The sequence below is a fragment of the Phocoena phocoena genome, chromosome 1, assembly GCF_963924675.1.
Source record: "Phocoena phocoena chromosome 1, mPhoPho1.1, whole genome shotgun sequence".
Classification (NCBI taxonomy): Eukaryota; Metazoa; Chordata; class Mammalia; order Artiodactyla; family Phocoenidae; genus Phocoena; species Phocoena phocoena.
In genome coordinates, this window is record NC_089219.1 from 20802957 (window position 1) to 20911276 (window position 108320).

The following is a 108320-nucleotide window of genomic DNA, read 5'->3' on the forward strand; positions in this document are numbered from 1 at the left end:
TGAATTTTGCACTTTAATGGATAAATTGTAATGAAACCTCAATAAAGCTGTTACTTTTTAAAAAATGAATATTTAATTAAAACCAGAGAGGAAAGGTTATAACGTGAGTGCATTCTTAACCCTTCTTTCCCTCCCTGGTCCTTTGAATACCTATGATTTCAATAGGGATGAGAGGCATGCCTTTTCCTGGAATCACCCATTTCTAAGCCAGTGCCTCTTAAACTTTAATTTGCATACAGATCACCTGTGGATCTTGTCAAAATGCAGAATCTGTTTCAGAAGGTCTGAAGTGGAGCCTAAGACTGTGCATTTCTAAGAAGCTCCTAGGTGATCTTGAAGCTGCTGGTCCTAGAATTACACTTTGAATAGAGAGACTCTAAGAGACTCATTGAAATTATATTTGTTCTTTGATTGAGATTAGTATTATGTCAGCTCTGTACTGAAGTTAAAATGCCAAGTAAATATTCTTATTTTGACTTGCTAGTGGCATAACGTATATATGATGCTTCTAACAACAGTTAATACAGGTATCTTGAAAAAGTACATTACTAACATTATGGTATTTATTATCCATTTTTATTGAAAAGTTCAGGATTTGGAACTGTAAGAGAACTGGGTTTGAATCCTGGCTCTATCATTAACCAATGTCATGGCCTTGGACTATCTGAGTTTCAGTTTCTTTGTGTATAGAATGGAGATACTAATACCTATCTCAGCGGATTTTGGGGAGTGCTGGAGACTATGGCACACACATTATACTCACTCTTGAGATAACTACTATTATTGTCATCATATTTGTGTGAGGTGGGAGAGCTACCACATTTCCTTCTCTGGATCTCGCATCACTCCATATTTTCTTTAAAACCTCCTAAATCTTGAAATTTTGGTTGTGTGGGAGATGCTTCTCAAAGATTATTTTTCTTTATCTGCCTAAAGAAGGTGTTGTTTGGAGCTCTGGTAAAATCCATACGGAATATAATTTTTAATACGTAGATGTCTGCTTTCTTTTTTGTGGGAGGGTTTGTTCTTTTATTAAGAGATTCAAAGAAAAAGTTCAGGATTTTTGTTTGTTTGTTTGTTTTTTGCGGTACGTGGGCCTCTCACTGTTGTTGCCTCTCCCATTGCGGAGCACAGGTTCCGGACGCGCAGGCCCAGCGGCCACGGCTCACGGGCCCAGCCGCTCCGCGGCATGTGGGCTCCTCCCGGACCGGGGCGCGAACGCGTGTCCTCTGCATCGGCAGGCGGATTCTCAACCACTGCACCACCAGGGAAGCCCGTTCAGGATGTTTAATAAGGAATTTTGGTCTTCCTGATTCTCTAGTGTTAAGCTGGAATAATTCAACATCAATGACTTATTTTTGTTTAAAAAAATTTTCAAACTGAGTTACTCAATTTCACTTTAGGGCCTCTGCTATTTTCCTTTTCCTTTACAGGTATGGCAGGCAAGTTCTTCTAATGCCTGGCCCTCAGGGAAGCCTACAGAGAGAGGCAATTCGGAAAACCCTGTTTTGGAACAGAGCTGCTTCTCAATAGCTCCCCATGGAAGAGGAATTCCTGCCACAAATGACAAGACATCACAGGCACACAGCTTGGACTAGAGTGAGGACTGCTGCTTCTTCCTTCTTGTGGTGCTCTGACCTGGGAGGCCCATGAACTACAGTATTAGGCAAGCACCCAGGTGCCTTGTTCCTCCATGTTATACTTGGGCTACAGTCTGAATGTTGTAGACTTGCAAGGGGCTGCCCAATGTATTTGCTTCCTTTTGTTTTTATAGTCTTTCGACTTTTAGGCTGACTTTATCTCCTTGATTTTCCTAGTTTCTGGAAGAATATGTAGCAAATACTAATTGTCACTGGCAAGTTCCTGGCATACAGCATTAGTGAAATTCATTTCTTCCTTCTTGTTAAATCATTCTTGCGTTTAAAAAAAATTTTTTTAACACTTTTGTAAATCTAACCCCTTGCCAACACCTTTCTATCACTGTGTGCTCAGCATTAGCTATATGAAGGCCTAAGCAGTATGGAGACTTAAGAACTTGTTTTCTTCTCTATTTGTTTTTTAAATTATAGAAGACTCTAATGCTGTCAGCTGGTAAATGTTTAGAATTTAAGGTAAACATCACTCTAACTTTTGTAAACACTGTAATAGAAAACTGGTTTTAGAGATGCAAAAACAAATCAAAAATTTTGTTTTATGGAGAATTGTGTTGAAGACATATTTTGAAATTTGAAGAAGAAAACAAGAGGTTCTATGTCTTCAGTGCAGCTTTGAATATTTAGGATTTCTTCTGTTAACTGCTCTGTTTTGTGTCACTACTGCATGAGGGCCTCAGAAAGGCTGGACTGGAAACACCAGCCCCCTGAAAGGGACAGTCACGTGTTCATGGAGTGAGGAAGTGCTAGCTGCTGGCTGGGGACTTCCCAGGTCACTAATTTTGAAAAACCCCCTAAACACTGATCTTAAAGATCCAATTCTTCTCTTCAACAGCAAGGATCAAAATGTTGGAAGGCTGTATCCTGTTTCCTCATCTAGCACCAGGATTCTGGTGAAGAGTTGCAATGAAGTGGACTCTAAGTCGGCTTGTTCTTTCCTTTCTTATCCGACCAATTAAGGACATTATTTCATTTGGTGCATCTTAGCCATTCATTTTGGTGGACAATTGTTTCTCTTGTTATAAAGACCAAAGACCATTCTAAGAGTCAGCCAAATAGGTAAAACAAATATCTCATAATTCCACATAGCTGCCTTAGGAGGACTGGGTTCTAGTCTATGCAGGAATCCCTGGCATGAGCACTGTTATGTACAGAAGCCTGAGCTTAGAGAGCAGCCAGTGTGGCATAGATTGTGACTTGTGGACATTTCTGTGCCATTTAGTCTAAGTACAACTACCCATCATGAGAGCCTATGTGACACAAACAGGAAGAGAGTAGGAGAAGATGAACAGGAGGAAAGAAGTTATCTTAATTCTATTCTCCCCAAGGGGGGAAAATGACTAAAATATAACCTGAGTGTAAAAGCATTAGTAATATTAATAATAATATCTTTGATAATTAGGCCACTGATCTCAAAGTACTTTTATTTATTTATTTATTTAAAATTTATTTATTTATTTTTGGCTGCATTGGGTCTTCGTTGCTGCGTGCAGGCTCTCTCTGGTTGCGGCGAGTGGGGGCCACTCTTCATTGTGGTGCACGGGCTTCTCACTGTGGGCTTCTCACTGCGGTGGCTTCTCTTGTTGCAGAGCATGGGCTCCAGGCTTGTGGGCTTCATTAGCTGCAGCACACAGGCTCAGTAGTTGTGGTTCGCAGGCTCCAGAGCGCAGGCTCAGTAGTTGTGGCGCACGGGCTCAGTTGTTCCGCAGCATGTGGGATCTTCCCGGACCAGGACTTGAACCCGTGTCCCCTGCACTGACAGGCGGATTCCCAACCACTGCACCACCACCAGGGAAGCCCTCAAGTACTTTTAACATCCATTATTTTCTTTGTACTCACCAAAATCTCTTTAAGGTCCCATAGAATGGGAATTGCCATGTCTTAAGTTTTTCCCTGTTCCTCTTTCCTCTTTATTCATCAACTTTCTTGGAAAATGAGGGATCTTGCCCTGAGAGTTAGGAACTTATCAATTCTGAGGGAAAAAGGCCTATCTTTCCTGTTCGTTAGACATCATCCTACACTGTACTTTATAGGAGGTACAAAAGTAGTGTATATTACAATGTTGTACATCACAGCAGGGTAATTGTCAGAGAACCTTCCATTTACAGTAAACTGAATGAGAGGATTGACATCCAAAATCAAAAAGTGGAAACTTCTAGACTAGTTTCAAAGCATCACAGTGAAAGGACAGTCATTTGACTCATGGAGAGAACCTCTGCTCTGATGCTTCAGAGGATACATAGTCCATATGATTAGATTTTAAGTCTGAAATCTTGATCATTACAGTCTATAAATGGATATAGCCTTTTGGAAGTCTTGACTTAGAATGAAAGCCTGGACCTTTGTCTCAAATATTGAGATACTATCAAATTGTAGGCTCTTTGCCTTGAATATTAGGTAGGTTATCCTCCTTTAACTCTTGTCTTCTGTTTCTTCATCCTCCACCCCCAATCACTCCCAAGAAGAACATCTCTAACAGAGTTTTCAATGTCTTTGTAGTACTTCATTCCTGTGAATTCCTTCTTCTCCATGTTTTTGTTCTGTTTTATGTAGTTTGGAAAACGACAGTGTAGAATATGTTTGGTATAACCCTAGTCCTGGCCAGCATTTTTCATCCCTTTTAAAAATATATATATTATATATATATATAAATATGTATATATATATATATATATATATATACACACACACACACACACACACACACGGGTGTGTGTGTGTGTGTGTTCTGCGGTTGAAAGTATAGAACTAAAAACTTTATTTATTTATTTATTTAGGCCACACCTTGCAGCATGAAGGATCTTAGCTCCCCGACCAGGGACCAAACCCTTGCCCCCTGCAGTGGAAGCATAGAGTCTTAACCACTGGACCACCAGGGAATTCCCTAGAAGTAAAAACTTTAAATAAAATAGAGGGCTTCCCTGATGGCGCAGTGGTTAAGAATGGCCTGACAATTCAGGGGACATGGGTTTGATCCCTGGTCCGGGAAGATCCCACATGCTGTGGAGCAGCTAAGCCTGTGCACCACGACTACTGAGCCTGCGTTCTAGAGCCCGTGAGCCATAACTACTGAAGCCCACACGCCTAGAGCCCGTGCTCCACAACAAGAGAAGCCACTGCAATGAGAAGCCCGCGCACTGCAACGAAGAGTAGTCCCCACTCGCAGCAACCAGAGAAAGCCCGCGCACGGCGACGAAGACCCAATGCAGCCAAAAATAGATAAATAAATTAAAAATAAAAAAGAAAATGTTTCTTGTATTGTTCCTGTTAAGCATTTCTCATATTTTGGCATCACACACCAAAACATGATGTCAGAGGTGTGGGGTGGGGGGGGGAGAAGGTAGGGGTGAGGGAAAGATCAGGTTAGATAGTACAATGTGTGCAGTGGTGAAGAATTTACTAAATTTAATTAATCTTCAATTAGCAGATCACTGAGGATATGAATCACTCACTGGCAGTCAAAAGGTGATGTCAGTGAATGGTTATGGCTCAGCATGACTGCTTCTGTTTGCTCCTGTATTTACTCCTAGCACTATTGCTACTGCAGGGCTCTCCTATGAATTTTTTTTTTTTTTTTTGCGGTACGTGGGCCTCTCCTATGAATTTTATTGTGGGACTTTAGAAATGTCTACTGCCAAGGATAGCATTAATAAGTATTCCAGTTGATAGAGCAAGGAACAAGTTTCTTAATGAAGTTTATAAATATGGTTTTGGACTGATCTTATTGGCAATAGTCATACTATTAATTTCTAGTTGAAAGAATAAGATGCTCACAGGAGTACTGAGCCTAAGTAGAAGACTCATTTTGGTGGAAATTGGGTTAGAACAGCACATGCAACTCAAGGATTGCTGAAGAAGGGCAGGTGCATAAAGTTGCTTCATCATGAAAGGTGACTATTCAACGTGGAGACTGAGCGCCCTTGGTTAAATTTATAAAACAGTTTCTGCCTAAACTCTCTGTAATAGTTACCAATTGTGCTAATATTGGATTACAAAAGTCCTCAGTAGCCAATCAGGTTGTGACCTCCTTACTTCTAAGCATCTTCCTAGAGACTATCTTATGAAGGTTATGTAGTATCTCAATCTTCCTATGATTGCATCTTGGAAACACTGGCTGCTAGTTCATAAAAAACCAGAGAGTATGTACAGAGTCAACTAGAATCCTTCTTTTCTAGATACTTTGGACTTCCAACTTTAGCTGGGCTAAAGTGGAACAACATGAGCCATGAACTCCAGGCTTTTCTGGACAGAGTGCCATATTTTTAAGTAACCGTGATTGACGGTTATGGGAAAAAAAATACTTAAATGGGCTCTTGGACTTTGTTCTGAGGTCAAAAGGGACCGCATTAAAAAATGTGTATTCTATATCCTGATCTTGGTGTTTGGGGCAAAAATAGTCCCTAATGTTGTGTGATATTGTGTATTCTTTTGTTTGAACATAGTCTGTAGATGGACTCTATTGGTGAAAACACACCGTGGTGGAGAGGAATGTGTGTGTGTGTGTGTGTGTTTCAGTGCTGTTTTTATTTATTTTTATTTTTTATTTTTTTTGCGGTACGCGGGCCTCTCACTGTTGTGGCCTCTCCCGTTGCGGAGCACAGGCTCCTATGTGCAGGCTCAGCGGCCATGGCTCACGGGCCCAGCCGCTCCACGGCATGTGGGATCTTGCCGGACCGGGGCACGAACCCGTGTCCCCCGCATGGGCAGGCGGACTCTCAACCACTGTGCCACCAGGGAAGCCCTCAGTGCTGTTTTTAAATGGCCTGTTGGGTAGGCTTGATGAAATGTGTTAGGTTATTTCACCTTTGTCTCCTGTTCTCTCCCTCCACAGTAAGACTGGAAGAACAACACACTTACACCCAAGCCTCCAGTAGTCTCTTTGGAAGGGTAGGCCAATTAGAACCAAACTGCTGGTCCCCACCCCCAGCCACTCTGGTAGGTTCTGAATCCAGTTTCAGTGTTGTTAAATTTCAGGGCAGAAAGTGATAATTTGGAAAAGTGCCAAAACCCACTGTAATTTTTCCTGGCAGCTTTCCCTTGGTGTCATTGGTAAGTTCTGCATTTCACTGGAGTACCGCACCACTACTACTACAGTACCTCGCAGCAGACATTTTCATTTGGTCCACTTTTATCTTTGGAAGAAGCCGTTTTTCAGTAGGGATAGACGGATTTACACTCTATTAAAGCTAGTCAGAATGCATTCCCTTAAGGGTCATTCACTTCCTGCCTTATGCTTAATAAGTTCCCTTGGATTTTCCTTGATGCTTACATAAAAAGCCTGGGATGATCATGCTGGAATATTCTCTTGAGGCGGCTGTGTTGCACACTTGCTGTTTTAGGCTCCTATCCTGTTTCACAGGACTGCATGCCTACCTCCCTCCATTTTGTCAGTGCTCACTGGGTTTTTCCTTCTCTTTCCACCTCTCTTCTACAGACTTGTGTTGGAGCAAAAGACTCCATTCCAGATCCGTTCCAGAGTTACTATGAGAAACTTCCCCACTCTCTGACTTTTTTTTCCTATCTCAGTAAAATGGCAGTGTAAGAAAGCTCTATGCAATCAGGGCTGAAAGAAATACCCAGCTAGAATATTTGATTTTCCTTCTGATTTTCTTCTCTACTCTCAACTTTCAAAAATTTCCCCTACAATCATTTTACATGTGTGAAATTCTCTAGATTGGTTTTAAAGAATAAAGCAGAACAAATGCAGCCTGGATTGGTTTAATATGGGAAGTCAAAGAAAACAGACTTTTACTGTTCCTGAGCAATACCTTCAATATTAAGATTGGTGACCTTAACTTTCCTTCGTAGTGTTGTTAGTGTTTAGCTCTCCAGATCCAAAAACAGCTTTGTGTAATACGTACCAAACACAAAATTGTCGTGTCTCTTCTGATGGACTGTAAAGTGGCTTTCAAGCTTCTTTGTAAGTAGGTTTTTCATATCTGCACTATTTTTGTGTCAGTTGGTGAACACAAACCTTCAGTGAGGCTCAGCAGAAATGCCCAAATTCCTGATCTGCCCAGTGGTTTTATAAAACTCCAGTATGGGTTGGTTTGTTTGTCTATAAAATATTATTAATAGTTTTACTCTATCTTCCACAAAAGAATCATCAACAAGCTCACCAATGAGATAAGTGGTTAAGGAAAATGTATATATTAGCGTGTGAGAGAGCTTGTGCTTTTTCCGTCATGTTAGATTGACTCTGGGTGCTTGCTTTGTTTGAAACCCACCACAAACCAAACTAGCCTGGACCTTTATTTATTTTATTTTATTTTAGATTTCAGTTTTGGGGTAGGTGATGGTGAGGGTAATTCTTATTTTATATTGGTACAAAAAAAGCAAGTTGACTTATACCTAAGGGTTTTTTTGCAGAGCTACTCTTCTGGTGAAAAAAAAAAAAGCCTCATTCAGAAATTAACATTTCTCAAAATGTGTTCCTTATTCTGAAATGTAAATTCCTTCAAATTGTTTATTTTAAAACTCTGAGATGAATGGAAGAAGGATCTAGACAAGGAGTTGTTGAGCGCCCACCATGCTTGATACCTCTGGGGTTGCTCCTTTGGAATTCTAGGTGCTGGGCAAGCGCAATTTTACCTGGGCTGTTGAGCGCCATTCGGACTCCATTCCATTTTTCTCCGTGGCGATCCAGTTCGTATCTTACAGCTCCCGCCTGGAAGCCGGTAATGTAATGAATTGCCTTGACTCTTGCTTCAATCCACTTTCCTCGCTTAATATGCAGTCCAAAGTTTTGCAGCTCGCTGTCAGATGGTACTGCTAGACTTTCACACTGCTCCCAAAGCCTACGCTGGGGCTGTTTCAGAACACAGAGTTACAAACTTTAAGAAACAGACAGCTCCAGACGGAAGTCCACGCCAGGCTTTGAGCTCTGCTTCTGGCTTCCGTCAACTGACATAGTTGCCCTTTTGCTCAAACTCGCAGCTCCAGTTCGCACTCGGGAGAGCTCCGCTGGGTATCTGCTCGCTTCGGCGCGGCGGGGACGCGTGTGAGGCTACGAGCTGGCGCTCCACGTATTTCGCCGCGCCTTAGTTCAGAACCGAGGCAAACCTTCACTTGGGTCCCTGGGCTTAAACGTCTTCCTTCAAAAAGAGTGGGGAAAGGAAGGAGCCGGGCCCGATCTTTTGTTTGTTTGTTGAATTTTGTATTTCGGACACTTGGGAAGCAAATTGCCAGAGAGGAAGGGCTGTCCTCCCTGCAAACGTTTCCCTCTCTTAGCAAACCCTCCAGGCCTCGGTTCCACATTTTGCAGTTGACTGCGTGGATTTTAATAGGCTGTTCCCTTATTCTCGGGCCCAATCCATGCACACTGTGTAGCCAGATAAAATGAGAGCACATTTTCTGCCATTTTCAGTCGGTTTGTCCTGGCAGCCCTGCCCCCTTCCTTGGCTGCGGCAGCCGCGGGAGTTAATGCTGCGCGCAGAAAACTCCGCCTGATCCTCCGGGCCGGAGATCCAGTCCACGTTTGCCAGGTGCCGTGCGGTAGGGGACGGCGATAAGAACTCTCTTGTGACGGAGCGAGCGAGACTTTAGTCCGGTTTCCATGTCAACGATACAGTCCATATTTGCCATCAGGCTGTTGGTGGCAAAGGAGCTTTCGTGCGGGTAGCGCTGTCCTAGTCCTAGTTCTCCAATCGGCGCCGGGATTCCTGAGCTGCCTAGGTGTGGGGTTAAAAGGCAGGGGCCGTGGAGGAGAAAACTCCACCAGCGGGAGGACCCACAGCCCCAAACCCGGGTCTCGGAGCTCGGGCCAGCCACGTGCCCTGTTCCTCCCCTCCCCCCCTTTCCCGCAGCCATTACCCCTAGGGAAAGCTGATGGGCCAGTTTCTAAGAAAGTTCACGTCAACTCGGGATAGTGATGTGGGGCTCTAAGGGTAGGGGTGGAAGAGGACCCTAAAGGATTTGAGATTAAGAAAAAAAAAGTGGGAAAGGAGAAATCCGACATTACTACCTCCTCCAACCCAGGTGGAGAGATTTTTTGCGCACTTTATTGCTAGACAAAAATGGTGGCTGTTTTCAAAACAGCCTGCCCACGTGTCGGACAGGGATTTTGGCACTTTCCAAATTTCACAGCCATTGAAGAAAGGGGATGAGGGCTTCCTCTGGAGACAAATTCATTCTGGCTTCCAGATTTTCACTGGGCTCCAGGTTTCTCATTATCCTCCACCTCTGAGGGAAATGGCAGGGTAATTGCATGTAAAAAATTCCTCATTTGTGTGCAGGACTCAGGACTGTTTGCCAGCTCAGAGGCAGTAGATTAAATGGCCAAGCTCCATTTAAGAGGCAGCCTATAATCTGGTTTCTAGGACTGAATGCACTGGGCGAGTTGTTGCCCCTGAGGACTGTGAGTGAAAGGAGGGCACTGGTCCATTCCAGTCAGTCAGATCCTGGTAGGCCGGTTTGGTTCTTGGCTTGGGGGGAAAGAAAACACCAGTAGGAAGTTTTTGCTTTTTTAGTGTAAGATGCTCTTAGGTTTTCTTGGGGGTAAGAATGAGTTCAGGTTTTCGGAATTATTCACAGTGACCAGTGGCATGGCCAAAACTCCAGGGGCCTGCAGAATCTGGAAGTTCTAAGGTAATGGTTCTGTGGCCATGAAGTCTCCATTTACAGACTCTAAGGGGGAAAAAGGCCCTGGTGTCTAGTGACTAGCTGGCTTGGCCTCTCCCAAGGCAGCCTTGGGCTTGGTGAGGAGCTGGAATCCCCTCTGGCTTTTGTAGCCTGTCATGTCAGAGCATTCCAAGTCAGCCAGAGGAGGAAAAGGCTGCTGCTGGGGTTCGGTGGGGCCTGTGGATCTAGAATTTTCTATGTATGCCTGTAGCTCAATCAGCATCTCTTAGAATGTAATGGTAAACTTTGATGATTCTTTACAGTGTAGGACAGAAAACAAATTTGGGTTGCATCTGTTTTCTAAGTGACCTCTTAGACTGCACCTTTTCTCTCTTTAAGGCGAAAATAGTTTCCTCCACTTGGTCATCCCTCTTCTGCAGTGGTTTCTTTGAACACTTAGGTTCCTCCAGTCCCTGAAGCCTCTTCTGTGATCTGTTTACAGTTTTACAGGTACTGTCTTTGGAGACTGGGGCTCTTGATCATTGTGGGCAAAGGTGGGGCTTGTGTTCTCCCGCTAGAAGGCTGTCATATGCCCTCAAAGTAGCTTCAGTGGTGACTATTTTAAGTCAGTGTTGAGATGACCAGCTTTGATCTCAAACCCATTCTGATGTTCTGATCACATTGTTGAATATGGCACAACTTGACCACTGTTTTTTTTTTTTAATTAATTAAAAAATTTTTGTCTGCATTGGGTCTTCGTTGCCGTGCACGGGCTTTCTCTAGTTGCCGTGAGTGGGGGCTACTCTTTGCTGCGGTGCGCGGGCTTCTCATTGCTGTGGCTTCTCCTGTTGTGGAGCACGGGTTCTAGGCACGCGGGCTTCAGTAGTTGTGGCTCACGGGTGTAGTTGCTCTGCGGATGTGGGATCTTGCCCGGTCAGGGCTCAAACCTGTGTCCCCTGCATTGGCAGGCGGATTCTTAACCACTGTGCCACCAGGGAAGCCCGTGACCACTGTTTTTTGTTTGTTTTTAATGCTAAGTAGTTAGGGGCAGCTGTGGGGACTCTGCTGCTTTTTAAAGCCACCCTCCTCTGCTGTGACTTTAAGTGACAGGGCAGTCCCCTACACTCTGTCTTGATTCTGTAAAATGGAGATAATAGACCTCATGCCCCCAGGGCCTGTGAGGACTGGCTAATGAGGGCAGAGGAGTGGGAAAACGGAAAGTCTAAAACAATGATCTGTCATTCCATGCAGCTTGCAAAGGGGATAAACTGTAAGACTCAGCTGGTTCTTTGGAGCGGGTTTGTAAAAGGTTTTGAAGAAGAAAAGTGCTGTAGAGGTGCTAAGTAGCAGCCAAGAGACCAGGCCCGCTGCCAGGGGGTCAGGCCTGGGCCGAGGCGGCCGCGGTCTCGGGCTCAGGCCAATTTTGCAGCCCCAAGTAAACTTCACGGTTGCCCGCTCCCCTACGCGCGGCCTGGAGGGGACCGACCTGGGTAGGAACGCCAGGAGGGAGGCGGCGCAGGCTCCGGAGAGGCGCGAGCTCCGGGCCGGGTTTTCCCCGAAGCCTTCGGCGGCGGCGCTGCCGAGCGAAAGCGGCAGAGGGCCTGCCGCCGCCGCGGCTGGTTCTCTCCCCTCCTCCTTTGTGAAGGGACGGGAGCGAGTCCGTTCCACGGCCTGCGCCCGCTCCGCGCTCCGCTCCGGGTTTGCCAGGCGGCCGCGACGGCGCTGGGTAAAATGGCAGTGCTGAGCCTCGTGTCGGAGTGAGGGGGACTCGGAGGAGAGTGGGGCGCTCTAGCCGCTCAGTCCGGCCGCCCGCCCGCTCGCCCGCCCGCTGCCGCGCAGCAACCTCAGCCCGCGCCGCGGCCGGGGAGGGGAGGCAGGGCGCCCGGCCCGGCCTACGCTCCGACTCTATCTCCCGGCGCCTGGGCTGCTGCCGCGCGCCCTCCAGCCCGCCCGTCCCGGGTCCCCCTCCCCCCGCTCCCTCCCTCCCTCCCCGCCCCCTCCCCCTCGCTTGCCTCCCTCCCTCCCTCCCTCCTCCTTTCTCCGGCAGCAGAAAGCGGAGAGTCACAGCGGGGCCAGGCCCTGGGGAGCGGAGCCTCCGCCGCCCCCCTCATTCCCAGGCAAGGGCTTGGGGGGAATGAGCCGGGAGAGCCGGGTCCCGAGCCTACAGAGCCGGGAGCAGCTGAGCCGCCGGCGCCTCGGCCGCCGCCGCCTCCTCCTCCTCCGCCGCCGCCAGCCCGGAGCCTGAGCCGGCGGGGCGGGGGGGAGAGGAGCGAGCGAGCGCAGCGCAGCAGCGGAGCCCCGCGAGGCCCGCCCGGGCGAGTGGGGAGGGCAGCCCGGGGGATTCGGCCCCGGGGCGGGGTGGGAGGGGGAAAGAAGACGAAGACAGGGCCGGGTCTCTCTGCGGACGAGACAGCGGGGATCATGGCCGCGCAGGTCGCCCCCGCCGCCGCCAGCAGCCTGGGCAACCCGCCGCCGCCGCCCTCGGAGCTGAAGAAAGCGGAGCAGCAGCAGCGGGAGGAGGCGGGGGGCGAGGCGGCGGCGGTAGCGGCCGAGCGCGGGGAAATGAAGGCAGCCGCCGGGCAGGAAAGCGAGGGCCCCGCCGTGGGGCCGCCGCAGCCACTGGGAAAAGAGCTGCAGGACGGGGCTGAGAGCAATGGGGGTGGCGGCGGCGGCGGAGCCGGCGGCGGTGGCGGGCCCGGCGCGGAGCCGGACCTGAAGAACTCGAACGGGAACGCGGGCCCTAGGCCCGCCCTGAACAATAACCTCACGGAGCCGCCCGGCGGCGGTGGTGGCGGCAGCAGCGACGGGGTGGGGGCGCCTCCTCACTCAGCCGCGGCCGCCTTGCCGCCCCCAGCCTACGGCTTCGGGCAACCCTACGGCCGGAGCCCGTCTGCCGTCGCCGCCGCGGCGGCCGCCGTCTTCCACCAACAACATGGCGGACAACAAAGCCCTGGCCTGGCAGCGCTGCAGAGCGGCGGCGGCGGCGGGGGCCTGGAGCCCTACGCGGGGCCCCAGCAGAACTCGCACGACCACGGCTTCCCCAACCACCAGTACAACTCCTACTACCCCAACCGCAGCGCCTACCCCCCGCCCCCCCAGGCCTACGCGCTGAGCTCCCCGAGAGGTGGCACTCCGGGGTCCGGCGCGGCGGCGGCCGCCGGCTCCAAGCCGCCTCCCTCCTCCAGCGCCTCCGCCTCCTCGTCGTCTTCGTCCTTCGCTCAGCAGCGCTTCGGGGCCATGGGGGGAGGCGGCCCCACAGCGGCCGGAGGGGGAACCCCCCAGCCCACCGCCACCCCCACCCTCAACCAACTGCTCACGTCGCCCAGCTCGGCCCGGGGCTACCAGGGCTACCCCGGGGGCGACTACGGCGGCGGGCCCCAGGACGGGGGCGCTGGCAAGGGCCCGGCGGACATGGCCTCGCAGTGCTGGGGGGCTGCTGCTGCTGCGGCGGCGGCGGCGGCGGCCGCCTCGGGAGGAGCCCAACAAAGGAGCCACCACGCGCCCATGAGCCCCGGGAGCAGCGGCGGCGGGGGTCAGCCGCTCGCCCGGACCCCGCAGGTACACGGCTGAGTGGGGAGGGGCCTGGGGCGAGCGGGGTCATGGGAGTGGGGGGGCGGCGGCGGGGAGCAGGCCACAGCCGTGGGCTGCCCCCAGTCCGGGGCCCCCACTGCTGGGGAGCTGCCATTGTCTCGCTCTTCCCTCTTAAAATGGCTGCCTGTCTGCCTTACTCTCTTTCCCTCCTTCAGCCTTTGTGTGGGGCTTTCCCTGAGGTGTCTGCTCCCCTTCTCCCTCTACCCTGGTGCCTTCCAGCTCTGGGAGTCTCCCAGGGGGTGCGAAGCAGAGTGTGCGGGAAAGGGCCCGGCCCGGGGTGACGGGGTGCTGGGGGGTCAGGTTAGGGGTATAGGCAGTGCTAGGAGGTCTGGAGTTGAGTGAACAGTTATTTGCTCACCTGCCGCTCCTCTCTGCTCCTCCCCCCACCGCCCACCTTCTTCTAGGCCGGTCCCCATCTGTGTTTTCAAGGAGGGGCCCCTCGGGCTCGGGGGGACCTCGAGGGAGGGCAGGGGCCTGCTTGGGAGCAGCTAGAGGACGGCTGCGGTCCACCCAGGGCAGCCCGGGCCGTCTCCTGTCTTAGTCTCCGTCGGCCCTGTGGCCTGGGCTTCTCCCTGGAAGTGCTGGTAAACAGCTGAGTGATTGGAGTAGTAAGTGCAGATTGCTTTGGTTTGGGATTTGAATTATGGAGGTAAAATCCTTCTGTCAAAGCCAGGAGACAGTTGGTCTTAGGTTGACATCCTATCTGTGATCTGATTGGCTCCCCATCTCCTGCTCTTGGCCATTTATAATTGCCTCTGATGTAATGGTACAACAATCCTGATGAGCTCATAAACTTTTACACTCTGCTTTTCTACCAGTGATAACCCAAACCATCGCTGCCACTATCTGCCTTTTATTCCAGAGCTGAAATTGGCTGTGACCTTGAGGAGGGAGGTTTAAGCAGCAATACTGTATCAGCAGGAGCAGAGTCCCAGACAGGCTGCCCTTGTTACATTGTGCCCGAAACAAAAGAGGAGGCAGTGGCATTTTGCTTGTACCTTGGATTTATTTTGCTTGTTATGTTTTATGCAGACTGAAATAGATTCTGTGTTGTCAGAACAGTAGCTGAGTTTTTCTCTACAATGGGTTTGCTGTTTGTTTTGGTTTTGTGACTTTCCTGATGGTATAAATGACTTCTTTGATGGCTCTGTAGATGCGTTTGTCTTGAGTAATTTTGACCCTGTTCGCTTTGCAGAACTGATATTATTTTACTGACCTTTTTATTGAGTGGCAAATGTGGGAACTTTATCAGAGGGGGTAGGAAAAAACTTTGAGAACTGAAAGCTTTCTGAAAGAGAATTTCATATTTAGGTGTTCTGTTTTAAGGAAGGCTGGCCTCATTATTTGTTTACATGTTAACACTTTCTTTTGTTAATTGAACTTGGGGAGAGCAGATCAATTTAAAGGGAAGGACATCTTTTTTGATCTTGAGAGGGGCTGTTTCTTAAAGGCTTGGCTTGGTGAAATTTATCATTTGTTCCTGGAAATATCAAAAAGCCTAGTTTTCTATTTTGTCATCATTCATTTTACAGCTTTGAAATAGAGGTCAACCAGTTTTTTTCTTTGCATTTTAAGTTCCATTTATTTCTGTCTTCCAAGATAACAAAAATATGACCTACAATGATACTTAAGACTTGCTTAGAAATTACAACTTTTAGATGTGTTTTTATGTATTCTGTTTTATTTTGCCCTTCCTCTTCATCATGTTCTGTCTTCAGTGCTTTGGCCAGGAATATTGGGTATTCTTTGGAGTCATCTATCTTTTCAAAGCAGAAAAAAGTCTTCCTTCATGTCTGCCCCTCTCCCAACAGTACCCAGTTGTACCTTTGTCCTATGAGATTTTGTTCACATTTTGTTCACTTCGGCGGCCTAATTAGATGTATTCCCTCCCCATCTTAGAACTGCTTTTCTACTCTTACGTTGAGCTGGGAATTTTGAAAATATTTATGTCAGGTAGCAGGTTTAGAGGTCTGTGCCTTGACTCCGTGTCTCCCATGATGTTCTACATCTGGGCAAGAAATAGGGGAATTTTAAATTAGATTCCTAGTGTCTGGAGGAGAAATTTTGTCTTAGAACATCTTCTCTCTGGGTCATTCTATAGTTTATCTCTTTTCCCTCATTTTTTCCCTTTTGAGGGTGAGGGGGAAAGGAGGCTAAGAAATTTACTATTCTTAAACCATTAGATGAAATAATTTGGGGTAAGTCAAGGCTCATTTAAAAACAAAAATTAATTTGAATTCTTTCAGCTTGGGGATATTCAAGCAAATTCTTTTTTTTTTTTTTTTTTTTTTTGGTAAAACCAATTTTTGCCGTATAGTAATTTCTGTTTTTCAGTCATTAAATATTTGAGCACTTTCTATGTACTAGGCAGTATGGTCTGTGCTGGATAAATGGTAGGAAAGTAGATACAGTCCCTGTTTGGAAGCTTGTCTGTGCTGCCTTTGTGCAAATTTTCTTATTCCCTTTTAACATTAACAGGCCTAGCACTTCACACAACATAGATTCCTGTAGGATTTCAGTTCAGTTACCTGTTCTCCTGAGACCCAGAGCATGGGCTGGTGAGCATTCACTTGTAGAAGAGACAGTGCAACTTCCAGTTTTGTGGGTTGCTTCAGGTGTGTCATCTAGATGAAGGTTGTAGGTGGGTAGATTTCGTTCTGAATTCCTTTTTGCTACTTAAGGTTAAACTACTTGTCAGACCACGATGCCCTATTCTTAAGCATTCTTAAATAATAAGATCTTGGTTTGTTCTCTTCTTTCCCTAACTCAGTCGTAAATTAAGAGTTTTTTGCAAGTGTTTCACTTTGTTATAAGGCAGAAACTAACACACCATTGTAAAGCAATTATACTCTAATAAAGATGTTGGAAAAAAAAGTTTTTTGCAGGGACTTGATTAACACAGCTAAGGTGGTAATGTTCATTTGACTGAATCTTAGGTATGTGTGTGTATTGTGGCTCTGTCTTTTTCACAGGAGCTGGTTGGATCCCATCAAACAAACTTTTCCTTTATGCCTTTCCATAAGTAGTATTGTATCTCAAGGTGTTGAATCCTGCTACTGATGAAATACTTTTCAGTCACCTATGTTCTTGAACCTCGTGTAAAGCTTTTTTTTTTTTTTTTAGCTGTAGTACCTTGAGCTGGTAGACTACGCTCATCAAAGTAAAAAATCCAATAGAATATGTAGTCCAGGATCAAGGTGGATTTGATTGTAGAAGCTTGGCTGTTAGTTCCTGCTATGGAAATATCAAATGATATTTCCGACTCCTGGGAAACAAATACAGGAATCCTGGGCTTATGGGAATGCCTACTGGCAGAAATTCTGGGCTGGCTGAAACACAGGACTCTTGGAGCTCTCTCAAGTAGGAGGGATCAGGAAAACCACACTGAGACGGCACTTAGTTGTGAGGGCTTCATGTTTCTCTGCTTTCCATGAGAGAACTGGGCTGATGAAGGTTGGGATGATGGTGAGAGAAGAGAGAAAGCAGTCAGGCCCAAGGCTGGCTTCTTTGTATTGGGCCCTGTGGGGATTTTTTAAGGTTCCTTCCCTTGTGTGTGGCACAGAGTAACCATGACAAGTGGCACCTGCTGTAACAAGATGATTTGGATTGCATTAAATATTCATATGTTAGATTGACTCCTGTAGGGTGTGAAGTCTACAGTCACCCTTTTGCAAAGTTAGCGAACCTTATTGTGTGTATGTACGTATGTATGTATATATTTATGGCTGCGTTGGTCTGGGTACGGGCTTTCTCTAGTTGCGGCAAGCAGGGGCTGCACTTCCTTGCGGTGTGTGGGCTTCTCATTTCGGTGGCTTCTCTTGCTGTGGAGCACACGCTCTAGGTGCTCGGGCTTCAGTAGTTTCAGCACGCGGGCTCTAGAGCGCAGGCTTGGTAGTTCTGGCTCACAGGCTTAGTTGTCCCATGGCATGTGGGATCTTCCTGGACCAGGGATTGAAGCTATGTCTCCTGCATCAGCAGGCGGATTCTTAACCACTGCGCCCCAGGGAAGTCCCAGTGAACCTTTTTTAAAACGTGGAAATAAGCTAAGAAAGTAATGGTCAGGGTCTTTTCCCATTCCCATCCCCCAAAGTTTGTATTGATTGGCGTCAAATCCCAAAATTCTAGAAGCAACTGAAGCATGCAAATATGGCTAAAATATGGCATTCAAAATGAATTGGCACTAAATAGTTCTTTCCTGCCAGTGAGATGGGATGATACCTTGGTCTCTGAAATGGAGTCCTGATTCCCTTGGCTTTCATTTCTGGGTTTTTCCCTGTTTAGATAGGTCATTATCATTACTGATGTGCATCGAGTTGTGTGTGGTATAGTAGTGAGCAGTAAAGAGTGCAGGAGTCAGAAGGAAGAGGAGCTTTGGTTCCAGATGCAGCTCTGGATTAAGCTGTGTGACTTTGGGCAGGGCATTTGCCTTCTCTGTTTCATTTTCTCTTCGCTGGTAAAGCAAAGCTGGTGAACTGCATAACCTTCTCTGATGCTACACATCTGTCTGTGCTTCCATACGTGGCTTGTTAGGAGGGCAGCTTCTTCCTGTACCTTTTTCAACAGGGATCCTGAGACCATCTTTCTTTCCCTGGGCTCAAGGAACTCAAGTCTGTTTTCTCTTGAGGACTTACAGGAGCAAGATCTAAATAGTTGGGTGCCACTGTGGTCTGTGGCCCTTCACAGAAAAGGCCCTACCAGATTGTTTTGCTTTGAGACTGTTAATCTGGTTGTCATTAGTCATTCCACCTGGCTGGTGGTATTAATACACTAAACAGTAATTGAAAAATTAGACTTCATTAGAGCAAGACTTGAAAAATAGTTCCTTCAGAATCTCCATGAGGGGATTTTGGCTAGATTAGGGAGGGGGTGAGGAGTGGATATTCATAAATTCAGCATTAACACTGTTTCTTTGGTGGGGGGTGGATAGGAAGGTGGGGAGAGGTAGTATTAAGCTCTCCAGACTCTTCTGGTGTTTGGGCAGGTCTAGGTCTGGTTTGGGCAGTTGGTTGTAATCTGAGTGCCTGAACTTGCCCTGTAAGTTTTGCTGAGAGAGGAGCAAAAGTTCCTGAGACTGGAACAGGAACAGGAAAAGCTAAGCGTCTCAGGGTCAGCTTCATAGGTGTATTGCCATTTCTCATACCCCTGTTGTTTTTTTAAAACTATGTTGTGTGGTTTGCAGTTGGTCCTGGAAATGCTGTTCTTTCGGCTGTTCTCCAGTATACCAGAATTTCCAATTTTTCTCCTCCTGGTTTAGTAGTTAAAAAGTATAATTTAGGCATCTTAGAGGTGTGCTAGAAGGAAGCTTCCCTTTATGAAAGAGGGAAAAAGGTAGAGGGAAAGGTGTTTGCTAATTCTTTGCTTGACACAGCAGCTTCTTCTCTCTGAAGGAGCCAAGTGTTTCAGAGCTTTGTGTAAATACTTGCTGAGCTGTCAATATGTACCCAGGAGGTTTCTATAGTAAGATGTAAACGGCTCTATAGAATGTTTGACAGGCAAATTAATAAACAGTTTTCAAGCAAAGATAATGCTAGTTTCTTCTCACGTGGTGGAATAAAATAACATTGGAGAAAAAGACTTGGGGGTAGGGAAGAGAGGGTAATTACGCTGGGGGGTAGAGGTGGGGGTGGAGAGCATGGAGATGAGAAGAAATGATCTAAAAGAGGTTTGAAGTGAAAAGATGATGCCCTGGAAGAGAAACCTCCCTGGTTCTGGCTCCATGCTGAGTTCAGGGCACGTGGAGCCCTGTTTAAAATCAGTTGCAGTTTCAGAGTGAAAATAAACAGAAGTTTGGAAAGAAGGTCCTAATTTTCAGTTAGTGAACTAAGTGTGCTCCTAAAGCTTGCTTTATGAGACTGTGAGTTTTAAATTTAAAGCATTGTTCTTTCAGAACGTTTCTGTAGTTTGGTGAGATGTTTTTAGGGTTGGGTTTGCATTTTTGGAATACCAAAAAGGAAAAAAAGATACTACTACTTCAGTGCTGTCCTCAGCCTCTGTTCTGCTTTGGCTCGCAGGATTATAAGCCCACTCCTCCAAGGGCCAGGTTTAATTTTTTTTTAATTAATTAATTAATTTATTTTTGGCTGCATTGGGTCTCCGTTGCTGCGTGCAGGCTTTCTCTAGTTGTGGTGAGAGGGGGCTACTCTTCATTGTGGTGCGCGGGCTCCTCACTGTGGTGGCTTCTCTTGTTAGGGAGCACGGGCTCTAGGCGCTCGGGCTTCAGTAGTTGTGGCACGTGGGCTCAGTAGTTGTGGCTCACGGGCTTAGTTGCACCAGGCTTAGTGGGATCTTCCTGGACCAGGGCTCGAACCCGTGTCCCCTCCTGCATTGGCAGGCGATTTTTAACCACTGTGCCACCAGGGAAGCCCGGGCTGGGTTTAATTTATATAGCTTTTACTGGACTCCTGTGCATCACTTATTTTTTGTTTGTTTGTTTTTGGTTTTGTTTGCGGTACGCGGGGGGCCTCTCACCGCTGTGGCCTCTCCCGCTGCAGAGCACAGGCTCCGGACGCGCAGGCTCAGCGGCCATGGCTCACGGACCCAGCCGCTCCGCGGCATGTGGGATCCTCCCGGACCGGGGCATGAACCCGTGTCCCCTGCATCGGCAGGCGGACTCTCAACCACTGCGCCACCAGGGAAGCCCCATCACTTATTTTTATATTAAAATTAATGCCCCAGGTTCCTGGGTCATTACAGTGTTTGCGGAGTCGCTAAGTCCTGCCTGAAGGGTTATGTGAGTAGATTCAATCTTTGTTTTTAAAATTGCCATTTTAGGATTAAAAACGTTTCTGGTTCTTCTGGTGAAACATTCTTTTTATGGAGGAGGAGGTATTTTAGAAGTGTTTTATCTGTCTGCCTATGGTACTCTCCCTTGGTAGCCTTGTGAGATGACCGGATTTACTTTCTCAAAGTCTCTTTTTAAACGTAATCCACTGACTCTGACACCAGTGTTCTTCACAAGAAGTGTTCTTTAGACCAGAGTCCTGGAAGTGCCTTTTTGACTCAGCATAGTAGTAGGGAGTATGAATGTAATTATGGCCCTGACCATAATTTTTAGTTAGGTTCAGCTAACTCACCAAAGGCTATCAGCTTGTTTTAAAACAAGATACAAAAACTTGGGTTGACACTGACATTGATTGCCCAGGCCTTTCCCCAGTATGGTGGTAGGGAGGGTATTAGAACTTCAGGCTTGTTGCTGAGAGGATGATTTCTAGCTCAGGGGGGTCTGGAGATTCAAATGGGGGTGGGATGTAGCTCTTTGTGAACATACCTACTAGATACTAGGGAGGGACTTAAAAGATAGAGGCAATATCTGCTTCAGAGGAATTTAGTTTTCTTGGGAAGCATGCTTACGTGTACACATTTGGAAAACTTGCAAAGCAGGGTTTTACAAATGGATACAGACCAAACTAAGTGTATGGACTGAAGGAATCTGAGAATAAGGAGCAATGACATTTGGGCAGAGTAAACCTGGGACAGCTTTCCAGAGGCAGTGATTTGTGAAGTTAAATGTCCAAGAAGGCGAAAGTTAAAATATTAATTTGCTTCTTCATAATGCTACTCTGAGTTTCATGGGCTTTATAGAATTCAAGTTACACATCCATCCCCAGACCTGTAGTTGTCTCATTCTGGTGACTTTGAGAATTTGGACTGTAACCAGTTCCATGAAAGAGAGTGGTTTCAGGGTCTTAGTGGTTCCTGTGGTTATGTGGGGCCTTTAGTACAACCTGCCAAGTTCTTGGCTAGTTCAGAGGCCCTTTTGTAGTAATTTTGGGTTTGGAAGGTTGTGTCACCTTCAGAGTTGTGTGCCCTGGACAACTCTACAGTGATAGTCGTTCAACTTTGGTTAGAGAGCCTGAGTTTTTTCTTTTTCGGCAAAGTTAATTGACCTTTCTTAAAACGGGAGCCATGAGGTACCTGTCTGGACTCAGGCTGCTGCTGTTTCTGAAGGTTTGGGAGCTGTGCTCAAGCTGAGTTGCTTGGATCAGACCTTATATTGAGGGTTGTTGGGTGGGTAAGCCTGCACATACGCAGTTTGCCCATCTGTTCACAGAAATGGTCTTTAATATTGTTTTTGATTAGGTTGGCTGTGGCCAAGAAGCTCATAAATGCTGCAAACACATGCTCATTCCTTATGGGAGCCTCTGAAATGTAGTGATTTTGGTTTCTCTTTACCTGCTAGTCCATGTGCGATTGGATCACATGTGATTTCTGGCACTTTTCAAATGGTAAGTGGATGCTGAACAACTGAAGATGCTTGGAGGGTCCAGTACCAGGCTACTACAGTGCTTCCACCTGGAAGAGGAGGGTAGGTTACACTGTTCCAGTATAAGGATATGGAGTCTTGAATACAGATTCTAGTTTGGAAATATCTCTTCCACCATCTTTACCTTGCCATTCTGGCATTTTGCAAAAGTGAGTTTCCAGTAACTCAGAATTGGGTACAGTGGTTCCAGCAAGTGTGTAGGGGCTTGAGACGAACTCCTTAGTCAGTCCAGGTTTTAAGAATCCAAGTTGGGGTGAATGTTGACTTAACTGCCTTGAGTATTCTTCCCTGAACTTGCTCTTCCCCCTATTTAAATGGATGGCATTAGTATTTATTGAATTTGAAGGGACATCTGAGTGAACTTTTATTTTTGTCAGTCATTTGTGCATACTAGAAGATGGTCTTGGGACAGGTTGAGTCTGTATTTCCCAGTGGCTTCTGCATTTTCTAAGGGTGGACTGCAGTGGGAAGAAGTCTAATGCCAAGAATGCATTCCAACATGCTGCAGAGTAGGAAATTTGATCCCTAAAATGTTGACTTAGTGTTGGTTATGGTACATATTAGAAATCACTCAGTAATCCAGGACAGATTTTTGTCATCCTCCAGGAAGTTAATGTTGGTATGAAATACTAAGGGGCTTTGGGCACTGGGCTGTGCGCTCTGCAGGCCCAGAGTGCTGCTTGAATATGAAGAGGAAATGTGCCGTGTGCGTTTTTTTTTCTCTTTTGCATTTGGGCTTCCTTATGGCTTCATTGCTTTTGGGTTCGTAAGTCTGCAATGTTAGGTATTAGACTTCCTCCTCCCTTGGCACTGGCACGTTCATGATTTTTTTGTGGCTCATCACCAGCAGCCAAGATTTTTGTATGCTTTTCCCTCTTAAACTTGTTAGCTTTCAGCTTGCTTGTTTATAGACGTCTCTGTTAAAAGGAACTCCCCCCTCAAGATCTAGCACCAGCATGACGGCAGCAGGGGAGTTTAGGGATTGGTGTGATATTTGAAAACCCATTTGCTGTGCGCTTAGTGTCTTTATTTTGCCTCCTGTTTTCCTTGAGGTCACAACTTGCATGAGTGCATCTGGGTCCAGCTGTTTATTCTCAACTGACTGGTGCCTGGTGTACTTTGACTTTAAGAAGAGTGTGAGTTCAGCCACGTGGTAGAGGATTAAAGGCTACATCGTGCTGGGTGCTTCCTTTAAGAGGAAACAGATATGTCTTTGGGCTCTTCTTGCCCAGTGATTTCCCCTCTCTCTTGGGTAGACCTTATTACAGCTTTCTGTTGTTCTTAGAGAACAAATCACCTGAGCAGAATGCTGGGAATTGGTTGCTCTTTGTTACTACATCTTTTCTGGTGAATACAGATGGCTTTGTCTCTTGCCTTTTGGACAAGATTCTGTTCTGGTTGGAAGGTGATGGAGTTTCATGGCATTAGTTTAGGAGTGTGAAACTCTTGATTCACATTCGGATAACCTGCCTTTCGTTTCCAGACTTCTAACTTTTTACCTGTTTAGGAATCTGGGCTGCCAAAGATATTAATAAGGATTTGGGGATCAATTCTATAGGTAGTTTGTCCACAACTTTGTCCTGGGCCAGGGGTAGGCCAGGGACCTCACTGAGTTCCCTGTTTTCAAGTGATGCTGTGTTGGGGGTGAATATTAATGATAATTACCATGTAGTTGAGTACTTGCTATGTGCCAAGCACTATGCTTGGGTCTGTCCATGAATTTCTTTGTTTAATCTTCACAATCATGAGAGGTGGGTTCTAGAGTTATTCCTCCCACTTTACAGATGAGGAAGTAGAGTAAGAATGAGAAATTCGCCCTAGGACAAAAAACTAGTAAAAGGTAGGGTTTAGGTTTGAATCAAGGTTTGTCTGATTCTCCAGAGCTGTGTAACATTATAAAATACTAAGTTTGCTTCTCCAAAATAAATTATTCAAGCACTAGACCTTGTTGGGACATTATTTTTTGCAATAATCTAGAACTCTTTTTTTAAAAAACTATTTAGTTATTTAGGCTGTGCCAGGTCTTCATTGCGGCATGCGAGACCTTTAGTTGCAGCGTGCATGTGGGATCTAGTTCCCCGACCAGGGATGGAACCCGGGCCCCCTGCATTGGGAGCTCAGATTCTTAGCCACTGGACCACGAAGGAAGTCCCTAGAACTCTTAAATGGGGTGAAAGACTGAAAAGCCTTTAGTTACAGTTTGACATTATGCCTAGATTTCTGTCCCATCCATCTCTTCCATTTAGAATTTTATTTAGGTTTTTGATGAATGTCTATATGATCCCGATGGTAAGAATTGGCAGGATTTGGTCCTTAGGCCCTTTTCTCTTTGAGAGTGGGGATAGAGGTAGGATTCAGGCTCAAAGATAGAGCCCTTCACTTTGACCTAAATGAGAGTAACTTGCATTATGAAAATATTTGCAGAGTGATTTTACTTTCTAGAACTTGGAGCACTCACTGGAGAGATGAGGATTATTGTCTCAATTTTCCACTTCAGGGAAGTGAACACGTAAAGGTTAAGTGCCTCACACAGCTTCATGTCAGAGTCAGCTCTAAAAGCGAGGTTTAAAGTTCCCTTAGGCTGTGTGACTTGAGGCAAGTCACTTCTCTGAATCTGTATCCTCAACTGTATGATAAGGAAAAATATCTACTTGCAGCTGTAGTAAACATTAAATAACATATATGTAAGTATTACTTGTTATCCAATAAAATTCGAACACAGCTCCTAGTTGGTAGAGGCCCCTGCTTGAGAGGGGGATAGAATTGAATGGTTAAAGACAAACAGCATTAGTCTGTGCTGAATTAAAAGCTATCCCATAGTTTTTATCTGGGCCCATAGCATTTTTACCTGGGCCCTGTTTAGAAATGCAAATACTCATCCAGACGTACTGAATCCAAAACTCTGGCAGTATGTTTTAACAAAACCTCCAGGCCACTATAATGCACACTCAAGTTTGAGAACTACTGGATTTATGCTCAGCTAGGCTACAGAATATATCTGAAATACCTGAGGGGCTTCTTCCAAATTATACCAAAGGCTAATGTTTCAGATGTATCTGCCCGTCCCATGATGTTGAAAGTGTGTTATTGGTTGGAGAAAAGGTTAAAAGTGCTAGGGGTTGGGGGAGAAGAAAGAAAGTACTTTTGAGATGGATCTTCTATACAGTAATGACACACTCTGTTTGTTTATAGGACCTAGGGACTCCCTGCCCTCCGTTTCTCTTTTAGCTCTTTGGTGGCGTAGCATGAGGATGGTTCTGGTTTGATGAAGGTGGAAAAGCTCATTTTAGGGTGGTGGCCTCCAAGTATGACCAGTTGATAAAACTGCCCAAAAAAGTCATTCTTGAAAATGCGCCTCAGAGGCTAGTATTTGAAACCTTAATTAAATGCCATGATATCCTCTCTGCTCGTTGATGGCCAGCTGATCTGAGAATCTGGTGGTCTCTGAGTATAGACCATTCTTAATGACTTCCCTCTGTCTCTCATCCTCCACCCCTCAGTGCCCCAGTGGCCACCCTGAGTTTTGCTGTGATTCCTTTCCTTGTGTCCCTTGTTGTGAAGTCCTAGTAAATAAACCCTCTAAGAAGACTCCTGACAAGTTACCCCATCTCTGAAGTGTATGAGGTCTCTTCGAGGAATGGACATTTGAGCCAAAACCTGTCCCTAGTTGTATGACTTAATAAGGATTGTGCTTGGCACAGAGATGGAAGTTACAGAAATGGTCAGATAATAAACATTAATAATGCAAAGACCAAGTGGAGAACCAGTGTTGAAGTTCATGGGGGCTTTCTGAAAACCTGATGTGGTTTCTCAATCCTTCCCATTAAAAACATGTTTCCTGTACCAGACCTCTTTTCCCTCCTGCCTGAGAAGGGAAGCTGTGACCACTGTGACCTGGCTGCGATGAAGGCAGAGGCTTCCAGGAGGCAGTATGCTGACAGTTTGATCTGTGATTTGATATTTGTATGTACAGACAATACTCTGGTAGTCATATGTTCCGTGTGTGTGTTTTTGTGTTCTAGACTCACTTTATCATCCCTCTGCCATTCAGCTTTATTTTCTCTCTGTTCTTGTTTTTTTCCTTTTTCGTTCTTTCCTTTGGTTTCTAACTGTCAGTAGAATGCAAAGCACATGGAGACTTCAGTAGCTTTAACACACCAGAGCTGACAAAATGTCTTAAGAGAACCGGAGAGGCAATTTATACCACTTTCAGATCAACATCGTTTCAGTGAAGATTCCTGGTATCTGCTTACCTCTGTTGGAATGGCCTGGCTAACTAGAGGCAGGACGTGTCTTTGTCTAATAAACTAAGAAACAGAAGTTTCCTAGATGATCTCTCCCTCTTCTCTTTTCTCACCTTATTGCCTTTGGTCTGGAGACTTTCTTAGCCCTCCTTAATCTGTTTTGGAGGATCTGTTGGTCTAAGACAGATTTGTAACATTCTTGTTTTTCTTTCTAGTCTGTGATTTGAATCTTCTGCTTTCCCAGTGCAGCTTTGAATTGGCTTCTTTAAAACCCCTACATAAAACCTCAAGTGACCAATATGTGGTCTCATTATGGTATTTTGGGTTAAAATAAAATGAGATTGAGATTGCCTTATTCAAGGCACACAGAATTTCCCTTTGGTAAATGTGTCTGGGTGAGTGAACACAGCAATCTCAAAAGAGTGTATGAGCCAAAACAGACTTGGGGTGGGGTACGGATAAATATTAGCTAGATTTCCATAGCTTAGCGTGACAAGTATTCATCGCAATTTGATTATACTGGCCACAGATAGCAGGAAAGACAGCTGGTAACTTTGGTCTAGTCTCACGCATTTCTCGTATAAATGATGAAGCCAGGGTCTTCAGTACACATTTGTGTGGACAGTGGTGTAGAGGAGGGGAGGTTGGTACCAATGTACTTTTGGAGCTCTGAAAAGAATAGGAGAATCTATAGTACTCTATGGCTTTTCATTCAGGGAACTGCTGACCTTAAAAAAGCCTGAGGATTTGGAAGCATCTATAATCTTAATAAGGTAGGCTGTGCACTTGGCCGTTCTTTAACGTATTTTATTGTGCCTGTTATAGTGGACATAGGGGGACCAAGGGAAAGGCTGGCATTTTTGGAAAGTGGTCCAGGGCAGCCCTAGGAATTAATGAAAGTGCCATGGCTGCTGCTTCTCAGTGTCTTTATCAAAATATAGTACTTGATTGGATTGATTACAATCAAAGCATGATGGCAAACAGATTCCCCTACTGCATGTGAATCAAGTTCCTACAGCTAAGTGATGTCACAGATACCTTTTTTAGTATAGAAGGAAAAACTTGGGCAGAATGTAAAACTGTGCACTTAGAGATTTAGAACCTTTTTATATGACCCATGCCAGACCAAGTTTGGAGTTACAGATAAAGTAAAAGGAACGGGGGAAAAGAGAGCTTTTTAAAGGAGAAGGCAAGGAGGCCTTCAAGTTTTTTGGCTAGAAGCAGGTTTTGCCTTTGCCTTTTTTGTCTATTTTTGAGCAGTTATCTGTAAAGCAATTTAACATATGGAAGAGGGAGTAGTATTTTAGAAACTAGGTCAAAAGAACTAGGTGTGATTTAGAAGTGTTGTCTTTACTGAAAAGTTGATATATACTCTCCTGGGTAAAGCTCTGTTTGAAAGGCTATGTGCCCCTTGCCTCTCCATGTATCCCTTAAGTGTACCATATCAATTCCTGATAAATGACAAATAGGTAGGGAAGAAAATGTCTAAACCTACTTAGTGCTTCATTCTTGACCTACTCAGTTGGGCTGCGGTCCATCCACAATAAGGTCCTTTCCCTAGTAGAAGCACCAAAGGATGGTTTGTGGGAGGAAATACTTTTTTCTGATGTCAACCCATAACACCTCGTGTGGGTAGTCAGGTCTGTATATTGTTAAGTTTTTAATTATTAAGCATATACTGGAAGGCAAGTATACCAACCTGTTTTCCTTGTATACCATCAGGTTTTCTTGGACTTTGATCATATGCCCCATTTCTCAAGAATTTTCCAGATAAGAACTTGTTTTTTAGCTCACTTAATTGTCCGGTCCTGTTACTGAAATATTGTCTAATTTAAAGCATACAATAGTTGGGACTTGCCAGTGTAAGAAATCTTGCGGCAAAACTTCTTTTGAAAAACCTGTGAGTACCTGCCTACCATTTGGCAGTTGCTTACAGTAATGTAACAGCTACTTAAGGAGCTTCTACAGTGTATCAGGCAACAGGGTTCATAATGCCATGGAGTACTTTCTAGTAGGGAAAGATATATATAAATAATCACAAATAACTATATAATTATAATTGTATTAATGCACTGGGGAAGTACCGCCTTCAGTAAATTATTTTCCAACTATTTCATAAAGTAAATTTTGATTTATGATTACCTTGGCTAGTGGGTGACTTTGTACTGTTGAGCTCTTGGGACAGGTGCCAGTCAGTTCTGATTCCCTTTCCCATCACTGCTCCAGGGTCAATTGTTACAGGAAATTCTCCATCTCAGACTGGACTTGTAATGGGCTAGAGTCCATTATTTCTCAGTGAGGCTCTTCTTTGTGTGGAGATGCATTGCAGGACATTTGGCATCCTGCTCCCCAGGTAATAAATGCCGGTAATACCACAGAATCGCTGTGATAACCTAAAAGGCACTTTCGTACATTGGTTTCCAAACACTTCTCAGGGGCTAGTATTGCCCTGGTTGAAAACCGTTGGGCTTTACTGTCAGGATTCTTGGAAGGAGCTATTGAACAAATTCCTTTGGGAGAACAGACTGAAAGTAGGTAGAGCTTGAGAACTGGACTGGTCAACCCTTTTGGTGTCTAACTTGTGTGTGTGTTTAAATTTTCTTTATTTTAAAAAAATATTTATTTATTTTTGGCTGCGTTGGGTCTTCGTTGCTGTACATGGGGGCTACTCTTCGTTGCAGTGCACCAAAGTCGTCTTATTGCGGTGGCTTCTCTTTGTTGCAGAGCACAGGCTCTAGGCACGTGGCCTCAGTAGTTGTGGCACACAGGGTTAGTTGCTCCGCGGCATGTGGGATCTTCCTGGATCAGGGCTCGAACCCATGTCCCCTGCATTGGCAGGTGAATTTTTTTTTTTTCTTTTTTGCGGTACGCGGGCCTCTCACTGTTGTGGCCTCTCCCGTTGTGGAGCACAGGCTCCAGACGCGCAAGCTCAGCGGCCATGGCTCATGGGCCTAGCCACCCTTCGGCATGTGGGATCTTCCCGGACCGGGGCACAAACCCGTGTCCCCTGCATCGGCAGGCGGACTCTCAACCACTGCGCCACCAGGGAAGCCCGGCAGGCGGATTCTTAACCACTGCACCACCAGGGAAGTCCTGTAGTATTCTTGTTTTTTAAGTGGGTATTTTGAAACTGCTTTCAGCTCCATTCTGCTTTTTCTCCTATTGAGTATGGAGAGAGGGAAGTAATTTATTTGATTGTTAGTTAACTTCTAGTTGACCACTTTGGGTTTCTGGTCTTGAGTGTGTGGGACCAGACCTGGGTCTGGTTTCTAAGCTTTATTGCTTAGAAATTTGGAACTTGTGTAGGATGATAATAGCTAACATTTTGGGTGCTGGAGGTTATAGCAATCAAACACAGACACATACCTTGTATTCTAGCCTTGTAGCTTATACTAGTCTAGGATATAGACTTTAAACAAGATAAATAAGTAAACTTTAGTATATAGTATGCTTAGTGATATGTGCTCAGGAGCAAAGTTAATCAGGGATCAACTAATAAGAAGTGTGCAGGATTGAAATCTTAAATGGGTACCACAGGGGAGGCCAAAATGAAGGGATACTTGATGTGAGAGAGCTGTACTAATACCTGAGAGAAGAAAGAGTATTCCAGGTGGAGAGATCAGTGAATACAAAGACTCTGAGGCTGGAGCATGTCCAGCTGGTTTGAAGAACAATGTTTTGTTTCGTTTTAATGTATTAACTTATTCAACCCTGAGGGTGCTACTACTGCCGTCTCTATTCTGTTGATGTAGAAACTGAGGGACAGAGAAGTTGAAGGCATTGTGGAGGCAGAGCTCTTAGGACTTACTGTGTTGAACCAAAGCGTTTCCTCTCAGCATGAAAGAGGTTAGGAATTGCCAAGACCTCTAGAATTCCACTTTCTCTTTCACAGTCCCCTTTCTTTTCCTCTTTTAAAGTAGGAAAGTTTGTTTTACACACGGATGTCTACCTTCCCGGAGTTTATGTTCTAGTCTAGGATACAGACAGTGAACAAGGTAAATAAGTAAAGCATATAGTATTGTTAGTAATAGGTGGTCAGGTGAACAAGGCAGTTGGGGATTAAGTATAAGAATTTGGGAAATCTTGGCTTTGAGAATGCTGCTTATTTGGGAATCTGAGGTCCGTTCCTAGTTTTTCTCTATTGGCCAGGCACTGCCCTCTTCAGACCATAGGTTGGCTAAGGAAGCTGAACGTGATTCTGAGTTCTAGGGTCATTCTGTGCTGGAGATGGGAGGAGATTTGGAGGGAGGCCATGCAGCCCAAATGCTCCCAGACTGGACATGAGAATTGCCCGAGGAGATTCCTGGCCCCATCCCAGAGCTGCTGATTCAGAATCTAGAGGGCGGGATTCAAGTGTGTAGCTGAAGAGGTTAGGTACAGCCTGATTAGTGCCTACCCCTCTCTCCCCAGTTGATCAGAGAACTGGGATTGAAACTCAGGCATTGTCTTAGTCTATCTAGTGTACTCTTTTCACCGTGTTGTAATGCTGTCTTACTCTTGAGATTAAAAAGTTGTAAACAGGGGGATGTTTAATTTTATCAAATGGCATTTCATTCTTGTTTAATCATTGTCTTGGGGCCTTACTGTTTTATATATTATATACCTGGGTTTTAAGTAGTACCTGAAGAATTCTTTCTCAAGAAGGTATGTGTCTTTCTTAGAGGCTTTTGTAATTCATTGGAAATTGGGAGAAATTGGTTAGCTAAGTTTGGTCTTCCGAAAAAGGGATCATCATTTTTGGAAGAGCACTTTCTCTTTGAAAGGTGGCTAATGAAAGTGCTCTGGATGAGAAGAACTTTATCATTTGTTGGGGAATTTATTACTTTAATTACTCTACTTGCTTTATTTGAAGAGCTCTTTCAGGACCCAGCGAAGAAATAAAGAAATGCCAGCCACCTGGTTGTGGTTTTTCTGTCACGCCTCTTCTGGGGGACAGCTGCGAGGTGGTTATTACGGTTGGCTCTCATAATTTGTTTGAGTTTTGTGGAAGATTCAGTGACCTTTCCCCATTCGGTCTCTTTTTTCTACCCTTAGTGAGTTTTTTTCTGATTTTCTGGTCTGGAAAGATGGAGCACAGTAGCCTAAATACCTCTGAGCCAGGGAGAGAGCCAGGCATCTTGTCTTGTTCTCTATCACATTAGAGACAGTGTGGGTTGGAAGGTCCTGAGTCTGTTGTCAGGTTGCAGCCCCTCCTAGGAGTTCAGTCAGCTTGATGCTTCAGGTCATGTCTTTGAAATGGGCTCTTAAGGCTGCAAAGGGGAATGTGCCCTGATCTTCAAGAATCGTTTCTGTAAACAGAATGGGGTAGATAGAACTTTTAATTGACTTTGGGTTTTTTATTTATATTCAACTTGGACACTTACGGAACGCTGAAAGAATTTTTTAAAAAACTGTCTCTTTCAGGTGGTAGTTGTAAACTAGTTGTTGGTAATTCCTCTCTCACCATAGGCATATGGCCAGTTTGTTGAGAACTGGAATGAACTAGAGCTAAAATGAAAGAATTGTTTTCAGTCTCTTGTGAAGTAGAAAAATGGAGTGTGATTCTCAGGTTATGAATGATAAGAAACATAGGCTGAGTGGGTTGATCTCCTGGGTCAGGTGTTAGTATATCTGATGAGAGATTTTTATTTTCTTATCATCAGTATAGCTTCAGGAAATCAGTGATGTCTCTGGTGAGGCCAAATAGGAAGTGAAGAATCTCTTGTTATCCTGGGTCACATAAACAGTGGGCACATGACTGTTTAAATGCAAAACAAAATGAAGGGAAGGAATCTCCTTATTTTAGGAGGCAGGGTCTGGGGATAGAACTAAATGCAGGTTTCTGGGCAGTTTTTCCTTGATTGGGGTTGGGCCCCTAGACCAGTCTTCAAAGCCATGAAGTGTACTGGAGGAGTGAGAAAAAACAGGATGAGGATACAGATGTCTGTGTGGCTGGGGAGGGGGGCACTGTGAGAATGATTTATGCTGGTCAGCTCACGTGTATCGGGGTGCAAAGGGTGGTTCTCTCTATGGAATCTACTCTGTCCTTCCTCAGATCTGAGTGTGGGGCCACGTGGAGCTTGCGGGAAGCTGAGAGCACGTTGGTTGGGAGAGGCCTTAACTTTTGTATTTATCCCTCCCTGGAATGCTCCTCAGTAGGGGAGCGTCCCATAGGGAAACTGGATCAACAGCTGCCGCCTGTCCCTGTAATCACAGGAAGCCGAGGCTGGGTGCCTTTGTATGGGAGCTCCACAGCCAGACAATAGTTTGTGCTGGCGGGGCCATGTGGCGAGTCACGTGACCTGGGGCTGTTTTCTGCCGGGGTCCTTACCCATCTGTTCTTTCGGCTCTTTCTGGGTTATCAGGCGCCAGTCCAAGTCCTCCCAGGCAGCCAGCTTCATGGCCAGAGATTACGAGCACTAACCTTCCTGGCAGGGGTGGTGCGGCTTCGCGTTTATGCAGATTAGCCATGTGTTTCTCACTTCAAGGCGTTCCACAGGAAAAGCCTTTTCCTGTGTTTGGCTCTCAGTGGGCGGTTCCCAGCTTACTGTACTGGGACTCAGCAAGCAGCAGGCGTGCACGAGAGGGATCACAGTACACTGGCCCCCTCCCATTCCACCTCCAGTGCTACGTCACCACAACACAACCGCTCGAGCTCTCATACTGTTGGTGTCATTCATTCGGTGCCAAGATTGCTTTAAAAAATTCCCTTGGCCCCAGTTCAAACAGGAGTACAGCTGGGATGTGTTAGATTTTAGGCAGTCTGCCCTCAATTTGAGATGAGTTATAAATAGCAGTGCCGACTTCCTTAACTACCGCTCTCTGAGGTAAAATGCAGGTTAATTACTGTGGGAATCAATTAGGTGGTTCTTTTGGTTAAAGAGCCAGGGATGCTTTTTTTTATTGTTGTTATTAAAAGTCATACAACAAATCTGGCCAGGAATAAATTGAAAGCGCAATGAGTAAGAAATAATATTCTAGGTTTCTACTAGCCTCAACTAGTTGGCATTTAGGGTGACAGGACAAGTGGTAGTCAGGACTTCTGCTTTCTGATGGACACATTTTTGGCAGCCCGGTCCATCTCTCTCCAGTCATGTTCTTGCTGGTCCTTGGGTACCAAATCTGGCTCCTTTGGTTTGCTACACGGTCACTTCCTTTCTGCATCTTTGGATTGGGACTGAAGCCTGGAACTTTCCTCAGTTGGACTTTTATTTCAAGAAAATTAAGAAGTTTCTCTTTCCTGGTGCCACTGCGTGTGGTGTGGTGCATTTTGGTGAACAGTATCTCTCACTTTGAAGTTGGAGTCCCTGGCCCCGCCTTCTCTGCTCTCTTCTCCATCAGTTGTGATCAGAAGTTGGAGAATTTGAAGTCCAGTGTGTTATATCTCAGCAACCCCTTAGGTCGTTATGGCTTTCCTTGGTGCAATAAGAAGTTGTAAGGGATTCCATTAGCCCTCTGATCTGGAGGGGCTTTTAATTCCATTTGCTTAGAGCAGGGAAACTCTGTGCAAGTGGTTAGTCTGTAAGCTGTTTGTTCTGAATATATTCAAAGGGACCAGCCTGCTAGGCATCCTTGCCTTTGATGCCTAGGGAAACTGCAACTTTTGATGCATTTCATTTGGCAGGCAGTTTGTAACACGTCCAGTGATCTGGAAAGAGATAAGTGGTGAATAGAGATGGGGGTTTTCTTATGGCTCTTTTCCTCTTTTTTATTTTTATTTTTTATGAATGCGGGAGAGTATATGGCAGGGGGCCCGACTTCCCTGATCAAGGGGGCAGCATTTTCCTCTCAATTATGTGTCTTTGTGGCAGAGCCTTTGCTTTTGAAGTGTAATCACAGTAATCTACTCCTGTGGTTTCCCATTGAAGGGATTTCCTCTCTGTCTTTCCCAGAGAGGAATCTCTGGCTCTTTGGTGTTTCCCATCCTCTGCCTCTTCCTTGGTGCCTGCAGACTGCTGATACTGGTTTTTCTATCTTGTATGTAGTAGGGATTTTTCTCGGCTGAAATTGCTACTTTCCAAAAAAACTGATTAGTGAAGATTTAAGGCCCCTTCTCTGTTATGAAAGATTGGAAGATGACATTTCATCTATAACTGCAAATCACAAATCTTTCACAATGGTTTTAAATGTCAGAAGTGTGAGTTCAGTCCCTGCCTACCTCCCCTTCCGATATGAGCAGATGTTTAACTTTGACATGAGACCAGAGTAATCTGGTTGAACCGAATATATTTTAGTTGCTAGGCTGTGTATTCCGTTTATTATAACTCTTTAGTGAAGGGAAGGGGTCAGAAATCTGATGTCCAGGAAAGGGAAATGTCTTAATTTCATTTTTTAGAATAAGAATTTTTTTAACTTGCGTTTTTTTTTTAGTCTGCAAGGAATTTCTAAAGTAATGGAAGAATCCTTGAACCCTTTAGTAGCTGTCCTCAATTGGGAGTGCAGGCACCCTGATGTGAGACATGGGGCGGGGGTGGTGAGTAGGGGGGAGTAACTTGCCTTTAGCCTTTTGTTTTTAAGCAGTGTGTTTGTGGATGCCTGTGTGGTTTGAAGACCTCTCTGGTTATAGGAGAGGCACTTAAGGATGGCACTTAAGAGTCTCCTCAGAGCTGTGCTCATTCTTCCTTGACTGTTTGTTCTACCCTCCCCTTTGCTTTTTCAGTTCAGTCCCCATTTTTTTCTGCCCTCAAAGTCATAACCTGGTTTAGGGTTTAGGGGTGTCCCTGGCCCTTTGGCTAGGTGGTTTAATCTAGGCTTTCTTCCCATAGTATCCCCTACCCACTTGTTAAAGTAGGGCAGCCTGGCACAGTGAAGTTCCTGAGCCCTAGTTCTGCACTTGGGGTCTTTCGGGGGACTTTGAAGATAAAATACCTGATCTCCGATTGCTGAGAACTTAGTCTCGAGAGATGCAGTCAGTTAGCTGGACAACTAAGTGCTAAACCTGTGATTCTGACTGATTTTACAATAGGACATTTAGAAGTGTGAAAGAACAGAATGTGCTAAAGAAGTGGGAAGTGGCTTCATGTTGAAGGGTTGGGTTTCTGCTGGTGGAAGACATTGTGGACAGGAGGGCATGGCAGGGTACTATTGCGTAGAGCTGGACACGTGGGAAGTCTGGCATGAGGCTGAAAAATGCGGAGAACTGGAGCACTGTGGCACATTTTAGAGCCAGGCAGAAGCACTATTTATCATTATTGATAATAGCTACTATTCATTGGGTGTTTAAGTACCAGGCACTGTGTGAAGTGTGTTATGTGCATTTTATGTTTTTTTTGTTTTTGTTTTTTGGCTGTGTTGGGTCTTTGATGGTGCACGTGGGCCTTCTCTGGTTGCGGTGAGTGGGAGCTACTCTTCGTCGCGGTGCGCAGGCTTCTCTTGTTGCGGAGCATGGGCTCTAGGCGTGCGGGCTTCAGTAGTTGTGGTACATGGGCTCTAGAGCACAGGCTCAGTAGTTGTGACGCACGGGCTTAGTTGCTCCGCAGCATGTGGCATCTTCCTGGACCAGGGCTCGAACCCGTGTCCCCTGCATTGGCAGGTGGATTCTTAACCACTGCGTCACCTGGGAAGCCCCAGTTATGTGCATTTTAGTTAAAGAATTGATGTGCTCAAGGTCAGTGACAAGAGTTAGGATTTGAACCCAAGTCTGTCGATTTATTACTTTCTTTGCTCTTTCTATTTGATACTGTACATGATGTGGTAGGTAGGAAGTTTGGGGCTGTTGTTGAGCAGGGGGAGGTGAAAATGATTTGTGAGTATTGCTCTAGAACTGTGCGATCCAATATAACCACCGGCTGCATGTGGTTATCTGAATTTAAAGTATATAAAAAGAATTCAGTTCCTAAGTCACACTAGGCATATTTCAAGTACTTAATAGTCACACAACACAGAAAATTTTATGGGGCAGTGTTTCTCTAGATCACTGGTTCTCAGCTAGTAATATATATTAGAACTAGGGAACTTCCTGGCAGTCCAGTGGTTAGGACTTGGCGCTTTCACTGCCGTGGCCTGGGTTCAATCCCTGGTTGGGGAACTAAGAACTAAGATCCCACAAGCCATGCATTGCCACACACACACACACACACACACACACACGCACACACAGACACACACACGAATCATCCAAGGATCTTAAGGGGTTTAGGGGGAGGGAGCCCAAGCCTTTCTAGACTCGCTAAATTGGAATCTCTAGGGAGAGGCCCAGGCATTTGTGCAGCTTCTCACATCTGATCGGTAGCTGTGGTTAATAGCTGCTGCTCTAGAAGCTCTGTAGTAACCATGGTAATGACTGCCCCTTGTGTGTTGAGATCTAGACTGACAGAGATACCCAGAGTGGGCTGGTCTCTGTTCAGCAAATGTAGTCTCTTCACCTGGGGGCCACGTGGACAGCAGCTGCAGTCTAGGATAAGATGAGGATCTCCTTGTTACTTGCGGCATGATGTGTCTGTGTAAGCCCCTGAGCTCTTTGTAGGAGAGAATGGTGATGTTTTGGCTCCATTGCCAGGTGTATCTGGGGAAGACCACATGCTATTTATTACTCACTAGTTTGATTGTTGAATTTGAACTTCCTAAACAGGCCCAAAAGAATCCACGTGGCTCCAAAGTTATGATCGGGAATGTTATTGGAGCTTCTGATACAGAGGCAGGTCTGGGCAAAAATTGTTTAGTTATGATTGTTGGAAATAGCACTTTAATGATATTGACATGTAGTAGTGATTTGGGACACGGTTTTACTATGATTCTCGTAGTTTGGAAACTTGGGAGGGTTCAGTGTTAACCTTTTAAGGTGAGATTTCAGCTGCAGCCTAAAAGAGAACTTCGTTTCTGCTTTTTTTCGGTTAATATTTAGAAGAATAGTCTCTGTGGCTTTTTATCTTAGCCATTTTCCTCATGACAGCTCGACTTCTTCATTATTATAAAACACTTAGGTAGTGTGCTGCAAAAAAAAAAAAATTAGAATAATTTATTAATTATAGAATAATAGAACCAGAAGGGAGCCTAGGTGTAATCTAGGCCAGTGGTTCTTAAAGTATGGTGGTCCCTGGACCAGCAGCATCAGTATCACCTGGGAACTGCTATAAATGCATATCTTAGGCCCACCCCTCAACCTACAGAATCGTACCCTGGGGATGGGTCCCAGCAGTGTGTGTTTTAACAAGCCCTCCGGGTGATTCTGATGCATTCTGAAGTTTGAGAACCACTGAATTCCTTAATACCTACTCCCCATCCCCAATTTAAGATTCAGTTTTCAAGTTTTACGTCAGGTGCAGGCCTACTTGGCAACTTGGGTGTATCTATTTAAGTGCTTAGAGATACTCCTTCCCTTCTCACCACCAGTAGATATAGGTAGGCATCTCTGGGAGGGGAAAGTGTGCTGGGCCTCTGTTCTACATAGCTCCAGTAAGATAAAATTATGTCAGAAAGTGAATGAGTTGACTGATCCTGTTGCACCACAAAGAGCTGGAAGTTATGTTTGTAGCCAAATACCTATGAGCTTTGAGGTTCCATTATTGGTACCTCTGCATCTTGTTTTTTAGAGAGACATAATCTCTACCTGCCTTACACCCTCAAGCTCTTGAATATTAAAGGAGGTGAACTTTTCAGTTGAATTGTACAAGGCTCTAAATAAATTCAGGGTCACAATTCCCTCAACAACTGTAACTTAGCTATGATACCCAGTTGGAAGAAAGCATAAATTTAAGTCCTCGTGCCATAGCACAAATGGGCTCTGGATGTGCAAGGAAATAAGTTGCCACTATTTAAAGAATAAAAACATCTAGAGGCTTGTGTATTTGAATTCCCTACCACAGTATTAAAGCATCAGTTCTGGTGTTATTGAACAGGATCATGGCAGAGTATAGCAGCACCATCCCCTCCCAACTGAAGGGCCTTTGTTCTCATTTTTCTGTACCATAGAGTACGTGTATTCATTGCTCCACACCTGGCCTGTTCCTTGGGTCTCAAGTAGTACCACACTTATAAAGTAGTATATAGCTTAGAAGGTGCTTTCACAAACCGGTGGTGTTTCCATTTTACATATGACAAAATCAAGGTTCTGAGGAAGGTTAAATGACTTGCTCAAGGGTTATTGGGTCTATACCATTACTTTATTTCATAGTAACTGTTTTCCTTTGTGGCATACAGACCTGTATGCCAAGGTTTGTGTTCATATTGGCTAGAGGACATCAAAGCTTCAGGTTAATGAAATGCTCTTTATTTTGTAGCCATCCAGTCCAATGGATCAGATGGGCAAGATGAGACCTCAGCCATATGGCGGGACTAACCCATACTCGCAACAACAGGGACCTCCATCAGGACCGCAGCAAGGACATGGGTACCCAGGGCAGCCATATGGGTCCCAGACCCCGCAGCGGTACCCGATGACCATGCAGGGCCGAGCGCAGAGTACCATGGGCGGCCTCTCTTATGCACAGCAGGTAGATGTTGACTCCGATTACCTCAATCCTTGTTGCTGTCCAAGATCTGGTCTTCAGCTATAGAATCAGAATGTGTCTTTGGCTTCCAAACCTGTTGAAAGGAACATAGGCCAGCTGACTCAGTTAGTTTCACTGTGCTATGTACAAGGCCAAGGTTGTGGTCACCATCGCATGTGTGTGCTTGAAGGAAAACTGCTCCCTGGCCACCTGCTATACGTATCTGTCTTCTTTGACCTGGCTGGCCTGCTTGTACCCACTGAATGGCGATCTCTGAAGGAAGTGGGAAGAAAGAAAAAGGCAGTGGCTGAGCACCAATCAATCCACTGCTACCAAGAAAAACCGCTCATACCATGTGCCCTGGGGAGAGAAGAGGCCCTTCATGTTCTCAAGGCCTTCAACATACAGCTGTCTGGTTTAAAGTGAATGTTTAGAAGGGACTGGGAGTAGCAGGAAAAGGGAAGATTGAGCAGTAAAGATGCTAACAGTGCTATTGCAGATGCTAAGATTTTACTCATCTCCTTTTATCTGACCATCCGCACCATCATCTTTTTATTGCCATTTTTTGTTTTGACAGCATTTTCTACCATTTATATGTGAGTGATATTCATACCGAAAATGGTGAGGGATAGAATATAAGACGTAACTTTACTTCTAAGACTTGAAAGCAAAGTATGCCCTTATATAAAATCACTTTTTTTTTTCAATGAGAAAATGGAGGAGAGTTGGGAAGCATATTATTGGTCTTTTTTTACCCCCTCCTTGCCAGATATATCCCTGGTGCCTAGAGTAGTGCCTGGTAACAAGTAAGCAAGTAGGCTGTCAGATACTTTTTGAATGAAGACTAGATGAAAAAGAGAACCAGGGTAGTTTAGTGATTGGCATACCATCTGGCTTACTAAACCCTAGGTTTTCAGTCGGCTGAGCCAGGCTGCTCTTGACTCTTCGTTGTGGCTAGGATACAGATTCCTAGCGCTTATAAAAACAGTCTAGGCCATGATAAAAAGAGTAGACTCATTGGTGAAAACAGCTGTTCTTGAACTCTTGTAAGTTGACCAGATTTTTATTAAATAGTGTAAATTTTCTGCGAATGAATGTAATCCACTTAAGAACAAACCAACTAGGAACCCAGCCTGGCTGTCCTTCCTGGCTCAGTTTAACAGGGTTGGTAGAAAAACCCTGGGCTTTCTAAATGTGAGGCTTGGCTTGCCGGCTTTGTATACCCATCTTCAGGGCATGGCTTCTGACATAATCACCTTTCTTCATCCAGAAGGGTCAGTGCTAAAAGTATCCTTTCCTTTTACAGATTCCACCTTATGGACAGCCAGGCCCCAGCGGGTATGGTCAGCAGGGCCAGGCTCCATATTACAACCAGCAAAGCCCTCACCCCCAGCAGCAGCAGCAGCCCTACTCCCAGCAGCCACCATCCCAGACCCCTCACGCCCAGCCTTCATATCAGCAGCAGCCTCAGTCTCAGCCACCGCAGCTCCAGTCCTCTCAGCCTCCGTATTCCCAGCAGCCATCCCAGCCCCCCCATCAGCAGTCCCCAACCCCGTACCCCACCCAGCAGTCTACCACCCAGCAGCACCCCCAGAGCCAGCCCCCCTACTCACAGCCGCAGGCACAGTCTCCTTACCAGCAGCCGCCACCTCAGCAGCCAGCATCCTCGACGCTTTCCCAGCAGGCTGCGTACCCTCAGCCCCAGTCTCAGCAGTCACAGCAAACTGCCTATTCTCAGCAGCGCTTCCCTCCACCACAGGTAAGAGGCCCCTTCCTCATGCCCTTCCCTACGTGTGACCGCAGACTTTGGGGGCTGGTGTCATGAGAACTTTGCCTTACAAAATTGGTTCTCTAATTGAAACTAATAAAGATATAACTGCATAAAAACCTGTAGCTCTCCATACTCATGAAATAGGGCAATGGAAAGTTGCATAGGCAGAGAAGAAATAAAGATAATGGGACTGATTTTTTTTTTTTTTTTCTTTTTTTTTAACTCAGAATTCAGAACTTGAGCATCCAAGTTAGTTTGGTCTTTTTTAAAACAGTCGCTTTGGGAGGCTGTACTGTACATTCATCCAACTGCCATTCCATTCTGCTATTGCTCAAAATATTTTGGAGCCCTTCATTTGAAACTGCTGTCAGAGCTGACATCACATTCTTTAGAATAGTCTCAGTGGTAGCAAATCTCTTATTTTTTTGAGAGTGGATTTGATTTTGGGAAATAGCTAAAATTCATCTGTAGCCATGTCTATGAACAAGGTAGGTGATAAAGTCTAAATAACAACTTGGGCTTTATTCTTTAAGGAGCAGAAAGAGGAGAATGACTGAGTGATGACAGGTCCATTAAAGATTTTGTGCATTGATGGCATTGTTGGAATAAATATCTTTAAAGGAAGCAGTACTCATTTTAATGCAGAGGTCCTAGCGTGAGTTTTTTGTTGGTGTTTTTGAATCAGGTGGTCTCATTCCTTGATAGATATAACTTGTAGTTAGCTAGACTTTAGCATTTATCCCCAAGTAACAGCTTTCTGTGGGTGGTGATAAATGGTCAAGAGTGCCATCAGAGAGTCTTATGTCCACTGTTGACATTCTTAAGAGCCACAACTTGTTTTTTTCTGCCTTTGGGTAATATTGTGTGTGATTGGGCAGTCTCTCACACCTAGCTTCCCCTGTTGAAGAGAGTCCCATAGGCCTTTCATCATGAAGCAAGCTTGCCTGGTTTATCAATACCAAGCTCTCACAGCTTTTGTTTTTCTTGTTTTAGGAGTTATCTCAAGATTCATTTGGGTCTCAGGCGTCCTCAGCCCCCTCAATGACCTCCAGTAAGGGAGGGCAAGAAGATATGAACCTGAGTCTTCAGTCAAGACCTTCAAGCTTGCCTGTGAGTATTTCTGCCACCCTCTAAAAGATGATGGGGGCAGAGAGAAAAGCAAAGAAAACCAGTTTCTGATTGGATGTTTTGGTAGTATTGAGCTAAATGAATGATGAGCTATTCCTTGAATTCAGGCTCAAAATTCTGAATAGGAATTTATGGACTGACCTTATAGAATGTCTGTTTTGGTTGCCTGCCCAGGGAGGAATATGTGTGTGATCTCTGTTTAGAGATCTAAACACTGTTTTAAAGTTTTTTTGTTTGTTCATCTTACTTTTGAGGGCATAATTTTTAGGTGTTTGTCTGAGCGGTAAGCTAGGAGGTAGGATCTGGGGTGCATTCAGCATGGATTGTCACATTGAGCATGACGGAGTAAAAGCAGATTTTCTAGTTGTTGTTTTGTGTGAATAGGTGCTTTTGTCTAGTAGAGTTTTTGGTGCCCAGGTGCTTGGTTAGTGTTTATAGAATGGACTGACAGTATCCTGAGAAAGACAGTGTGGTTTGCTGATTAAGAGCTTGGGCTCTACACTCAGAGTTCCTGGGTCTGCATTTTGACTCTGCCGCTAACTCTGGATCCTTGAGCAAGTCACTTAACCTCTCCGTGCCTTAGTTTTTGCATCCGTAAAATGAAACTCTTTAAGTACCCACTTCATGGAGAGGTTAATATTAAATAAGTTTATATAAAGAGAGTACTGGTGCTTGTAGGTGCTCCATAAATGTCAGCTGTTATCATCATCATCTTAGAGGGACTATACTTGATACTCAAAGGCAGTTAACACCAACCATTAAATAGCAGGCTGGTTCTGGGAACATTTACCTTTCGTCTTAGCTCTGCCAGTACACGTAGGCAAGTCACTTAGGCTGGGCACAGGAATAAAATGGGATGTTCTGAAATCTAGTAAGACTGCAGGTAGCAAACCTTCCATTACAAATCTGGCTTCGGTTTAGGAAATGGAAATTCAGCCACAGATGCAAATAAGATTCTTTTGAAATTTTGATTCTACTTGGATTTGAAGCTTGTCTCTTCATTTATTCTGACTTTGGAGAAAATGGTTTTGGGATCTTTAAGGAATAGGTGGGAGGCAGGAACTCACTTCATCGTGAAGCCTCCATGGCTTCCCTTGAAGATCTCTGAGCCATAACCTTAGTAGGGCAAGGTCTGTGGAGTCCCTCAGCACCTGTAATTCAGGCTTCCCAGGCCAGGATGAATAGCTATTGTCAGATGGGACTTCGGAGACTGTTGACTTTCTCAGCTGAGGAATTGGGGGAGGAAGTGTCTGAATAAGGAAATCACTCTTTGTTCCCTTCTCATTAATGTCTGTTGCAATCCTTTTCTGCATCCTGAACTTCACTGGAATGTGCTTTTTAACCTGATTCAGTCAGAACTGTGTAACCACCCCCTCATCATCTACGGTCTGTAGCTGAATCTGGGTGAGGTACACAATATTGTGGCAAGAATCCAAATCGGTGGATTTCTACCAGTGCTGTAAGTTGCTCCTCATCAAAAAGTTTCTGCTTGTTTCTAGTGACCTTTTTTTTTTTTTTTTTTTTTTGCGGTATGCGGGCCTCTCTCTGTTGTGGCCTCTCCCATTGTGGAGCACAGGCTCCAAACACGCAGGCTCAGCGGCCATGGCTCACAGGCCTAGCCGCTCCGCGGCATGTGGGATCTTCCCGGACCAGGGCACGAACCCGTGTCCCCTGCATTGGCAGGCGGACTCTCAACCACTGCGCCACCAGGGAAGCCCTCTAGTGACCTTTTGATTGGACTGTATTTGATAGTTTTTAGTCCTGAGAAACCTAGCATACAAACATGTTGTGTGTCTTTTGAGGGTTGAGGGCCTTATACTGTTGAATCCAAGAGCTTGATTTGACCTTCTGAAGTGAAGACACTGGTAGCCTCTTGGGCCCAGGAGAGGGTTGTCCCTGGGTTAGCCTATCACAAGGAGCATTCCCAAGTTCAGGCTTCTACTGTAGATTCATACAAATGGGTCATTTGCTTTGTAGTAGAAACTCCATGTGAGAGGTGAGCAGGCTGGGTTATTGGCATCTTGTTTGTTGAATTGCTTTTTATCCCTCTGCTACTTGGACAAAGGAACAAAAGGTGGTTTACTCTTCGAAATTTTGGTTTGATGCCAGATTTGCCTAGCCAGGCTAGGGAAATAGTCACATCTGAAGAAGGGAGAAGGCTGGATTCCCTGCAAGGGGCCCACTCCTTTCTGTAGCAGGTGTGTTAAGGGAGCCCTAAGTTCGCCCGTGAATCCCTCCACTCAGCACGTGTTTGTTTGGCTCCAGAGCAGATGCTGTGCTGACTGGAGGGCAGCCCCATCAGTGTTCCACATCCCTCTTTTCAATCATTCGCCTTTCTGGCTTAGCCCTAAAGGCATTACGATTGTGACCCTTGACTTAAAGGCTCAGTATGGTTTCTGATCCTGATTATTACAAAAATTAGATTTTGAGGAGTTTTTGCTCAGCTATTAATGCCAAACCATTTAGCTACTATTATCCTGATTATGTTATCCCTCTATTAAAACCTCTCAATTATTTTTCATTAATCTTAGAATAAAATCCAAAATCCTTATTATTACAAAGGCTATTCTCCGCCCCCCTCCCCGCCCTCCCTTTCTGACTTAGTAGGTCTGGAGTGAGGTCTCAGAATTTGTATTTCTAACAAATTCTTGATGCTGCTAGACCAAGGATGGCACTTTGAGAACCTCTGCTTCATCCTTTTTTGCTCTCTGCCCTCTCAGTTTCTGTAAGGCCCCATGCCTTTTCTGCTTCCAGCCCCTTGCACACAATCTTCCCTTTGCCTAATACACTTTTCCTCCTAACTTTTCCCGTTCATATTTCAGACTACATTTTCAAGATCATTTCCTCAGAAAACTCCTTCCTAATCAAGCTTCAAAACTCAGCTTAAGGGGCTTCCCTGGTGGTGCAGTGGTTGAGAGTCCGCCTGCCAATGCAGGGGACGCGGGTTCGTGCCCCGGTCCGGGAGAATCCCATGTGCCGCGGAGCAGCTGGGCCCGTGAGCCATGGCCGCGGAGCCTGCGCGTCTGGAGCCTGTGCTCCGCAACAGGAGAGGCCACGACAGTGAGAGGCCCGCGTACGGCAAAAAAAAAAAAAAAAAAATCTCAGCGTAAATAACTTCTATGATGCCTTCACTGACTTCAGACAGTTTTTAAAATTAATTAATTAATTAGATTGTGCTGGGTCTTAGTTGCGGCAGGCAGGCTCCTTCGTTGTGGCAGGTGAACTCTTAGTTGCAGCATGCATGTGAGATCTAGTCCCTGACCCGGGATTGAATCTGGACCCCCTGTACTGTGCCACCAGCGAAGTCCCTAAAGGTAGTTTTTATTTTATTATTTTAAAAGCCTGCAATATTGAAGATATATGAAAAGGTATAAAAAATAATTAGTTGCCTGAGTACCCATCTTTAGAAACCAAACCTTGCTGGAACAGGTAAAAGCACCTTATATAGCCCAATGGGATCACTTCCCTACCCTTGTGCCCAGAGAAGCACTATCCTGTATCTGAGGGTTTTTTGCTCCATCTTGCTAGAGTATTTTGCTGATACTTCTACGTTGTTGGGTCTTTTCCACTAGACAGAAAGCTCTTGGAGGGTAGGCACTGTGCCCATAACACGTATCGCATTATACCCAAAACCAGTGGTTCTCTACCTTGGCTGCATGTTAGAATTACCTGGGAAGCAAATGATCTTTAAAACCAATGGCCAGGGTTCACAGAGTTCTGATTTGTTTGATATGGGGTGAGGCTTGGGCTTTGGTATGCTTAGAAGCTGTCCTGGGTGATTCTGATTTACAGCCCCTGTAGAGATCCACTAGTCCAAACTATGTCAGGTTCCTTTACTGTAATAGACCATCTTAGTGCCCATGCTTCTTGTCAGTGCTTATCTCAAGGGTAATTTCAGTTACTTATTCCAAGCTTAGTGAGGGTAGACTTGCTTTGTCTTGCTCAATGCTATCATAGTGCCTGGCATATAGTAGGTTCCAACTCATTGAACAAATAAACCTGAGCAGGTTCATTGATCATCCAAAAAGTGTATGGCTGACAGGGGACAGCGTGACCATATTACCAGATTGTTGTTTTCACTGCTAGTGCAAAGCGGTTATCACAGACTGATATGGGAATGCCCAAACTTCATTTTAGAGGATAGATTAATTTATTTGTGCTGCCTGACAGTGGCCTTAGGAAGAAATGGGGTTGGGGTTTGTCATTATCTTATAGCTACCACTTCACCTTATGTTAAGAAGGTCCTTGGGACTTCCCTGCTGGCGGTCCAGTGGTCAAGACTCAGTGCTTCCATTGCAGGGGGCACGGTCCAATCCCTGGTCAGGGGAAGTAAGATCCTGCAAGCCACACGGTGCAGCCAAAAAAAATAAAAGAAAGAAAGAAGGTTCTTGTAAGGGGTGGGTGAGCAAATCTCTAGGTGTTTCATTAAGTCTTCAGTTCTCTTTATTTTGGGTCAAAATCTGTAAGGGAGTCATCTGTAAATTGGTTTCTGACTTTTGATTATAGTCATTTTTGAGAATGACTTGGAGTTGCATCTTGAAAAGCTTCTATTTAAGTGATTCATTCAAGTGTATGTGGTTTCCTTGGAGTAATGACTGCTTCCCAAATTTTTCTTACTGCAGCACATTTGTAAATTTACATGTTAGTCTTGAAAGTGTACCTGGGATAGAGTTTCCATTCAGTGGTGCAAAATGGATATAGGATTAAAAGCCTTGATCTGGTAGAGGGTTAGCTGTATCACTGCTTCTCAAACTTCAGCATGCATTAGGAATCATCTGGAGATCAATTAGAACAAGATTACTGACCTCTACCCAGAGAGATTCTGATTCAGTAGTTGTGGGGTAGGACCCAAGAATTTGCATTTCTAAGAAGCTCTCAGGTGGTGCTGTAGTTCTAAAGACCATACTTGAATAACAATGAGCTTTGGTAGTCCTTTGAAAAGGGAAGAAAAAAATGACTAGACTAGGAAGCCACAGTGGCAACTTGAATAAGAGTGGTGGTGACTTACACTGTCGTTTGACTCTTGATGATCTGGAGGGAAGACTGCGGGTTGAAAATGAAGGAGGGGAGACCTTGGGAGAGACAGACTGCCTGCAGCTGTGCCCCCTGCAGTTTATTCCGAGGTTAGGGCAGCCCTTGCGTTGCCAGCACACCCTGGGAGCTCTCAGCTCTGTGTCACTGATTGCTGGATCCCTTGTATAAGTTGTTCACCAAATCCTAGTCTACCTCAGAAATGGCTTTTAAATCCCTTGTCCTTCCTCGTTCGTTGCCTTTCTTTCAGGCCCCCATTATCTCTCACCAGGTGTTTTGCTACAGAGTCCTGACCTGTTTCTTTTCCTTCCAAGTCTGTCCTCAACATAATCACCAGAGTGATCATCTTAAAAAATCAAACTTGGCAAGTTACACTATTGTTCTAAAACCTCTGGGTACTTGTTGCCTATAGGTTTAAGCCCAAGTGTGACATACAAGTTCCTTTGTGATCTGGAGGATTGAGGATATTTTAAAAAGAAAAAGAAAAGTAGGTAAGTTCCCTGTCTTACCTGTAAAACCTGGCACCCTGTTTGCTGTGGTTGTCATATAGGAGGCAGAATACGCATTAGACAAGGGTTGAACTTTGATGACTTCTGAGGTAATCTCAGCTCTTAAGTCGGTGAGTCTGAGTATGACATGGTTGCAACCCTCAAGGATCCTCCTCTGTTTCATTAGTAAAATAGATGGAAGAATGTGTGCCTGAATGTTACAGTGAGTGCTATCAGGGCTTGGTAAACTCAGTGATCCATTTATGTCTAAATAGTAGAGGGAAGACATCATGGCAGAAGTTTAGTTAGAATGAACTAGGTATGGATGTATTGGGGTGGTTGGAAAGGAAAGTACAGCCTGAGCAGAGGCTTGGTGGGGGTGGGATGCAGTGTGGATGACACTTAGAGGGGCTGGTCAGGATCAGGCTTCCCGGGGTGGGGAGTAACAAACAGGATGGAAAGCTAGATCACAGGGGCTGGAGCCCTGGTAGGATAAGGGAGCCATTTGGATCTTATCTCATAGGCCTGCAGATATGTAATTAGGGCAATTACATGATGAAATTAATGTTTTACAAAAATGATCCATTGGTGTGTAGTATAGTTTGAAAAGGGGATAGTCTGCAAGCAAGGGGATAAGTTAAACTGTTGAAATAGTTCTGGTATTCAGTGGAGTTCTACCCCTCTGTCTCATTTACATAACCACCTAGTCTTAGTTGTGAGATGCACAGGAAAGAATCTAGAACTGAGAATAAGTGCATTCTACTGGCTGGAAAATTTAACCATGTTGTATACTGGGTTGGGGCGGGGGTGGGGGGATCTCATTGACGGAAATAGAAAGGTTAATAGGAAAACTCATCTTTGAGGAGAAGTTAAGTTCCATATAGTGAGATATGGAAAAACAAATGCTTAGTTACTAGTTGGAGATAGGAGACTGAAACTTGGGTAAGAGCTGAGTCTGGATAGAACTTGAGAGTTGTCTGCATGGTGGTTAATAGTTAAACCATGGAATGAAGTTAAACCATGGAATAGTTAAACCACCCAGACCATGCAGCATGGAGAGAGGAGCCAGATGGAACCCTGGACAATGCCTGTGGTCACTGAGTAGAAGCACCCAACACGTAGCTGGAGAGATTGGAGGGGGACCAGGATCGTGTCATATTTCCATATTTCTGGAAGCCAAGGAAGGGACAAAGATGGTGTGCATCTAAAGTATTTTCAAGGAATACAAAGTTAGATTTGTCATGAAGCAGGTTACTGGAATACTTCTGAGGTAGAGAGAAAACCTAATTTCTGAGGGCTGGAGGGAAGGAAATGAGCAAGGGAAAGGTGTAAGGGTAACGAGCACCCTCGAAAGGCATGGAAAGGGAGGCAGCTGAGTCGGCCTGAATTCCTAAGCTTCATCTCAAGACCCACATGTGTATAAAGCAGATAGATACAGAATGGTGACGTTGCTGGCAGAACATTAGGAAGGTATAAACAGGCACATCTTTCAGGAGTTGCGAGAGAAGGGAATCAGGGACACTGGGTTAGCTTAAAAGGGACACTATATATCCTTGACTGAAAATGTCTCAGACACTGCCATTGAAGATCTCAACCATATTTGTTTGCTCTGGTTAGATAGGAGTGGAAGTTGTTGATGCCAGGAGTGAGGTGAACTGGAGTAGGATTTTTTTTTTTTTTGCTATACACGGGCCTCTCACTGTTGTGGCCTCTCCCGTTGCAGAGCACAGGCTCCGGATGCGCAGGCTCAGCGGCCATGGCTCATGAGCCCAGCCGCTCCACGGCATGTGGGATCCTCCCGGACTGGGGCACGAACCCGTGTCCCCTGCATCGGCAGGCGGACTCTCAACCACTGCGCCACCAGGGAAGCCCAGGAGTAGGATTTTTAATGTCTGTTAAATTATCTAAAGATACTGTTGTATCACTTGGGTTTCCAAGCCCTTCTTTAGATTTCTGCTTAACAACAAAGTAGCTATTAGCACTCATGCTTTACTACTGTGATGTTCTCAAATCTTGAGAGCTTGGGTTATAGTGATCTGGAAAGAGGAAATGGGAGGGAACTCTTGTAGAATCTGAATCTTAGAGGACAGGAGTGAAGCCAGGAAAGGATCTACAGCCAAAACGAATCTTCCTGGAAAGGCAGGAATTGAAATGTATTAAGTTGAATAATCACTTCTATTTTACATAAGAAGAAACTAAGGCTCGGAATTGGGATTTGAATCCAGTTTTCTCTGATATTTTAGATGAAATATTTCCTTTAGCATCCCACCCAGCAGAGGAAAGTCATGGACAATCTGATTCTCTCTTAATGTTTAGCCAAAAGCCTGAACCCTTTGTCATTTAACATTTACTAGAATTGTCCTAAACGAAGAGTATAAATGTATTTCCATTTCCCTTTTTTTGCTCAGACCTGCCTGTGATGGAGGCATAGATGAGTTGTGAACTGAAGGCACAGGGAGGAGTGGGAGAGGGAAGATGGCCAAATCTATAGGTCAGGCCTGCTGGAGGTACTAACCAACTGGGGAATCACCTCAAACTGAAAAGTTGACAAAAGTGGTTCTTTGGTTTCCTTGTGTTGTATGGGAGCCTGCTCTGTCTGTGCCTTTTTAAAAATTTTTTAAGTCTATTTTAAAAAAATATTTATTTATTTATTTGCCTGCGTTGGGTCTTCCTTGCTATGCACGGGCTTTCTCTAGCTGCGGCCAGCGGGGGCTGCTCTTCGTTGTGGTGTGTGGGCTTCTCATTGCGGTGGCTTCTCTTGTTGGGGAGCACGGGCTCTAGGCATGTGGGCTTCAAGTAGTTGAGGCACGCAGGCTCAGTAGTTGTGGTTCACGGGCTTAGTTGCTCCGTGGCATGTGGGATCTTCCCGGAACAGGGATAGGACCAGTGTCCCCTGCATTGGCAGGTGGATTCTTAACCACTGCGCCACCAGGGAAGTCCCTGTGCCTTTTTTTTAAAGCAGTGTCCTGATTAATGCTAAAACTTTAATCAGTTAGATCCTTGGTACTGGGGGAAATGTGGTCCATTATCTAGCAGCACAGATATCACCTGGGAGCTTGCAAGAAATGCAGATTCTTGGGCCCCACACTAGCTTTATTGAATCCAACACTGTTAACAAGATCTCCAGGTGATTCATGTGTCTTATGGTTCTGAAGCAAGGAGGAGTTAGACCCTGAAAGCTGAGAGTAATATTTTCAAATAAAATATCATGCCAGAGACTTTGGAATACAATAAATTTTACCGTGTCTAGTAAACCAGTTGTTTTGTGGGTGCTCTGGGGGCCCTGACTCCCTGTGCCTACAGTCCAGACACTATTATGGGGCCATCTACAGCTCCCAGCATACCTCTGCAACCTCATCTCTGGCCACTCGCGTGTGCCTTAAGCTCCTCACAAGCCGTGGTCCTTCCTGCCATTGTCCTTTTGCTTAAGGTGTGCGTGTGATCTCTGCTTCCCCCCCACCCCCAACCTTTTTTTTTTTTTTTTTTTTTTTTTTTTTTTTTTTAAAGCCCAGCAAACTTCTACTTTGGCTTCAAAACCTAGCTGTGAAAATGCCTTCTCTGGGACTTCTTCCCATTTTCTTCATGTTGACGTAGCATTATGCTGGTACTTCTGCTTGAGTACTCAGGCCTGTGTCTAATACCTGTGTCAGGCAAATACTTAGTAAACCTTTGTTGACTAGCCCCTAGGTTCTTGCTACCTACCTGATCTTGGGGACCAGCTTTTTGTTGTCTAGGTTTATTGGTGAGGGGCAGGGGGGCGGAATGACAGAAATTCTCTAAAGGCTTAAAAAACTGGAATGTTTGTGAAGGATTTTAATTTTACACTGTTAGTGTTTCCTTTCATCACATTTCATGGTAAAAGGAGGCAGGACCAACGGTTTTTGCCTAGGTTTTCGATGGCTTAATTTTAAAGGGATAACAGAAATGTCACTAGCAATTTTGGTACTCAGAGAAGCTGGGCCATTCTGAGGTTGGTGACCTGTTTTCTTTATATCTGACTGTGTATCTATGCTTGCTCCCCTTGAATTGTAATCCAGGTGCTCTTAGAAAGTCTCATAAAGGAAATCCCCACCCCCTCTCACATATCTGCCCAGACTGCTCAGAGCAGCATGTACCCTGTGCAAGTAGCTGTCCCTTCTCTAGAACGCCGGTTCTCTGGCAGGACTAGCCAATCTGCTTCTCCATCTTAGTCACGCTGCTTTGGCCCTGATACTGCCTGGCGCCTGCTGGAGCCTGTGCTGCTTGCAGCAGATTACTGTATGCTTGTTCCTGGGCCCGTTTCCTGTTTCTATTCTAGTTGCTGGTGGCTCAGCTCTGCTTCCTGCCTGTGTGTCTCACACAGATTCCTCTTGCTGGAACCTTTTGTTTTCTTCAGAACAACTTCATTCTGAAAACTAACTGAGCCTTAGGTCTAGTGTTATGGCTCCTGGGCGCAGTTAGCGTTACTGAGGACTGGTGGGAAGTACCCCATCCCCACCAAGCATATCACTTCGATTTGACCTTGTTTTTCAGTTTGTCCCCAGTCCTGCTACAGGAAGCTGGTGGTTCGTTACTTCAACCAGAAATTGGTATAAGAAGATAAACTGGGATCTTGTAGGCCAAATGTATCTTCACTTATTAGCAGTGCAGGGCTGTCAGGACTGTTGTGTCCTGGTTCTTTACCACCTGGAGTATGTAAAACATACTTCCTGCTGCTGAGGAAGACATTGGTACCCTTTCTAGCCCAAGCCCGGAGAATACTTATTTGGGCTTGGGCAGGTAATGCTATCTCAGCAGAGTAAAAGCTTACAGAGAATATAGGGATGGAAAGGAAAGCATGTGCTGACTCAACCTTCCAACTTATGTGAGCAGTTCAACACCCCTCAGAGCTCAGAGTGGGAGGGAGAAAGTACAGGAAGGTTGTAAAAAAGGAAGAAGTGAAGGAGGTTGTCTTGGGCAAATGTATTTTAAAGTTCTAGGCTTCCCCATCTTGCCCATTTTTCCCCAGAAGACTCTGACTCAGGGAATATGCTTTGTGAATAATTCTCTTCTTTCTCCTTCACAACTACTCTCTTGGGATCATCTGACAGTACTGTGTCAGATAGAGTGATTTCTACACTGAACCTAGGCCATGCTAAACCCTAGGTATGTTTAATAGAGAAGTATTTAATATAGGGAATTGGACTTAAAAATTGTTAGGAGGATTGAGGGAGCATGCTCTAGGCTCATCCTCCAGGAATTGGGATCTAGACCTAGATTTGACCCACCACGGGAACTCCTGCTTGTGAGTCACTATCAGATTGAGGGCTCTAAATCTGCTGTCTAGGGATCAGTAAGCTGGAATCAAGAAGCAGCAGCTGCTGCTACCAGAACCAGCACCCAGTTAACTGGGAGATGAAACCAAAATGCGCCTGTAGAAACAAGTGAAGGAGACAGAAGTATGATCACTGCCATACTTTGATCTAATCTTGAGTCTGATTCTAATTAGCAGAGCCTGAATTATAGCCAAAACCCATCTGCAGGGATTCTGGGAAATGTAGTTTTTAGCTTTTTAATCTCTGCAATTAGGAAAAGAGTAGAATGAAGTTAGCATGAGCTACTCCACAGAATATTCACCACACTTAACACAAACACCACCATCCCCCCTCACCCCACTCTTTACATATATGAGGAATCCAAGACCCAAAAAAGTTAAAGGACTTGACCAAGGTCATTCAGTAAATGAGAACATGGGCTTCCCTAATAGTGAAAACCCATTGCTTTTACTATTAGGACAAACTCCTATAAAGGGTGAGTAAAAAGCTCCTTTAAGGGAAGGAAGAGTGCCATATTCAGAAAACAGACTTTGGGGGCTTCCCTGGTGGCACAGTGGTTAAGAATCTGCCTGCCAATGCAGGGGCACGGTGCAAGCCCTGGTCCGGGAAGATCCCACATGCCACGGAGCAACTAAGCCCGTGCGCCACAACTACTGACCCTGTGCTCTAGAGCCCGTGAGCCACAACTACTGAGCCCGCATGCCTAGAGCCTGTGCTCCGCAGCAAAGAGAAGCCACCGCAATGAGTAGCCCGCACACCGCAACAAAGAGTAGCCCCTGCTCGCCGCAACTAGAGAAAGCCCGCACACAGCAACGAAGACCCAAAGCAGCCAAAAAAAAAAAAATACATTAATTAATTAAAGAAAAAAAGAAAACAGACTTTGTCTTCCATATTCTCTTCTCTTTGAGGAAAGGGAAGGAGGAGGTATGGAGAGATGTGGGGTTGAGACTTCTAGGCAAAGGTAGTGATACTGTAGCTTCTGGATTTGGGTCTCTCCTCCATAGGAAGATGTAGGAAGCATTTACTATGGAAGGAAGAAACCTCAAAAACTAGAATTTCTTGAAATTCCTGAGTCACCGTATGGATGAACTCAGTTGCCTAGGTGACAGTAGCTTTCCTCCATCTATCTCCCCTTCTCCTTCTCTCTTGTTGGTGCTTTTATAACCTGCAGAGCTGTCTGGGAGACTACCTTGGTGAAGTACATGCCCCAGTTCTGCCATTGTCCTTCTCCAAGAAGACCAAACAAAATCCAAAAGCTAGCCCCTAGATTTGGGATTGTGAAGCTGTTTCTTGTCTGTCTGGGGAAGGTGGGTGAGGGGTAGCTTGGACTTTCTGAACAAAGTCCTCCTAGAAATGCTATATTTACAGAAACCACTAGGGCCCCCCTGCACCAGAGTGAGAATCTTGGTCCAGAGAGGAGGGCCCATGGGTGTGAACTATGTTAACATACCTGATAAAGCAAGCATGGAATCAGCTCTGTTGTCTTTTTCTCATATTTCTAAGATATTTGATGTTCTACCTGAAAGTTGTGATGAAACTGGTATGTGATCTAGTGCTGTCCCTTTGGGGGCCAGTGCTTGATCTCTTGCTCCATCTACTTCCATGGCCAGAACCTATTTCTCCTCCCTGGTGTCAGCATGGAATTGGCTGGTATTGTGATGTAATCTCTGATTGCTGTGAGGCGGAGCTCATCTCCAGGCTGTTAGCTTGCTTCCCATTGACCTTTCCCCAAGGGAACTAAGAAGCCGTACCTTGTTGAAGGTGGGAACTAGAGGTTGAAGGTTCAGACTGAGAGCAAATCTGTCCCTTAAGGCCAGCTTTGTTGTGGGAGGAATATTGACGGTTGTTTACTGAGGTGAGTGAAGGTAATTTCCTGATATTTGAGGGAAGGTAGGAGAGAAACCAAGTTCCAAATAAATTCACTGCATCTGTATTCAGAGGAACTGTCATCAAGAATATTCGTTCTTTTCCTTCCTCGTCTTTTGCTTTTAGGACTTGACTATGTCTTTCCCTGTGTACAGAGTTGTTGTTGTTTTTTTTGGTTTTAAAGGCCTTCAGGGCTGTCTTTTCTGGTTTAGGATTCTATCCATTCCCCACTCTCAGATTTCTTTGTTCCACCCCCTCCCCCCAAATCTTTGGATTTTATCTAGACCCGTAGGTCATGGTAGGGAAGACCACTGGCAAATATAAATTTAGGCCTTTAAATATCAAACCAAGGAGGCCATCCAGCCCCCTAGACCTTGGTCTACGCTGTGTTAAGCACAGTGCCAACTTTACCTTCCCTACTTGTGCACGTTACGTCCTCCTTGCTTTCTGGTTGCTGTATTTCTGAGGAGCAGCCAAATGAGGTGAAGCCTAAGGCAGTACCCCTCCCCCTTACACTTCTCAGATCTAGAATTCTGCCGTCTTTTCCTCTCCCCTTTTTCCTGCTCTCCTTACTCAAGTTCTAGGATCCAAGCTGATGATCATGGTGGAACACGGTCTGTGTGGTTGGCCTTCTTGACAGGGAATGCAAGCTTGGAGAAAGTTGGGGGTTCTTAACTTCTTTGTCTTCTGTAGCTTTACAGTGCTCATTTCCTGCTGGGGTTAGAATAGCCCTATTCCATAAATATGCACGGATCTTGACTGCTCTAACTCAGGCCCAGCTCTGACCTAGTTTCATTTTTTTTCAGATTTGAGTCTTAGCAGCTAGTGACCCTTACAACACTGTACACTTTTGGCCAAGAGGTGGTTTCTGGCTAGATGAGACATTCTCTAATGAGAAATGCCTAAGTGAGAAGAAACCTTGGCAGGGGAGGGGTATGTGTCAGAAGGCTGGTCAGGTAGGTAACATGGGTATTATACAGACGTGGTGGGGTCTGTGACAAACTAGAAAGCGAGGTTTCAATCGATCAGCACCTCTGGGAGTTCTAGGATCTATTCTTTTCACAAGTTGGGAACTTGGATTTTTTTATGTAAAACATCTGAATTATTAGAAAGGTCTCATGGGGATGTTGGGCAATGGATTAAAAGGTTCTCTGGGGCCTGTGGGTCTGCCCCTGCAGCTTGTGGATTGCCCAGGTAGCTTTGGTTCCCTTGAGCTGGTGCTTACAATTTTTCTGGGTTTAGGGGCCAGCTGTGGGAGACACCATCTATCCGTTGCCAACTCTTATTGTGTTTTTGGTGTTTGTTTTATTGGCTTGGGGAGGGGGAAGTGCAAGGGAGATGTTGAGCAGAAGCACTCAATGTGATTAAACCTCTAGCCGAGCAGATCTGTGGGAGCAGAGTATCGACCCCTGGAAAATCAATGGCTGCTGCAGTGGCCGAGCTGCTGTTTGAAGGGGCGCCCACTGCAGGAATGCTGGCAGCCCAACACTCTTTCTTCTCCCCACTTTTTACCTCAGCAGCGCCCTCAGCCTCCACCCAAAGGGTCAGACCTACGTCAAGAGATTTTGCTGAGGTGGATTAGAACAGCAGGTTCTTGTTTTTTGTAATTAGATTGAAATTTCTCCAGTGATACAGAGCCCCACCTCCCGACAGCCTCCTTGCCTGACGTTCCTTCCCTGCACTGCAGTTCTATCAAGAGCTCTTATCAAGTGGCTGAGGCCCTTTCAGGATTGCACTTCTCAGTCTTAGGCAGGAGAGTCAGTTCCCTTGATGACAACACCCAAGAGTCCCTCCTTCATTGTGGAGGTCTGGAGTGGAGGTGTGCAGGGTTAGGGTGGGGGAATGACTATTAAAGGAAAGAGACTAATAGAGATTGGGTCTAAAGAGGATGCTTCTGAGTAATATTTATCAAGCATTTATAGTCTTTTGTGTGCCTGGCATTTTTCTGGTCACTAATAACATAGGAGAATATAGCTCCTAAGGCTAAAAGGCAGATAGAGCACAGTACCATCAGTCCTGAACACTGGGTCTAGAGGACCTTGAAGGGACTCTGGGCTCTGCCTGCGGAGCGAGCGTGAGGGGTCAGGGTAGTTACACTGTGATTGTGGAGGCTTTGCCCCCACAAAGCTGTTCTCATCTTTGAAGATCCCAAGGCAGAAAACAATTAGTCTGTAGTTGATACACCTATAGTGCAACTTCAAGCAACTGTTCTTCCCACCCAGTTCTCTTTGGTGGCTGGGAAATGGGCTCCCCTGTTGTGTTAGAGGAGAGCTCTGTTGCCCCATTGTTGGAGCGCGGCTGTGGGCAGGGGGTTGACGCTTGCTTGGCACATGCCCCAGAAGGGAGTAGTTTGGGAGTTGGGGCTCCTAAACAAGACCCAGTTGTCCTGCACTTTGCAACAGTGGCTGCAGGGCCGGGTGAGGAAGAAAGTGTGAAATTATCCGAGATGAGGCCGACTGGAGGCTAGGAGTGTTTTGACTTCTCTCTCTGGGCCACACCCTTATGCTTGATAATAGGATTAGGGCCCAGGAGTACCTGCAGAGAGAGATCAGACACCTACTTTCAAGGGACTTAACTTCCTGCTTATCTCCCTAGATTCTAAGTCACTCTCTCCTCCCTCCTCACCCCTGTACATTGAGTATCCTTCTAAGGACCCAGAGGAGAGGAAAAGTACTATACCCTTTAGTATAGAAAAAGTAGGTTTAAATTAAGTGAGTTATAGGTGACAGGGCTGACTTGAAATAACCATGAAAGGAAGAGTGATTTATAAGGAAGAGTGGCTAGGAAAGAGAGGAACACATAGCATTGTAGACTTGTAGAGTTGGATTATCTAGTTTTATTCTTTCCTTCTGCAGAAGAACTAAGTGATACCTAGTGAGGTTAGCCTCTTAGAGTCATGTAGCTAATCACCCGGTGTGTCTGGAGACAGACTGTTGTTGCCTCACCTTGTTTGGAGCGTGGAGCCTAGCCTTTGATAGTGGCAAACTTCCACCTTAATGGTGGAAAGAGTGCAGGCTTTGGAATCGAAAATATGGGTTTAGACCCAGTTCTCCTGTTTAACAGCTTTCTCTCCTTGGGTAAGTCATTTAACTGCTGAGCCTCTTGCTGCTTTGTTAAAATGGGGATGGTACCTACCTCAGAAGATGGTGAGAGTGAAATGTGAGACAGCCACGCACCTTAGGGTTGAACACACGATAGTCACATATTCGTGTCCGTTCTGAATCCCTTAAAGAGGGAGACACGAAGGGACTTGGCTTTTATTCCTCTTTCCAACATCCTTTGAATTTGGAGATTTGGTCTCCCAGAGCTTTCTTTATGAAATTTGTTGAGTATATTTAGGGGATTTCGTCATGGAAGTGGGCCCCTGAAAAGCATTCTGGAGACAAGAAAAGTCTGACCTTTCTCTACTGTGCATTTCCCACCAGGCAGCCAGAGGGTACCAAGAAGAAATGATTCATTATCGCCAAAATAAAAGCTTGTAGAAAAAGAGAAGTGGGAGTTTGGTGAGGGGTTTTTGGGAACTTGGGGTGGGGGGGTTAAGAAATAAGAGTTCTCTGAGCCTTTCCCAGAGCAGTTTCTTCTATTCCACACAGTTAGTGTAGTCCAGGCAGGAGATGGTGCTTGGTCCTAAGCTGCAAGGATAGTTGCCAGCCTCTGTGTCTTTTCTTTCCCCTTCCTTACCACCTGCTTAAATCCTGACTTGGAAGTAAGAGGCAGCCACTTCTGTGTGTTGATTCGTTCTTGGCATTTCCACCAGCACCGCTACCGCTAGCCTGCTCTCAAGGGAGGGATGGCATTTAGTCTCTTGGACTAAGACCACTTATTAGAACAACAGAGCCAGCAGTCCTGTTACTCTGGAGTCCCTTCTAGCCTGGGTGGGTCAGATCGCCCATCTTTCCATTTAGCAAAGACTGAGGAGAAAAAAGAGAGAATTATTGTACTGAATATTTTTTTGTGAGTGTATGATAGAGGTAGCCTCTTCCTCCCCTGACCCTTGACAAATATGTTGCTTAAAGAAGGCTTTATGAAAAATCAGCTCTCCCCAAAATTTATTTGCCTTAAGTAGTTCTGAAGTAATTAAGTTTGTCTTTTTCCTTGAAGTTTGTTAAAACTATTGCCTCCGTTCCTACCATCTGCCTTTCATCAAAGTTAAGTTTCCTAACCTCTTCTGTGTTCTTCAGGATTTCCTCCCATTCTCCAGCCTGGGAGCAGCCTCCCACAGGGACCGTGGATCTGTTAGGTTGGGCAAGTATGTGTGTAGAATTTACCTGGGGCGGATGGTTTCCCTGCCAGTAGTCAGCACAACTTGGCAAAAGCTCTTCACAACTGAAAGAATATGAGGACTCCATCTGGGGGTTAACAAAAGCTCTATTTCTCGAGGATTCAGCCAAATTTATGAGAAAACCCTGAATCTGAGCATTGCTATGAGCTTGTTCTTTAGACTTCCTTATTGATGTTGCTTAATCTGTTCAGCAAAATGAGCTGATGTCATCCTTGTGAGTCTCTGTCAGAAGATTGTTTAACCCCCCCCACCCTTCTGTAACCCTGATCTGGTATCTTTCTGCTTGAAAGTGTACTTAATCAGGCAGCCAGTTCATGTTAGAATTTGTAGCTCTTCCTGTGAGAGCACTGCAAACACCCCCAACCCCACCCCACCCCACACACACACCCAGGGAGGTGTGGACTGTGTGATTTGGGGAATGGTTTTGTTGTGGTGTGAAGAGGTGTTAGCTGCTGAGTTCTGTTTGTCAGCAGAGCCTGACAGACCCATGCTGGCACTCGCTGGGGCTGGGCAACCAATCACAGCTGGAACAGTTATCGTCATGGAATCCCTATGGGCTTCCTCTATCAGGTCACATCCCAAAATAACATTGGGCAGTATTTCAAGTGAAGAAACGAAGGCTTTCGGGGCTGTAGCCAGCCTGGAGTGTGAGATTCTGTGTGAAATAGTTGGACCTGCTCCAGCGCTTTTGATCTGCATGGTAGATGAGCAATAAGATGCATGAAACACGTTGGAAACACGTGAGGAAATTCTCCCTGGCCCTGCTGCTTCCTTGGAACTGGCAGGGCACTGAGTGGGCTGATCCTCACCTCCTATCTCTCAGCAGGATTATGCTTGGAGGAATGCAAGCCCGGGAAAAGAGGTCTTTCCACTTACAGGGCATTGCTGCAATTCTTTCAGCAGTCCTCCTAGAAGACACCTGTTAGGTGGACTCTTTTGGGAGAACTGAGAACCTGAGTCCTGAAATGCTAAAGGTCGCCCCACCAGGGAGAGAGAATAGGGGCTTGGATTGATTGAACTTTGTGTGATGTGTGTGCTGTAGAAAGCCGAACTTGTTAGGCACATTGAAGTCTGACTCAACAACCAGACATCCGGCTTTTTGTGGAACAAAAGACCTGAAAAACTGGCTTTTTGTAGGGTAGAAAGCAGAGGTGTGTCCTGTGCAAGAAAAGGACGTGGAGTTCAGAGCAATATCTGTTCATGTAGGTAGAGGAGGGAGACTTCTTTTGGAGTCTTCTGCTCTTACCACTCCCTCTCATTTCCCAATAAAAACATTTACTGTGATTAGCCGCTCAGATTGATGGGTGTGTCTTACATCTTATACTGCTGTGTGTAGGTAGTTGTATCCCTCATTCAGGGTATTGCTGCTGGTATTGCATTTTCCATATGGCCCTGACTGTATGGTGCCGGTAGAGTTTCTTGCAGATGCCCCAGACTCAGATTTGTCACAGACTCAGATTTGTCCAGTCCTTTTTGTCGTATAAATGAGAAAACGGAAGCCCATCTTGTTGCTGGCTTGCCCAAGGTCACAACTGATAAGTACCAAGAGCTGGGCTTTGGTCTCCTAACTCAAGGTTATGATGCTTTTTCCTCAGTCTATATAGTATCACAGCGTAGTGGAAAGAGAAAGAACATGGGCTTTGGGGTTCAGCAGATCTGGGTTCAAAGTCTGATTTCTGCCACTTCCTGGCTGGATGGCTTGGGCACGTAACCCCGTCTCTAAGCACCCGCTTGCTCCTTTTCCACATGGTGGTGGTGGTAGTACCTGCTTCCAAGAATTGTAGAAAATTAAGTAACTCCATAAAATGCCTGACACATTGTAGATGCTCAAATGATAGTTATTGTTAGTATTAATATAAATGATCTGTTCCTTCCTATGCTAACATTCTGGTTCTTAATATCTTTTTAAATTCCCCCCCATGCTGACCAGTTGCCCTCTGATGAAAATGACAGTTTGAGAGACTGGCTTCAAACCAACCAAATGAGAGAGATAAGAAGATTAATGCTGATTCTTCCCCTACGGTTACTCTGTGCCCGGGCATCCCAGCCCAGGTGGACTGCTGTTGACAGTGGTTTACTTAGTACTTTTTCTCTGCGAAGCTCAGGGCACTTTACCAAAACTGACAGCTCTCCTCAGAATGCCTCTGTGAAGGAAGCCACCACATTGCCACCACAGGTGCCTCCAGGGTGCTGAGAGCCCAACCCCAGGGGCTGCCAGTGGTTTTTTTCAGGCTCCTGGGATCCCTCAGGTGGGCTAGGACGTTTGCTTGTGTATCTGTGGAGAGCCTGGTTTTTAACAGATGTGTGGCTGAAAGAGCATCTGTAGGCCCCGCCCTGACCCCATAGCAGCGGTTGTTGGGTTGGTGGGGTTTTTTCCTTTTTATTTTTTTATTGATATATATTTGATATACAATATTATATTAGTTTCAGGTGTACAGTATAACGATTCAGTATTTGTATATATTGTGAAATGAGTAACACAATGAGTCTAGGTAACATCGTCACCTGTATAGTTACAGAATATTTTTTTCTTGTGATGAGAACTTTTAAAATGTTTCAGATATACAGTTTTATTAACTTTAGTCACCATACTGTACATTACACCCCCATGGCTTATTTATTTTATAACAGGAAGTTTGTACCTTTTAACCCCCTTGTCTGATTTCTCCCCCACCACCTCTGGCCACCACCAGTCTTCTCTGTGAGCTTGGTTTTTGTTCTGTTTTGTTTTAGATTCCACATGTAAGTGAGATCATACAGTACTTATCTTTCTCTGTTTGACTTATTTCACTTAGCATAGTGCACTCAAGGTTCATCCATGCTGTCACAAATGGCAAGATTTCATCCTTTTTTATGACTGAATAATAATATTCCTGTGTGTGTGTGTGTGTGTGTGTGTGTGTGTGTACACCACATTTTGTTTATCCATTCATCTGTCATTGGACATTTAGGTTGCTCTCATGCCTTGGCTATCGTAAATAATGCTACAGTGAACATGGGGGTGCATCTATCTTTTCGAGTTAGTGTTTTGGTTTTCTTTGGATAAATACCCAGAAGTGGAATTGCTGAATCATGTGGTAGTTCCTTTTTTTTTTTTTTTTTTTTTTTTTTTGAGGGACCTCCGTACTGTTTTCCATAGTGGCTGCACCAATTTATATTCCCACCAGCAGTGCACGAGGGTTCCCTTTTTTCCACATCCTTGCCAATACTTGTTTCTTTTCGTCTTTTTGTTAACAGCCATCCTAACAGACGTGAGGCTTATTGTGGTTTTGAATTGCATTTTCCTGATGGTTAGTGATGTTGAACATCCTCTTTTTTTTTCCTCCTCAGTTCCTCAGAAGGTCTCCAAGGATATACACCAGATGGAATAGGGATTCCTCTATTGAAGGCAGCAGAAAGAGAGCAAAGGGGACTTTTAAGTTTACCTATACTGTCTCAACTGTTTTTACCATGAGAATGTTCATGTTTTACTTGTTTAATCAAAGACAGAAATGTTTAAAACATTTAATTTTTCAAGGCCATTTGAAGAGTTCTTGTCTTATGGATAGACCTTCAATTCCTGTTCTGTTCCAAAGTATGCTGATTTCTTTTTCCTCTAAGCAAGTAGCTCTTATTATTAGAAGCTGGTGGTTTGGTAAGGAATGGAGAGACAGTAGGAGGGAATGCTGAGGAAAGCTACTGGTCCCTAAAACAGAGCATTGGGCTGTGGTTTCTGTTATAAACCAGGGCTTAACAAGTGGCTTTCAAGGCCTTTTCTGGCCTACACAGTTGGCTCCTCTTGTCATCTTGCTGCCTCTTTGAGTTTACTCTCCTTGGTTCAGAAGCTCGGTGTCCCTGGTACAGCTTAGCCCTCAACGTGGGAAAGGAATCCTCCTCTCTTGGGATGAATCTAGGGCTCTTCATAGCTCCAGGTACTTTAATCCTTTGAGACAAAAGAGGCCCTTTGGTGTTACCTAGAGGAGGGCTTCTTGAGTTCTCTTCCATGCTGGGACTAATTCTAGTTGCAGTTTGTGAAAGCATGCTATGGTGTACTGGGTCTGCTTCTTGTAGGAAAGCTAGCATTTTCTGACTTCTCAGCTAACACTGAGAGCTGAACACAGACACAAATGCACACCTACCTACTTGCCTTGCCTTCAAGGCAAGCTTTGTTCCCACAGAACTCAGCAGAAATACTCCCAGTCTAGTGAAGTAACCAACTGGTTTGCAAAGGTCCAACCAACCTGGATACTTAGGGGAGAGCCTAAGAGGTGCTCTTTGATCTCCAGTGTTACTGTCCGACTCCAGGGTCAGAATCACCTTGAACTGATCTCTCCAAGGTGAGCTTGTTGTGGGAATAGGAATAGACTCAAATCAGGCCATTTTGGATTTCCTTCCTCTTCAGCTGTGTCTCTTTAAGAGAACTCTTTTTCTTAACTATTTGAGTATTAGGGTTTTCACAGACCTGAGCGTGTACCGAAAGCTTTCATTCTTCCTTCAAGGTACGGTTAGTTCCCAGCCTGAAGTTAATGCGTGATGTTGAGCCCATGGTATTGCTAGAGAGTGAACTTGGGGCTGGGAGTGGGTTGGGGGCGCGCTTCCTGGGGTGAATATTTTTATTTTTTTGGTGCGCCACGCGGCATGGGGGATCTTAGTTCCCTGACCAGGGATTGAACCCACACCCCCTGCAGTGGAAGTGTGGAATCTTAACCACTGGACTGCCAGGGAAGTCCCTTTTTCTATTTTTAAATATTTTTCATATTGAGCTCCTGATTGCTAATCTTGGGGTTTACTGACCTAGAGTGAACTCTTTACCGATTAATTCAAGACAAGCACAACCTCCAAATAAATACCAAATTCTCATTGAAAAACTTAAAACTAGGGAAAAAAACTCGGTTTGTTCAGTTGGCAAACATTTGTTCATCCCTGTTGTTGGCCAGGTGTTAGGAATGTAGTCCCAGACCCTCTTGGCAGTTAAAGAATTGTCTGTGCAATATATCCCTTTCTTACCTCCTACCCCTTATGTTTTAAAGTATGGTAACTTGGAGTGAGTTCTTGGTAAATGTAGGTTATAATAATTTGATGGAGAGGGGATCTGTGAATGTTGCCCAAACTTGTTAACATTTTCTTATAGCTCCTGATGCTGTCCTGGCAGTGTTTTGTTAAGTTTCCCCGATGGAAAAGAACTAAAGGCTCGCTGAAAGAGCTGCTCTCTTATGACTGTAGAAGTTGGGGCTGGGAAAGAAGATGAAAGTACTACATGTGCTTCTGGTAGATAGACCAGAAGATAGACCAGATAGACCAGCAAACTATAGCTTGTGGGCTAGTTACTTTTAAAAATTAATTAATTAATGGCTCTGTTGGGTCTTCGTTGCTGCGTGTGGGGGCTACTCTCATCGCGGTGTGCGGGCTTCTCGTTGCGGTGGCTTCTCTTGTTGCGGAGCACGGGCTCTAGGCGTGCGGGCTTCAGTAGTTGTGGCGCATGGGCTCAGTAGTTGTGGCTCACGGGCTCAGTAGTTGTGGCTCGCGGGCTCTAGAGCGCAGGCTCAGTAGTTGTGGCGCATGGGCTCAGTTGCTCCGCGGCATGTGGGATCTTCCCGGACCAGGGCTCGAACCCGTGTCCCCTGCATTGGCGGGCGGATTCTTAACTACTGTGCCACCAGGGAAGTCCCTAGTTACTTGTTTTTATAAATAATGTTTTGTTAGAACACAGTCACATCCATTTGTTTATGTGTTGTCTGTGACTGCTTCTGCACTCTGGTGGCAGAGTTGAATAGTTGTGACAAAGACTATGTGGCCTTTAGAGTCTAAAGTATTTCCTCTCTGGCCCTTAATAGAGAGCTTGCTGTATGTAAGCTATAGTATCACGACTGCATAAATGTGTGCAGTATGTTTACTTCGGGTTGTTTAAGAAAAATGTTTATCATGTAGTAGGATTGTTGAAAAAAGAATCTTTCTGCCTAATACTGCTAATCCATGTCCTTGTGTGTATGTTCCAGGATCTGTCTGGTTCAATAGACGATCTCCCCATGGGGACAGAAGGAGCTCTGAGCCCTGGAGTGAGCACATCAGGGATTTCAAGCAGCCAAGGGGAGCAGAGTAATCCAGCTCAGTCTCCTTTTTCTCCCCATACCTCCCCTCACCTGCCTGGCATCCGAGGCCCCTCCCCGTCCCCAGTTGGCTCTCCTGCCAGTGTTGCTCAGTCTCGCTCAGGACCACTCTCGCCTGCTGCAGTGCCAGGTACCCACGAGTGCTGACCTTTGGGGAAAGGGAAAGAGGACTGGCCCCCAGCAATATTAGGGAGCCCCAGCCTTCCACTGGCAAAGAGTTTCCCTTCAGCATTTGAAGAAGGGAGATGGGAGCCCCTTTGCTGGATCCTTTTGTGAATGGGATACTGGGAGGTTCTTGGCCTTCTCAGAAGCCATTTCCAGTTCTAACTTGACCTTCTGGCTAGAATTTCCAGGCTATGGAATTCTAGTTGCGGCAGAATTCTAATTGGAATTCTAGTTCCAATTAGTCATAATTGGCTTACTTCTTTCTCTGTCTGGAGCAGGCAACCAGATGCCACCTCGGCCACCCAGTGGCCAGTCGGACAGCATCATGCATCCTTCTATGAACCAATCAAGCATTGCCCAAGATCGAGGTGAGAGGCTGGGCTTCAAGGGAGGGGGGAGCAGGGCAGAGGCCGACCTTTGATTGATTACCTGTGCAACAGCTTTTGGAGAACTGTATGACCATGAAGCTTAGGACAATCTCAGCAGCAGGTTGTGAAGTTAGGATGGGCTTGGCCATCTTGGTGTCTCCAGAATTATGTTCCCCCACAGTCATTCTTTGTTGGTCATGTGTTTTGATGGATTTCCCCCCTACATTGTGCCTAATTTGGTCAGCAAATACTAAATACTCAGCGTTGAATCTTTACCCTTTAAGTCCTGCCTCTTTTTGGGGGGAGAGGGGGGGTCATTGCTGTTTGTTTTTTCAAACCTCCATTTACTAGAAACAGTTGGCATGCCCTGGTTAATGGCTGTGTCACTTTTGAGTGTGCCTAAAAGAGCACACAATTTATACAGCAAATAAGAGCCCCCGTGCAAGTATTTGCTAAAGAAAACATAGATGGTGAAGTCCTAGGGTAAGGGAGAGCATTTTTTCCCATTGTATTGAGGTACTAACTTTATGGACACTACCCACAAATAGGTTACATGCAGAGGAATCCCCAGATGCCCCAGTACAGTTCCCCCCAGCCCGGGTCGGCCTTATCTCCACGTCAGCCTTCTGGAGGACAGATGCACACAGGCATGGGCTCCTACCAGCAGAACTCCATGGGGAGCTATGGTCCCCAGGGAAGTCAGTACGGCCCACAGGGTGAGTATACTACCGTAGGAGTACATGGAGGTGAGACGAGAAAAGAGTTCCTTGTTTGATATGCTGCTCTCTGGGTTATTAGAGTAGAACTGTCCTTTGCCTTAAGTCCACCAAGGCCAGGCCCTAAAGTAGGGCAGGACTGCCATCATGGGAAAGTCCCTGAATATCTCTGAGCCTCTGTTTCATCTCTAAAATGGGGATGAGGTATTTAGCCCAAGACTGAGCACAGACACTTAGTAAATGGTAATTATTGGTTATTAAACTTTTTTGAGTAAATTAGTCCTACTAGAGTAGATCTTTGCTCAAAATCAGCCCTAGGTGGATCTAAAGCTGAATTTCTTAAACAGAGCATGGAAGATGAGTATGTAGAAAGGAAAGAATTCTGGGAGTTGAAGGGCCTGGATAGCAGCATAGCCAGCCTTGCCTGCCAGACAGCCTTGCTCTGTGCTGTGCTGTCCTTAAGATAAGGGGACGACTGAGGCCTGCCTTTAAATACTCCTGGGCCCCCCCTCCCTGACTTTTTTTGTTTTTAAATGGATCATGAAGTTTTGTTGTTGTTGTTGTTTAAAGAGACCATGAAATTGGTCTCTTTCCAGACCAAATATTGAACGATTCCCATTGTTTGTTATCTTCGGAGTTTTAGAGTTGAGTGTTATTAGTGAGTTGCTAGTGAGTCACTAACCAAGTCTCTGCATCTTCTCTCCTTCCCCTCCCAGGAGGCTACCCCAGGCAGCCAAACTATAATGCCTTGCCCAATGCTAACTACCCCAGTGCAGGCATGGCTGGAAGCATGAACCCTATGGGTGCTGGAGGTCAGATGCATGGGCAGCCTGGCATCCCACCTTATGGCACACTCCCTCCAGGGAGAATGAGTCATGCCTCCATGGGCAACCGGCCTTATGGCCCTAACATGGCCAATATGCCACCTCAGGTTGGGTCAGGGATGTGTCCCCCACCAGGGGGCATGAACCGGAAAACTCAAGAAACTGCTGTCGCCATGCACGTTGCTGCCAACTCTATCCAGAACAGGTAAGGCCTGGGAAGTGAAGAGGGAGGGTATCAGTGCTAGGAAGCTCATTGTAGAGTCATTTAGGTTGTTGAGATACTTCTGGACCTAAATCATGTTATCTTGGTAAATATGCATTTTATTGAGAGCTCTTTAGAAAACCAGGTTTCTTTACAGTGAAAAATATAGCAGGAATGCTGATTTGTAAGCATCTTAGATCGGTATCAAATTTCACATGACCAGATATCATATGTAAAGAACTTTATAAAGTATACATTATTTTGATTAGTAAAATAAGTCTTCAGAGTTTATTTTTTCTGCCAGTCTAGCTTCTTGGTTTCCAAAAGGATTTTTTTTTAGATGCAATTTTATTTATTTGTTTATTTATTTTTGGCTGCGTTGGCTCTTTGTTGCTGCATGCGGGCTTTCTCTGTTTGCGACGAATGGGGACTACTCTTCGTTGCGGTGCCCAGGCTTCTCATTGTGGTGGCTTCTCTTGTTGTGGAGCACGGGCTCTAGGCGCGCAGGCTTCAGTAGTTGTGGCACGTGGGCTCAGTAGTTGTGGCTTGCAGGCTCTAGAGCGCAGGCTCAGTAGTTGTGGTGCACGGGCTTAGTTGCTCCGCAGCATGTGGGATCTTCCTGGACCAGGGCTTGAACCCATGCCCCCTGCACTGGCAGGCGGATTCTTAACCACTGCGCCACCAGGGCAGCCCTCCAAAAGGATTTTTAATGATTCACATGATTTGGATCTACGATGTAAGAAATGGAGGGTGGTGAGGTTGTGGTTTGCCATTTCTCCTACTCTTCTGTGTGGTCCTGTGTATTTGACTCTGGTGCAAAAGTGTAGAAGGCCCGTGTGATTTGATTTAATGACTTCAAGATTTATCTCTTCCTTGGTCACTGACTTCAGTGACTGTGATTCTGCTGTTTTTGAAGACTCTGTCTGTGTACCCCATTGTTGGTGCCTACAGTTCTTAAAGTGACTCTTACTGGAATGTTGATGAACCATGGTAGAATAGGGTGATTGACTATAAAGAGGTGGATTTGGTTCCCTGGTGGCCTAGTGTTTAGGATTCTGGGCTTTCACCTCCGTGGCCGTGGTTCAGTCCTTGGTCAGGGAACTGAGATCCTGCAAACCATGCAACACGGCCAAAAAATAAGTAAATAAGGGTTTTTTGAGGTATAATTTTAAAAATAAAATAAAAAGAATGCAAAGCCCCTCCAGGTGCCATGCTAGAGTAATAAAATTGAGCATTTGATCTAGGCCTTTTGCCATAGTGAGGGCCCTTAAATGGAAACACAGCTTGACCTTGGAGATGCCTTAAAAGGAGGCAGTATTTAAGAGGCACCGTAAGACTCCATTCTTCAAGGAGTGTATCCTTTAAAATTGAGCTATGAGTTCCTTTTGGGAGCTTGCACCCTCTTAGAACCGTTTGTGGGTGGTAGAAGATAAGAATATTTCTGTGCATGGTTGTGGTTTGCGGGAGCCATAAACTTTTTCCTTGTAAGCCTAACTAGATGATCTTGGCTCACACAGCCCTATTTAGCTCAAGTCCAAATCTGAAAGCTTAGTGTCTCTAACTCTTGTCTCTCTCTCACACTTTGCATCTTCTTCCTCAGGCCACCAGGCTACCCCAATATGAATCAAGGGGGCATAATGGGAACTGGACCTCCCTATGGACAAGGGATTAATAGTATGGCTGGCATGATCAACCCTCAGGGACCCCCATATCCGATGGGTGGAACCATGGCTAACAATTCAGCAGGTAAGTCCTAGTCATTGTTCACCCCAGGGATTTCTTCCAAAGTGATCTTCATGTCACAAACCTATTGGACTTTTTTCTCTTTTATAGGGATGGCAGCCAGCCCAGAGATGATGGGTCTTGGGGATGTCAAGTTAACTCCAGCCACCAAAATGAACAACAAGGCAGATGGGACACCCAAGACGGAATCTAAATCCAAGGTAATGATTTATATCTTGACCCCTCAACTTTCTGTCCCATCCTTTCAGTGATAGGAAGGAAAAAGAAGAGAGGGGATCAGATTCCAGCCTTTTATGACACCAACTAGATAATCTTGGAAAAGGGTGCTGTCGCCTCTTCTTACCATGAAGGGTCCCAGGATAATAGTTCACTGAATTGGGTTTGAGTTAGCCTAAGGGGTCCTAACGTAAATAACATGTTCTCACAGCTGTCTGATATGGAGGAAATGCCAGACCTGCAGAGTAGAATTCTCTGCACTGCTCTCTCTGAAACTGTGACCCCTGTCCTTATGCATTGATAGATGGTGTATGCCATGGGGGACTAGTTCTTCTCTTCCTGGACCTTACTCAGAACAGCAGGAATGGTTGGTGCCCTACGTTCTATAAAGTGGGAGACGAGGCAGGTGGGGTTTTGGGTCCTTGGCCTCTCTTAGATTGGTCCTGAGTGTGCTGTTGGTTGGGCTGTGTGGCATTTTGGGGACCTGCTCAGTATTTAAGTCATTTAAATTATTTTGGCCCTTTGTCATACCTCATTTTCCCTACCTTATAAAGTAGGGGAAATCAAAATCATAACTGCCACCTCTTGTGGATGTTCACCTCTGGCTTCCAGACCCTTTTAGTCATCATCCTCATGTCTTGGATAGGATATCCAAAGCCATTCAAGCAGGACCCTTCCTTTCTTGAGAGGAGGAAGAGTTGGCTTTCATTTTAGTCAGTTGTCTCAAGGTCATGTTTTGTGTTTCTTGAGTTCTCTGAAACAGTCTGTAAAAGTGTGTCCAGGCTCCTGGGTAGTAGTATGGGAGTAGTGACATTGATGTCAGGTGGACAAGGGTTTGACTCTCAGTCCTGCTACTTAAAAGCTATGAGATCTCAGGCATGGCCTCCTGTGCCTGCTACCTTATCTTTTAAGAGAAGGATAATTTATAATACCTAACGTGTAAAGGCCTCTAGCACAGCACTCAATACATAATACATAGGCAGTGTTAGCTTTCTTTCTTTATAGGAACGTCTATCTCCCTTTTGGTTTTTGTGAAGGCAGTGCAGATGTTAGTGACCACCCCAGAATGAGAAGCTTTACCACTGCTCTAATCAAGGGATTTCTAAGACCCCTAGCATAGGCTTTGAATCTGACCAGTTCCTAAGAATCTTGACCTGCCCCTTTCAGAAATCCAGTTCTTCTACTACAACCAATGAGAAGATCACCAAGTTGTATGAGCTGGGTGGTGAGCCTGAGAGGAAGATGTGGGTGGACCGTTATCTGGCCTTCACGGAGGAGAAGGCCATGGGCATGACAAATCTGCCTGCTGTGGGTAGGAAACCTCTGGACCTGTACCGCCTCTATGTGTCTGTGAAGGAAATTGGTGGATTGACTCAGGTGAGTGCCTGGCACTTGGCTTCCCCTGTGGTTTCAACAAGCCTCTCTCTAGGTACTCAGTGGCATCACTGGTGCCATGCATCCCACAGGCACATCACCCTCTCCTGCTGCTCTCTGAGTCACATACTGACAGACCAGGGAGCTCGGGCCTTCCAGAAGATAAGGCAAAGGGAGGAGGCTGAGAACTCCGTGGGTAGTGTAAAGTATTAGCATTAACTTACCATGTGACCAGAGTCCCCCTGGGTTGCAAAAATCGGGCAAGTCTGTGGGCATTCTGATTCCATGGCAGGCAGTTTGGAGTAGTAGACAAGGGCAAGGTTCAGGGATGGGTCTGGGAAAAAAAAAAAAGAGATGGGTCTGGTTTTGAATTCTTTCATAGCCACTTACGATATATGTGACCTTAATTGAGGTATATAACTACTCTGAGCCCTCGTTTTTCTTATTTGTAATGTAGGGACAGTGTGTATCCTGTTAAGACTGTCGAAAGCTGGGGATAATCAAACAGAGCTTTCAGCAAGATTTCTGTCACATAAATTGGTCTACAGTATGGTACAAGGGAAGCCAGAGTGGTTGCTGATCCTTTCATTCTAGGAAGCTTCCCAATGGAGATGGGATTTCAGGAGCTATTAAATAGAAGTCGTTCATGAAGGAAGAAGTAGGTGGGAAATTGTGTTTAGTCGCTCTGTATGGGAGACTTAAGTGATTGGGTTAATCTCCACTGGAAACCTCTGAACTGAGCACCACCCTGAGCCTTGCACCTGCCCTAATAACTTGTATCTTTGTTTTACACTCAGCCCAGGAGTCAAACAGGTGAGGCAACGCTGGCAGACAGCCCACTGTGCCTTGCAAACTTTCCTCCTATGTATGTTCTGTAGTCATCATACCAGGAGCCTGCTATTGGATCTGAGTGTGTGGCTGAGCTCAGGGGGAGGCGTCGTGGGGAGGGGTGTATTCCAAACCTTCTAAATCAGAAGAGAAAACAGCTGTCACCAGCAGAAAAGAAAATGATTGGAATGAAGCCAACCAACAGTCAGTTATGAATTCCTTCTCCCTCAGGCTTTGTTCCCCTCCCCCACAAAAGGAAAACAAAATAAAACAAGACACGTGCACACCACCACATAACGAGCGTGGGAAGCCGAGCCACAGCAGGCTTCTGAGGTGACCCTGGGTTCATTCCTGCTGTTCTCCCTGGTATTGAGCTCTCGTAGTCAGGGCTCTTCTACCTGAAGGGAAAGGGGGCATTGGGTTAGGTTTGGCACACTGTTGATTGTGTGGGCTTCTGGGTTCACTGGATCTAAAATGAGGTATAGAGGGAATCCCAAAGCCTGGGTCTGTCTTCCAGTTTGCAAAAGGTTGCCAACCTTTTAGATGCAGTGATGTGATTGAACTCTAAAGACAGAGTTCAGAGGAGAAAGAGTGCTGTTACGAGTTAGTCTGTGAAGGCTCCAAGAAGGCAAAAGATGAGACCTGAGCTTTTCTGAAGGATTAGTAGGGTTTAGGTAGAGGGCAGGGGAGGGGGGAGGCAGTTGACTGGCCCAGCTGGCATGCTGATGGGAAAGAGTCTGGAGTATACCCTACCAGTGCCACCTCCAACCTTCAAGACTCTGCTCAGATATTGCCTGCTCTAGGAAGTGTTCATCTAGGTTGTTCCTTTCTTTGCTTCCTTATCACTCTTCTCTGGTGTCACAGGTACCAGACCAGCAGGTATCAAAACATATTGAACTCCCTGTGGATTGGGACTGGAAAGCCAGTGTTTCTAGCCTTGAGAGACAGGCTTATCACATGGTGGATGAATAAACATAAGAATACATGAAGGGGACTTCCCTGGCGGTCCAGTGGTTCAGACTCCGCGCTTCCACTGCAGGGGGCATGGGATCCTTCCCTGGTTGGGGAACTAAGATCCCGCATGCTGCGCAGAGCGGCCAAAAAAAGGAATACGTGAAGGAGGAGACCTGCCTGGCTAAAGCAGACAGACCAAGTGTAGGGACTGGGGGACTGGTCTTGATCAGTGTGTGCTGAAGCTGAGAGGAGGCAGAACTGTAGGCCGGCCGCTGGGAAGGGGCAAAGGAGTCATAGGGTCTGAAGCATCTCCCGGACAATCAAGACAGTGACTGCTGAGGGAAAGGGGCTTGTAATTATATGTCCTTGAGATGCAGGGAGCAGTGACGCAGAGTATCAAATTTGGAAGGAGCCCCACACTGAGAAAAAAAATCAGATATGAAAACCCCCAGTTTGACAAAGTAAAAGTCAAGTAGCGTGGTCGTTGATATTGCCACACGTCTCCATTTTATAAAATGTTAGTTTTTATCAGTTCATTTAAAATATGATTTGGATCTGATGGTGATTTGCACATCATTTCTCAGCAGTTCACTTGTGTAAAGCAAAGCCCATACCTTCTGAATTCCATTCTCTCTAATAGTGGTGTAAGGTTTGCCCTATTTTGAATAAGCACTGTCAGACAGTTGCAGTGATCTGTGGATAAAACCTGCTGAGGGTAGAGGGAAGCCATGGATTTAATGTTTATTGTGGACTCTCCACCAAGCAAGGTTAACTTTTGTGGTTAACAGAACTGTGATATCACAAGATGAGTACCTGGTAGCCTGATGGGGTTTGGGGTATGTGGGCAGGAAGACCAGATGGAAGATGTACCCCCAACTCTCCTGGTTGGTTGTACAGGTCAACAAGAACAAAAAATGGCGGGAACTTGCGACCAACCTCAATGTCGGCACCTCAAGCAGTGCTGCCAGCTCCTTGAAAAAGCAGTACATCCAATGTCTCTATGCCTTTGAGTGCAAGATCGAACGGGGAGAAGACCCTCCCCCAGACATCTTTGCAGCTGCTGATTCCAAGAAGTCCCAGCCCAAGATCCAGCCTCCCTCTCCTGGTAAGGATTGGGTGAGCAGCCTCACCAAGGCTCACCCTTCAAGGGTAGCATTCAATGGACTTGACACGGGGAGTGGGAAGGGTAAGCTGGGACGAAGTGAGAGAGTGGCACGGACATATATACACTACCAAATGTAAAATAGATGGCTAGTGGGAAGCAGCCGCATTGCACAGGGAGATCAGCTCGGCGCTTTGTGACCACCTAGAGGGGTGGGAGAGGGAGGGTGGGAAGGAAGAGATATGGGGATATATGTATATGTACAGCTGATTCACTTTGTTATACAGCAGCAACTAACACAACATTGTAAAGCAATTATACTCCAATAAAGGTGTTTTTAAAAAATGAAAACAATAAAAGGGGTAGCATTCAGGGTCCAGGTTCCTTATTCACCAGTGCCTGCCACCAGGGATGTGTGCTTTGCCTTGTCCTACCGCAGAGCTTAACAGGTTGGCAGACTAAAGAGCGGGCAGTGGCGACTCCCTTGGGAGATAGTTTGCAGCAGCCCTTAAGTTTTAATTTTCATTGTGCACCTGGCGTCTTGCCAAATGTTTGTAAACTAGTGAGTGGGAGGGACACCAAAGGAGTCGGGAAATCTGACAAATAGCAGTGAGGCAGGGCCATCTGGGAGCTTTGGCTCACTGATGTCAGCGCCTTAGAATGCAGCTCAGACTAGAGCCCTGAATTCCCCAGGGAGCTGAGATGGTAATGAATGGGGAGGAGGGGGTGGGGAGGGAACATGAATGGAGCTCTCTGCTGGGAGTGCCTCTGCCCACCCTGCTTTCTGAGAGGAGGATGGGGCCTGGACAAGCATAGGGAGGGAAGAAGGCCAGGGCTCCTAGAAGGTGGGTGTAAACACATGCGCCCTGGTGTTGACCTCTGAGGGTGTAGTGAGTGCCTGAGATGACTCATCGGCTGGGGAGGCCTAATCGGTGGGGTGTCTGCTGCTGGGAATGGCAGCTAATGGAAACGTTAACTGTGGGTAGTTCTGTGCTCACCAGCTTAAGGGAACATTTGAAACTGCACAGTGCCACTGGGTTAGATGCTTGAGAATAGGAGTTCCTAGGCTGCTGCAGTGTTCTGCAGGTTTGGGGCAAGATGGAACCTCCCCATCTAGCATTCCAGGGCCTCTTACTGGGAGCTTGTGTACCAGCATAACAATGTGTAATAGGTTAGGTAGGGTCCTTGGGGGAAGTAAAGAAAAGTAGTCAGGGAAGCTGACAGACTCAAGGAATCAACAGCATGTTGATGGCATCGCCACACCACTCCTGGTCTCCAAATGTGAAGAGCAGCAAAAAGCGATAGCGCTCTCGGATTTCCTTCTTTATTACTGGCCTTGCAGATCCTCTCTTGAGAAGGGTCATTTAGGTCTTAAAGAACCCTAGTTCTAGCCTTATAATGATCTGCTTCAAAGAGATCCTAGCGCATTTGTGTGTTGCTGTGAGAGTTAAACACTTTCCTGCTCACCCTGCGTCTCTGTCCACAGCGGGATCAGGGTCAATGCAGGGGCCACAGACACCTCAGTCAACCAGCAGTTCCATGGCAGAAGGGGGAGACCTGAAGCCACCAACTCCAGCATCCACACCACACAGCCAGATCCCCCCCTTGCCAGGCATGAGGTAAGGCCTGGAGCAGGGACAGGTGGTTTGGGGGATCCTGGACAGATGTGCACGAGCTCCTGTGCAGCCCAGGGCGGTCCCTGCTCTGCCTGTCCAGCCAGTGACTCCCGTGTGCCTTGCATTATTGGAGGAATTCCTTTATTTGGGGTCTAATTGGCTTTCCTCACTCTGGAGCAGGAGCAATTCGGTTGGGATCCAGGATGCCTTTCCTGATGGAAGTGACCCCACATTCCAAAAGCGGAATTCCATGACTCCAAACCCTGGGTACCAGCCCAGTATGAATACCTCTGACATGATGGGGCGCATGTCCTACGAGCCAAATAAGGATCCTTATGGCAGCATGAGGAAAGGTGACCAACTGCTGTTTGCCTTACCTCCTTGAGGACGGGGAATTGCGGGGGCGGGGGGTAGACTTGAGAGTGATTTAAGGTTTCTTGTCGAGCCATCCTCCCTTCTTGTCTCCCTCTCCCTGGCCTCACCTTGTCATCCCTTTATAAGTGTGTCTTCTTTGTTGGTTGGGGCCGTTTTAGATCTCTGTTAAAGACCTGGTAGTTGGAACAAACCTGAGCTCTGAAGAGGGCCTGGGTCTTTGGGGCAGGCAAGGTATAGGCTGCTAGGCCTACTGACGAACCAGTTTGCTCATCGTCTTCCCTTTTGCTCTTAGCTCCGGGGAGTGATCCCTTCATGTCCTCAGGTCAGGGCCCTAACGGCGGGATGGGGGACCCCTACAGTCGAGCTGCCGGCCCTGGGCTGGGAAATGTGGCGATGGGACCGCGACAGCACTATCCCTATGGAGGTCCTTATGACAGAGTGAGGTAAGCACGCCCCACCTCCCACCCCTGTCCCACACCAGCACCCCACAGCTATCATGGACTCAACCTGCTTCTCCAATTTTGTTTAGGACGGAGCCCGGAATAGGACCCGAGGGAAACATGGGCACTGCAGCCCCACAGCCGAATCTCATGCCTTCCAACCCAGACTCGGGGATGTATTCTCCTAGCCGTTACCCCGCACAGCCGCAGCCGCAGCCGCAGCCGCAGCAGCAACGGTAGGTGAAGCCTGGTCTCAGTGCCACTGTGGCTCAGGCTTCCCCACTTCCCACCCTGATCCTCTGTTTCTCTCCTTCCTGCAGACATGATTCCTATGGCAATCAGTTCTCCGCTCAAGGCACCCCTTCCAGCAGCCCCTTCCCCAGCCAGCAGACCACGATGTATCAGCAGCAGCAGCAGGTGAGGAGGGTAGCGGGTGAGCTGACACACAGGTTCCCCCGAGAGCCAGTTAGAAGGCTAAGTTGTGCGGTCTGCGAAGCCCACTTTAGATTCTTTGGTGTTCTTCTCCCACCCCGACGGCCGCTTCTGTCTGAAGAGCCAGGCCCTCAGTCTCTTCCCTGTTAGGAGTCTAGTCCCGTCTCTTGTTCTCCAAAAGGGTTAGAAACAGGCCTTATTTTGAGTTTTGAACTTTTCCACATTTTTCTACTTAGAGCAAGGGAGAGCCAGAGGGAACAGAGAATGATTCTTGCTTTCAGAAACAAGTTCAAAAGATAACTCATAAAGGTGATTCCTTTGTTCCCTTGGAGTCTGTGTCCTCTCTTCTAGAGGGGCAGAAGTAAGCCCAGCAGGTGTCTGGTGTAGCATCTGGGCAGCTGTGGGTCTTGTGTCCCTGAGTGCAGAGTATTAACCTTTCCTGTGCTTGTCCCCGTCTTAGAATTACAAGCGGCCGATGGATGGCACATACGGCCCTCCTGCCAAGAGGCACGAAGGGGAGATGTACAGTGTGCCATACAGCACGGGGCAGGGGCAGCCCCAGCAGCAGCAGTTGCCCCCAGCCCAGCCCCAGCCTGCCAGCCAGCAACAAGCTGCTCAGCCTTCCCCTCAGCAAGATGTGTACAACCAGTATGGCAATGCCTATCCTGCCACTGCTGCTACTGAGCGCCGACCGGCAGGCGGCCCCCAGAACCAGTTTCCATTCCAGTTTGGCCGAGACCGTGTCTCAGCACCCCCTGGCTCCAGTGCCCAACAGAACATGCCACCGCAGATGATGGGCGGCCCCATACAGGCATCGGCTGAGGTTGCTCAGCAAGGCACCATGTGGCAGGGGCGTAATGACATGACCTACAGTTACGCCAACAGGCAGAGCACGGGCTCTGCCCCGCAAGGTGCTGCCTATCATGGCGTGAACCGAACAGATGAAATGCTGCACACGGATCAGAGAGCCAACCATGAAGGCCCATGGCCTTCCCATGGCACACGCCAGCCCCCATATGGTCCTTCTGCCCCCGTGCCCCCCATGACAAGGCCCCCTCCATCCAACTACCAGCCCCCACCGAGCATGCAGAATCACATTCCTCAGGTATCCAGCCCTGCTCCCCTGCCCCGGCCAATGGAGAACCGCACCTCTCCTAGCAAGTCTCCATTCCTGCACTCCGGGATGAAGATGCAGAAGGCGGGCCCCCCGGTACCTGCCTCACACATAGCAGCTGCCCCTGTGCAGCCCCCTATGATTCGGCGGGACATCACCTTCCCACCTGGCTCTGTCGAAGCCACACAGCCTGTGCTGAAGCAGAGGAGGCGGCTCACGATGAAAGACATCGGTAAGGAGACCTCCTTGATTGGGTTGCTTAATCTGCCTCTTCACATCTTGTTCACTGTGCTCTCTTCATCCTGATGTTCTGGATGAATTAAAGTCTGGTCCAGTGTTGACTAAAGTAGAGCCAGAGAACTTTGGGTAAGGAAGAAATCAGCTGATGTCAGGCTTCACTAAAGGAACTGCCACACAGTGGTGTCCTAAGAGAGCCTAGACGCCATGAGGGGCAGGTGTGTGTCATCTCCCAGATTGGAACTGCCTCTCACCATGTGTTCTCTTCAGAGTAGCCTGACTGATGAGCCAGCTCTGGGGTGGGGGGTGCCTCCTGCCAACCTGGGCTTGGTGGATGGACGACGTGGAGGTTTATTTCAGGAACCCCGGAGGCATGGCGGGTAATGATGTCCCTCAAGTCTGGGCTGCTGGCAGAGAGCACGTGGGCATTAGACACCATTAACATCCTGCTGTATGATGACAACAGCATCATGACTTTCAACCTCAGTCAGGTGAGTACAGGTGCCCGGGGAAGATTGGGAGGGCCTGGGATCTTCTTGAAGGAGATGATGCTAAGTGACCAGGGAATTAAGCCATCCCTGGCCAACATGGTCTCCTTTCTCTCACTTGCTGTCTGATACCTCCTGTGCCAGTACTTTGCCACCAGCCGTGGGCCTAGAATACTGAGAACAATAATTGTGTAATTTAGTCAATCAGAATTGACTTCAAAGGGAGAAACTTGTTGGTATTGGTAAGAAATGCAGATTCTGTTGATGTCAGTGAGGACACCATATTTTTTAGACTACCAAGAAGAACCTGTTGTCTGTCAGTGAGTAGAGCAGTTTCTTTATTTTCCCTTTCTTTCTTCATCCACTCCGAATAGAAGAGGTCTTTCTTGATCCCATTTTTCCTAAGGTGTAGACTGGGAAGGGTAAAGAAGTGCATGCTGCTGGGTGGGGCTGGGGGGGGCAGTTAATGTAGAGGTGGTTTTCCAGACCTTTTCTCCATAGACACGCACCTGGCGTTCTCTCAGCTGGGCAGAGTTCCTGCTGCGCTGTCCGGCTCTTGCTTTTGATCGTCCTCAGCACCTGCCAGCCCCTCTGCTAAGGAGCGGACTAGGGGGGCGTCGTTACTAATAGTTCCCATTTACTGTGCCCTCACTTTGTGCTAGGTACTTCATATTTTCTTTTGTGTCATCCTCACTGCAGCCTTCTGAGGCAGATGTGGCCTCTTAGAGATGAGTAAATAGGCTCAGAGTCTTACCTTTGCCCAGGTTCACACAGCTGTTAGCAGTCTTTCTGAATCCAAAGCCTGCTTCCCATGAGAAAGAAAAGGAACAAATATTGACTGAGCAATTTCCATAAGCCAGGCACTTGACATATTCCATTTAGACGTTAGAACAACCCGGTAAAGTTTAGGAATGTGCATCATTTTCGGTGGAAAGATAGGAAAGCTACAGCTCAGAGAGTTCCCGGAAAAGCCAGAATTCGGACCTGGGTCTTTTTTTAAGTATAAAGCCCTATTTTTTCCTTTCTGCTATACTCTTCAGCCAGAGATTAATCTGACTGGAGATTAATGTTTTCTGCTGGGAGTAGTAAATGGCCTGTACAGAATCTAAGCTGAAATTTGGGTCTGTCTAGCACCAGCTTGGAACAGTGTTTAGAGAATATAAGCCTCATCCCACTCATTATGTTACATGATGCACAGAGGTCCAGCCTCCTGGAAAAGTTGGGGAGCTTGGGAAAGAGAGCAAATGAACATCTGTCCGCCCTGCACTGTGTTGGAAGGTGTTATCCCACCATTCCTAGCCTTGGGCTCCACTTGGCAGTGGGATGTAGAGAGTGTCCTAAGAGGGACAATGGCAGTGACCAACGGGTAGGAAACTGGGCCTGGTGAAGAGAAGCAGAAATTGGTTGAGAAAGGTGAGGCTGAGAGGTGGGTGGCACTGGTAGGTGAGGTGCAGGGTTGCTGGTCAGTGGTCCATCTGCTGGAGCAGGCTTGTGTGAAGATTGTTTGGGCAGAAGGAAGAATTTTGTGCTAAGCAGAGGAGAGTTCAGGTGACTTGCTTTGTGGAGAGCCTTTGGGAAAGGAGAACTCTGACTCTCCCAGTGATACAGACATCTGACCTAGAAGGAAGAGGGGAGATTAGCTGGAAGACCTTGGCAGGCCTCTCAAGTCAAGGATTCTCTTCTTAGCCCACTTTTCTCCCTGAATTTACTTCCTGTTCTTTCTCTTCTAGCTCCCAGGGTTGCTAGAGCTCCTTGTGGAATATTTCCGACGTTGCCTGATTGAGATCTTTGGCATTTTAAAGGAGTATGAGGTGGGTGACCCAGGACAGAGAACACTACTGGACCCTGGGAGATTCAGCAAAGCGTCTAGTCCAGCTCCTATGGAGGGGGTGGAGGAGGAAGACCTTCTAGGTCCCAAACTAGAGGAGGAAGAAGAGGAGGACGTAATTGAAAATGATGAGGAGATGGCCTTTGCGGGCAAGGACAAAGCCGCCTCAGAGAATAGTGAGGAGAAACTGATTAGTAAGTTTGACAGGCTTCCAGTAAAGATCGTGCAAAAGAATGACCCGTTCGTGGTGGACTGCTCAGATAAGCTTGGGCGCGTGCAGGAGTTCGACAGTGGCTTGCTGCACTGGCGGATTGGTGGGGGGGACACCACTGAGCATATCCAGACCCACTTTGAGAGCAAAACAGAGCTGCTGCCTTCCCGGCCTCATGTACCCTGCCCACCAGTCACTCGGAAGTATGTCACAGCAGTAGAGGGTACACCAGGGACAACAGAGCAGGAGGGCCCCCCGACTGATGGCCCTCCAGAAAAACGGATCACAGCCACTATGGATGACATGTTGTCCACCCGGTCTAGCACACTGACCGAGGAGGGAGCTAAGAGTGTAGAGGCCACCAAGGAAAGCAGCAAGTTTCCATTTGGCATCAGCCCAGCACAGAGCCATCGGAACATCAAGATCCTAGAGGATGAACCCCACAGTAAAGATGAGACCCCACTGTGTACCCTTCTGGACTGGCAGGATTCCCTTGCCAAACGCTGCGTCTGTGTCTCCAATACCATCCGAAGTCTGTCATTTGTGCCAGGCAACGACTTTGAGATGTCCAAGCACCCGGGGCTGCTGCTGATCCTGGGCAAGCTGATCCTTCTGCACCACAAGCACCCGGAACGGAAGCAGGCGCCACTGACTTACGAGAAGGAGGAGGAGCAGGACCAAGGGGTGAGCTGCAACAAAGTGGAGTGGTGGTGGGACTGCTTGGAGACGCTTCGGGAAAACACCTTGGTCACGCTCGCCAACATTTCGGGGCAGTTGGACCTCTCCCCATACCCCGAGAGCATTTGCCTGCCTGTCCTGGATGGACTCCTACACTGGGCAGTCTGCCCTTCAGCTGAAGCCCAGGACCCCTTCTCCACCCTGGGCCCCAACGCCGTCCTCTCCCCACAGAGACTGGTCTTGGAAACCCTCAGCAAACTCAGCATCCAGGACAACAATGTGGACCTGATCCTGGCCACACCCCCCTTCAGCCGCCTGGAGAAGTTGTACAGCACCATGGTGCGCTTCCTCAGTGACCGAAAGAACCCGGTGTGCCGGGAGATGGCTGTGGTACTGCTAGCCAACCTGGCGCAGGGTGACAGCCTGGCGGCCCGTGCCATTGCAGTGCAGAAAGGCAGCATCGGCAACCTCCTGGGCTTCCTGGAGGATAGCCTTGCTGCCACACAGTTCCAGCAGAGCCAGGCCAGCCTGCTCCACATGCAGAACCCGCCCTTTGAGCCAACTAGTGTGGACATGATGCGACGGGCTGCCCGTGCGCTGCTGGCCCTGGCCAAGGTGGACGAGAACCACTCGGAGTTCACGCTGTATGAGTCACGGCTGTTGGACATCTCGGTATCACCGTTGATGAACTCATTGGTTTCACAAGTCATTTGCGATGTACTGTTTTTGATTGGCCAGTCATGACAGCCGTGGGACACCTCCCTCCCTGTGTGCGTGTGCGTGTGTGGAGAACTTAGAAACTGACTGTTGCCCTTTATTTATGCAAAACCACCTCAGAATCCAGTTTACCCTGTGCTGTCCAGCTTCTCCCTTGGAAAAAAAGTCTCTCCTATTTCTCTTTTCTCTTCCTTCTCGCCCCTTCTTCCTCCCGATCTTTCTATTCCCTGTCCTCACTTTACTCCCCTCAGGACCCTGCCCTATTTGAAAAGACAAAGCTCTGCCTACATAGAAGACTTTTTTTATTTTAACCAAAGTTACTGTCGTTTACAGTGAGTTTGGGGAAAAAAAATAAAAAATAAAAATGGCTTTCCCAGTCCTTGCATCAAGGGGATGCCACATTTCATAATGTTTTTAATGGTTAAAAAAAACAAAAAAAAAAAAACAAAAAAAAAAAGGAAAAAAAAAACAAAAAAAAAACCCTGAAGGACAAAAATGGTGACTGCTGAACTGTGTATGGTTTATTGTTGTACATTCACAATCTTGCAGGAACCGAGAAGTTCGCAGTTGTGGACAAACCCTGTTCACTGGAGAGGCCTGTGCAGTAGAGTGTAGACCCTTTCATGTACTGTACTGTACACCTGATACTGTAAACATACTGTAATAATAATGTCTCACATGGAAACAAGAGAAAACGCTGGGTCAGCAGCAAGCTGTAGTTTTTAAAAATGTTTTTAGTTAAACGTTGAGGAGAAAAAAAAAAAAAAGGCTTTTCCCCCAAAGTATCATGTGTGAACCTACAACACCCTGACCTCTTTCTCTCCTCCTTGATTGTATGAATAACCCTGAGATCACCTCTTAGAACTGGTTTTAACCTTTAGCTGCAGCGGCTGCGCTGCCACGTGTGTATATATATGACGTTGTACATTGCACATACCCTTGGATCCCCACAGTTTGGACCCCCTCCCAGCTACCCCTTTATAGTATGACGAGTTAACAAGTTGGTGACCTGCACAAAGCGAGACACAGCTATTTAATCTCTTGCCAGACATCGCCCCTCTTGGTGCGATGCTGTACAGGTCTCTGTAAAAAGTCCTTGCTGTCTCAGCAGCCAATCAACTTATAGTTTATTTTTTTCTGGGTTTTTGTTTTGTTTTGTTTTCTTTCTAATCGAGGTGTGAAAAAGTTCTAGGTTCAGTTGAAGTTCCTGATGAAGAAACACAATTGAGATTTTTTCAGTGATAAAATCTGCATATTTGTATTTCAAACAATGTAGCTAAAACTTGATGTAAATTCCTCCTTTTTTCCTTTTTTGGCTTAATGAATATCATTTATTCAGTATGAAATCTTTATACTATATGTTCCACGTGTTAAGAATAAATGTACATTAAATCTTGGTAAGACGTTTGTGAAGCTTTTTATTTTTGAACTGTTTAAAATCTTGACCCTTTTGGGGGTGTTGGGGAGCTGGTCCTGTCCTTGCGAGTCCCCCTTGGTATACTCTCTCCCTAAATGGTGGCATCCTGGACCCTGTCATTTCTGCACCATATTCACTTGACCTTCCACAGTGTAAGTCTGACTTTAAGAAAGCTCTAGAGATGATTTTACCTGCAGAAGAAGTTCTAGGCATAAAAAGCTTGTTAGCCTCTTGAAGTAAAGTGGGTTTAAGTAGCCAAAGAAATTGATGATACTCTAGGAAAAAACTTTTGGAAATAGTTGGCAAAGGGAGGATCTCCGTTTTTCTTAGAAATATTTTAAAAGACCATTATCTGGAGTCAGCCTCCAACTTAACCATTTATTTCTCCAGACCAGCTCTCTTCCCTGATTCCAGATTAGAGCATTCAGCTGCCTTTTTAAAAAAATGTTTAATCTATTTATCTGTCTATTTATTTATGGCTGCGTTGGGTCTGTAGCTGCGCGTGGGCTTTCCCTAATTGCGGCGAGCAGGGGCCACTATTCATCGTGGTGCACGGGCTTCTCATTACGGTGGCTTCTCTTGTTGCAAAGCATGGGCTGTAGGCGCACGGGCTTCAGTAGTTGTGGCTCATGGGCTTTAGAGCGCAGGCCCAGTAGTTGTGGCGTGTGGGCCGAGTTGCTCCATGGCATGTGGGATCTTCCCGGACCAGGGCTTGAATTCGTGTCCCCTGCATTGGCAGGCGGATCCCTAACCACTGTGCCACCAGGGTAGCCCTCAGCTGCCTTCTTGACATCTCTGCTTGAAAGTTTAATATGAATATGCCTAAGATGCCCTGTCTTCCCCTAGAAACCTGCTTCTCCCATAGTTTTCTCAGGAAATGGCAACTCCCATCGCTTGGCCAAAAACATCCTTGACTCCTTTCATTTCCACATCCAGTCTGTTAGCTCTCTTCAAAAAATAATCCTCAGTCCAGCTACTACCGCTGTAGTTCCAAGACACCATCGTATCTTTCTTGAACTCAAAATATCCTCCAAACTGGCCTCCCTGCTTCTGCTTTGCCTGGTGTTTGAACCTATTTTCAACATAGCAACCAGAATGCTCCCTTTAAAACCTAAGGTCAGAATCCTTCAGTGCTTCAGCCTTACTCTGAGTAAAAGTCCAGATCCTTGTAATGACCTACAATGGCCCTCAGTCATCTTACCGTTACCTCTTTGGTCTTCTCTCTTCTCCATTGCTTGTTCCACCATACAGAGCTGTTAATCACCAGATAAAACGGCATGGCTCAAGTCCTCATCTCCTTCAGGTCTTTGCTCAAATATCAGCTCAGTGAATCTTTCCCTGGCCACCTTATTTAAAATAGCAATCTGGGACTTCCCTGGTGGTCCAGTGGTTGAGACTCTGTGCTTCCACTGCAGGGGGCACGGGTCTGATCCCTGGTTGGGGAAGCTCTGCATGCCGCGTGGTGCGGCCAAAAAAAATAATAAGATAGCAATCTGTTCCCCTGCCTCATTTCCCTTCTCTGCTTGATTTTTCTTTATAGCACTTTTTACCATCTGGCTTACTGTATATTGTACTTACCTACTGTCTTCCACTGTAATTAATGTAAGTTCTCTGAGGGCAGGGGGTTTATTTGGTTCATTGCTATATCCCTGTCCTACAGAACAGCCTGGCACATAGTAGCCACTTACTAAGTAGCTGCTGAATGAAATGGTAGATGTTGGCCAGATGCAGTTACATTCATAAGGCTAATGTTGCAATATATAGCTTCTCTATCCAGAAACAGTAACAGAGAAAATGCTATTATTGTGGACACTTAGAAGCAAAACAAGACAAAAGGTTTCTATCGGGTACCTACTTGTGTACCAGACATAGTACATCAAATAATTCCACAACAGTCCCATGCCTGTGAAGTCAGTATTCTAGCTCCCGTTTTACAGCTGAGGAAAGCAGCTTGTTTGAGTTCACATACAAAGGTCCCCGACTCCAAGGCCCGAGTTCTTCCTAATGCACCACACTCCCCCTCCTTCCTGGGTTGGAGAACAACCAGGAGTAACTGGACCCAGCTGTGGAGCACAGCAAGCAAGTTTCGTTTTTTGCTGTGTTTAGCATGAGGTAAAATTGTCCCAGGAATTTCAGTCAAGTGTCCATCAAACTAAGTGTGGTTGTTAATATTTGGATCAGGGACAGGAATGACTAATTCATACTTCTCCATTGAGAGAGGGGGAAATAGAGACAATTGGCTAACGTTTGTCAACTAAGATGCCTTCCTAGGACTCTTCTGGAAAAAACGAAATGGCAAGCTTTTCATATCTATATTTTGGTGAGTAATACTGCTCTTGGCTATTTTTGCTCTGGGCTTCTGAAACTCCAATTTCTAGTCAAGAAACTGCATTTCTGGGCTGTGTGTGGAGCATTGCCTAGGAGTTTGGTTTCCTGGGTTCTTTTCATCTGCTCTCCTGCAATGCAGGAGGAGCCTAGCCTGGTGTCCAGTTTCTGACTGGAGTTACCGCAGGCGCAGGCCGAAAGGGCTGCTAGCCACTGAGCTGTGAGTAATTTGCTTTTGAGAAGTAAATAGAACCTCGCCGGTAGAGAACCCAGGGGTGTGGCCAGTAAGTAGTTCTTTTCCCAGGCTCCTCCCTCCCCAGCCCCGCAAGTGACCGTAACCTTCTTTCAAGGCTGGAGAGCAGCCAAGTCCAGCCTAAACAATACTCTCAACCTCATTGGCTCTTTTGCCTTGCGGCCACTACCACCCCCAAGTGGCTAAGGCCCTTCCCACTGGGCCTCTCGGTGGGGGTCAAGGTTTTCTAACTACCGAAAGGCAAACACCGAAGAATGGGTGAAAAACACCTAGTATCCGTGGCCTTTAAATGATCAGCATTTTGGCTCCTGAAATTGGGAGGAAGGGTGGGGTCCTTTTCCCCCAGTTGGATGGGCATCAGTGATATGTATGGCCAGAGCCAAAAAGGATGTCCAAGACCTGATTGGTGCCCCCCCTAGTTTCAGCATGGATTTAAGTGTCATCCAGCATCCTTGGAAACTGCCAACGAATGCCCACGAAAAGAATCTGCACGAAAAGAAGTAGCATAAAGTTTCGGTAAGGTACAGCTGCCTGTCATCACAGGCATTAGCCCTGCCTGCTAACAGCTGGCCGTGACAGAATCAGAGGCCAGTGTGCTCACATTTTGTCCCATAATGGCCTGGCCTCAAAGCCAAGATCAGGATCAGCTACTCCGTCATTCCCCTAAGATTAGGACCACGGAAAGTTTGGTGTCTGGAAGCTGAGTTACTGGCCAAGGCCATCTCCAGATGTGGCAGCAGAGCAAAGCAGCTACAGAGAAAAATGAGTCGTCGGGTTGCTCCAGGGAAGTGAGTGCTCCATGAGAACTCCCAAACTTCCTTCACATCTTCAGTGGGAAAATCACTTGCTCCCCTTTTTGTTCAGGGAGTTGTAACAGTGCACCTTTTTTTAAAATAAAATATTTATTTATTTATTTTTGGTTGCGTCGGGTCTTAGTTGTGGCACGTCGGATGTTTCATTGCGGCGCACGGGCTTCTCTCTAGCTGTGGCGTGCGTGCTTCAGAGTGTGTGGGCTCTGTAGTTGGCGGCACTCAGGCTCTCTAGTTGTGGCGTGTGGGCATAGTTGCCCCACGGCATGTGGGATCTTAGTTCCCCAATCAGGGATTCAACCCGTGTCCCCTGCCTTGGAAGGTGGATTCTTAACCACTGGACCACCAGGGAAGCCCCTAACAGCTCATGTTTATCAAGCACTTTGTGCCAAGCACTATAAAATCCATAAGGTAGATGATGCTATCATCTCCATGAGGACAAGGACTGTGTCTGTCTTGCTTAGTGTTACAGCCTCATCCCCATCACATAGTAGGCACTGCTATTTCGTTGAACAAATCAAAAAGATAAAACTGTAATTTAATGGAGGAAAGAGTAGGTAGGAGCTGTTAAGACTTGGTGTGCCTTATGTAGAATTCTCGGCATAGCCCGTAAAGACTCTTAGTTGTGTGGGAAAAAAAAGGAAGAGAGGGAAACAGGTAAACCTGAGAAAGCTACTGTGGGATGGTAAAAAACAAAACAAAACAGCCAGGGAGGCTGAAGACCTGAATTCAAATCCCACCTCTGCCCCTAGCTGTGTAAACTTCAGGCCAGTCACTTCTTCCCGAGCCTTAGTTCCCTCATCCATAAAATGCAGGTATCAGGTTAAACAAACGGATTTATTCACTAGTTCCTTACTGAGTACACACAATGTGCAAGGCATTGTTCTAAGTGCTAAGTTCACTTTGGTGAACAAGGCCCCTGCTCTCATAGAGCTTCCATTCCCTAAGAGGAAGACAGACAATGAAATGAGGAAAATTCATGGACAGGACAACCAGGTGATAATAAGTGCTGTGATGAAAGCAGAACCGTGATGGGATAGTACAGAGTGGCAGTTGTGGCTGGGTAGACAGAGAAAGCTTCTCCAAGGAGGTGACATTTCAGCTGAGACCTGAATATAGTGCGTTGGCCAAAGAGTGGTCGGCAGTGAAGCATTTCAAACAGGGGAAACAGCAAGAGCAGAGCCAGGCAAGTTCAGAAACAGAAATGCTGTCTCTTACATTCTAGGAGTCTAGAAACAGCGATGCACTGCTTACGTTGTTTAATTCGGTCCGGGATTTGTATTATGAAACCGTTTCTTGGTGGTGTGGCATATTTGCTTCTTTATGGAAGTGTTTGGGCGGTGTAGAATCTTTTGGGAGCCCTGGGATACGTCCCTGTCTCTCCAGCTCTCCCACAGTGCTGGCCGCTCAGCTGGCTCCCTGTGTAGATGCAGGCTCCATTTTAGCTGCAGACTCTAAAAGCAGACTGGAGAGAGCTGCCTCCTCCACTACTTACTCACAGCCTTGAAGGCCCAGAACCCCTCCCACCCCACCTAGTCCTCTTCCATTCTGACAAGCCAGAGCTTTGAGAGCACAAGATTCAGCTTCCTTGTTTTCCAGTTGGAGCAGCAGCCAGAAAATGAAACAGGAAACAGAGCGGAAGAGAAGGGGGGTGGGTAGTAGAGAAGGAAAGGAAGGAGAGATTGCAAGAAAGTAGGGCTGAAGAGCTGGACGAAGTTCTACCTCTAAAGGGTGACCGTTGAGCTTTTAAAAAACATTCTGATGTGTCAAAAGAGACCCCTGTCCTTTTTACAAACAGATTTTTGAGGCAATTTGGTGTGAACAGAGGGAACCTAAAGAATGCATGTCTTTTTCCCTTGTGAATCCACAAAGGAAGGATAGTTCATTTCTCAGTTTTGTCTCTGCAAACACAGTACTGCTTGGAGCCTCACAGACTTCTAGAGATTCAAGCCACAACCTTAGGCCCCAGGCACGAGTGTGCCCCACGGCTCTGCCGATTCACTCACATCCCTCCGGAGCTGAGAACAAGGGTGTGTCACCGAAAAACCTGGGGTTCTAAACTCCATTTTCCCCCTTCTCCTTCAACACACCACAGCTAAAACGTGATTTATCCACCTTACACACAACAAATACCTGAGGGCAGTTGAGGTCCCAGGGCCTGAAATGAGCTATAAAGAATCAAAAGGCACAGTCCCTGGCCCCCAGAGAACTGCTGTGGATTCGCTGTCTTCGCCTGGAGCGAGAGCAACCACCTCTTTTGTTCCCACCCACAGTAGTAGCTGTTGCGGAAGATAAAGCCCTCCCTCCGCCAGGGCTGTGGCCAGAGGCTAACCCAGACCCTAGCTTCGTTTGGAGGGCAGATAACTGAAACCACAGGCGGCTTTGGAATCCTGAGAAACGAGAAATCCACCAACGGAGAAGGATTTATTATCTATTTCCTTTAAGGAGGGTGCAAAGCTGTTCTAACAGTTTCCGTTACAGTGTTCCCAACTGGCCGCTCCTCCCGAACAGACAGTTCTGTTGAGTTAGCTTCTTCCTTTCTTCTGCTTTTTTGGGCCCACTTTCTACGAAAGAGAAACTGCTTGAGTAAGGAAGGAGAAAAGAGTCCTGGGGGGTCGTTCTCTGAAGTTTCCTTCACCGCCCTCGTCAGCCACGGGAGGTGGGGCTGCGGGCTGCAGCGGGAGCGAAGGTCCGGAGCAGCCGGAGGAGGGGAAAGTCGGGGGGAACCCCCACTTTCTTCACGCCCAGGACGCAGGGGCCCGCTCCTGGCCACAGAAGCCCCAAGCAGGCTTTTCTTTCCCTTCAGAGAACAGCTATTTTGTGCTAGGCCCTGTACTGAGCTGTTGTTGCCCGACAGCAGGGAAAGTGCGGCTCTGCCTTCCGTTTAGAGGCCGCGGGGCGGCCCCCAACTCCGAGGGCCTTGGCCCACACGGGAACTCAGTGGATGTTGGTGGGGTGCAACTGGGGCAAGAGCACCGACTCGTAGACAGCAGCCCCAAGCGGACTAACTGAAGGCGGGGGGAAGGGGCTGAGGAACCCCTGGTGTCACCAAAGCGGGAAAGTGCCAAAGCGGAGGAGAGCGGAGGATCCGGCTTACGCCATCCACTCCCCGCTCGCCCGGACTCAACATGGCCGCTGCGGCGGGGGGCGGGGCAGCTCCGAGTCCCGGCAGGAGCGGGGCGGGGCCGCCATCAACGGAGCCAGTACGCAGGCGCGGCCGCTCGGGGCCCCGGATGGAGGAACTGTGGTTCGGGCCCCGCCTGGGAGGTAGAGACCGGCGAGCGCTGGGGATCCGGCGCCAGTTTGGGAGCCTAGGAGTTCTGGGGGGAGGGAAGTTGTCAAACGGAGGCCGAGGGAAATGAGGCGGAGGCCGCCGAGAAGCGAGGAGCCCCGCCCCTCCGCCATAGCGGCCTCCCAGGGCCGCCTCTTCCGTTACAGCCTCCCGCCCTCCCCTGCCTTCCGGCCCTAAGCCGGGCCGGGCCTCGCCGGCCCCCTCGGGAGTAACCTCTGAGCCGTGGCCCCTTTGGGGAGAGGAGATGCCCAATCCCCTCTTGGGACTGTGTCCGAAAGGAAAGGGCTAGAACGGGCTTCGGACCCGCCTAGGCTGGCAGAAGGCGGCCCCTGCCTCGCGGCGGCCAGCAAGACCTCTGGTCCTGAGGACCCTGGGTCCGAACACCACCACCCACCCCGCGCCCGCTCCCGAGGACGTTAGTCTTACAGCCCAGGATGTGAGTCCTGGGCTCCGATTCAACAGGTTTTCCTATCTGCTCAGATAGGGCCCTCCCTGCCCTAAGCGTAGCCAGCAAGAGCATGCGCTGTCACTGGACAAGTCCTGGGCTGGGAGTTGGGAGACCCTGGTTGTAATTCTGGCTCTGAAAGAGCGCATCCCCTTTGGCAGGAGTGACGGCTGGTGGAAAGATTGATGTTTCAGACAAAAAAAAAAAAAAAAAAATTCTCCTTAAATATAGCCTTGGGAGTGCCACTTGACCCCAGTGAGCCTCAGTTTCCACATCCATAAAATGGCGATGGTAATTACACAGGGTCTAATGAGATCTCTGACGTAAAAACTCTGGAGAGTCTTATTACTCACCTCTCTGGGGCATATTTATCTCACGGGAAAATAGAGTAAAACTAGTTGCTCTGTAAGTGTCCTGCCAGTTCAGAGGGCCTGTGATTTCGTAAACGGGTTGTTGGGAAGTGAAGCCCGCAATTAGCTGAGAGGGAGAGTTCACTGGCTTTATTTTTGTTTTCACATGGTTTACCTGTAAACTAAGTGTAGGCTACAAGTCGTCTGTGATCGCTGGGTCTAGAGCTTGACTCTGGAGAAAGGAAAGGAAGAATGGAAGCCTGGTGAAGAGGCAGAGGTGGGTTCCGTGCTTTTCTTTTCCCAACTCTTCTGCATGTGGGTGGGAAATGAAGGAAGGGAAAAAGTGAATTCACCCTCGGATGGAGAACCAGCGGCCGTGTAAGGTCGGCTGTGCTTGTTTCTACGATTCCTCTCGATTCGGCGAGTCAGATGTTGGCAGTGTTGGGGGGATTTCAAAAGCTTGCCTTTGAACTGAATTTTGATGAGCAAACCGGTGTGGCGTTTGTGGCCCCTCCCTTCCTCCAGGCCTCCTGGTGATGGAGTAAGCAACAGGCGCCCCCTTGTGCTGAGAGGAAAGAGAACTGTTGCTTATGGCCAGTTTTCTGGAGAAATTGTATTTTCCTGTGGCTTCTGTGACTTTGTCGTTTTGCTCTCAACATGAGATATGGTGGCAGGAGTACTCGGAGCAGGGATTTTATATCCAGAGCCAATGAACTGGTGAAGCCATATCCAGTGCTTACTACTTCCACTCAATTAGAACACAGGCTTAAAATGCTTGTTTGTAGTGCTAGGCCCTGGGGATATAGTTGGGAGCAAGATAGACAAAGCCCCTGCCCTCATAAACAACCTAAATAAGCAATAGCAATAAAGACGACAAGGCAGAGTGTAATGAGAGCGTATCACATAGTCTAGTGAGAGTCAGAGAATTCCAGAAACAAGTGATAACCTAAAGGTTTGATAGGTGTTAGCCAGATAGGAGAAGGAAGAAAAGTCTTCCAGGCCTCCCTGTTAATTTCTCAGTTCTAGTGTTTTTTCCTTTAGCGTTAGTTCTTCACCCCAAGTTGATGAGCTGCCTCTGATGCTCTTGCCCTTCCTTCTGATTTCCGACTGGTTCCGTAGGAGCCATTGCTACTTCTTTTAGCACAAGGAATTGTTAAAAAAAAAAAAAAAAAAAAAAGCCTTAAAGTGCATTCCTTCCCTCAGAATGGCTTTGCAGTTGTTTATACATTGCTGCCATTCCAACAAAGAGATGGGAAATAACAGTTTTCCCCATCCCTAGTAGTCGACTCTGTCGTCCCCCTAAGTTTGTTTTAGCAATGTGAGCTGGCTGAAGTCCTGCTGAGTGGTGGTTTTCTTTTCCTTCTCCACTTAATTTAACAGACCAGCTGAACACACATCAGAGAGCTTAACTAGAGTGTGTAGTCATTATGGTCTTCCAGTTCAGTTCTATGCCCCACTTTTGGGACTCTGGTTTGGGACCTAGTTTATTATTCTGGGCAACAGAGAAAGGGCACACACTAAATAACGGCAACCACAATGTAGATTTGGTACTACTTCTTCACACTTCAGTCCATTTCACCATCGTGACCATTTCATGAGACAGGCAAAATAGTCCGATCTCATTTTTTTTAATTAATTTATTTATTATAAATTTATTTATTTATCTTTGGTTGCATTGGTCTTTGTTGCTGTGCGCGGGCTTTAGTTGCTGTGCGTGGGCTTTAGTTGCTGTGAGCAGGGGCTACTCTTCTTTGTGGTGCGCGGGCTTCTCATTGCGGTGGCTTCTCATGTTGCAGAGCATGGGCTCTAGGCGCATGGGCTTCAGTAGTTGTGGCACGCAGGCTTCAGTTGTTGTGGCACGCAGGCTCAGTAGCTGTGGCTCACGGGCTCTAGAGCACAGGCTCAGTAGTTAGGGCACGTGGGCTTAGTTGCTCTGCGGCATGTGGGATCTTCCTGGACCAGGGTTTGAACCCGTGTCCTCTGCATTGGCAGGCGGATTCTTAACCACTGTGGCACCAGGAAAGTCCCCCGATCTCATTTTATACACAGAGAACTGAGGCTTAGAAGAACAAAATGAGAACTTATGAATGACAAAGTCAGGACTTGAACCTAGGTCTTTAGTTCTTGGATAGGGGCACTCAACAGGCTTTTAAAGGTTTTCTGTGAGCGTAGCTTTCCAGCTCCATGCCTATCTGTGTGGAACTTCCCCTACAAGAACACAGTGCTTCAGAGTGACACCAAGAGGTCCCATCTGCCTTTGAGATGCTTTTTCCTCATCTGGAAAGTAAGGTGGTTAAGTCTGCCATAGTAGTCCTGAAGCAGGGGTGATGTTTTCATGAAGAATGCTTTCAAGAATTTACTTTCTGCCCATGTGTGACGTTTCCTCCTTGGGTTTTGGCGTTTAGAAGCCCGAGGGAGTTCAGCCCTGGCAGCAGCCCCCCTGAATTCCTGGTGGTGAGAGGATGTGGCCCCTGGACACATCCCGGAAAGAGGTCCTGGGGTTTGCAGTCAGCTGCCGTGTCCTGACTCTGGTGCTGCAGGTCAGTCTCTGATCTTTTGTCCTGAACATGCCATTGCCACATGACTGGGCTAGACATTAAGAATAGGCCTCATCTTCTTTCCCTTTCCCAGATGCGCCCCCCGCCCCCAACCATGTGGTTAGAACTGAAGAGACCTAGACCACATAGCTGAAAAGTGGGCAGGACTCTTAGATATGACCTATTAATCTCTTGTTTTATATTTATTTATTTAGATCTATTAATCTCTTATTTTACACATGAAGTAGCTGAGGCCCAGAAAGGATAAATGGCTTCCTTAAAGTCACAAGGCAAGTTAGAGAAGGACCAGAATCAGACCCCAGGTTTCCTTACTCTTGGGCTAGTGGTCTTTCCAGCAGACCATGATGTTCTGTAACCAGAACAGGTGTGTTCTGGTTTAGGGTGTGACAGCTCAAAGCGTTGCCCTGGGTCCCCTGACCAGGAGACTGAGCGTTGCATCAGTCAGTTGAGTGGGAGAGAGGTGGCACTGTCCTGAGACCCTCTGTGTATATTTGTTTAGTCCGCAGTGTCTCCTGCTCTTCCCCCAGCTGTGTCCCCTTGCTGTCTCACCCACACACAACCCGCAGAATGCATTTTGCAATTCCCTGTCCCCTCCAAGGCTGCCCTTGATACATATTTTAATCAAATTTCAGGTATATATGAACTATGTATGGTGCCTAGCGCAGTGCCCAGTGCTTAGTAGGTCTTCAGTATCTGTTATTGTTGAATGTATGTCAACACCCTAGGGATGTTCTATTAGCATATTATATGTGCCTCTCATCACAAGCACATTCTCTCTGAGGCTCATCGGTGGTTCCTTTGTGGAAAACTCCTTTTTTCTCTCCTCCCCCACTATATGAGGCATAACAGCCTCTGCTGGGTCCCAGGTTTAGTTAGAAGTGTCTTCAACTCGGAGACTAGGGCTGTTACCTGTGACTGTCACTCCTGTCCCACTTGTTTTCACTGTTTGAAGTGGCCTCATAAAGAAACTGACCGAAAAAGGAAAGAGCCTTAAAAATGAGGTTATACTCCTGTTGCTAGGCTGGAAAACTGACTTGCTGATGGCTTTAAACCAGCATCAGCTGAATGATTGACAGAACTAAGGGAGCAATACTGAGACTCGGCATCTGGGATAGGGTACCGGGACAGCTGGGTTCTAATTCAGATGGTGATTTGGAAGCAAGTATGTTTCCTCTATACTGTTCGCTCAACCAACCAAATTTTATTAAGTTCCTGCCCTGGTCAAAGAACTATGCTAGGTGGGAGTATAAAACGTCACGATCTCTCTTCCCTTAAGTAGCTGACCAAATCTAACGGGGCAAAAAGACATTTAATAATAATGCTATTGCATTATCCTCCCCTCCCCCCCTTCCAGCTTTAAAGCTCACGCCATCAGGTTATACCCCAGTTACCCTTTGTTGTTGCTGTCATCTCTGTTAGCGACAGCTCATTCCTCCTCATTCCTTGAAGGTTTTAGCTCCTGATTCACTGTTACTCTTTCCAGCACTACTGTATATTTCTTGGTGGTTTCAATATTAGTAAAGCTGATACATCTAACCACTATCTCCTATCTTCCCAGTTCACTCCCTCCACTACCCCAGTTCTAACGATTCTTCCACTCCCTCAGGACTTATCCATTGATTCTACCACGGTTTCACTGTCCCTCACCTACCTCATGGCTTCAGCTCCACTTCTTACCCAGCTTAGATTCCATGGTCCACCATGCATACACATACAACTCACTCGCTCCCTTCCCCCTATGTCTTAATCACAAGACAAAAGCCCAGCCATGGTTAAATTCAATTCTGTGTCTACTCCACGCATGCATCTGCCCAGAGAAAAGCACACAGCTGTGTTAACTAGTCTCTTTGTATTCAATATCATTAATCCAAGTGAGTCCTTAGTGCTGCCTGGCAATCTTAGTGTATTTCCCTGGTCCAGTCGCTCACCCATTCTCTCAAACTTTTCTGCACATCAGAATCAGCTGGGAGAGCTAAAAACAATCTAAACGGCCAGGCTGTACCCCATATTGGTTAAGTCATCAATGTTGTAGCAGGAGGGAAACCCAGGCATCAGTATTTTTGAAACTCCTTGGGCGATTCCAGTGCACAGCCTATTTTGAGAACTAGGGTCATAGATGACTTATTTTACACATTTTCCTCTTAAGTCTCTAGCACCTTTTCCCCAGCTTGTTTTCCTGAGTGAAAATTCAGAAAAGTAGAAGCAATAAGAAGTAACCTTCTGAATACTTCCACCACAGTCATCAGCATACCTACATCTGCACCTCTGTGCCTTCACTACTGAAGGGTGGATGAACTGTCTGTCTCCTCTCTAAGGCCAGTTCCACCTCCCAAGCAGATTCCATCCCCTTTTGCCTGCTCCAGCAATTCTTCCCTTTCTCGCCTGCATACTCAGTGGTTTCCTTTCCACTGGATATTCCCATTGGCAAACAAATACTTACCTCCCACCTTTGGAAAAAAAAACAAGATTTCTCTTGACCCCACAATGTCATTCACCTACTACCCCATTTCTCTGCTTCCCTTTACAGGAAAACTCCTCCAAACAGTTGTCTGTATCTACTGTCTCGCTTCTCCCCTTCTCTGCTGAACCCAGTCCAGGCAGTCTACTCTCTCCTCCACTCCACTGAAGTAGCTCTTGTCAAAGTCACCAATGACATTCCCATTGCTAAAGCCAGTGGTCAGTTTTCAGTCCCCATCTTACTTGACCTATCAGCAACATTTAAGAGCCGATCACTCCTTTGCTTTACTTGGTTCTATGACACCATGCTCTCCTGGTTTCCTCCCTACCTCGCTGACCTTCCTTCTTTACCTTTATTGCCAGATCCTCACTCTCTTCCAAGCCTCTAAATGTTGACATGTCTGAGGCCCAGTCCTCAGATCTCTTCTTTTCTCTATCTGCACTTCTTCCCTGGGTGATCTCATTCAGTCTCACACCTTTTAATATCATCCATACACTTATGACTCCCAAATTTATATCTCTAGCCCTGATTGCTCTCCTGACCCTCAGACCCATATATCTCATTGTCTCGTTGACCTCTGCACTGGAATGTCCATCTCAAACTTAACTTGTGATTCTTCCCCAACATGTCTGTTCCTCCTCATTTTATTAAATGCTAATGCTTCCACTGGCTCAACCAAAATCCTAGTTCTCCTTCATCCCACAGGCTCTCTTCAATGCCATCATCCCAGACCATCATGCGGAAGCCTTCTCACCTCCTCGCCTCGCCCCCTCCGGCTCTGTGGACCAACTTGTGGACAGTCTCCTGGGCGGCCTGTCTCACTGGGATGCTGAACACTTCCTGTTCATTGCTGAGCATGGCTACCTGTATGAGCACAACTTTGCCTTCTTCCCCGGTTTCCCCCTGGTCCTGTTGGTGGGGACTGAATTGCTGAGACCCCTGTGGGGGCTACTGAGCCTACGGAGCTGCCTGCTAATCTCAGTAGCATCGCTCAATTCCTTGTTCTCCGTGCTGGCCGCACTTGCGCTTCATGACCTGGGCTGTCTGGTTTTGCGCTGTCCCCGCCAAGCTTTTTATGGAGCGCTGCTCTTCTGCCTCAGCCCCGCCAATGTCTTCCTGGCGGCTGGCTACTCAGAAGCTTTGTTTGCCCTCCTGACATTCAGCGCCCTGGGGCAGCTGGAAAGGGGCCGAAGCTGGACTAGTGGACTGCTCTTTGCCCTTGCCACTGGTGTGCGCTCCAACGGGCTGGTCAACGTTGGCTTCCTCGTGCATTCTCAGTGCCGAGGCTTTTTCTCTTCTCTCATGGTGCGGAATCCTCTGAGACAGCTCTTGAAGCTGATGGGCTCTGTGTTCCTGTCAGTGCTCACACTTAGCCTTCCCTTTGTCCTCTTTCAATATTACGCCTATACCCAGTTCTGTCTGCCAGGCCCAGCCTACCCCATTCCTAAGCCCTTGCTGCAGTTAGCTGTGGACAAGGGCTACCGAATCATAGAGGGAAATGAGCCGCCTTGGTGCTCCTGGGAACTTCCCCTAATATACAGCTACATCCAGGATATCTATTGGAATGTTGGCTTTTTGAGATACTATGAACTCAAGCAGGTGCCCAATTTTCTACTGGCTGCACCAGTGGCTATACTGGTTGCCTGGGCAACTTGGACATATGTGACCACTCATCCTTGGCTCTGCCTTACACTTGGGATGCAAAGGAGCAAGAACGGAGAGACCCCAGAGAAGCCTGAGCCTGGGTTCCTCAGTCCTCGGGTGTTCGTGTACCTGGTCCACGCTGCAGCGCTGCTGCTGTTTGGCGGTCTGTGCATGCATGTTCAGGTGAGGTGGACTCCTGGCTGGGAAAAGGTGGGAACACGGGCCAAACCCCTCAGTCGGGGACAGGGAAGACCTTTAACTTCTCCCATTTGAGTGACTTGTACCCCATTTATTCATTCAACAACTATTTGGGGGGTGTTTTTAGTCTGAGTCCCTGGGTCAGATCACTGAGGTTAGAACATAAATAAGTTAAGATTGCTGCCCTAGTAGGTCCTATGGTCAAAATGGAGAGACAGACATTTAACGGCTTAAATTATAGTATGGTGGGATGGAATTGGAGATATTTTTGAGGTATAGTACTGTGGAAGCACAGAGGAAAAAGTAGCTAACTGGCTGAAGGAGGTGAGGAGGGCATCATATTTAGGTTGGGTCCTGAAGAGTAAGAAGGAATTCCATTTAAGAAGCAGAGGAAGAACATTCTGGGCAAATGGAAGGGCATGTGCGAAGACAACGAGAGTTGTGAAAGGACCTGATCTGACTGAGTTATAGGAATAGCACAGAGGGTATCTCTGGGACCTTCCCCTAACATACAACTATACCCAGAATGTCTGCTTGAATGTCGACTTTCTGAGGTACTCTGAGCTCTGGCAGGTGCTCCATTTTCAGAGCGGCTCTCTTGTGCAATGTTTGGTTGGTGGGGAGGATAGAGAGGGATGGGAAGGGTTTGATCATACATTCGATTTTTTTTGGTTCCTGGTTGTGGCCCCAGGTCCACCATAAACCCTGAGGAAGTCTTTTTGTCTCCATGCTGGCCACTCCTCAGCAGTTTCTGCCTCTTGGAGGCGCACATTGGCTGTTTGTAAAGTTCTCTGAGCTATGTGACTAAGAGGCACAGGGGAAATAGAAAGGAGCACTCTGTGTTTGTAGCTGGATGAGCTAGTAGAGTGAGTGCCAGCGAAGCTTAGAGTTTCAAGGATAGATGAGGGGGGGCCATTTGGAGACCTGGCTCTGAACTTCCCTAGAAGGACAGTGTTGAACCACAGGATCCCCTGCCCCCTTTCTCCGCTTTGCCATCCCCATGGGATGAGGGAACCGTTTCAGGGGGCAGGGGATCAGAGTCCTGGCCCTGGGCTAAAAGTGGACCCCACAGACTTTTTTTTTTTTTTTTTGGCCATGCCGCGTGGCACGTGGGATCTTAGTTCCCCAACCAGGGATCGAATCCACGCCCCCTGCGTTGGAAGCACGGAATCTTAACCACTGGACTGCCAGGGAAGTCCCCTGACCAGCCGCACCCCCCCCATAGAATTTTTAGTATCAGTTGGCCCAGTATTGTGGTAATTAGTGAGTAGCCATGTTTATTTGTAACACTGCAGTCACCTGGCTGGCGTCATGCACAGCTTTATAAGGCAGATCCTAAACTCTGCTGCATGAATGTCTTTTCCAGTGTCATACATTTGTAGTCTTAGAGCCACAGCTCACCCAGCAGCAGGGAAGTCCCAGGCTCATCCAATTTGAGGCAGTGACATTCCAGTAAATGTGTGGGTTTTCCCCCTCTTACGATTTCCAGGTTCTCACCAGGTTTTTATGCTCCTCCACTCCTATTGTGTACTGGTTTTCAGCTCACTTGCTTCAAGATCAAGAACCACTGCTGAGATCCCTAGAGACTGTGCCTTGGAAGCCTCTTTCAGGGGACTCCCCACCAGGACAAAAGGTCCCCAGAAACTCTATCATGGGACTCTTGTACAACTGGAAAACTTGTTCTCTGGTCACACGATGCATTCTAGGCTACTTCCTGACTTACTGGCTCCTGGGACTACTCCTGCATTGCAACTTCCTACCTTGGACATGACTTGGAGACTTAGGGGACAGGCTTGAAGCAGACTTAACCAGGGTCTGAAAGTACAAATACATGCTGGGGCTGCCTGTGCTGCCCTGGAACCCTTACTCTGCCTGTTAGAACCTCTCTCTCCTTGAAGGTTGGTTAGGAATGGGAGAAGTGTGAGCCTCTAGAGAGGCACCTTCTGGTCCTGGCTATGGCAGATTTTAGGGTAGTAACTATTTTCTCTGTAAATGAAGAAATCTTATTCCAGGTCTAAAGCATACCTGGATCTGTCTTGTCAATCAGCCATAGCAGAGATAGTCTTAAACTTACCACCTACCCACGTGTAAATTTAAATGTAAATTATTTAAATGTGAATTTCATCAAAGGCTGTAGCTGACAAGCTGGTCATAGTCCACACAGTGATGGCGGAGGCCTGGACAGTGTAGCCTAAGTACAATGGGACCATCTTTTCTAAATGGGACATTGTTTCTGATTATTTTTTTCATTTGTTCACTTATTTATATGAAAAACCTTACAAAGATAGGCAAATTAAACAACTTTTGATTATATCTGCAATTAATTACCTTTTTACTTTTTAAATTATTTTATTTTGTTTTACTGGCTGCACGGCTTGCGGGAGCTTAGTTCCCTGACCAGGGATTAAACCCGGTCCACAGCAGTGAAAGCACCGAGCTGGACCACCAGTGAATTCCCATAAATTACCCTTTTAAAAAAATAATACAAATTAAGGGCTGAGACCCAGCCACGTACTCTGCATCCACACTTCATTTGGATATTAAAGGTCAATTGAGGCAAAAAAAATTAATACAAGTTACTTGGGGGGAAAAAAGTCATGGTAAGAAGAACATTGCATGAGGAGGCAGGAGGCCTGGATTCTGGTCCTCTCAGTAAAGCCCCGCTTACCAGCTGTGTGACCTTGGGAGAGTTTTCAGAGCCTTAGTTACCTCTTCTGAAGCTAGGGGAAAATTACATTATCCTACTGGAAAAAATATCCAGTTCTCCTCTTTTCAGCACTCTGAGGAGTAATTTCAGTGACGTTTCCTCTGAAGGAGGAAGAGCAGTGACACTTGGCAAATAAGGCTCCCCTGTCCTGTGTAAGTAAGCCTGCCCAGGGGCAACTAAATGTTCAATGTGTGAGCAGTGACTGGTTTTCCTGCCCTGCCCGAGTGCCTGTGCTTTCTTGATTGGTAGGTAAGGGTCAGATGAGCCAACACAGCAGCAGGAATTGACAAATTGTAGGTAAGTCCAGGGTTGAATGAAATGGTATCTTCCTGGCCCCCATTTGGTAATGGGCTTGACTCTATAATTGTAGTAAAATCTTGACCCCTGCTGAGCTATTTTTTCTCATTCTTTGAGCCAGGTAAGAGGCTCTGCATCATCACCACTCTTTCCCCGTTTGAGCCAAAAATTCCAACAAGCAGAAACTTCGAAATAGATGGATTGACACGCTCCCTCTGACCATGACTGAAAGTTAAACTTGCCAGCTGAAGGGAAGCTCCTGGCTGAGCCCCAGCACCCTCTATTGGAGCTCCTAGTCAGCCTGGCCAATAAGCATTTCCCATCCATCGCCCCAGCTTTAGCACAGCTGAGAGAATTTGGTCCAGAGTCAAGTGCTTCTGAAAATGTACACACAGATCGGGACAGCCCTCTGCCTTCTGCCAAGACACCCGAGTGCCCTTCTTGGCAAAAGATGATCACCCCTGCCCTAGTGTCCCTCCAGTTGGCAGAAACTGTTCCCTCCCTCCTCACCCACAGCTGCAAATCTGGGGACTTCCACCCTGTGTGCAGGAAGCGTTGAGGGCCTGATTCAGCTCTTTATTGCAGAGGTAGGAGTACTAGATTGTTTGCGCTCATGGATTGACCTCTTTGCCTCTTTTGGGGGGGATAATCAGAGCTGATTGTTTCCCTACTGGAAGAGGTGACTCAAACTCCGCAGGGTAGGGGGTGATTTCACTGCTTTGGCAGTCTCAGCTTAACGTTACTAGATCTCGTCACCCCCAGAAACAAGTGATTTCAAGGACCGGAAACCCTATAAATGCGAACCTCTCATTTCTCAACTAATACCAAGGAACTAAATCACTCTGGTATTTTGCAAAGACCATTCTGGTTACAGCCGATCATAGAGGAGTTAAGTGAGGACCGCAGCTAGGTGGACGTACCTGGTGTGACCTGGAGATGGACACAGTTTTCTCTCTGACCTTGGAGGGATCTAGTTCTCTAAGGAGCTAAGGAATGGGCTGATTTTATGGCCAGCAGCTGTCCTTTTACTATCCTATTAACAGCCTTTAATAACCTTCAAGAGGGATATGAAGGGCCCAAGGCAGGAAGCTTCCTGTTTACCCTGAGGTCTAACAATGCTGCAGCTGGGTTGGGCGTCTACAATTTCAGAGAAAAGTCATTTCCTTCTGAGACCCAGCTAAAACAGAAACCAGACGCTTTATGTACCTAGAAGTAGATGCTTTTTTGTTCTTTAATGAAGGTGGGAGGAGAGGGAGCGTTTGACATGGCTTTACCAGTCCCCCTGAAAAAAAAAAATCACTTTTCTTGAACAGACCCTCTCACCCTCCTCCAAAAAATGTAGTGTGTGCAGGCTCGTGGGATTTGCAACTGATTGATTCTTTCAGCAATTGTTTAGTATTGCCTGTTTTAGGGGTCTAAAGAAGACTCGCCCTGCTTCCTGTCCTCAAATAGCTGCCTGATAGAGTTTCTAGCAGAAACACAGGAACGTTAATCAAGGAAAAAACTAATAAATTCTGGGGAATGAAGAGATACTTTAACTTCTTGCTCAATATTCTCTACTTGAACTTTTTATGGTGAGGATGAATTAAACTTTTACTTGTATGCTTGGGAAAAGGTAAGTGTGGTACAGAGTAAGTTCTCTGTAAATTCACACAAGATGGAGATCCCTCCCAGCTTGGAATACTTGAAAAGACTTTGTAGGGAATGGCCTTTGAGTTGGACTTTGAAGGACAGTAGGATTTGAAGTTAAGGGCAGAGAATGAATATAGGAAGCAGGAAATAGAACAGGACAGGGAGAGCTCAGTTTGAGTGGAACTGAGGTATTGTCATTTGGTCTAAGCATTGAAATCAGCCCCAAGCCCAGCTCCACTGTGTACTAGCTGTGTAAAGGTGAGCCAGATACTGAATCTCTAGGCCTCTGTTCACTCATCTGTAAAACATGGATAACACTATCTACCTCATAGATATGAATAATAATATTATCTATCTCAGAGTTATGTGAGTTAAATGAAAAATGTTTAGAACAGTACTAACAAAAGAATAGCTGCATTTTGGACATGTTGAGTTTACAATGCCATCAGCACATTCATATGCCAGGAAATGTGGACCAGGAGACTAGGAGAGGGGTCAGGGAGCCATCCACACAGACATGATAAGTATAGCAGCCATGATATTGGATGAGATTGTCAACAAGAAAAAATGTAGAGAGAGAAGGAGGGCCTGTAAAACCTTGAGCAAGTGACTCAGCTTCTCTAAACCTGTTTTCTCATCTCTAAAATGGGGGTGACATCACTTACCACACAGAGTAGTTATGAAGATTAAATGAGATAAAGCACTAGATAAAGCACTAGCATAGCACGTAGCACATAGTAAGAACTTAATGAATGGTAGCTATTTTTTATCATTATCATTGTCATCGTTGTTATCGTCGTTGTCATTAAAAAACCAGAAACAAATATTATCTGCTGTACACAACATTGTAAATCAACTATACTTCAATAAAAAAATTTTTTTTAATTGCCTTTCTTTTTAAGGCTGAATAATATTCCATTGTATGTATATACCACATTTTGTTTATCCATTCGTCTGTTGAGGGGTGTACTTGGATAGCTCCACCTTTTGGCTATTGCGAATAATGCTGCTGTGAACATTGGTGTACAAATACCTGTTCGAGTCCCTGTTTTCAATTCTTTGGGGTATATACCCAGAAGTGTATATTGCTGGATCATATGTTAATTCTATGTTGTTGTTGTTTTTTAGGAACTGCTATACTGTTTTCCACAGCATTTGCATCATTTTGTATTCCCAGTAGCAGTGCACTAGGATCTAAATTTCTCTACATCCTCACCAACACTTATTTTCCTTTTTCTTTCCTTCTTCTTCTCTTTTTTTAAAATACTAGCCATCCTAGTGGGTGTGAAGTTGTATCTCACTGTAGTTTTGATTTGCATTTCCCTAATGATTAGTGATGTTGAGCATCTTTTTATAAAGTGCTTATTGGCCATTTATATACCTTTGGAGAAATGTCTATTCAGATCCTTTGCCCTTTATTTATTTATTTTTTTTGGCCTCACCACGTGGCATGCAGGATCTTAGTTCCCTGGCCGGGGATGAACCTGCGCCCCCTGCAGTGGAAGCGCGGAATCTTAACCACTGGACTGCCAGGGAAGTCCCCCTTTGCCCTTTTTTTTTTTTTGGCTGCTTTGGGTCTTCATTGCTGCACGCAGGCTTTCTCTAGTTGTGGTAAGCAGGGGCTACTGTTCACTGCGGTGCGCGGGCTTCTCATTGCGGTGGCTTCTCTTGTTGCGGAGCGTGGGCTCTAGGCGTGTGGGCTTCAGTAGTTGTGGCACATGGGCTCAGCAGTTGTGGCTCGCGGGCTCTAGAGTGCAGGCTCAGTAGTTGTGGCTCACGGGCCTAGTTGCTCCGCGGCATGTGGGATCTTCCCGGACCAGGGCTCGAACCCATGTTCCCCGCATTGGCAGGTGGATTCTTAACCACTGTGCCACCAGGGAAGGCCAGGTCTAACATTCTTACACATGTGAATATCCAGTTTTCCCAACACCATTTATTGAAAACACTGTCCTTTCTTCATTGAAAGGTCTTGGAGGTCTTGTCAGAATCTTTTGACCGTATATGCAAGGGTTTATTTCTAGGCTCTCTATTCTATTCCATTGATCTATATGCCTTTCTTTATACCAGTACCACACTGTTTTGATTACTGTAGATTTGTAGTAAGTTTTGAAAACAGGAGGTATGAGACCTCCAATTTTATTCTTCTTGTACAAAACTGCTTTGGCTATTCAGGGTCCCTTGAGGTTTCATATTAAATTTAGGTAGTCAAAGCTTTTTTCTTTTTTCTTTTGGGTTCATAATTTCTTTGGCAATACAGTTACCTCAAAATATTTTTGGAGGTGGGCTTCCCTGGTGGCACAGTGGTTGAGAGTCCGCCTGCCGATGCAGGGGACACAGGTTCGTGCCCCGGTCTGGGAAGATCCCACATACCGCAGAGCGGCTGGGCCTGTGAGCCATGGCTGCTGAGCCTGCGCGTCCAGAGCCTGTGCTCCGCAACGGGAGAGGCCACAACAGTGAGAGGCCCGCGTACCGCAAAAAACAAACAAACAAACAAGCAAACAAAAAACAAACAAAAAAAATTTTTGGAGGGACTTCCCTTGGCACAGTGGTTCAGACTCCGCACTCCCAAAGCAGAGGGCTCGGGTTCGGTCCCTGGTCAGGGCACTAGATCCCACAGGCATGCCACAACTAAGAGTTCGCATGCCACAACTAAGGATCCCACGTGCTGCAACTAAGAAGCCCACATGCCGCAACTAAGGAGCTGGCAAACTGCAACTAAGGAACCCTTGAGCCACAACTAAGGAGCTCCCCTGCTGCAACTAAGACCTGGCGCAACCAAATAAATAAATAATAAAAATATTTTAAACTTTTTTTTTTTTTTTGCGGTATGCGGGCCTCTCACTGCTGTGGCCTCTCCCGTTGTGGAGCACAGGCTCCGGACGCGCAGACTCTGGCCGTGGCTCACGGGCCGAGCTGCTCCGCGGCATGTGGGATCTTCCTGGACCGGGGCACGAACCCGTGTCCCCTGCATCGGCAGGCGGACTCTCAACCACTGAGCCACCAGGGAAGCCCTAAAAATATTTTAAAAAAAGAGACAACATTGTAAATGCACTTTACTCCAATAAAAAATAAATATTAGGGACTTCCCTGGTGGTGCAGTGGTTAAGAATCCACCTGTCAGTGCAGGGGATACGGGTTCAAGCCCTGAACCAGGAAGATCCCACATGCCACGGAGCAACTAAGCCTGTGCGCCACAACTACTGAGACTGTGCTCTAGAGCCTGTGAGCCACAACTACTGAGCCTGAGTGCCACATCTACTGAAGCCCACACACCTAGAGTCCGAGCTCTGCAACAAGAGAAGCTACCACAATGAGAAGCCCACACACTGCAACAAAGAGTAGCCCCCACTCACCGCAACAAGAGAAAGCCTATGTGCAGCAACAGAGACCCAACGCAGCCAAAAATAAATAAATTTATTTTTAAAAAAATAAACATTACATTAAAAAAAAAGAAGTAATGAGTCACAAGCTTTAAAGATATATATATATTTTTGGTATATAAGTCAGAATTCTCCAGAGAAACATAACCAATTAGATGTACGTGTGTGTGTGTCTGTATCTATATGTATGTATGTATCTATATACATAGAGATTTTAATGAATTGGCTCATATGATTGTGGAGGCTGGCAAGTCCACAATCTGCTGGGTAGGCCAGCAGCTGGAGACCCAGTGGAAGAGCTGATGTTATAATTTGAGTCTGAAGGCAGTCTACTAGCAGAATTACCTCTTTCTCAGGGAAAGTCAGTCCTTTTTCTATTAAGACCTTCAACTGATTGGATGAGACCCACTCAATTTATGGAGGATAATCTGCTTTTACTCAAGTCTACTGTTTTAAATGTTACTCTCATCTGAAGAAAAACCTTCACAGAAACATCTAGATTATTTGACCAAATATCTGTGTACTGTGGCCTAGCCAAGTTGACACACAAAATTAACACAACAGATTTCTGCTCTATTTGCTTCTAGTCAGATCCATGTGACACTAACCACACTCAAGTTCTTTCCTAGATAGAATTCTCAAGCTGATATATTTATATCCTCATCACCCACTTGCCTCACTCTCAGCGTAATAGTGAAGTCATATGAAGTAAGTGGAAAGGCCACACTCTTCACCTGATATTTGCCTTAGAGGTAATCACATCTTTCACCTCATGTTGTTCAAGACATTTTTTGATCTTATACAATTTGTAGTCAAGAAGCAGTCATCTTTTCTGACACTGAAAGGCCCATCATTTTTGGACTTTCTCCATTTCCCTTTCACCTCGGCTTGAAAATCAGCTAATTTTCACCTAATTTCACCTCTTTCTTCTAATACTTTATAAAGACACTTGTGCTAGTTATTAAGTTATTGTCTCAGCTCCAAATCCACCCTTCTACTTTCTACTATGAGATAGTAGAGCAGGGACTCTGCAAATCACTTTTCTGCTGTTAGCTGACTCTACTTTGGGCTCTGCCAATAGGGGCCACTAGAGGGCGATAGTGAGGTCACAGGAGGAAGAAAGGACTCCTTTCTTCCTTCTGCTTCCTGTTCGTGTGAGGTCACCCTAGCAATGCTCCTTCACCCCAGCAGCAGCATTGCCTTCCTATAGCAACAGCTGAATCCACTTTTCAGTTTTTCCCAAAAGTTACAAACTCAGCTTCATGGTGTCCCAGTCAGAGACACCAGCACCATCTTGATAGCACCTCTTTCTCAGAAGTGTTGGTCCCTCCTCTAAGTACAGAGACACCAGACACCAGCACTAGACTTAAAGGTCTGAGTTTCAGCTTTGTAGGGCCCCTCTTCTTCTTCTTTTTTTTGGCTGCGCCACACAGCATGCGGGATCTTAGGTCCCCAACCAGGGATCAAACCTGCACCCCCTGCAGTGGAAGCAGAGTCTTAACCACTGGACCGCCAGTGAAGTCCAGGGCTCGTCTTCTAAGTTTTAGTAATTCCAAACTCTTTCCTTTGTTCTCCTAGCCCTAGGAGTTATAGATGCTTCCTGCTGTTGCTGCCTTCATGGTATCTGTTTTCTTTTCATCCTTTTAGTTATCTAGTTAACAACTTTATACCTAGTTAACCATTCTAACCATATTTTATGTTAGATTTTCCCCAATGACTGGTGTGGTTTCTGTCTCATTGGCGGGACGCTGACTGACACAGAAATTGGTGCTAGGAGGGGTCCCAGGAAACAGACCTCAAAAGATGGGATTAGGGAACTGGTCCGGTTGTGTCATTGGGTTTGAATGTGCTAAAGCTGCTTGTCAATGAGAAACGTGATGCCGCTAATCCACGGCATGCCGTGGCGACATGATTAATTAAATTATCACCTGTGGTTATTTGTGATGAAGTGCCAACTAAAAAGCAAGTGCCTTGGGGGCCCAAGTGGTTGTTGCACCTGACTGTTATGGCAGTGATGATGACTTACAGGGACTTTGTATGGGAAGAATTCTGAGTGCATCAGAGTCCTTGCAGAAAGAAAATGACAAGCTTCGGTCTTTAGATTTTTTTGATGTGGACAATTTTTTTAAGTCTTTATTGAATTTGTTACAATATTGCTTCTGTTTCATGTTTTGTTTTTTTTTGGATGCGAGGCATGTGGGATCTTAGCTCCCTGACCAGGGATCAAACCCACACCCCTTGCATTGGAAGGCGAAATCTTAACCACTGGGCTGCCATGGAAGTCCCAAGCTTGGGTCTTTAAACTCTCGGCTCAAGACATGGTCAGAGAGTCACAGAGCTTCCATGATAGCCATAAAATAATCTCTTATTTCTTGTAGCCACCAGCCTTATTTGCTACAAATAAAACAAAAATATGGTGCATGTTGTAGAATTTCATCAGTTGAATTCAGTCTGACTAAGCCTTTACTGTGATTGAGAAGAAGTGGGACCCTAAAACTTGGAATGGAGACATGTGGTTTGACTCTCTTCTAGGTTCTCAGAGTCTCCTCCATTCTGCTAGCAGATGGAAAGGAGAGCGGAGATCAGCACTTGAGAGTTTTATGGGACAGTCTGTCACTTCCACTCATATTCCATCAGCCAGGATTCAGTACCTCTCTGTAAGAGAGGCTGGGAACTGTGGGTTTTGGTGAGAATGGGTAGTGTATGCCACACTAAATGGGTCACTAGTGACATTTAAGATAGAATTCTTAGGGGAGTTGTAACAGGTTAAGAAATGATTAAGTGACAGAGAAGTGGTAGCTACTTTTTAATAAGAGTGGCTAATGAGGGAGAAAAAGATAAACCTGAAGCTCGAGTGAGGAGGTAGCCAACACGGAAAGCAGTTTCTGTTGTTGGTTTTTTAGTTTAGTTTTGCATTTTAATTGATAAAGGAGAATTGAGATGCATTTGTAGTCTCAGAGAACAGGAAGAGAGATAGGACATGAGTGGAGGGTTGGCCATAGGACAGAATGAGGCCCACATCTTTAAGATGAGAGGAAAGGATTGATACAAATAGAAATTATGAGGTCGAGAGGAGGGTCGCTAACAGTCAAGCAGGATAGTTTTGGTTTCTGTAAAGTGACAAGGAGCAAGAATTAGGGTTGCAAGAAGATCCAGTTGAGGTGGGACAGGAATCTGTATTTGAACCAGTATGTCCAGTTTTGTGAATTTGTTCCACAGCCAAAGAGCAAGAGGGGGGAAGTCCACAATATGGTTCACTCCAAGG

General features: G+C 46.3%; 2 protein-coding genes across 5 annotated transcripts; both read left to right on the plus strand.

Annotated features, from left to right (window-relative positions):
- The first annotated feature begins 12632 nt into the window (after positions 1-12632).
- ARID1A (AT-rich interaction domain 1A) lies at positions 12633-82693 on the plus strand. Of its 2 annotated transcripts, none has more exons than XM_065895320.1 (20): positions 12633-13769; positions 38507-38719; positions 40023-40475; positions 41481-41597; positions 64552-64792; positions 65106-65195; positions 65744-65911; positions 66628-66940; positions 68538-68683; positions 68771-68880; positions 70064-70273; positions 72950-73157; positions 74641-74773; positions 74948-75123; positions 75438-75588; positions 75675-75821; positions 75906-76002; positions 76478-77363; positions 77729-77859; positions 79587-82693. In XM_065895320.1, exons 1-20 carry the CDS (start codon positions 12633-12635, stop codon positions 81315-81317), a joined length of 6858 nt encoding a protein of 2285 aa, XP_065751392.1. In that variant the 3' UTR covers positions 81318-82693. The 2 variants fall into 2 exon arrangements, with proteins under 2 accessions (XP_065751392.1, XP_065751400.1); XM_065895328.1 differs by having other exon boundaries at positions 77123-77363; positions 79587-81715.
- A 6591-nt stretch (positions 82694-89284) lies between these two features.
- On the plus strand, positions 89285-98810 carry PIGV (phosphatidylinositol glycan anchor biosynthesis class V). 3 transcript variants are annotated; one of them, XM_065892359.1, is made up of 4 exons: positions 89285-89341; positions 92587-92721; positions 95903-97024; positions 98529-98810. In XM_065892359.1, exons 2-4 carry the CDS (start codon positions 92644-92646, stop codon positions 98808-98810), a joined length of 1482 nt encoding a protein of 493 aa, XP_065748431.1. In that variant the 5' UTR covers positions 89285-89341; positions 92587-92643. The 3 variants fall into 3 exon arrangements, with proteins under 3 accessions (XP_065748431.1, XP_065748438.1, XP_065748446.1); XM_065892366.1 differs by lacking the exon at positions 89285-89341 and having other exon boundaries at positions 92644-92721; positions 95903-95996; positions 96624-97024; XM_065892374.1 differs by lacking the exons at positions 89285-89341; positions 95903-97024 and having other exon boundaries at positions 92644-92721.
- The last annotated feature ends 9510 nt before the right edge of the window (positions 98811-108320 follow it).

Excerpts from the sequence above, each read along its gene's own strand:
- PIGV (XM_065892359.1), top strand. The coding sequence starts at position 92,644 with ATGTGGCCCCTGGACACATCCCGGAAAGAGGTCCTGGGGTTTGCAGTC. Across the intron at positions 92,722-95,902 it reads TCCTGACTCTGGTGCTGCAG|GCTCTCTTCAATGCCATCAT; the intron begins GTCAGTCTCTGA and ends TTCATCCCACAG. Across the intron at positions 97,025-98,528 it reads GTCTGTGCATGCATGTTCAG|GTTCTCACCAGGTTTTTATG; the intron begins GTGAGGTGGACT and ends TACGATTTCCAG.
- ARID1A (XM_065895320.1), top strand. The coding sequence starts at position 12,633 with ATGGCCGCGCAGGTCGCCCCCGCCGCCGCCAGCAGCCTGGGCAACCCG. Across the intron at positions 70,274-72,949 it reads AAATTGGTGGATTGACTCAG|GTCAACAAGAACAAAAAATG; the intron begins GTGAGTGCCTGG and ends TTGGTTGTACAG. Across the intron at positions 74,774-74,947 it reads CCCCCCTTGCCAGGCATGAG|CAGGAGCAATTCGGTTGGGA; the intron begins GTAAGGCCTGGA and ends CTCACTCTGGAG.